At 48.7% G+C, this 118568-nt stretch overlaps 1 protein-coding gene across 2 annotated transcripts; it reads left to right on the top strand.

Moving 5' to 3' along the window:
* Positions 1 to 834: 834 nt before the first annotated feature.
* On the top strand, positions 835 to 104211 carry SAMHD1 (SAM and HD domain containing deoxynucleoside triphosphate triphosphohydrolase 1). 2 transcript variants are annotated; one of them, XM_059733281.1, is made up of 16 exons: positions 837 to 1115; positions 10397 to 10463; positions 30988 to 31060; positions 32357 to 32517; positions 58120 to 58235; positions 69226 to 69296; positions 75019 to 75174; positions 78658 to 78758; positions 78852 to 78960; positions 80967 to 81058; positions 83843 to 83958; positions 89534 to 89673; positions 91906 to 92001; positions 93925 to 94029; positions 99446 to 99583; positions 102804 to 104211. In XM_059733281.1, the coding sequence occupies exons 1-16, from the start codon at positions 899 to 901 to the stop codon at positions 102933 to 102935; spliced, it is 1890 nt and encodes a 629-aa protein (XP_059589264.1). In that variant the 5' UTR covers positions 837 to 898; the 3' UTR covers positions 102936 to 104211. The 2 variants fall into 2 exon arrangements, with proteins under 2 accessions (XP_059589265.1, XP_059589264.1); XM_059733282.1 differs by lacking the exon at positions 93925 to 94029 and having other exon boundaries at positions 835 to 1115.
* The last annotated feature ends 14357 nt before the right edge of the window (positions 104212 to 118568 follow it).

Here is a 118568-nt window from a genome sequence, read left to right as displayed (position 1 = left end):
TACACCAAGCTGATGCGGTGCCTCATGGTGTCTGACACCATCCGCTGGTCCCACAACACCTACGTCGAACACATCATGGGCCAGTGCCAGTTCATCAACCCCACCAGACCAACTGCCACCGGACCGGACCCAGAGGGGTCTGAACTCCCCTCTGCATGTAATGGACTTTGAGAGCTATTCTCAACCACGGACTACTCCACTCCACCTGGCAAGGACTTCTGCGATAGGGCTGGCTGGCTTGAGTGACTTCTTTGTTCAACCCACCCCCTCCATCATTGCTGACCTTTGTACATTTGTTTGTAGCTATCTTCTTCTCTCTCTCAGCGTCCTGACCATCTCCCTCCCCTTCTCTCACACTGACCCCAGGCTTAGATGACTAACATTGTACTTAGGTAGCCTAGTTGTATTCCTCTCCTCACCCCAATCCCTCTTATGTTAGTCCCTCGCTTGGGTACTCTGTATTTCCCTTATGGCCTTGTCATTCTTGTTTTGTGACTTATTTTCTAAGGATACAGTGTTTCTTTGGAGGAATCAGTGAGAGCATCAGCAGAGGAGCTGCTGTTCAGGTGGGGAGGTATCTACTTGGGTGCTACTCTTTGTAAGGGACAATAACGCCATTAGGTGATAGTGGCAATCTGCGAGGGGGAGGGTCTGTGTGGCTTCCAGGGTGGTTTCAGGAAGACGGGAAGCCCGAGCCAGGGCTACAGTCGTCTCGTACAGTCTGTGCAATGTCAGGGAGGTCATAGCGGCACTGCAGAGGGAGGGAGGCGCAGCAACTGCCTACTCTCCTGCGTCACACGACGCCATTTATCCTGGGTCCCCGCCCCCCACGAGCTGTTCACTGGCGCCGGCGCCGTGCAGAGAGGTGCGCGCCGCTGGGCTGGCGCAGGCGGCGACAATGCAGGGCCGGGAGGTGGCGGAGGACGTGCAGGCCCCTAAGCGGGCTCGGATCTCCGGCCTCCCCGAAGGGCTGTGCACCCCGGAGAAGCGAGTCTCAGCCAGGCGAGCCCCGGCTTGCGCCGAGCTCCAGCCGCGCGACTGGGACCCCGAACGTGTTTGCGACTTCCTCAGCCGCAGCGGCTTCCGCGACCCCGACCTGCTGCGCCGCTTCCGAGGTGCTGGGCGCCGCGCGCTTCCCGCAGCTGGGCGGGGAGGGGGCCTGCAGAGTCCTGCGGCCGCCCGTGGTCTTTGCAGGGTGGGGGCAGGAGACCGCTGGCGCTTCAGCTTGGGCCCCAAGACCCGCCGCTTGCGCCGGCATCGCCTCCCGGGGTGCGTCTGAGCTACAGCGGCTTCAGGCCGGCGGGACTGAGGGCTGGGACCCGCGTGCGCCGGGCAGGCGTTGCCGCGCCCCTGCCGGGCTGTGAGCGCTCAGCCTGAGGGCGCTGCCGGGAATAGGCCGGCCGCTTTGCGTGGCAGGAAGCGCCTGGCCACTTCTGTGCCTGTTCCTGGAGTAGGAGGTTTGTTTGTGTGAGGCTCGTCAGCTGCCCCCGCGCGTCCGTCTGCTGACTCCTCTGCGCCTTGCTGTTTCCTGGCGTGTGTGTACATGGGCGTGAAGTTGTTGCTGCTGCTGTTGTTTAGGTTTGTATCCCACCCTGTCTGGAAAGGCTTAGGGTGGCTTACAGAACGTGACAAAACCCATAAGAAGCAACAAGTCTGCAAGCCACAGCCGAACACTTAAAAACCCCACCCCAGGGCCACCCTTGTGTCCCTGCCTAGCATGTAGGGGTGATCTGTCCCCCTCTTCCCCAGTATCCATCCTGAAGTCACCCTCCTCTCCTACAGAGGGTCTGTGGCTGTTCCTTAAAATGCTTAAATTCCAGAAATCAAATTTAAAAACCTGTAACAGGGAAATGGCAGAAGGATCCTTTATCCCTGCCAAATGGATACCCTACCCTGGAGGCCTTGCAGGCTTTGTAGAGTTTATAGACTAGCTGGGTTAGCCCATATTTTGTGCCATGGCAATAGTGGAGCAATATTGGGATTTTATTGGTGGCTCTTTCAGTTTCTGAGCAATTTTAACTTGGATTTATAAAACCTTGTTAGTTGAGAAGAAAGTTTTGTACATGTACCTTGAGGCTGTGTTGTATAGATGTCTTGATGTAATGGGGTTGAGATGTGAACTCCACACCCATGCACCTTTTCCTTAGGATGTTGGAGCTGAAGCCTGACATTTCTAAATGTGAACATTACCTTTAACTACCGCTTTTTTCAAAGAGAAATTTGAAGCTACTCTTAGTGTGGAAAAAGAGTATCTGCACCTGGGTAGTCAGGATAGGTATCCTGTATGATAGGTATTCCAGGTCTACAGGACTATTATCTTCTCTCCTTCAAATTGCTTGCACCACAAGTAATATGCTATATAGGTAGATGGTCAATATGTTTCGATGGTTTGATGGAAAGTTGATATGTTTGTTTTTCACTTCATTTTGATAGGAGAAAGTTTCTCTCCTCTACCAGTCCAACAGGTGGCTCTTGTGCTGCATACAGCCTTGAGAGAGGGTTAATTTGTAGCCCTTGAGCCACCCAGCTGCTACTCCCCACCCTTGCATTGGTTGCTGCTGGAGCCAGGGTCTCTGAGCTCCCCATTCACTCCTCTGGCTTCCACTTCTTGCCCCTGCTCCATAATTTTACATAATTTGAACTAAGCTTGTAGTGTTCATGGTGTGTACTTCCGGTTCATATCAGGCGTTTATACCATTGACTTCAGTCCCTATGAGGATGAATTTGATTGCTTATTCCCAGTTCCTTGTTCCCAGTTCCTTTTTCAAAGCTAATCTAGACCCAATAAAAGCTTGTTATTAATGAATTGCACATCCTAAAGAGAGAGAATTTCATTAGTTATGTATATGTACTAATTAATTTGTAAAATAATATCCCACATCAAGTACAGAGCTCTAAATGAAGGTCAGATTAGGATAGGATTAAGGGGCAAAATACTTCTTGGGCCACCCCAAACTTCCTGTTGATGCCACTGGGGGACTGTCCCAAAGAATTCTGACCACAGTCCTGCTCAGCCATAGCACAGTTTGACCATGCCAAGCTGCCAATTGACAGCCCCCCCTGACAACTGTACTAAAGTATAAGGGCTCGAAATAAGGAACTGTTTTTTGGGCTGGGATTATGGCTAGAAGTCCTGTTTGAGTCATCCCACAGCATACCTCTGTGGCACCAAGAGGCTCTTCTGGACATGCATGACCAGTCTTGCCCTGGCTAGAGCAGTTTGTTTGTGCCAGGCTGCTAACTGGCAGCCCCCCATGCCTACTGTACTAAGTATAATGACTTGAATAAGGAACTGGCTTTGGGGTTGAGATTATGATTGGAAATTCTTTTTGGGCTGCCCCACACTATGTCTCTGTGGCACTGGAGGACTCTCCTGAACATCTCTGGACAGGGTCTTGCCCAGCCCAGCCCAAAGTGCAGTTTGTGCATGCCAGGCTGCCAACTGACAGTCCCCCCCATGCCCACTGTACTAAGTATATGGGCTCAAATAAGGAACAAGTTTTGGCTGGGTTTATGGTTGGAAATTCTTTTTGGGCCATCCCACACAGTGACTCTGTACCACCAGGGGACTCTCCTGGACATCTGTAGCCAGAGACTTGCCTGGCCCAAAGCGTGGTTAGGCTATGCCAGACTGCCAACCAACAGGACCCCAGCCACTGCTATATATATGGACCCAAATAAGAAATTGGATTTTGGGCTGGGATTATAGCTAGATATCATTCTTGGGCCATCCCTTGGCGTACCTCTGTGGTACCGAAGAACTCTCTTGGACATCTCTGACTGGAGTCTTGCCTGACCCAAAGCATGGCTTGGCCGTGCCAGGCTGTCAACTGACAGCCCCCCATTCCTACTGTACTAAGTGTATACGCTTCAATAAGGCAGGCAAGGTTCTTTGAGTAGATGTAGTACCTTTTTATTAGAGCAACTGAGTAGTTTACTCAGTTGGTCTAATCAGAGCCGCCCCTAAGTGTGTGCGAGGCCTAGGACATATCGGCCCATGCGGGGCCGGGGAGTGATGAACGGCCAGAGTGCAGTGGAGGGGTGGTGAGCGGTCCGAGCACAGAGGTGGCAGCCACAGCATGGCCTATACAGCACTGTCTGCGGGGCCCCCCAAATCGTGGGTCCTGGGGTGGATGCCCCGATTTGCACCCTCCAGGGATGGCCCTGGGTCTAATAAAAGGTATCACATCTACTCAAAGAACTTTTCTTGCCTATGTCTTTAAACCACCACAGCTACAACCAAAAACCCAGCATATGCTTGAATAAGGAACTGGCATTTGGGCTGAGACTATATATTGAAATCGTTTCTGGGCCACCTGATGCCATGAATATGTGGCACCGGGGGACTCTCCTGGACATCTCTGACTAGAATCTTGCCTGGCCCAAAATGCAGCTTGGCTGTGCCAGGCTGCCAACTGACAGCACCCCAGCCATTGTGCTAAGTATATGGACCCGAATAAGGAACTGGCTTTCGGGCTGTGATTATGGCTAGAAATCCTTCTTGGGCCACCCCATTAAATACTTCTATGCCACTGGGGGACTTTCCTGGACATTTCTGACATTCCAGCTATAAACCTAGGCATGCCACGCTACCAACTGACAGCCACCCCATGCCCACTGTACTAAGTATAATGGCTTGAATAAGGAGCCGGTTTTGGCTGGGTTTATGGTTGGAAATATTTTTTAGGCCACTCCACACCATGCCTCTGTACCACCAAGGGGCTCTTCTAAATATCTCTGGCCAGGTTCTTGCCTGGCCCAAAGTGCGTTTGGGCCGTGCCAAGGTGCCAACTGACAGCCCCCCAGTCACTGTTTTAAATATAAAGGCTCGAACTAGGAACTGGTTTTGGGATGGGATTATGGCTGCAAATCCTCCTTGGGCCACCCCACACTATGCCTCTGTAGCACCAGAGGACACTCCTAGACATCTCTGACCATGGTCTTACCCAGCCCAAAGTGCGGTTTGTTCATGCCAGGCATCCATCTGACAGGAGCTTTCCCCCTCCCCCCAAACACTACTGAGTATATGAGCTCAAATAAGGAATTAGGCAGACAAGGTTCCTTGGGTGAATCTGATAGCTTTTATTAGACCAACCCAAATAGTTGGAAAATAATTATTAAGCGAGCTTTTGGGTTCAAAAACCCTTCGTCAGGCTAAGGAAGTTTCAGCAGTTGGTGTGTGCTCTTCCTGGATGGAATGAAAAGTAAAGAAGCCAGCAGCTGGGCTGGTATGCATACAAGACAGGTAGTCAGTGAAAATGTAGATTGAAGAGTCAATGGGTGAGAGACAGGCGGGGTGGGGGAAGGGGAATGAAAGTGGAGAGAGACCTGAGGAGTCAGCTGTCAGGCAGGTTATAATGTGTCATAAATCCAATGTCTGTATTTAGTCCATGCTGTTTAGTATCCAGGAAGTTGATGAAGTGGAGTTCATAGGCTGGTCTCTGGGAAGTGTTTTGTAAGTTTCCTTTGAGGATCAGGACTGAGAGATTGGAGAGAGAGTGGTTTTCTTGTGAGAAATGCGCCCCCACAGGTAATTGAGTATTTCTGTCTTTGATAGATTTCCTGTGTGCATTCATTCTGGTGCGCAGTTATTGTTTGGCAAAAAAAATCAGATTGGACACCTCACAGTGGATGAAACCCTAACCTTGACTGCTACATTGACTGCTTCAGGGAAAGAATGAACAATGAAATAATCAGCAACACATGCCACCATAACAACCTCTCTCTACCAGAGAAAAAGGCCATAGAATCGCTACGATCTAACCACCAAATAGCAGATAAAGGAGGTAAAGCAGATAAAAAACCAGCAGATAAAGGAGGAGCCATAGTCATCCTAAACTGTGAAAACTACATAAAGGAAGCCAAGAGACAGCTCTCTGACACTACCTACTACAAAGAACTACAAGAAGATCCTACTCCCCTTTTCACCAAAAATCTCAACAATACCATCAAATCATTTCCATCAAGACTACAAGAAAAACTACAGACCTTGATCCCCCCCACTACCTAACCTGGGGACTTTTTACATGCTCCCTAAAATCCACAAACAAGGGAACCCTGGCAGACCTATCATATCCAACCATGGGACCCTAACTGAGGAAATATCAGGTTTCGTTGAATCAATCCTAAAACCGCTCATCACCCACAGAGCAAATTTTCTACAAGACACTACAGACTTTCTACGGAAACTTAAAAACATAGACCACCTTCCCAGCAACACACTCCTAGCCACCATGGACGTTACCAGCCTATATACCAACATCCCACACCAAGATGGCATCCCAGCCTGCCTTACATATCTACAGGAACAAGATTACAACTCAGAATACAGGCCCAAAGATATTATTGACCTTATACTCTTCATCCTCACACACAACAATTTCACTTTTAATAATCAACACTTCCTCCAGATGATGGGAACAGCTATGGGCACTAAAATGGCCCCACAGTATGCCAACCTTTTTATGAGCCATCTGGAAGAAGACTTCCTCAAGAACTGCACCATTAAACCCTTGCTATGCGTAAGATATGTCGATGACATCTTCATCATTTGGACCGAAAACCTACAATCTCTGATTGAGTTCCATCAGAAATTCAACAATCACCATCCCTCCATCCAGCTTTCTCTAGAATACTTCAGCACCAGCATCTCCTTTTTAGACACGATGATCAGTATCCAGAATGATAAAATACAGACCACGTTATATAAGAAACCCACAGACCAACATACATATCTGTACAGAACCGCAATCACCCTAAACACACCAAAAAAGCTGTGATATACAGCCAAGCCCTCAGATACCACCGCATTTGCACTGAAGAGAACACCCGGGATTGCCACCTCACCAATCTTAAAAAGGCTTTCACCCAACAAGGACACTCCTCCAGAGAGAGAGATCGCACATTTGAAAGAGCCACCCGGATACCACATGAAGAACAGCTGCAGTACAGAAGAAAACCCCCGACAAATGGCACAGTGCTGGTTATGACATATCACCCCTCCCTTGAAACTGTACGGAAAATCCTCAAACAATTGCAACCCATACTAGAAAGAGACCGTATTCTTAAAAAGACCTTCCTAGAGCCACCCATCCTAGCCACCCATCCTAGCCACCGAACCTCGCTAACCTCATCACCAGAAGCAAACTTCCTCAAGCCCAGAACACACCAAATGGATCCAGACTATGCCATGACAAGAAATGCAAAACCTGCCAACACATCTCCACCACCTCCACTATTACTGCACCCCACAACAGAGCCATCAGTATTTCCAGATCTTACAGCTGCACCTCCAGAAATGTAATATATCTCATCCAATGCACCAAATGCCCTGATGGAAAATACGTAGGAGAGACCAAACAACAACTGCGCACCAGAATGAATGCACACAGGAAATCTATCAAAGACAGAAATACCCAATTACCTGTGGGGGGCACATTTCTCACAACAAAACCACTCTCTCTCCAATCTCTCAGTCCTGATCCTCAAAGGAAACTTACAAAACACTTCCCAGAGACCAGCCTATGAACTCCACTTCATCAACTTCCTGGATACTAAAAATCATGGACTAAACATAGACATTGGATTTATGACACATTATAACCTGCCTGACAGCTGACTCCTCAGGTATCTCTCCACTTTCATTTCCCCCCGCCTGTCTCTCACCCATTGACTCTTCAATCTACATTTTCACTGACTACCTGTCTTGTATGCATACCAGCCCAGCCGCTGGCTTCTTTACTTTTCATTCCATCCAGGAAGAGCGCACACCAACTGCTGAAACTTCCTTAGCCTGACGAAGGGTTTTTGAACCCGAAAGCTCGCTTAATAATTATTTTGCAACTATTTGGGTTGGTCTAATAAAAGATATCAGATTCACCCAAGGAACCTTGTCTGCCTATGTCCTTAGACCAACGTGGCTACAACCTACATGAATAAGGAGTTAGCTTTTGCACTGGGATTATGGCTGGAAATCCATTTTGAGCCACCACACACCATGAGTCTGTGGCACCAAGGAACTCTCCTGCACATACCTGACCAGGGTCTTGCCTGGCCCAAAACGCAGTTTCTTTGTGCCAGCCTGCTAACTGACAGCCCCCTATGCTCACTGTACTAAGTAGAATGGCTTAAATGAGGAACTGATTCTTGGGCTCAGATTATGTCTGAAAATCCTGTCTGGACCACTCCATGCCATGCCTCTGTGGCACTGGGGGACTGTCAGATGGGTGCCTGGCACGAACAAACGATGCTTTGGGCCAGGTAAGACCATGGTCAGAGATGTCTGGGAGTGTCCTCTGGTGCTACAGAGGCATAGTGTAGGGTGGCCCAGGGAGGATTTGCAGCCATAATCTCATCCCAAACCCAGTTCCTAGTTCGAGCCTTTATACTTAGAACAGTGACTGGGGGGCTGTCAGTTGGCACCTTGGCACGGCATAAATGCGTTAAGACACTGGTCAGAAATGTCCAGAGAAGTTCCCTGGTGACACACAGGCTTGGTGTCAAGTGGCCCGGAAAGCATTTCAATCTGTAATCTCAGCCCAAATGCCAGTTCCTTATTCAAGGCTATATGCTTAGTACGGTGGGCACGGGGAGGCCCTCATTTGGCAGCCTGGCACAGCTGAACCATGCTTTAGGTTAGGCAAGACTCCAGTCAGAGATGTCCAGTAGAGCCCCTCGGTGGCATGGGGTGGCCCAAGAATGATTTCTAGCTATAATCCCAGCCCCAAATCCAATTCCTCATTTGGGTCTATATATTTAGCACAGTGGCTGGGGTGCTGTCAGCTGCCATGGCCAAACTGTGCTTTGGGCTGGGCAAGTCTCTGGCTACAGATGTTCAGGAGAGTCCCCTGGTGGTACAGAGTCATGGTATGGGGTGGCCCAAAAAAGATTTCCAACCATAAACCCAGCCAAAACTTGTTCCTTATTTAAGCCCATATACTTAGTACAGTGGGTATGGGGGGATTGTCAGTTGGCAGCCTGGCATGCACAAACTGCACTTTGGGCCAGGCAAGACCCTGTCCAGAGATGTCCAGGAGAGTCCTCCAGTGCCACAGAGACATAGTGTGGGGCAGCCCAAAAAGAATTTCCAATCATAATCTCAACCCCAAAGCCAGTTCCTTATTCAAGCCATTATAGTTAGTACAGTAGGCATGGGGTTAGTACATAATGTTAGTACAGTTAGCAGCCTGACACGGACAAACTGTGCTCTGGACAGGGCAAGACTCTGGTCAGCAGTCTCCAGGAGAGTGCCACAGAGGTATGCTGTGGAATGGCCCCAACAGGACTTCTAGCCATAATCCCAGACCAAAAGCCAGTTCTTATGGTCAGAGTTCTTTGGGACAGTCCCCCAGTGGCATCGACAGGAAGTTTGGAGTGGCCCAAGAAGTGTTTTGCCCCTTAATCCCATCCTAATCTGACCTTCATTTAGGGATCTGTACTTTACATATAAATTAGTACATCTGTATAGCTAATGAAATTCTCTCTGTTTATGATGTGTAATTCTCTCTCTTTGGGATGTGTAATTCATTAATAACAAGCTTTTATTTGGTCTAGATTAGCTTTGAAAAAGAAACTGGGAATAAACAACCAATTTCAGCCTCATCAATCCCTGGTCGGCTATAATTTTTATCTGTTCTGGGCTAAAACTCACGGTTGGTTGTACCAATTCTGAAATTTTTTTCTAAATGTGGATGCCACAGGATTGCTTGGGGCTCAAATACTAAAATGCAGAATATTTTCAGCTTTTTGTGGTTTTCCAATAAGAATTTTTTAGATTAAACATTTGCCCAATTGCGGTTCAACAGTATTTTGCTGGAGTGTGTAAACAAATCAATTTGTATATGTTTACACAAACGTGATACAAAATCAAGATAATCTTTAAAAAGAATCTTGTTTTAAATCCGGGTTTATTTAAAACATCAAGCATATGTATGGGATATTTTGAAAAATATTTTTGTTGAAATAAAATTTGTTAGGATATTTAATATGTAAAAATGATAAAATTGCATTAAACATGATAGTCATTTAGAAAAATGTCTAGATTATGATTAGGAAATAGCTTCACTAAAATCTTACATTTGGACCTCACCTGGCAATTTTGTGTTGAGACTTTGATTGACTGGAGGCTGACTGTGTATCTTAGTGCATTTGAGTATGATATTTTCCTCAAGAGGAGAGAGTTTAAAGAAGGTGGAGGCACCTGAGTTTCAAATATCATGATCTCAGATTTCACTTTGTGGCTCATTTGTAGAATCTGGACTTGTTGGGAGATTGGGATTATGTTGCTAATTTAAATGCTGAAAGGAGCAACACTTAAATGTTCTAATTATAATATATTTTCAAAGTTTAAATGCCTGTCAAAAAGCCAAGAAATAATTATTGTTCTTTAACTCCTTAGAAAATCAAATCACTGGGTCAGTGCTGCCTTCCCTCACTAAATCTGATCTTGAAAACCTGGGAATTGGGTAAGAACTTCTTTAATTTATGTAGTAACATGTATAAAATTTTTGTCAGCTTTTCTGTTGGAGGACTTTCATTATTTTAATTATAAGGATGCCTTTATTTCTCATTGACTTTGTTTAGTTGTCTTTTGTATGCCTCTTAAATAAAAGCAAATCAATGAATGTTTCATATGTCTCGGCCGGGCTGAACCGACTCGAGGTGATTCAGAATTTACCCGTTTGTCAGGGCGGGCTGGTGAATAGAGAGGCTGACAAAGCTTAATGGTTGCAAAAAACTTTACTTACGTCGTGGGTGGCTGCGACGGAAACGGTTCGGTCGTCTGGACAACAATGTGAGTTGCTCCAGCTGGCGAGGCCAATGCCAGTAAACTCGTCCGTAATTCAAGCCGGCGGGAAAAGGGTACGTCTGGGACTGCGTTTGGCGACGGGAAGAGGGATCGATAGGTGATCAGTCTATCGATCAGCTAGCCGCAAGTCGGATCTCTAAGAGGCACTCTGCAGCGTGCTCAAAGCTCTTCGACTTGGGCGGAAGTCGCACTAATTTTTAAACGGCCAGCAAGCCAATTACTGGCCGCCACGTGTGAATAATTTAGCACTAGCCAATTGCGGGGCATGAATTTGCATCCGAATGGCGGGAACTCTTTGCACCGTGCATTTTTGTGCTGCAAAGAGAAAATGCATCCTGCAAAGACAGCTGCAAAGTGGCGGGAACTCTCTCCTGCACGCGGGTTCTTTATGCAGCAAAAACCCTCGCTTTGCAAGAGGCTCTCGTGTGTCAAGAAAATTCCATAGTGCCGAGGCACCAAACTCACTGGGTTATGACATCATATTCAAGTAAATGTGGTATAACTCTGATTATAAGACAATCCCCTCCAACAATTAGATTCTGTAAATGGAAATGTTATAAATTTGTTTTAATTTTCCAGGTATAGAATCTAATTGTTGGGGATTTGCCTTGAAATTGTCCCTTTCCCACTCCTACAGCAGGGACAATAAATCTAGGCGGTGGCTAGGTAGCCCCTTGTCCTTTGCCCCTTCCTCCCTACTGTCAGACTCGGGTCTCCCTGAGCACAAGGAGACAAGAGAAAAAAATTAAAACACTGACAGATGAACTGATGCATTTTATTTTTCTTTTCAAATTGGTGCAAGTTTTAGTACAGGTACTACCTTTAAGAAGCACCTTTGTATACAGGACAAACTATGCATGATAATCAAGGATCCAGATTTTCTCTTTTTATGGGGGAAAACACGTGTCTTCTCTTTGTAACGGGAAAAACCATGGGAAACCTTGCAGGATGGCAGAGTTCCAGCCTGCAAGGAACTACTTGGGGTTGCAGGGAGCAGGGGAGGGAGAGAGTGCCGTGTGTGTGGTGGCCAAGCAGCAGTGGAGAGCAGTTTCCTCTGGGCAAGTCTATGCGGGTGAGGAGGGGAGGGAGCCCAGGGGATGCATTACAGAGCTGCAGTCCCAGGGGACATGTTGCGGAGTGGGGGGGCATGTGCTTAAGATTTCTGTGCCCACAGCGGGGTGTGGGGCTGCAGCCAGGCAGGACCAGCTCTGGGCAGAACCTGGTATGGGAGGGAGCACCGCACTGCCATGGCTGCCAAGATGTGGCTCTTTTGTGCCCCCCACTGCTGCCAGGTGGGCAGGGACTGCCTCACCTTGGAGGCCATGGCAGCGTGACAGTCCTGCCCACTGGGCGCCTCGCAGCTCCTGCCCAGAGCTGTTCTGTCCTGGCTGCAGCCCCATACTCTGTGAGCACAGTCTGGGGGGACACATGCCCTCTCTAGCCTTGCCTCCATGTTGCCTGTGCCCCCTCCCAGCCTCCCACATGTTACCCAGCCCCCTCTCCCTTCTTACAAACCTATCCCATTCCCCTCACACACTGCAGGGGCTGGGGGTAGGAGGCCTGTGGGCCAGAAGTGAGGGGCACCAGCAGGGCTGGAGGGCTGTTGTCGGGACCCAGGGCAGCCGGCCAGCAGCTCTCTCTGACTCCCACCCGGGCAGATAAGGGTCCGGGGCCTTAGAAGGCCGTTAAGCGGGTATTTGTGATGCTTGGAGTGGAATTAATTAGGCGGACACTTATCGGTTGTAAAGCAAGTTTATTTATTCACGCCGTTAAGGTGGTGAATAGCTGAGGTCAGAGATACTTGCTTAGTGTAGGTCATATGTCAGTCTGTATAAGAGTTTGTCAGTCAGGCAGAGAAATGGAGAGAAAGGTTGGGCCGGCAAGTCGTTGATTTACGTCTGAGAATTGGGTCGAGACGGGGGAGACTGACAAGTGATTAATTTGTCAGTTACTCTCACGCATACGTTCAGAGGTTTTTTAGGTGTGTGTGCGGAGGTTTCCCGCTTCACGGAAGTGAAGACGGGTTTTATTTGTGTAATAGCCAATTGCTTTTCGCCACGTCATAAATTTAATTAGAATCGCCAATTATTTAGCGGTCTTCACTAGGGTGATGTTTTACATGGTTATTCCCTGTTTTTTTTGACCAGTTATAATGATTTATGTATAGCACAGAGTTTTATTTCTAGTTAGTGTCGCAGTTATAAATCTCTTTTTGATATACGCAGCAAAAAACTGTTATTATTTTTTTGTTAGTTAATTTTTAGTTAACCTAGTGTAGACTAAAACTGTTTTTGATTAATATATTTTTTGCTTGTGGCATGGGCAGTACTTAATTTGGTTGTGACAGCTGTGAGCTGGGAGTGAGGGGCAGGGCAAGGCACTGGCATATCAGGGCTGTTCAGCACCACAAAGCAGCAGGGGAGGGCAGCCGCAGTTGGACCCACATCCTGGTGAGCAAAGGGGTAAGGGGTAGCTCTGATTTTCTATGATAAAAAAAACTCAAAATCATACACCAAAATTCATAGGTACTTAAAACTTATCATATGATTAAAGCGCTGGTAGACTTTCAAATTGTTTTAAAATTGTAAGTACATCAATAAAACATAGCGCTCAACTGGTGTGTGTGTGTGTGTGTGTGTGTGTGTGTGTGTGTGTGTGTAGTGGTGTTTCATTTTAATTGTGGAAAAACACAAAGCTGTTTGTTTTTAATCAGAAAATTTGGGATTTTTAAACAGAAAACCAGGATCCCTGATGATCATTAGTTCAGAGCCAAAAAGCCTGTTATTTACTATAAGGTTAATCAGGCTGGGCCCCAGCAGAGTCAACAGTGTTTCAAGCCATGGTGACTCCCTAGCTCAGCACTGCTCAGTATGTGTGTGTATTCCATATATTTCTACCCCCATGACTGACAGAAGGTGCATATGCTAATTAGCCCCCCACTCACAAGTGGAGCTGAGTGTTCTTGTCATGTATCCCAGGATCCTTCAAGAATTATGCAGATGAGGTGCAGGGCAACCTGGTCAGATTGCACCTCATGGAGGGCAGGACCTCTAATCATATACAACAGGCTGAGAGGGCAGGTAACAGGGATTCTCGGTGAGCTGTTTGGTTGTCTGTTTGGTGATGTTGGCCAAACATTTAAGTCTGGGGAAGAAAGAGGAATCATAGGACATCAGAAAGAAAGGCACAGGTCAACTGTGGGAGTGAAGAGGAAGTTGAAATATATGCAGTGTAGTGGCTCATCATGACTTGAAAAAGGGTCGGTGCTGAGGGGGACTCTACTTAACGGGCATGGCCATATATCTTATTCAGAAGGGGACACCAACTGATCTCTGTGGTAGATTTTCATCAGAGTTTTTGGTATCAAGGATGGGTGCTGGAGCTTGATTTGTCCTTTTTGAGTGCCAGCCAAGTATTGTGGTATCTCCAGGCCTGATCACCCTAGGGAGCAACTGCCTGTGTTTTTTGTTTTTTGTGGTTTTTTTTTTTTAAACGCCACAACAAAAAAAGAAAGAAAGAAAGGTTTCCATAGTTTGGCTCATTATGGGCTGTGTGTTTTATAGTCATTCTCTGTGTTGGCTGCATTTTAATCAACTTCCAATACCTGCATAGGACGCAAGACCTTTCCTGCCTCAGGCGAGGGGTTGGACTAGATCAGGGGTTCCATAGGTGATGCGTAGAGAAGACTTGGGGGGGGGGGAGCATGTGCCCCCCCTGAGATTGGCTGCTGCCAAAGCCACTGCCAGCTTCTGCAGGCAGTCACCACTTGCACCTGCCCTCCCCTTGCTGCTGACGCAGCAGCCAGTGGCTGTGGGCAGTCCCTACTTGCTGCCATGGTGCCCGTGGGGGCCCCCCCCCGCATAGTCTCAGGATGCACCAGTCATTCACGAGGGGTCCCAACCACCGGGCCATGGCCCGGTATGGGGCCGCCGCGGGTTGGCTGCCGGGTTGTGGCTTCTGCTGCCGGCATTCACGTGTACTGTGTGGGGTTAAAGCTGTGTGGCGAGGCAGCTGGCTCTGTGCTCCCTGTCTTGCTCCCACCACCATGGCTGTACCTGGTGAGGCACTGCACGTGCATCAGGGCCTGTGCCAGGCTGGGCAGGACCCCCCAGCCCCACCCATGGCTGGGAGTGGGGGGATGCGGGTGGGGAAATGCCCAGGGCAGAAGACAGGACGGCGGCTCTGCTGCTTGATCTTAGGAAAGGCAGCAGAGCCCCTTCTTCCCAGGCAGCCCCAGCTGGGTCCACCCAGGCCATCGCCTGCACAGCCCCCTCCCCTGCAGGGTCTCCTGGTGCCCCAACCTGATCCAATCCTCGCAACCCCACCACCACCCTAAAAATTAAATGTAAATATGTAAATCACTTTTAAATATGTAAATGAGATAGTTTGCCAGTCCGCAGCATAAAAAGGTTGGGAACCCCTGGACTAGATGACTTTTTGAGGTGCCTTCCAGCCCAACTTCTCTATGATTTCTAAGATAATTGGTTTTCATTACTGAGTATATGCTGCTTTTGGCAGCAGTTTAATGATAGACCATGTATTTAATGAGATTTCCTTGTATGTGATTGTAAGAGAAGGAGCTTTTTTCCCCATGTTGACTGGGGAGGGATCCCATCTTGTATTCTAGTAAATACGCTCTATGTACAGTGGTTATCTTAGTTCTGTCTTCCACTAACACTGACAAAGTTCTAATACTTTTCTTGGAAAGTTATGAGAATAAGTAGGTGATTTAATAGACGTTTTAACGTGTGAGATTTCATGTAGTCTTGTTCAGTTCAGTTTACCTGTTGTTTGCTGTTGTACAAGATTAGGTATTCACATGAAGGGTGACAATTTAAGTTAAAAATGGTAGTTTGGTGTGTTAGGGAGTGATATGAAATATGTGTACTCTGTATAAAAACAGTTATTTGAAGTCGGATTTTGAACAGCTAAAAATGGATGGGGAGAATATAATGTTACTTATGTCATTGTTTTTCTGAGAACATTGAGGGTAATTTTGCAATGGGGCAGAATACATAACAGTCACAACTATTATAAAATAATGAAGCGGGGCTTTGAAAGGGCCTTGAAATCATAGATTCTGAACCCTAGCTAAAAGCAGAATTATATCTCTTTAAACCATCCTAGAAAAATGTTTGTCTGTTAGAAAGGAGAAATGAATATGTGTAAGGGACCTAGGCACAGATGTGTCAGCAGCCTAACCATTAGGCCAGACGAAAGTAAGACTGGGGGACTGCATCAAAGGGAAGGACCCATATACCAAAGCCAGAGGGAAATCCAGAAGTAGAGTCAGTGGCACAAATCAGGGTCAGGATCTGGGGGTCAGATACCAAGCACCAATGTAGGGGACAACCCACTGGGCAAAGTCCAGAAACTGAGCTGAATCAGGGTCAGGAACCAGGAAACAGAATCTCAGGGAAATACAAAGCTGAAGTCCAGAAATAAAGTCAGGAACCAGGAGAACCAATGTAGGAACTGCAGCAGAACTGTTGACTGGCCTTCAGACTCAGAGCCCTAGTTGGTGTTAAATGGATACATAGATTTCATAGACATTAGGGCTGGAAGGGACCTTGGAAGATCATTGAGTCCAGCCCCCTGCCCAAAGGGCAGGAAGTCAGCTGGGGTCATAGGATCCCAGCAAGATAAGCATACAGTTTCATCCTGAAGGTGTTCAATGTAGGCGCTTGAACCACCTCCGGTGGCAGGCTGTTCCAGACCTTGGGGGCTCGGACAGTAAAGAAATTCTTCCTTATGTCCAGCCTGAAACGGTCTTGTAGTAGTTTGTGACCATTCGACCTCGTCATCCCTAGGGGCGCTCTGGTGAACAAACGTTCCCCCAGATACTGGTGGTCACCCCTGATAAACTTGTAGGTGGCCATCAGATCACCTCTGAGCCTGCACTTTTTCAGGCTAAAGAGCCCCAGGGCTCTCAGCCTGTCATCGTAGGGTCTGCTTCCCTGACCTCTGATCATGCGCGTGGCTCTTCTCTGGACTCTCTCAAGCTTCTCCACATCCTTTTTGAATTGTGGAGCCCAAAACTGGACGCAGTACTCCAGCTGCGGCCTCACTAAGGCCGAGTACAGGGGGAGAATGACGTCCCAGGATTTGCTTGAGAAGCATCTATGGATGCAAGCCAGCGTTTTGGTCCCTTTACTAGCCACCGCATCGCGTTGCAGGCTCATGTTCATCTTGTGGTCAATGATGACCCCCAAGTCTCTTTCTTCCATAGTGCTAGCTAACATAGCACTGCCGAGCCTATAAGGATGCTGCGGGTTTTTTTTCCCAAGGTGGAGAACCTTGCATTTATCGGCGTTGAAAACCATCAGATTCTCGTCCGCCCACTTGCTGAGCCTGTCCTGGTCAGCCTGGATCACCCGCCTATCTTCTGGTGTGGATGCTTTGCCCCAAAGTTTGGTGTCATCGGTGAACTTGGCCAGTCCGCTTCTGACTCCAGTGTCCTCATCATTAATGAAGATGTTGAACAGTATGGGTCCAAGGACAGAACCTTGGGGGGGACCCCACTGGTCACAGGACACCATGATGAGTGACTTCCATCAATTACTACCCTCTGGGTGTGACCCCGGAGCCAATTTTCCAGCCAGTGGATCGTGGAGGACCCAAGGCGACAATTGGCCAGTTTCTCCAAGAGGCGATCATGGGACACCAGATCGAAGGCTTTTTTGAAGTCAAGATACATGACATCAATCTCTTCTCCCTTGTCCAGGTGATAGGTCACCTGGTCGTAGAAGGAAATGAGATTGGTCAAGCAAGACCTACCCGCAAGAAACCCGTGCTGGCTATCCCTTAAGATGTTGACGTCGGCCAGTCCATTAAGGATGGCCTCTTTAATAAACTTTTCTAAGATCTTCCCCGGGATAGAAGTCAAGCTGATGGGCCTATAGTTAGCCAGATCCACTTTCCTCCCTTTCTTGAAGATAGGCACCACATTGGCCTTCTTCCAGTCTTCGGGCACTACACCAGAGCGCCAAGAGTTTTCAAAGATCCGTGCTAGAGGCTGGGCTATGATGCTCGCCAGCTCCTTGAGTACCCTGGGGTGACGATTGTCAGGGCCGGCTGACTTGAAGGTATCCAGCTTCTCAAGATGTTCCTTCAGAAAGTCAGCATTATAGACATGTTAGTCTATAAGCTTTCCCAAGCTTCCCTGGCTGAGTTGTTAGGTAAACTTGCTTTCACACCTTCTTCACTGAATAGTTCACATCTTTCTACATCATTATACTCAATCTGAGTATAAAGTTTTGGTAGTTGTGCTGTGGCAGATCTTTTTTTGGCATTGATTCTGACTTTGCAGCAGACTACAGCATGGTTAGTGTCATAGTCAGGACTGTGGTAAGACCTTGTGTGCAGGATTTCTTTCAGGTGATGGTGCCTGGTCAGTAGTAGATCTAATTGGTGCCAATGCCCTGATCTTGGATGTTTCTGCAGTGTCTGTCTTGTGATTTTTCTCAGTGAAGTAGATGTTTGTTACGCGTAGATTTTTTTTGTACAGAGTTCCAAAACTTGACCATTTTCATTCATATAACCAATTCTGTGTTTACCCAGAATACCAGGCATGCTCAGTAGGCTGTAGTATGGCTGCTTAGGTGCTGGAGGAACTGGCCTGGTTCATGTGTAACACAGTGTCAGTCGTACTGGGCAGCAAGATCATGGAGACTGGGAGCATGCCTCCCTGGGCTCCATGTTCTTGTTGCAATTGATTTGTGGGATTAAACATGTTTCCGACTGGATGATTCCTGTGTAAATTGAACAAATGCTAATCTTTTATATAGTAAATTTGCATTAAAAATGTATTTGGATGTGGTGGGAAAAGTACTGTTAATAGGGAGAAAGTACAGAGGGGAGGAGGAGTTAAGAAAAGATTAAACTCACCTTAACATACAAAAAAATGGGATACACTCTAATGATAGTCCTCAGATGCTCTGATAAAGGATTTGATACCTCTGCCACTTTTAGGAGGTCTTGCGACAATGGTGGTATAAAACATAATAGAGTACAAAAGCAGCAATGATAAAATAAAGGATGATACAGTAAAAGAATTCTGTGGCTAGTCTAAAAGGTATCTCTCTCAAATGTTAACCGTGTGACTACTCCTCAAAAAAGAAAAATAATACTACTATATTTATCCATATCCAAGACAACTTTTGAATTTAAGTCAACCCCCCAGTAATTAGATTCTATACATGGAAAATTATAATTTTGTTATAACTTTCCATTTATAGAATCTAACTTTTCAGGTGGTTGACTTAAATTTGCCTTTTCTTCTTCCCTCTCCCTTTCCCCTGTTGGCAGTGGATTTAAGACCCAGTCCTGATACCTTGTTCTTGGGAGGACTCAAACCCTCAGACCGACCACAACTTCTTCCATTCAATAATGGGCAAATTTGATTGATACACAGTAATATTACTCTTATTTTCTGTGTCAAAGGACACTAAGACACGCCTGTTCCTTAAAGGGCAGAAGCAGCCTATCCAGAGAGGCCTATGAGCTAGGCAGAGCACCACAGCTGCAGGTTGCCTGGGCAGTAGGCTAATAATGAGGGAATTAGCTGGCACCTGTACACGGTCAGCTGACTGGGAGGAGGCAGGGCCCTGGGCACATACAAGCCCTAGGGCTGGGGCTGGCAGGGGTTAGTTCTCTGGCAGCTGCCAGGGGAAAGTGCTTCTTCATGAAGAAACTATTCAGAGACGTTTGGCTGCCTGCAAGACTAATAGGGGTCAAGGAGCTTATAAGGTACCCAGGGGTAGGAGGCACACAATGCTCGGGGAGAAGTTTGCCTTCTTAAAGGGGCTGTGTGTGGCCTCCATCGTTATTATTGCGTTATAGCCCAGGGGCTTATGTTTATGTTGTCATTTGCACTGTAAGTTTGGGGTGAGGCTTAAAGGGGAGGTTTGGAGGCCTCATTAGTGCCCAGATGGGGGCACATGATTGTGGAGAGCCCAGTGCCAGCAGGGTACAGCAGATGAGGACCAGGATACCAGTGATGAGAGGAGCCTGATTACAGCTAGTGCCTCAAAGCCAGGCCTAACATAGTGGGTCTAGGCTAGAAGGCTTAGTTACATAACAGGGGCGGAGGCTGAGTAGGCTGAGACCCCAACAGAGGGAGCAATATTCGTATACCATCCGAAAGGCTTGGGGTGTGGTAAAGGGGAGGTTTTGGAGCCATGCATCTAGCTCATAAAGCTTAAAGTGTGCCGTGAGGCACCGACTTAGAGCAGGACCTGGCAAGGGGTCTAAGAACTCGCAGGGTTTAGTAGGGTTCAACAGGACTATGGCTGCACAAACTCATGGACAACCTCCCTTCTTACTGTTTTTACCAATAAGATGCAGCAGGCAAGATTAGAAGATGCCCGCAGGGCAGACCTGCCATGGTCATGGAGCCCTATGGGCATCACGGCCATCTCTGGGCACGCTGCACCATGACATAATGCAAGCAAGATGATTACAGAATATAATGCCAATTATTTTTCTGTCCCTAGGGCGTTCACAAGGAGAGTGGTACATGAGCACCAGCTCATGGTTCTTTCTTGAATGTCAGCAGCCTGGAGGTTGAGAGATGATGCCCAACACCCCCACAGTGGGGTGAATGAGATGGGCTAGTGGTGGCCTCAGGACTCCCCCTCTCCCCCGGAATCCCCTTGTTGCTCTGAAATCCCTCCTGTTGTATTCTTTCCCCTCTGACCTCATTTCTGGGTTCTGTTGGTTGATTTCCCTTTGGTTGCAGTGTTGTCCATGTTCTGTTCTGTCAGCATATCCCTGTTTTACAAACATATCACACACACACATCTTAACTTGGTCATTTATTGGTGTATTAATTTGGGCATGTCTGGCCTCCTAATTTGGTCTATCAACTAAAACCAGAAATTCCAGTTGCTTTCCAGGAGTTTTGCAGCTAGTCACTGTGATCTAATTCCAACTCTGAAGAGTCCCTTATCTTTGTTGTGGAACACTGTTTGGATGTTTTTAATTTCCTAGGATGCATGTGTCTGTTTGCCTGTTAGCTTTAGACACCGTTGGCTTTAGGCTTTGAAGGCTGAGAACATGAAACTGTTACAAACAGACTTTTAGAAACCAGTGAGCCCTTGTCATTTCCCTGGACCATTGTTCTAATGCCTACAAGCCAACTCCTAAAAGCAAATGTTTAAATATCATTATTACCCCTGCTGCAGGGAAAGCAGTGGCATGCATGCAAACAGGATGGAAAACAGTGGCAGGTGAGCAGGCAACCTTCGCTCTGTCTGCCCCCATGCCACTTGTCTCCCCACCAGTGCTTGTACTTCTCTGCCACCTCCCCACCACTACTCCTTCCCTCCTCCTGATGCCTGCCCCCTTGCTTTCCCAGTTTGGTGCCTCTGGCTTTGTCCTGGGACTTGGAGCACACAGTACCTCTGGCCCTGGCCAGGCAGCAGTAGTGGCAGCAGCCCTGGCCCCAGTTGTGGAACCAGAACCACAGAAGCTCCTCTGCAATCCTCCTGGGCTGAACACTTCATGGTGTCCTCCATATTCCCCCAAACCCTTCTCTTCCCCTTACCACATCGTCTCCCTTGCATGCCCCCTATGCTCCCTCCACAACGCACAGTCTCTTCTGCACTCCCTCTGTCACTGTGCAGTCTTTCCTATGATTTCCCACCCCCATGGGGCTACACACTGTGTGATCTTTCCTGCCGTCCCCCTCCACACTTTGCAGATTGTTGGCCATAAGAGCTGTCTTGTGTCATTATGTGATTGTTTCCTCTGTGTTGAGTCAAAAGAAATGCATTTCAAAAGAAGACCATTCCCACTCTATCTGAGCTATAGTGCTGTTACAGATTACCTTTAAGCCATCATAAAGGCACTTAAAATGGGAGTATAACTCCTGTTCTATACCTGCTATAAATGTTTTAAAGATAACCCTCACCTGAATTGGCTTATCTTTGATCTGTTGTACCCAGGTTGTTCCAGGGTATTGTTAGTCTGCTCTGGGGAGATTAAACTCTTAGGCCACATCCAGATGAGCGAACAGTTTGAGATGCTGCACGAGGTACGCTAGGAACGAACAAATGTTCCCTGTGCTGCACGTTTGTAGCACAGACTCCAAGATTGATATGGGGAAATTCTTGTATCAAAAACACGCCAGAAAAAAGCGGTACAGGGAGTGCTCCTGTGGTGTGCCCTGAAACAACCAGAGGCTGGATCCTCCAAAGGCATGCTCTAGCACTTGGCCAGAGTGTCTCTATGCTTGCCACATGCCCGTTGCTCCAGCATGCTGCCTTGGCATGCTGGAGCAAATAGAAGCAGGTCAGAGCTGCAGTAGTGTCTCGGATCCAGGCTGTGACCCATGTCCTGGTGTTGGGACAGAGCTGCTGCTGGACGGGAGTGAGTTGGGGGCAGGCAGGGGCTGCAGGTCAGGAGTGAGGGGTACTGGTGGGGCTGTGGGTTGGGAGTGAGGGGCAAGGGCATGGGCAGGGCATTGGCATCCTAGCTGTGGGTTGGGAGTGAGGGGCAAGGGCATGGGCAGGGCGTTGGCATCCTAATACTGCTCAGCACTCCACATCCTGGTGAGCGAAGTGGGCAGGGGCAGCTCTGACTTTTCTATGATAAAGAAAACCCCAAAAACAAACCCCAAAGTGTATAGACATTTAGAAGTCATTTTATTATGTTGATCGAGGCATTGGTAGGCTTCCAAATTATTTTAAAATTGTAAATATATTAATAACACATTGTCCAACTGATCTCATCGTGGTGGTGTTTCATTGTAATTGTGGAAGAATGCAGATTTGGGGTATTTTAATGAGGTAATTTGGGGTTTATCAGAGAATTTGCAATTTTTTTAACAGAATACCAGGAGCCCTTCTGGTAAATCAGGTGGCAGGACCAGGCAGAGGAGCCTGCCCAGGACTAGCACTGAGGACCCAACTGGAGGGCAGATGAGATAGCTGACCTTGGCCATTTAGGGTCAGGAGGATGTGCTTTCACAGATCAAACCAGACCACTGCAATGAGCACATCTTCCAGGTGATAGCTGCCTAGATGGCAGAGTGCACCAGAAGACATGACAGCAGTGCTGCTTGAGGGCCAACTGTGGAGCCATGGCCCAGTGGCAGTTGGCCCAGGGGTGCAAGAGCAGGGGCAGGCAATTTATTTTGGGCAGAGGGGCGCTTACCCAGGTTTGGCAGCCTGTGGAGGGCCGCTTGGGTAGCCCTGCCCCTTGACAGATGCCTCACCCCTTCACAAGTGCCCTGCCCCCTGGTCACCATCTTGGGACCAGTGTCCCAATGTCTTGGGACCAATGTCCCAGGGCCAGCACTGGTGGAGCCCAAAGTGGGGCACAGGCTGGCAGGGATCTGGGGAGCCGGGCTGGGCTGCACCGGCGGGGAGCTGGCTCGGCTCCATAGAGCCCCTGCTGGCTGGGACCCCTGCACTCCTGCCATCCTGCTCTTGGCCCCACTGACACTGGCCCCGGGGCACCGGTGCGGGCCGTGTGCACCCACTGACTCCCTGCCCACTCACACCCACTGTCCCCCAGCCCTGTGGTACAGGCGGGCAGTGCACAGCCCTGACCCCCTGCTTGCCAGCAGGGAAGAAGCTGGTCGTGAGTGCGGGGAGAAAAGTGGGCCCTTGCCCACCCCATGGCTGGTGCTCCCTGCTGCAGCCGCTCGCAGCCCACGTGGGGCTGTCTTGAGCAGGCACAGGCAGCCCCACGCAGGTTGCGAGCGGCGGTAGCACGGAACAGCAGCCACACGGCGAGCGAGGGCCCGCTCTTCCCTGCGCTCAGCACCAGCTTGTATCCTGGCCCCGCTGCCAGGCTGGCTGCGGGGCTGGGTTACAAGGTGGTGCTGAGCGCAGGGAGTGGGGAACCAGCCCCTCGCCCACTCCATGCCCAGTGCCCCATGCTGCAGCCGCTGGCAGCCTGCCTGGGGTTCCCTGTGCCTGCTCCGGACAGCCCCGTGCAGGCTGTGAGCAGCTGCAGCAGAGACCACTGGCCATGGGTTGGGCGGGCGAGGGGGCTTCTTTTCTCCGCGCAGGGAAGGAGCCTGGGGAAAAGCTGAGCGCAGGGGAAAAGTGGCCCCTCCCCTGCCCCGTGGCTGGTGCTTCCTACTGCAGCTGCTTGCAGCCCATGGGGCTGTCAGGAGTAGGCACAGGCAGCCCCATGCAGGCTGCGAGCAGCTGCAGAGCGGGATGCCAGCCACGGGGCGAGGAAGGGGCCACTTCCCACCACAGCTCCTTCCCTGCCCAGGGTCCCCCCCACCTTTCTCCCCCTGCTACTCCCCACTTACCTGTGGTTCTGGCGCAGGGTAGCCACGTGCTCCCAGGCCAGAAGCCCCAGTAGGGGACTTTCAGTTGTGGGGGTGAGACTGGGCGGCCCCACTGTTGTTGGAGCCCGCAGGGCTTCACCTGGGTCCTACTGCTCTTGGTGCCTGTCATTTTTGATAGGCACCAAGGGCAGAGAAATATTAGTTTTCTACATTTTTTAGGGGCCCATATCGCAGCCCAGGCAGTTTTTTTCTCCCTTTCTGGGTCTGGCAGGCATGCAGCCATGGGGCCACAGGCCCAAGGGGGCGGCTACTGTTGCAGGTGGCAGCAGGTTACAGTCAGGCATCAGTCCCCAGTGCCAGACTGCTGCAGTGGGTAGGGAGTGCAGGGGCCACTCTGAGTTAGTGCTGCTTCAGTAGTCCAGCTGACACAAGGGGTAATGTCCTCAGATATCAACTGGCCAGGCTTCAGAAGCTTCTGAGGGCAAGTAGCCCTGAGCTGCTCTCCAGGGCAGCATTTTATATTGCTGGCACCAGCACAGCCTCTAGCTTCCCCTGGCTGAAGATCCGGGAGGAGCTGGGGAGGGTCAGTTTGTCCCAAGGCTTGTTCCGCATTCTGATTTGGGTGTTCTCATTCTAGGCTTATCCTGGTACTGGATCACTAAACCTTGTACAGCTATCTTCTCATCCCGTCTTATGACAGGAGTACACATCTGGCCCATATTTTAAGTACATTCCAAGTTTTGCTTATGTAAGGAGTTCATACCTCAGTCAGGTTTACTGATCAGGCCTACTCTGGCCATTGCTTTAGCAAAGCCTTTGTATGAGCCCTCCGCCCATGTGTATTTGGAACATTGATCTGTGTGTGTGTGTCTGTCTAGGTGAACGTTCCAGTGAGGAACACTCCTAAATATAACTTCTATTACTGTATTCATCATGTCAGAAATGCCAGTTTGGGGACAGAAGTACAATTAGCACTAGTGCCACACTAAGGCCATAGTGCTGAAGGTGTACTACAAAAAGGCCTGTGATGCCAGTTTCGGCTCTGGCAGCTACAGGTTGATGCATCTACTGTAGGGAACTGTCATGAATTCTGACAGATGCAACTGTGGCGAGCCAGTAGGGGGTGCTCCTGTGCTGAGCCACCCACCTCACTGTACCCAACCACTTTCCAGGCTCCAAGTGCCTCCCTGGGGGCACCTCATGTCCGGCTGACCCCCCCTACCTGGAGCACACCCACTAGCCTGGGGGTAGAGCTGCCACCACCCAGGGATGGGCTTGATTCTGGTACTATGCCCCCTGGGAAACACAGGCCTAGTGGCCTTCAAGTGTACTTGACTCACTACAAGAACTTGGGATGCTTCCCTCAGTCAGAAGCACTAGTGGTCCCCCTTAGCTGAACCAAGGGGTCCCCAAGGCATAATCTAGACCCACTCCCAATAAGTCTCCTATGCTAGGTACAAAGGAGAACTTTATTGGTTACAAGGAGTAGGGTTGGACTAGGTTACGGAGTTGAGTTGTATCAGAGAAATCCCATAGAGCAAACAGGGTGGCTGGAGTAGCCTTTGATCACGCATCTGAGTTACTGCAAGCTATATATGTAGTTAGATCTTGGGTAGCTTACTCACAAGCATCATCCAGAGGCAGGTGGAGATTCCCTCTGGAGGTAGGTAGTTCCTTGATCATGAGTTTTGAGAGAGACCAAGTTTCAGATGGTCCAGCTCTTTTCTCTCTCTGAATCTTCCTCATGGCTGCTGCCCCCTCCACCTGGGCAGTCCTTAACTTATATAGCCCTTATGACTTCATTTACCTGGTTCAACAGAGGCCAGTACCTGTTGGCTGCCAGCCAACCAGTTTGAAATGCATCACTGGTTGCTGGGCAGACTGGCAGTCTCTAGGCCACCAGGGAGCCCAAGCCCCTCACCCAGGTATGTGATGCCAGTCACATAGGCAGAGGGAGCAGGTTGCCCCCCTCCCTCAGGATTGTATCCAGGTCAGGTTACCTAAAGAGATAGGGTAAGGTGTGTACCCTCTGCAAGGCCCATCCTAACCAAATTGTCACAGAGCACAACAAGGTTATTGGGAACAGCCAACACTGACGGAAAAAGAGCAAGTCATTCCTGACCAACTTTATTTCCCTCTGTAACATATAGTGTGGCTCTGTGGATAACGAGTGGAGGGAATGGATGTCATAAAGCTTAATTTTTAGCAAGGCTTTTTGATACCATCTCCCATGACTGCTTCATTACTTAGCTATGGCAACAAAGACCAGATAAAAGTATTGTAAGGTGGGTACATAACTGGTTAGATCATCAATGGCTCTATGTCTAGTAGGAAAAGGTATTGAGAAGGCGTTCTCCAGGCCTGTGTCCTGGGTTTGGTATTGTTTAATATCTTCATTAATGATTTGGAAGATGGTATTAAGTGCACAGTTAGTAGACTTCCAGATGACATGTAATTGCAGACGTCCTCTAAGGTTGGTCTAGGTTTCAGAGTGAGTCTGATAACGTTGGACTATTTTTCCAGTTTAAATGGAATGAAATTCAGTAAGAGCAAGTGCAGAGTCCTGCACACGGACTTGAACAAGCAGGGGAATAACTGGTTATATTTCATTACTGCAGAAAATGACTTGAGGCTTATATTGAACTATAAGTGAGTCAACAGTGCGCTCTTCTTGTAGAAAAGGCCTACGTATCCTGGGCTGTAGTAATAGGAGCATTGCTTTCAAGTCAGGGGGAATGATTCTTGTCGGAGAAATTATTCGCTTAAGCTCCCAACCTGGTAAGGGAACACCTGCGAATACTCCTGACCCCAGCGGGGCTCGTTTCCCAGCTGAGACTCAAATAAGCAGGAGACGAGGGTGTGGTCTTTCCAGTTTATTCGGCCGAAGGTCCCCCGACCTTAGAAAGGCAGAGGGTTGCACTCTCATACACGTATTTATATTCTCTGGTTACATGAGATTTTTGCATGCGCAAAGCTTTAGCAGAAAATTAGTAGTATTGCATGACTCTTCTTCAACCTACGGGGGTAAGCTCCAATCACAATACAATTTTAAACAATTTTACCAAATAAGGCACAGGTCTGCCGTTAAGCTTATTGATCATGCTTAGTTACTATGGGGGAAGTTGTGGGCACCTGAAGGTGCAGGCTGTGCTTCCTGTGTTGCCAGAGAAGGAAACCCTCTTCTCTGCGCACGATTTCTAACATTCTCCCACTCTAGGTCAGGAGTTGATGGGCACTAGCAAGGTTGGGGGGGTATACAGGTCAGGAGTGAGGGGTACTGGCAGGGCTGGGGGGCTATGGGTCAGGAGTTGGGGGAACCTGGAGAGCTGTGGGTCAGGAGTGAGGGGCAACAGCATGGGCAGTGGCAGGGCACCAGCCTATCAGGGCTGCTCAGTACCACAAAGCAGCGGGGGGGAGGGAACAGCTGCAGCTGGACCTGCATCCTGGTGAGTGAAGGGGGCCAGGGGAACTCTGATTTTCCATGATAAAAAGCCAAAATCAACTGCCAAAATATGTAGGTATTTAGAATTTTTTTATTATAATGATTGAGGCCCTGGTAGGCTTCCAAATTGCTTTAAAATTGTAAATATAATCAAGAAGACATTGTGTTCAACTGATATATAGTTCAACATATATAGTGGCGTTTCATTTTAATTGTGAAAAAGCATAGATTTTGGGAGACTTAATCAGAGAATTTTGGGTCCTCCATCAGAGAATATTGGTTTTTTAAACAGAAAAAAACAAGATCCTTGTGGAAAAGCTGAAAGAACTGGAATTGTTTAGTTGCCTGAAAGACTTCCCCCTTGGTCTTGTTGCTGTTGTGCCCAATGTAGGTTGAGGCAACTATCTAGAACAGGTACTGCTCCGTGGCACCTCATTGCCCCCAGATCTGTGTGCAGGCATGGCTGTGGGCTCGATCCTCCCGCCCTGCTTCGTGCCCTGCTGCCCACCCTCAGGGTCTCCGCAGCCTGGCGGGTGTGAACCAGCACTGCAGGGCAGAACGGGGCTGCATGGGTAAACTCCTTGCCACTGTGAGCTCTGCGCTGCCCTGGCGAGACATCTCCTGCCCACCTGGCAGCAGCGAGGGGCACAATCCTGCACTGCTGCTGTGCAGGCAGGAGACGCCTCTCCAGGGCAGCATGGAGCATGCAGCAGCAAGGAGCTTCCCTGCACAGCTGCACTCTGTTCTGCAGCACCAGGTCACATCTGCTGGGCTGTGGAGGCCCTGGAGGAGGCCAGCAGGGCAGGAAACCTGCATAAGCTGTCTGTACCCACCCCTGTCTCTGCCCTGATCTGAGGTGCATGTGTCCTTCTATTCCCCCGTGTGTGCAGTGGTGGGGAGCTGGCTCCACCCCTCACCTGAGCTTGCTGGTGCAACCAGGCTGCTACCACCTGCAGGTTGCAGCTGAGGCTCAGGTGCTGCTGAGGGGGAATGGGGGTTGTGGACCCAGGTCCCTGGCTCTATAGCCCTGGCAGCTGGTGGCCTCCTCCAGCAGGGCTGGAGAGGCAGGGAGCTGTAGGTGGAGGGTGAGGGGCATCAGCAGGGATGAGGGGCTGTGGGTGGGGGGTGAGGGCCAGGAGGCTGTGGGGGGGAGGGAGTGAGGGGCACTAACAGGGCTGGGGGCCTGTTGGGGGTAATGAAAGGGGCACCAGGAGGGGCTGTGGGGGGGAGGAGTGAGGGACACCAGCAGGGCCAGGGGTCTGTGGGGGGTGGGGGGGAGTGAGGGCCACCAGCAGGGCTGTGGGGTGGGGGGCAGTGAGGGGCAGCAGTAGGTCTGGGGGAGTGTGGGGGGGAGAAGTGATGGGCACCAGCAGGGCTGTGGGGGGTGGGGATTGAGGGGCACCAGCAGGGCCAGGGGCCTGTGGGAGGGAGTGAGGGGTACCAGCAGGGCCAGGGCCCTGTGGGTTGGGAGTGAGGGGTACCACTAGGGCCAGGGGGGCTTTGGGTGGGGAGTGAAGGACATCAGCAGGGCTAGGGGGCTATGGCTTGGGAGTGAGGAGCCTGGACCTTTGTTCTGTGAGTGAAGGGGGCAGGGGGAGCTTTGATTTTTCCATGCTAAGAAAAAAAAATCCAAAATCAAATACCAAAATGTATAGGTATTTAGATTTTATTTTATTATAGTGATTGAGGCACTGGTAGGCTTCCAAATTGCTGTAAAATTGTAAATATATCAAGAAAACATTGTCTTCAACTGATCCCTATATCTATAAAGTCATCTTTTATTTTAATCACAGATTTTGGGTTTTTAATCGGAGAATTTGGGTGGTTTTTTTTAAATCAGAGAATTAGCAATTTTTTATCAAGGAAAACCAGGATCCCTGGGTATAAGGGACCCTGAGAAAATAAGGGATCATGATTAGTTATGAAGACCATAGACCACTCTGTTCCTGTAGCTCAGTGTTTCCCGACCCGTGTGCCGCGGCATAGTGGTGTGCCATCAGAAATGAACAGGTGTGCTGTGGAATTTTGCCACAGCAACGAGCTACAATGAGCTCATAAGTATAAGGATGGGGAATACTACCTTAACAGGCGTGCCATAGAAAATTTTTATTAATATAAGTGTGCCTTGGGCTGGAAAAGGTTTGAAAATGCTGCTGTATCTAATGAGCATTGCATATTTTGAGTTCTGGTAACTGTCAATCCTTAGGAAGCCTTCTTTCAGCCTGGAGATTGTATGCTGTATGTCATACTAGGCAAGGTTCTTTGAGTAGATGTGATATCTTTTATTAGATCAACTGAGTAGCTGGAAAACAGTTCTTAGCAAGCTTTCTTAGCTTTCACTCTTCTTCAGGCATAGGAAGCCTCTGCTGTTCTGAAGACTCTGAGGACTTCCTTGGAGTCTCAGAACAGCTGAGGCTCCCTATGCCTGAAGAAGGGTGATTGTGCTCAAAAGCTTGCTAAGAACTTTTCCCCAACTACTCAGTTAGTCTAATAAAAGATATCACGTACTCAAAGAACCTTGCCTGCATATGTCATACTAGACTGATTTATGAATTACAGGACAGTTGTTGTAAATAATTTTGATCAGGTTGTTCAGACTAGAAGTTCTTGCTCAGGTGAATTTTATAATATATATACTATGTGTTTCTGAATATTGTTTCACAATGTGAAATTTCTACAAAGCTGAACTTAGTGCATGGGGTGACTGGCAAAGGAAAGGAAGCAAACTTTGTAAATTGTCAATGTACATTATTTACAGTCATATACATTAAAGCCACATTCTGTTATTCTAAATTTATACTTATTGTCCTAAGGAAAAGTTTGATCAGCAGCAAAACACCTTTACTAACTAAAGATATATTAAACAGGAATTAGTAATTATATATATAAAAATATAATAAAACAGCTAATATAGTGTTGAACTTGCATTAAAGTATAAAAGATTTGTAAGAGTGAATTTGGTCTTCAGCTTTACGCAGTAACCCTTTAAGGCATTGAATTTTCTATATAATTCTTTTTGTACAAAAATAAGTGATGTTTGCAGAAGAAATTCCTGGAAATACTCCCTGTTTAGAATTTTGACCTTGCTTTTTGAGTTGCCTTTAATGTAAAGCGCATGGTTCAGGTGTGATTTCATTTCAGACATCAGTTAGAACCTTATTTGGAGTGTCATCTTTTAAATTTTAGTTTCTAAAACTGCTTGTAATCAAGTTGAGTTTCTTGAGAGGTAAGTGGTAAGTGATGTTACTATGTACTGGTGCTCATCTTTTGAGTTGCATAACTAGTTCATTTAATAACCTTTATTGTCTGCAAATAGTTTTTATAGTTATATAGGTACTCACTTAAAGAAGGAACAACAAATGCCCCTATAGCCAATAAGAGTTGAGAAAAATGTGAATTTGCATAAATAATACCACATGCATTATAAGTTGTAAAGGAAAAATATCTGATGAATTTGACTAATGTCTAAAATCTTTTTAATGTATCCAGACCCCAGGACTTGAGACTGAAATTGCTTGCTTGCCTGAACAAATTGGGACAACATTATGCTGAAAAAATGAAGGTAAATACAATATGCTGGATCAGGTATTAGGTACTAAACTTTCAGGGTTTTATGTATTCTTAATTTCTCAGATATAGTGGGGCAAACAACCTTTGAATATTTACACTGAAACAAATAGCCTGTGGTTTTTATTGTTGGGGTGACAATATTCAAGTGATTTAAAAATAGGCACAGGAAGATATAGGAATACTGAGTTCCAGTTTTATACTTGCAATATTTTGCAGCAGAAGCTTTTCCAGTAAGTGAAATAACATTTTTAACTTTTTCAGGTCCTATTTGCTACCGTATTACAAAGTGTGCTTAGGGGATGTTTGTATAGCAAAATAAATGTGCACTTTCAACATGTGTTAACTGAATGATAGCTACGGACCTAACAAATTCAAGGTGGATACTCGCCAATTTCACAGGCAGAATGCGAGGGGCTCTGCAGCCATTTCATGGGCAGAGCATGGTGGGTTTCCCCACACCTCCGATTGACCAGAGGGATCTGGTGGCCCCACCTTTCACCACTGAGACTCAAGGCCCTCTGACCCCTCAGAAAATGCTACCTCTTAACTTTCACTCATTTTTTGACTATGGAAAAATAATAGAAATTTGTCTGTTACAAAGAACTCAGAAAGCCCGCAACAGGTCACAATGCTTTTAACACAGTGGATTTCTATTTGAAATCTCTGAGGGTTTTTTTTGTGAATTATGTGTAGGTAGTTGCATACCTAATTGTGCTAATATTGTACACCCCCGGTTGAGAATCACTGGTCTAAGAAACACTAGACTTGTTCTGCTGCATGTTCACTGCTGTTGTTGTCCTTGTTGGCTAAATTATATTAGCCTGTGCTCCAGTCCCACTTTTTCCCCCCAGTCTTTAACAGTAGAGTGCCTTAATACCATAGGGTAAGGACATGCAGGAACAGAACTGTTTGTTTATTTTACCTAAACATCCATATAATTAAATGTTTTTGTTTTGTAATTCTTTCTTGCAGCAAAGCACCAGAATTTACTGGAATTTACACAGGCCCCTGGCAAACATTACATTTATGGCAAGGTTTTAAGCAGATTGACTAAAAATCCTTTACTATCTCTCTGCTAAAATCTAACCTTTTTAATGCCATAACTTTCAGGTGCCATGGCATCTTCCTTGTGTTTTTTACTATAAAATTCAGATGTTGATTTTCCAGAAGGAAAAAAAGTCTTAACAACTTTCCAGGTATCCTTTATCAAGGAGAGGTACTAACTCTTTTCATGCCCTTTGTTGGCCATGTTTGAACCTTAACTTCATTACTGTTTGAAATCTTCTAGGTTTTTAATGATCCTATTCATGGTCATATTGAAATACATCCTCTGCTCATTCGAATCATTGATACGCCTCAGTTTCAACGTCTGCGATACATTAAGCAACTGGGTGGCACTTACTTTGTTTTTCCAGGAGCGTCGCATAACCGCTTTGAACATTCCCTGGGGTAAGGCAGTATTCATTTATATGTAGATCTCTTCCATTTTTATTCATTTATGTCTGCCACTTCTGCCTGTGTGGAGTGACTGCAGGCACCAGTCTTGCCTCCACTTATGTCAGGGGACAGTTCTACAAATATTTTTGGCAGTTTTGAATTGGTCTGTATCTTATAGAAGTGATTTTGTTGTCTGTTCTTCATCAGTACTCAAGCCAGAGCTTTTCAACATATTACCCTTGTCTCGTTAAAACGGGTTGGCAATGTGAGGCCATTTTGCTTGTCATGCCACAGCCAGCCCCGGCTCTGGGTAGCTGCTGCCAGGCTACTCCCAGCAGGGCTTGCAGCATCCCAGCTGCTTGCTGGGAGCAGCCTGGGCTCCTGGCTGGCAGCAGCTATCCAGAGCCGGGGCCGGCTGCAGCCAGGAGGCTGCAAACAGCTGTGCCAGACTCCAGAGCCCAGGCATCAGCTCAGTACTGGTGCGTTCACATGTGCCTTGGAGCAGGCGGTGGGGGAGCGGCCTGAGGCAGTGCAATCCTGGTCTCTCCCCCGTTCCTGGTACAGAGGTGGTCACTGGGCTCCAGAGCCCAGCGCAGCTGTTTGTAGCCAGCCTGGGCTCTGGGCAGCTGCAGCAAGCAGCGGGCAGGCTGCAAACAGCTGCGCCTGGTTCTACAGCTCTGCATCAGCTCCATGCTGGCAGCAACTGCGTGTGCACCTCAGGGCAGACAGCAGGGCAGGTACAGAGCTGATGCCTGGGCTCTGGAGCCCGGTGCAGCTGTTTACAGCCTCCCGCAGTAGGTGCCACCACTGCCTCTTGGCTGCCCAGCGTGCGAGCTCCGGGTGGGCAGCAGCCACAAACACTGCCTGGTGCAACAAGCGGGGGGGTGCAGCTGCTGCCACCACAGCGCAGCCCCGATGGGCAAGCCCTGAGCCAGCATGGGGCCCAGGCTGGCAGCAGGGCGTGGTTACAAGCTGGTGCTGAGCGCAAGGGGGGAAAAGCGGTCCCTCACCTGCCCCATGCCCAGCGCCCCGCACTGCAGCCGCTTGCATCCCATCTGGGGCTGCCTGTGCCTGCTTAGGACAGCCCCATGAAGGCTGTGAGCGGCTGCAGCAGGGAGCGCCAACACAGAGTGGGGGAGGGGCCACTTTTTCCCCATGCTCCGCACCAGTTAATCCCCTGCCCTCCCCCCTTGCCTGAGGTTCAGGCACGGGGCAGCCACGTGGTGGGGGTGGGTGGGCCCCGGGGGTGGGGCTGGGTAGGCCCCACTGTTGCAGGAGCTCTCCAGGACTTCACCAGGCTCCTACTGCCCTTGGTTCCTGTCATTTTTGACAGGAACCAAGGACAGATAAATTTTAATTTTCTAAATTTTTTTTAGGGGCCCTGCAGGCCAGATAGAATGGCCTTGTGGGCCAGATCTGGCCTGCAGGCTGTATTTTGCCTGCCCCTGATGTATATGTTATTAGTATTCTGTTAATATGGTTCCTAAGCCAGTAAGTACTAAGTGGTGTTGCCTTGTATAGACTCTTAGTTATGTATCCTGGAAGAGGATATCCAAAAGAATTCTCTTTGAAAGACAAATGGTCAAATTTCTCTCCATTTTCATCATCAAGAATAATATTAGTTGCATGATTGAGGTGTCCATTGTTCCACCTGACTTTACACATGTTCTTACTAAGTGTAAACATTATTTGTTAGTGTTTCAGGAAATGCCTTAAATTGATAGCCAAAATTTTTTATAACTTGAAACTCTTTGTTTACCATATACAGTTAAAATGGGGTTTTGGCTATCACATTAAGTTAATCAAGGTTTTACTTTACTTGGAAGCACTTTTGGCTACACCCATCACTGAATAGTCTATTACCTTCAAAATAAGAATAACTGAAACAGATTTTCATAGATTCATAGATTCATAGATGTTAGGGTCGGAAGGGACCTCAATAGATCATCAAGTCCGACCCCCTGCATAAGCAGGAAAGAGTGCTGGGTCTAGATGACCCCAGCTAGATACTCGTCTAACCTCCTCTTGAAGACCCCCAGGGTAGGGGAGAGCACCACCTCCCTTGGGAGCCCGTTCCAGACCTTGGCCACTCGAACTGTGAAGAAGTTCTTCCTAATGTCCAGTCTAAATCTGCTCTCTGCTAGCTTGTGGCCATTGTTTCTTGTAACCCCCGGGGGCGCCTTGGTGAATAAATCCTCACCAATTCCCTTCTGTGCCCCCGTGATGAACTTATAGGCAGCCACAAGGTCGCCTCTAAACCTTCTCTTGCGGAGGCTGAAAAGGTCCAGTTTCTCTAGTCTCTCCTCGTAGGGCTTGGTCTGCAGGCCCTTGACCATACGAGTTGCCCTTCTCTGTACCCTCTCCAGGTTATCCGCATCCTTCTTGAAGTGTGACGCCCAGAATTGCACGCAGTACTCCAACTGCGGTCTGACCAGCGCCCTATAGAGGGGAAGTATCACCTCCCTGGACCTATTCGTCATGCATCTGCTGATGCACGATAAAGTGCCATTGGCTTTTCTGATGGCTTCGTCACACTGCTGGCTCATGTTCATCTTGGAGTCCACTAGGACTCCAAGATCCCTTTCCACCTCTGTGCCACCCAGCAGGTCATTCCCTAGGCTGTAGGTGTGCTGGACATTTTTCCACCCTAGGTGCAGCACTTTGCATTTCTCCTTGTTGAACTGCATCCTGTTATTTTCTGCCCACTTGTCCAACCTATCCAGGTCTGCCTGCAGCTGTTCCCTGCCCTCCGGCGTGTCTACTTCTCCCCATAGCTTTGTGTCATCTGCAAACTTGGACAGAGTACATTTCACTCCCTCGTCCAAGTCGCTGATGAAGACATTAAAGAGTATCGGTCCAAGGACCGAACCCTGTGGGACCCCACTGCCCACACCCTTCCAGGTCGAGACCGACCCATCTACCATGACTCTTTGGGTGCAACCCTCTAGCCAATTCGCCACCCACCAGACTGTGTAGTCATCCAAGTCACAGCCTCTTAACTTGTTCACCAGTATGGGGTGGGATACCGTATCGAAGGCCTTCCTGAAGTCTAAGTATACGACATCCATCCCTCCTCCTGTGTCCAGGCGTTTCGTAACCTGGTCATAGAAAGAGACTAGGTTGGTCAGGCACGATCTGCCCGCCACAAACCCATGCTGGTTTCCCCTCAGCATAATTTGCCCTGTCGGGCTCTCACAAGTGTGAGCCTTGATAATTTTTTCAAAGACTTTACCAAGGATGGAGGTGAGACTGACCGGCCTATAGTTGCCCGGGTCCTCCTTCCTCCCCTTTTTGAAAATGGGGACCACGTTAGCCCTTTTCCAGTCCTCCGGGACTTGGCCCGTGCGCCACAAGCGTTCGAATATTCCCGCCAGTGGCTCTGCAATGATGTCGGCCAGTGCCTTTGATGACTCATTTTGGTCATCAAACCTTTCATATCTTATAACCTGTTACCAGATTTGCCCATCATTTTGGGGTGTGCTTATTTATTAGGGATACATTTCTAGGGTCTTTGTAATTTTATTAATGTGCTACTTGTGTACCGGTGTTTCTATATGGAGCTGTATCTCTCCCTTGTGCAAATCTTCGCCCCTAATGGAGCTATCTTGCAGGACTCAGTTCAATGGGGCTGGGTTCCTGCAGCCACCAAAACAGTCACACATGTGCACACACATGCGTGCACGCACGCACACACGGAGATTAACGTGACACGCCTGACCCAACCAGGTTGATCAGCATGTGCAGGCTGACATACTCATATGCCAGGAATCAGTTAATTAAGGTAACAATAAAATGCAGTCAGACACAAGCACACAGGTAAATAGAATGCCTCTAAATCCGGCTGGGTGTCCAGCTGACACCCTCGTGGGCCAGCATTCAGTTCATTAGGGCATGTCTGAGCCAAATTAGGTCAATCAGCCTATACAAGCTGATCCCCTTATGTGTCTCAAACTCAGCATGTCCCAATCTTTTGCTCTAACTGTCCTAGTAGTGGTAGCCTCTTGATGAGAGGACCCCACAGTATTTCTGGGCTTCACAGGGATCTTTGGCTTAAGTAAAAAAAGCATTGCTGCAGGCCAAGCGGGGAAGGAGAAGTAGAGAAGGAAAAATATATGCAGTTACCACCAGTTTGACTATAAAAGTTATTTATTGCTAAGTATATGAAATTTATAATGGTACTAGTAATAATAGACATGCAAGGGAAAACAAACAAAAACAATTACAATATTACCCTGGTTTTATTGAGTATTTGGGGAAACCTAGCTCAATCCTAACTAATAAAATTCAGGTTCAGAAAGCTATGCCTAGAGAGAAAAAGAGAGAGAGTAAGAGCTGGGATCTCACCGTTCCAAGGCACTCGGGTGATTTGTTGACAAGCAAAGTTCTCAGCATGATCCGTGAAGGGAGACGATCTGTTTCTCCCAACTTCTCGAGAACAACAGCGGATGGTGTCAGAGATTTCTCTCCCTCTTGAAGCATGCTGTTTGCTGCTTTACAGCTTTCTTATACCCTTAGTCTAGCCTTTTCAAAGCTTTCTTTTAATTGTGTAAATCAAGAGGGTCCTGAGCCATAATTGATTAATCCTGTTATATAAACAGTTTAAATTTAAATGAATTACCTTTTTCAGTGACAAGGGGTTATCTGGTTTGGAACATATCAAGAAACTTATTAACAACTAGGAAAAACATTAAGTTTTAGGGAGTAACCAGACACCTAGGAGCCAGCTTGAAATTATTATGAATATACTGAAAGGGATCTTCTTAGATGGCCTAGCTATGCTTGCACTGTGAAGTTAGCATTAGTGTTTTGTATTTTACCTGTTGGGAATAAGCCTCAGCTTATGACTTTCAGATTTTACTGTAGTCTTTTAACAAACTCAAGGGGATTACTTGGAGTGTTCATAAACTTTGTGGGGAGGACTTCTACCAGTCATCCCGGGAAAAGTATGACAGCATTTGTGGCCAGGGTTCCAACGGGCCAGACGCTGTGATGAACCCTTAACCATTGTTCAAATGTCGCCCATACTCCCTCTGACTCGGTCTCTTGCCTCAGCATTCCCTAACCCGGCGACCGAGTTTTATTCAGTCAAGTTTAAATAGGCCTCCCATAGTGGGACAGGGGAATGTACGGCCCAAGATACTTATTAAACTTTTCTTCTGCTTAGTTCTGGTTAGATGATGGGTGGGGGGTGGAGAGGGGAGGGGAGGGGAAATAGAGAAAGTTCATTGTAAGTCCAGCAAACAGGGTGCCAGGGCTCCCTCAGGAACACAGAGCTGACAAGTAACAAACCACAAAGAGTATTGTTATTCTGGCTGATTACATAGGTTAAAAGTGACCTGGTTTAAAGAAAAAATAAAGAAGATTATTCTTATTTTAAGAAGGTTTCTCAAGGAAAAGAGAAGGGAAGCTGTTTCTTGTCCTAGGGCAAAGTGCAGTCATACAGACATTTCCACTGATCCCAAGGCAACCCCCTTGCCTTCCCCCTCCTCCCCCCCCCCCCCAAAAAAAAAAAATTGGGATAAGCCAGGGGTGGGTAGTTATTTCAGCTGATGGACCACTTAATGACTTTTGGTGAGTTATCAAGGGCTGCAAGTGTAACCCTGCCCCTTGACAAGTGCCCCGCGCCCTGATCGACATCTGGGGACTGGAAGTCTCACCCCTAACCTTTGCCACCAGAAGCCCCTCCCCTTGCTTCCAGAAGTACTCCTTTTGGGAGGGTGGTTTGCCATCTTGCAACCAGAAAAAAAATCATATACTAAAAATCAAACATCTACTGTAACATATTTTAATTTTATGTAAAAAAAAATTGTCCTGATTTACATGTGTTTGCATAGAGTATATATGATTGCTTGCCATAATAGCTCAAAATAAAGTCTTACTCTTGTGTGTGTGGGGGGGTGTGTGGCTGTGGGGTGTGTGTATATGGGATTTAGGGGGTATGGGTGGGTATAGGGCTTGTGGAGGTGTGTGGGTGTCAGGTTTATGGGTGGTCTGTGGGTGGGTTTGGGTGTGTGGGGTTTGTGGGGGCATTGTGGGTGTATGTGTGGGAGGTGTGGGGTTTGTGTTGAGGGTTTTTGGGGGGTGTGGGAGTGTGTATGGGGTGGGTGGGGTATGTGTGGTATTTGTGGGTGGATGTGGGCTTGCCACCCATGATGCACAAAGCCCACTGGTAGCAGCAGCAGCAGCCGGTGGCGAGCCCTCAGGGCAGTCATGGCCCGCAGTAGTTAGAGCCTTCCAGCAGTGTGTGGCTCTGGCTGAGTCCTGGGGGCTGCACATGGCAACATGGAGCTGGCCTAGCCTGCTGGTGCACACCTTCATACCAGACTAGGCACTGCAACCAGGAGCATGCGCCACTGGGCCAAGCCGGGTCAGGTTGGCTCTATGCCTCTATGTGTGGCTCCCCACTGGAATGCTGGAAGCCCCATGTGGAGGCATGGAACCAGCCTAGTCTGGTTCAAAGGTGTGAGCCAGTGGGTTGGGCCAAGCTAGCTCTTGTGCTGCCACGTGTAGTTCATGGGACTCAGCTGGAGCTGTGTGCTGCTGGGAAGCTCTGCCTGCCGTGGGCCATGAGCACGTTGAGGTACCACTGCCTGCTGCTGCTGCTGCCACTGGTGGCAGGGCCTGTGCACCTTGGGAGGTGGGGGATCTTCATCCCTCCCACAGAACCCAGGAGGGTGGGTTCTGTGCTGCTAGTGCAGTTTCTGACACTGCAGGCGGGAGCTCTCTTCCACACTCACCAGCTGTCTAGTTGTATGCCATCATGATCAGTGCCTCTGTGGGGCTCCCAGATGGAGTGCTGAGGAGCCTCACAGAGGTGGAAGCACAGAGCCCACCTGGATGGCATGTGACTTCTGAAAGCCCACACCTGCTGGCTTTCAGAGGGGCAGTCGCATCGGACCAGTAATAATTGTTTTTTGGAGGGGCCCCACAGGCCAGATAGAATGGCTTGGGAGGCAACAACCATTTCTTCTGGGACATCATGAAGTGTCTGAATGGTTGTGTCTGAACACTGTCCCAGAACAAGCTGTCAAATAAGTACTGCAGGTATCCCACAACGCACCACTTCTACTCCAGTCCTGACTCATCTTGAACTTGGGACAGCCACCATAGCCCTGGTGGCTGAATTGTACTGCTTGGAAGTGACAGGGTAGAAATGATCTCCCCCACCTATTAATTGCCCTCCGTGGTGACTTGCAGCCATTCCATGCTCACTAGCCACTTGAGGTCGCATTGGAGTCGGATCCATCTGAACAACCGTGGACGCATCCACCCACTAGACATCTGTCAATTGGTGATATCCTCAGACCCATCCATCTGCATCCATCCATCCACTGCATTTTTCAACAATGGCCTTTCTGTCCACATCCAGTGACTTCTGGACCTGGAAGTACCAGGCAGTCTTTGAATCAATCACTTTGGAAATGACAGCCTGCGGATATGACCATGATTGGAACCAATGCTGGTTCAAAGACAAGGTACTGATGCAGTGGCACGTGGAGGTCCAGCATGCCAACTATATGTCTGGTACATGCAAGGTTACATGCACCTTCTGTGTGGAACAATTCTACATCCTCATAGCGGATGACGCAGTTCTGCTTCCCTGCATCATGACTGCGACATGCATCGCCCAAGACAGCGATGCAGATTCCAATGCCAGGAATGACACAGCCATCATAGCTAACCACAGTGATGACCTAGGAGATGTACAAGGTCACCGTCTTCCATGCTTAGAGAGCTGCACAGACTTGGAGATGGACTTTGACTCAGACAGCTAGCAGCTGGTGTCCTCTGGCCTTCCCAGGTATGCAGCATCATGGCTGGCCCTATTGCCTTGGATCTGCAACACTGAGTCAGTGGGCTCACAGCCTACTGTAGCCTATGCAAGGTCCCTGTCAACAGTAAAGCTGCCCTCCTCCTCATCCCAGAAGGGATCAAAACTTCAAAAGGAACCACCTCACATCTGTGAAGAGTAAACATGCAAAGCCATGGCACCATTGTGAAATGCAGTTCACAGGTAGGGTAAGGAAAGGCTGGGGTACAGCTGACGGTAGATAAGAAGCTGAAATGCTCCCAGTGGAACCCCAGGGCCAAGCTTGGATATTGCCTCACCATGTCCTCTTTCCCACTCTGGCATGCATTCCATTCCATTCCATTGTGGGGTATGTTTCAGGGTAGTACCAGATCAATTAGATTGGATGATTAAGATCCTCCACTATTTTATGGAGGTACATCCATAACAGGTTACAGGGGTGGGCAGATGAGAACAGGATGGGTTTCAACACTGACAAGTGCAAGGTGCTGCACCTGGGAAGGAAGAACCAGCAGCATACCTACAGGCTGGGGAACTCCCTTCTCGTCAGTGCAGAGGCAGAAAAGGATCTTGGAGTCATTATTGATGCCAGAATGAACACGGGCCGACAGGAAGACCAACGAGTCCATGGGGACACGGTCAGGAAGGCCAACCGTACCTTGTCATGCATCCACAGATGCATCTCGAGCAGATCCAAGGACGTGATCCTCCCCCTCTGTGCGACACTGGTCAGACCGCAGTTGGAGTACTGCGTCCAGTTCTGGGTTCCGCATTACAGGAGGGATGTGGACAACATGGAAAGGGTCCAGAGGAGGGCCACCCACATGATCAGTGGTCAGCAGGGCAGGCCCTATGAGGAGAGGCTAAGGGACCTGAACCTGTTCAGACTCCACAAGAGAAGGCTGAGGGGGGATCTAGTGGCCGTTTACAAACTAGTCAGGGGGGACCAGCAGGCATTGGGAGAGTCCCTGTTCCCCCGAGCACTACCAGGAGTGACAAGAAATAACAGTCACAAACTGGCAGAGGGTAGATTCAGGCTAGATATCAGGAGGCGCTACTTCACTGTCAGGACGGCTGGGATCTAGAACCAACTTCCAATAGAAGTGGTGCTGGCTCCTACCCTGGGGGTCTTTAAAAGGAGGCTGGATGAACACCTTGCCGGGGTTGTTTGACCCCAGTACTCTTTCCTGCCATGGCAGGGGGTCAGACTTGATGATCTGCTCAGGTCCTTTCTGACCCTACCCTACCAACTATGAACAGTAATCTTGCCATCATTGTATTCTGTGTCCCTCTCAGTTCACTTGCAAATGAAGAACAGTTATGGTATGGAGACGAGGGGAGGCTCATTTCACACTTTATGTAGCCTCCCCCCATCTTCACAGCTCAATAGCTGAGCCACAGCTTCAGCAAGGCTTCACTCCCAGAACTTGAGATAAAGCCCTGGATCATGCTAAGGAATACAGTGGCTTGTCCAGTCACTGCTACCTCCCCTTTTTCTCACAGCTTGAGACGCTCATCATTTAGTCAGTGCAATCACAGAAAATGGTGGTTTATCCAACCCTCATTCGACTCCTCCATCTCGGGGCACAGGTCATTCCATTCAAGTCCCCTTTACCTTCTCCCCACTACATGTGTGAAAGTAGCTGCAATGGCCTTCACTCTCATGTAAATGCCTCATTAGGGCTACTAACAGGCATCGCCCTTCCCATGGGACAAAATGTTTTTTCATGTCCTTATCACTTGACACACAGTACAAAACCCCAGTAAGATTTGCAGGATAAGAGATACTAATAATTTGTTCTCTGCTTTTATGTTGGACTTCTAAACCTTTGTCTTATGATATCGTGGGACAAGTGGGCTGATCAGTCCTCCAGGCATCCCACAGGCACCACTTCATCCCCAGTCCAAGCCCCTCTTAAACTGTTTGTGGCCCTGAGCCTCATCGCAGAACTCGTCTGCCCAGAGAAGTCAGGCCCCTGGTGTCTGTCCCAACCTATTAATCACCCTGCTTGGTGACTTGCCAGCTATTTCATGCTCGCTACCCACCCAAGATTAGCACTGGGGCGTGCACTGAACACCAACAACCCCTGGGGACTTCTGTTCACCTAACCCATCTGGTACTCAGGGAGGTCATTGGACCCACCCACCAATTGCTGAGGCAGATTCAGACTTCCATATCCCAACACATCCATCCATCTTCCCTCTACCATGGCATTGCAATATGATGAGTGCAGTGCCATGAACAAGCGTGGCAGCAGCTGGACCAGGGAGGAGGTAATGGATCTCATCACCATCTGGGATGAGATTAAGAACCAGTGGATTCTCCAGTTAAGCCATCATAACCGGGCAGTCTGGGAAGAAGTCCCAAAGGAAATGGCAGCCTAGGGACATGACTGTGACTGGGCCCAGTGTCAGAACAAGTGCAAGATAATGAGGCAGCAGTTTATGAGGCCATGGAATGGTGACCGTGTATCAGGCTCACATAGAGTCCCATGCATCCAATATGTGGAGCTGTCCTGCATCTTCACAGTTAACAACATTGGTCATGGCTGAAAATTTCATGAACATGGTGGCCCACACCACTGCCCAGGACTGCAATGGGGACTTTGATATGACTGTGATCAAAGACTCATAGCCCTCAAACTGGACTGCATACTTAACTGGCCATCCACTTGAGCCACATGAACTTTCTGGCTATCCTGATGAGCTGTACAGACTCTGAAATGGACCCAACCTTGGACAATGAGGGTCTGGAACTATCTGCCTTTCACCCTTGTTCAGCATCTCAGCCAGCTATTTCCAGACATGGACCCAGTGCCCCAGAAGACGCAACCGGCAACAGGACAAATCTTGGGGATGATAAGTGGCAGTCACCACTCATTAACTCATTCCACTCCTCCATCTCGGGGCGCACCGCTGGCCTGAGCCTGCAGCAGACTACATGTCCCAGTGAGCGGGGGTGGGCACCAGGAAGCAGTCTTGGGGTGCTGCACTCAGCAACAAATGAACCATTACTGGCTTCTGCTGCTGCCATGGCAATGCTGCATGTGCAGCAGGGTCCTAAGCACCGGGGCTGCTTGCAAGTGGGGTAAGGTGCCGCCTGAGGGGCATTCCACTCAGACTTAATAGATTTTGAGGGTCGGAAGGGACCTATTAGATCATCAAGTCTGACCCCCTGCTCTGGGCCGGAAACAGTGCTGGGGTCAAGTAACCCCAGCCACGTGGTTGTCTAATCTCCTTTTGAACACCTACATATGCGAGAGCCCGGCAGGACAAATTATGCTGAGGGGAAACCAGCACGGGTTCGTAGCAGGCAGATCGTGCCTGACTAATCTAGTCTCTTTTTATGACCAGGTTACGAAACGCCTGGACACAGGAGGAGGGGTGGATGTCGTATACTTAGACTTCAGGAAGGCCTTCGATACGGTATCCCACCCCATACTGGTGAACAAGTTAAGAGGCTGTGACTTGGATGACTACACAGTCTGATGGGTGGCGAATTGGCTAGAGGGTCGCACCCAGAGAGTCGTGGTGGATGGGTTGGTTTCGATCTGGAAGGGTGTGGGCAGTGGGGTCCCGCAGGGCTCGGTCTTTGGACCGATACTCTTTAATGTCTTCATCAGCGACTTGGACAAGGGAGTGAAGTGTACTCTGTCCAAGTTTGCGGATGACACAAAGCTATGGGGAGAAGTGGACACGTCGGAGGGCAGGGAACAGCTGCAAGCAGACCTGGACAGGTTGGACAAGTGGGCAGAAAACAACAGAATGCAGTTCAACAAGGAGAAATGCAAAGTGCTGCACCTAGGGAGGAAAAATGTCCAGCACACCCACTGCCTAGGAAATGACCTGCTGGGTGGCACGGAAGTGGAAAGGGATCTTGGAGTCCTAGTGGACTCCAAGATGAACATGAGCCGGCAGTGTGACGAAGCCATCAGAAAAGCCAATGGCACTTTATCGTGCATCAGCAGATGCATGACGAATAGATCCAAAGAGGTGATACTTCCACTCTATCGGACTCTGGTCAGACCGCAGTTGGAGTACTGCATGCAATTCTGGGCACCGCACTTCAAGAGGGATGCGGGTAACCTGGAGAGGGTACAGAGAAGGGCCACTCGTATGGTTAAGGGCTTGCAGACCAAGCCCTATGACGAGAGACTGGGGCACCTGGACCTCTTCAGCCTCTGCAAGAGAAGGTTAAGAGGCGACCTTGTGGCTGCCTATAAGTTCATCACGGGGGCACAGAAGGGAATTGGTGAGGTTTTATTCACCAAGGCACCCCCGAGGGTTACTAGAAATAATGGCCACAGGCTAGCAGAGAGCAGATTTAGACTGGACATTAGGAAGAACTTCTTCACAGTTCGAGTGGCCAAGGTCTGGAACGGGCTCCCAAGGGAGGTGGTGCTCTCCCCTACCCTGGGGGTCTTCAAGAGGAGGTTGGATATGCATCTAGCTGGGGTCATCTAGACCCAGCAGTCTTTCCTGCCTATGCAGGGGGTTGGACTCAATGATCTATTGAGGTCCCTTCCGACCCTAACATCTATGAATCTATGAACCTGCAAGGCAGGGAAAAGCGCCACCTTCCTTCAAAGCCCATTCCATATTTTGGCAACCCTCACTATAAAGAATTTCTTCCTGATGTCCAGTCTAAACCTACTCTCCTTCAGTTTATGGCCATTGTTTCTAGTAACCCCAAGGGGCGCCCTTGTAAACAGAGTATCCCCTATTCCCTGCTGACCCCCGCTGATGAGTTTGTAGACAGCCACAAGATCACCTCTCAGCCTTCTCTTGTGGAGGCTGAAGAGATTCAGGTCCCTCAGTCTGTCTTCATAGGATCTTACCTGCAGGCCCTCAACCATATGAGTAGCCCTTCTCTGGACCCTTTCCAGGTTATCCACATTCCTCTTGAAATGCAAAGCCCAAAACTGGATGCAGTACCCCAGTTGTGGCTTCACCCATGCTGCATAGAGGGGAAGTATCACCTCCCTAGACCTGCTCGTGAAGCACCTACTAATGCAAGACAGAGTGCAGTTAGCCTTACTTATTACCTCATCACATTGGAAACTCACGTTCATTTTCGCATCGACTATGACTCCAAGATCCCTTTCCACTGCTGTGTTACATAGAATGGTCTTTCCTAGTCTGTAGGTGTATTGGTGATTCTTGCTCCCCAGGTGCAGCACTTTGCACTTATCTTTGTTAAATTGCATCCTATTTTGATCTACCCACTTCCCCAGTCTGTCCAAATCCTCCTGAATTCGCTGCTTACCCTCTAGTGTGTTTACTATACCCCATAGTTTGGTGTCATCTGAGAATTTGGACAGAGTGCTTTCTACACCCTGATCCAAATTACTGATGAAGATATTCAGTAGTACTGGTCCAAGGACTAAGCTTTGGGGGACCCCAATACCCACATCTCTCCAAGTAGAAACAGACCCATCCACCACTACTCTCTGAGTGCGTCCCATAAGCCAGTTTTCCATCTACTTGACTAAAAAAATCCACATCACAGCTAATTAGTTTACTTGTAAGAATTGGGTGCGACATTATGTTGAAAGCCTTTTTACAATCCAAGTAAATAACATCTACCTCTACTCCTGCATCTAAGCACTTTGTGACCTGTTCATAAAGAGACCAGGTTAGTCGGGCAGGATCTGCCTGCTACAAACCCATGCTGGTTGCCACTTAACTTTACAGTACCCGCTGGCCCCCTGCAAATGTGATCCTTAATGATTTTTTCTAAGGTCTTGCCAAGAATAGAGATGAGGCTAACCAGCCTATAATTACCCATGTCCTCCTTCCTCCCCTTCTTGAAAATAGGGACCACAATGGCCCTTTTCCAGTCTTCTGGGACCTGTCCTGAGTGCCACGAGCACTCAAACAGTTGTGCCAGTGGTTTCGCAATGACCCTGGCCAATTCCTTTAGTACCCTTGTGTGACAGGAGGCAGTTCTCAGGGCCAAGTCTCATGCCAGCCCACCCACCTGTCTCTATGGGGTAGTCCACCCAGTCTTGCCTACTATGAATTTGTTGTTCTCAAAACGGGTGATAAAATGTGAGAGACTGTCCATTACATGCCTCAGTGCCAGGGGGTGCTATTTGCAGTTGTGATCTCCCCTACACTGCAGCCCATGCTTCGCAGATGGTATCACATTTCTTACAGTCTCCACCCCCACACTGGGCCCCATGATCCTCCAGTCTGGACCCCAGCTGGATCCTTCCTATTAGGCAGCCTACTCTGCCCTCATTCTGGGCTACCTAGCTCCCTCCCTTTTGACCCTTCTGGGCCTGGCCCCAACATCGACCATTTGAGGGTGCCTCAAGTCATGCTTCTTGAACATCTAGCCCGCTCTCTCACACAGGTCCACCTTTTCGGCTCTACTATGGGGTAACCCACCCGGTTGTGGGGTTATTAAGGTGCCCTGACCTGCCTTTCATGGGGGTGGTAACTGGCTTGGCATTTTCTGGGGAAATGGCCCCACCAGGCCACCCATCCCAGGCAGGGTGCAGTTTTAGGTCATGCCCAGGACCAAGAGCCTCCTAGCCATCCCCATAAGCTCTTGCTGGTTGTTCATACTGCAGCTCAGCTAGGCGATATTTCTGCCTTAGCTGGCAGCAGCAGACTGCAGTCTTTATATACTAGGTTCTGAAGATGGCTGCTGTCATCAGGCACCTGCTGGATGCCTGACCCAGCTCTTAAAGTGGCAGGCACCAACAGTGTCCTGCCACATCTTGGGTGAATATCATTGGGGCCTGCTGACTTAAATATGTTCAACCCCTCCAAGTTCCACTTCACTCCAATTGAATTGGTATCTCTCTCAAGCCAGACAAAAATCTTGTTGGGAGGTGTGTTTTTCTCCGTGACCAGGAACACAGATGCAAAGAAATTGTTTAAGAACTCAGCTTTGTCCATCTTATCTGTTACAAGTTGCCCTAGTCCATCCTGTATTACCCTGCACCCTATGTTACCCTGTGTCACCTTCTTGCTCCCTATGTACTTAAAGAAGGACTTTTTGTTACCCTTAATCTTAGCTGCCAGCCTGAGTTCTGTTTCTGCTTTGGTCTTCCTCACTGCTTCCCTGCAAGTGTGAGCCAAGCAGCTATACTCCTCCTTGGTGGCTGCCCCCTGCTTCCACTGCCTGTAAGCCTCTCTTCTCCCCTGTAGGCTCTCCTGTATTTCCCTGCTCAGCCAAGAGGGTTGTGTAGTGGGATGGTACCCTTCTGTGCCTGCAGGATCAGTCCCTTGAGGAACTCCCACCCTTCTTGGACTCCCAACTCGCTGATGTTATTACCCCTCAGTTCCACTCTAACTGATCTCCTGAGCTCATTGAAGTTGGCCTTCTGGAAGTCAAGCACTTCTGCCCTACTAGTTATCTTTCCCACCTTATGCTGGATAGTGAATCCTATCAACAGGTGGTCACTATCTCCTAGGTTACCCTGTACCTGCAGATCCCTCACCAAGTCCTCCCCTGTGGCCAGCACCAAGTCAAGTAAGGTATTTCCCCTAGTGGGACTGCATACCTCCTGTGTTAGGTGCAGGTCCTATATGCAGGTTAGAAACCTATGTAAACAGACAGACCTGGCCGACTGCTAGTCCCAGCAGATGTCTGGGTAATTTAGGTCATCCATGATAACCAGGTCCTTTGAGCATGTTGCCTTTGAGAGCTGTCTCAAGAATTCTAGGTCTAAAAAATTTTCTTGCATGTCCCTGCCAGGGGGGCTCTGGGCCAACACCAAGGCTTGAATTTACAACCCTCTGGCTTTGTACCCAGCAGGCAAACCCCTAAGCCAAGAGACTGGGCAACTATGCCAGGTACCTTTGCAAAAGTGGCTTCTCCCTAGTGGCTGTGGGGACTTGGCTTCATGGGGCCCACTGGCACTAAAGCAGCAATATGCTCTGGGGCTCCAAATGCACCTGGTGCTGCTGTCCATGCTAGAGTCTGCCCCGACCTGCCCTGGATGGCAACATGGGCTGCGTGGGGAGCAGAGATGTGGGTAGGAGCCATGGGCAAGGGGGCGACGTGTGAGAATAAGGTGGTCACTGCCTTCCTCAAAAAGTTAATTTATGGGGAAAACAAAAAAAAAGGTTTATTTATGTCAATAGTTTAAAAAGCTTTGTACTATTAGTACATATCAGTTATCAGATTGGCATTGACCAATATGGTTGGTTAATCATCAACTATCAGTATCCACTAAGAAAAGCTTTATCGGTGCACCCTGAGTAAAAGGCAAGCAAAGACTAGTAGACTGCTTTGTGCAGCAGTGAACAGATGCCACCTCTGCTGTGGGGTCAGATGGATCAGGATGACATCGGCTGCAGTGCTGGCATCCTGTCTTTACAGATGAGGGACATTAGGGGGTCCCAAGGTAACAGACCACCTTGTCCACCTCAACTGGCCCACTGTGTTTCACAGCCCTTGTGGGAGTTAGAGGCCCTTGGTTTACCCCATGGCTGTTTATCCTTGGCTGCCCAAGCATGCACCACAGTTCGTCAAGCCCTATGGGAGCACAGGGGAGAGTGAACTTACGAAGTTGACAGTCTGCAGGGCAAATGAGCTTACCCACTGCTGGGGTGTTCATCATGCTATCAAGGCAATAGCAAGGAATACAATGACCGCTTGTTCATCCTCTACTTTGAGGCCTGACACCTGCAAAGGCCAGTGATGGCACCTCAGGAATACATGATAGCCACAGAATGAGATCAGAAACCTAGAAAGCTTCCAGGCAGAGGAAGACCCATGCCTGCACAAAGATGGACATGCTGGCTGCTCTAGCACCAGCCACTCCTGGGTTGCTGAGACCAGGCAATGGAGGAAGTACAAATATACCGCTGCCAGCGACTGGTCGTGGTCAGACATGGGTTCAAGTTGCAGCATACTGCAATGTGGCTTGCCAGGCAGCGTGCAGAGGCCAAGGAACACTATGCAGCCTTTGCTGAATGTATAAATGTGATGCTCAGGGAAGGGAGTCTGTGAGGTTAGAGCAGGAGTCTATGGATAGTTTTGTGTCTGCCTTGAACCTGCAGATAGAGGGCATCCTTGCTGCCCTCCACATTGCCCTGCAGTTTAACACACAAATGGGACTGCCCAGTGGTCCCTGGGTATATGTGCTGCCACCAAGCTTTGCTGTCCCACAGGGCTCCCCCTTAGCAGGAGCAAAAGCAAACACTCCTCAGCCATCAGGCATGCAGACTTTGCAGCCAGAAAAATCATCTAGTGTTTGCTGCCACCACTTGAGGGCACACCACGTGCATGTGCTCCATCTATGCCAGACTCACAACGTGCTCATGTTCATAGGGGAGTGATGGACATTTATGCACATGAAACACCTGTGGTGGTCCACTACAGCCTGATGCATGGTTGAGAAATAGCCTTTCTGGTTGATGAATTCATGGCAGAGGTACACAGGGGAAAGGATAGCGATGTGCATGCTGTCAGTGGTCTCAATGGAATTGAGAACCCCAGATTAGTAAACCTGTCCACAACCTCCTGTGAGTCAGCAAGGCATATGATTCACAGGGCCATTGCCTGTTGGATCACCAAACACAATGCCCATAGTGCCTTTCTAATCATCAGTTTGGCCACTCTAAAATGGCTTGCCTTGGACTGGAGGCTGTTTGGGATCGTGAGCTTCCATATAGAGATGGCAGTGCACTTCTCCACAGAAAAGGGCATTTGCATAGCCATTGTCCACTGCTATATGTATGGGCCAAGCTCAATACAGATCTCCATGAAGGTGCCCTTGGACATAAATTCATGCGCTCATTGTTCCAAGTGGCTTTGACTACCTGCTGCCACGAGTCGCTGCTCATCTCCCTCTAGCCTGCAAATGCCACTTCATGGCTTGGAGTTGCACCCACATCTGCCTGGCTACAGTGTGTTGACCTGCAGTGCAAACATCTTCAGGCTGATTTCTGCTGTGGATTAGAAGCCAGATGTAGCCATGGACCACCCATTGTTTAGCAGCAAGCATGTGCATAAAGAGCTCCCCACAAATATGGATTCTTCATTCTTGGTGCAAATGGAAAAAGTCATAGCAGCCATCGGATAGCATGCTGGAGTTGCGTTTTCCACTCAATCTTTCTTATAAGTTCACAACACTGGGCCAGCAAGGCCTGCAACATGATGACTATGCTATGTATGGTCCATAGCGGTCAATCACAATGGAAGCTCTGGGTCATCGTCAGTGGTGACAGTACAAATGTAACAGAAATACAGATGCGGGCATGAACTATACAGTAAATCACACCAAAATCCCTTCCACAAAAATTTCACGACTCAACCACAATTTGAACAATGAGTGGTTGCTTTCATAGTTTCATAGTTGTTAGAGAACTAGTTGTTGGAAGGACCTTACAGATCATCTGGTCCAGCCCCCCTGCACTTGGGCAGGAAAGACTGCTGGGATCATGCCACTTCTGGGGGGAGCTTGTTCCAACCCTTTGGCACATGACTTGTAAAGAAGTTTTTGCTTATGTCTAGCCTAAAATGATCTTCAATCAATTTGTGCCCATTTTTTCTTGTCCTCCTCTCAGGGGCTTGGTTGCTTGGTGATGGCAAAGTCAAGGGAACCCACAGACACTTGGCCAGTGCCAGTTATGCTGGGATGTGTGCTCTCTCAAGCCACGTCCTAGGAGAAAAGTGTGGTGGTGTACTCAGCTACTCTTTAAACCTGCTTGGAAGGCCAGCATATGACTATGTCAATCCTGTGACGACTTCTTTCTAGGACAAGTCACAATACTGTTTTATAGATTTTATAGATATTAGGGATGGAAGGGACCTCAAAGATCATCAAGTCCAGCCCCCTGCCCCAGGGGCAGGAAGTCAGCTAGGGTCAAAGGATCCCAGCCTGATAAGCATCCAAGTGTTTCTTGAATGAGTCCAGAGTAGGTGCCTGCACCACTTTTGAAGGGATGCTATTCCAGGTTTTGGAGGCTCGGACATGTGGGCGTGTTCTCCATAAGGTGTGTGGGAAAACGGCAGCAGTCGCGTCCTGAGTGGGGCACCAGGTGGTGACACCAACCCAGACACGCTCGGGGATGCCAAATGCGAGAGGGAGATAAACACAGGAGGCAATGAGGGGTGAAATAAAGCTTGATGTTTACTTACAGAACAGTCGAACTGTAGGTCGAAACAACTTGGTGGGTGATATAACTTGGAGAACAATACAGATGATAAACTATATACAACAGCAAGGGAATACAGATGACAGACAAGTGACGGGTGAAGACCTCAGTCTAAGTACGATACAAGTACAATGTCTGGCTAGGACAAGGTACAGGGCGTTCTGCATTTGCGAGGCAGTAAGCTACGGCGCTTGGAGCAACCAGAGCAGCTTCTGCTGGTGACCTAGCGGTCTGACCAGGCCCCAAGACAGGTGATCAGTCTGTCTCGAGAGTCAGAGCCTGGGGACCCCGCACCAAGGCGTACGGTCCCCTATATAAACCTTTTAGCCAATCAGAAAGCTCCCCTGATGGTAAGTTCTGGAGCACATGGACATGCTGGCCAGCCAGCCATGCCCATTAGGTGGTTTTTGGTTGGCTAGACCACAGGTGATCACGCCCTACTTAATATTGTGATCACGCGCCGCTCGCATGGTGGGTCAGACTGCGGACACACTCTGCCACCGCATCACCAGCTACAGATGGTTGTGTCACTTAACACTCCACCACCGCATCACCAGCTACAGATGGTTGTGTCACTTAACCCCTTTTTGGTACAATAATCTGGCGGGGGTCACTTTATCTGTTGACAGGACAGTAAAGACATTTTTTCTTATGTCCAGCCTAGAATGGTCTTGTAGGAGTTTATGACCGTTGGTCCTTGTTTTTCCTTGGGGCGCTCTGGTGAACAGACGTTCTCCTAGGTCCTGATGTACACCCCTTATGTACTTATAAGCAGCCACCAGGTCCCCCCCTGAGCCTGCGCTTTTCCAGAACGAAGAGTCCCATGGCTCTCAGCCTTTCTTTATAAGACCTATTCTCTTGCTCTCTGATCATGTACGTGGCTCTCCTCTTGACTCTCTCAAGCTTCTCGACATCCTTCTTGAATTGCAAAGCCCCGAATTGGATGCATTATTCCAGCTGTGGCCTCACAAAGGCCAAGTATGGCAGGAGGATGACATCCTGCGATTTACTTGAGAAGCACCTATAGATGCAAGCCAGGGTTTTGTTTGCTTTACCAGCTGCAACATTGTATTGGTGGCTTATGTTCATCTTGTGGTCAATCATGATCCCCAAGTCTCTTTTCAGCAGTGATGCTAGCCAGCGTAGCACTGCCAAGCCTGTAAATATGCTGCAGGGTTTTTTTCCCAAGGTGGGGAGTACCTTATATTTATCAGTATTGGATGTCATCAGGTTTGTGTCCATCCACTTACTAAGCTTATCCAAGTCAGCTTGGATCACTAGCCTGTAGATGCTATGCCCCAAAGTTTAGTGTCATTGGTGAACTTAGCCAGTGTGCTTCTGACACCAGTTTCCACATTGTTGATAAAGATGTTAAAGAGAACCAGTCAAGGACAGAGCTTTGGGGGGGTGCCACTGGTCACGGAGCACCATAATAATTCCCTGCTATGGACCAGTACTCTCTGGGTCCTACGTTGGAGCCAATTTCCCAGCCATCGCACTGTGATGTAGCTGAGGCCGCAGTTGGCCAGTTTTTCTATGAGGAGGTCATGGGACACCAGGTCAAAGGCTTTTTTAAAGTCTAGATATATGACGTCAGTCTCTTCTCCCTTGTCCAGGTGATATGTCACGTGGCCATAGAAGGAGTTGAGATGACAGGAGGGCGATCCAGGCTGACCTGGACAGGCTCAGCAAGTGGGCGGACGAGAACCTGATGGTGTTTAACACTGAAAAATGTAAGTTTCTCCACCTTGGGAGGAAAAACCTGTAGCATCCTTATAGGCTCAGCAGTGCTACGCTGGCTAGCACTACAGAAGAAAGAGACTTGGGGGTCATCATTGACCACAAGATGAACATGAGCCTGCAATGCGATGCTGCAGCTAGTAAAGTGAGCAAAACGCTGGCTTGCATCCACAGATGCTTCTCAAGCAAATCCCGGGACATCATTCTCCCCTTGTACTCGGCCTTGGTGAGGCCGCAGCTGGAGTACTGCGTCCAGTTTTGGGCCCCACAATTCAAAAAGGATGTGGAGAAGCTTGAGAGTCCAGCGAAGAGCCACGTGCATGATCAGAGGTCAGGAAAACAGACCTTATGACAACAGGCTGAGAGCTATGGGGCTTTTTAGCCTGGAAAAGCGCAGGCTCAGGGGTGATCTGATGGCCACCTATAAGTTTATCAGGGGTGACCACCAGTATCTGGGGGAATGTTTGTTCACCAGAACGCCCCAAGGGATGACGAGGTTGAACGGTTATAAACTACTGCAAGACCGTTTCAGGCTGGACATAAGGAAGAATTTCTTTCCTGTCCCAGCCCCCAAGGTCTGGAATAGCCTGCCATCAGAGGTGATTCAAGCACCTACATTAAACACCTTGAGGAATAAATTGGATGCTTATCTTGCTGGGATCCTATGACCCCAGCTGACTTCCTGCCCTTCTGGCAGGGAGCTGGACTCGATGATCTTCCAAGGTCCCTTCCAGCCCTAATGTCTATGAACTCTATGAAGATTGGTCAGGCAAGACCTACTTGCGACAAACCCGTGCTGGCTATCCCTCAGGATGTTTCTCTCAGCCAGCTTATCCAGAAGGGTCTCCTTGATAATTTTTTCAAGAATCTTACCAGGGATTGAGGTCAAGCTGATTGGCCTATAATTCCCGGGATCTACCTTCCTGCCCTTTCTTGAAGGTGGGTACTGCACTGGCCTTCTTCCAGTCTTCAGGTACTTCACCTGAGCGCCATGAGTTTTCAAATATTTTTGCCAATGGTTGGGCTATGACACCTGCCAGCTCCTTGAGTACCCTAGGGTGTAATGTGTCAGGACCAGCTGACTTGAAGGTGTCCACTCTCTCAAGGTGATCCTTTGTAGGATCAACAGTGTTGATCTAGTAACAAATGCAATGTCTGTTTATAGTCTAAGAAAGATAAAAACAATTTATTGTAAAGCAGTGAATGGCGAGCAGGCAAAAATGAGTTGCTTTAAATATTCAGTGCAGCCCCCTGGTCAGTGCAACTGGCACTGATCATACAAGTTCCCTTTCTTAAGTTATTCAGAGCACTTCCACTCCTTCTACCCATCAAGCACAGTTTACATAGTTGCGGGTTCTTTCACAGCCGATGTTAATCCCAGACCTGCTATTTGGTATCTGTGGTCCCTGCGTGTCAGCATCCACAGAGGATAGGTGGGACAGATGACTGGGCCTCCCCATAAATCAAAGTACTCCTAGTCCATCTGCCATCAAACACAGTTTGTACAGTAGTGGGCTCTTTCACAGCTACCAGATGTGATAATAAGTATACTCAATCCTTGGGCTTCAATGGTAGGGTGGGGCAGGGGTGGGAGGGAGGGTAGATGGGTATTAGTATTCTCAAGCAATACATTTTGAGTAGTGCAGTGTAGTGCTAGTCTTTCTGATGCTTGTGCTGGTGGTTTGTTATGTTAAGCTAGAGACAGGTTTTTGGTGGCCTTGGTCATGTCCCAGTGAACTGTGCCAGGTACTACTGGTAGCGGATAGTCAGCTACCCCGTTTTGACGTTCCCTCATGTTCCAGGATAGTGCCCTGTGCTCTGCAGAGCCATCAAGGCATGTTTTTTTTTTCTGGGAATCATAGTAATCTGGGACCACCATGTCCTGCAGTAACAGGACCCTAAAGATAGCTGGGCTTCCTTGTGGCACAACAAACAGGCCCTGCCTTTGTTGTGGGATCAGCCAGATTAGGGTTGCGTTGGACAGGGCAAAGACCTCCTGTGGGTTTAGGCAAGGGCTGTTAGCAGCCTCCTCACCAACCACTATTTCTGCCATCCTGTAACAGTAGATGCACATCACAAACACTTAATGCATAACCATGGTGTGAACTGCTTGTATTGGAATGGAACAGAAACATTACAAAAAATAGTCTCTGCAGCAGCAGCTGGCTGCAGCAGCATTTGGCCCCAGTTTAAACTTTCCCTTCCTTTCCTCCCACACCAGGGGTAATGGGCCCATGAAGTATCAGAGTCCATGAAATATCAGGGTCTGCTGGCACAAGCATCTTCTGTTGATGACATGCCCACTCATCATTTCCTGGCCGCTAGTTACTGCGTCCCCTTAACGCCTCCTAGGTCTGTGCTGGAATTGACCACAAGAGAGCTCAAGTTTGGATGACAATGTTTAATTGGGGATTATGTATGAGGGGAGATCTGTCTACATATCCCCATATCAACCCTTTGTCCCAGAGTGTGGCAAAGTTGTCTGCCAGTGCATCTGGCACATACTGGCAGTTGATTAGCCTCCATGGGACAAGTGGTAGGCATGGTGCCCTTGGATGTTGGGGACTGCTCTACTTCAGTGGTCAGTGGCTTAGGCATGGACTCTCACTTTACTTCGCAGATGTTGGGCAGGGTGCAGGTGGAGATGACAAACGAGGGCACATTGCTGTTAGTATCTAAGCACCTGCAGTAAGCCTTGAGGCACTAAAATGTACATTCCATGGCCATTCAGCAGCTGCTGAGCCAGTAGTTAAATAATTCTTTATGGTCATCCAGGTAGCTGTGAATCAGCTAGGGATGTAATGCGTAGGCAGGGTCTCCAACTAACAACGGGGTTACAGTCACTCCCTCCACTTTGATTGGCACACCAGTGGCAAACTCTCCTTTCTCTGCCAGTTTTGGGAGAATGAAGTTTGCTATGGACTGGAGGCTGTTGGGGGTAATGAGCTTCCATATTGTGATGGCAGTGTGCTTCTCAACAGACAATGGTGCCCTCATCTTGGTCTGCCACTGGTTGGAGGAAGCCAGCTCAGTGCAGATCTCCATGAAAGTGCCCCTGGACATATAGAAGTTCATCTGCCACTGGTCATTGTTCCAGGTGGCCATGATAGTCTACTCCTACCAGTTGCTGCTTGAAATGCTGCTCCACAGTTTGGAGACACTCCCACATCAGCCCAGACATGTTGTGGCCAACATGTCTTTGGGGCAGCAGCAGCTGGCATAGAGGGTAAGCCAGATGTAACCATGGGTTTCCCTATGGCTGACATCTGTCAGGTACATGGTCATCATGGAAGGGTGACATATACACACCGATCCTGTGACATTTTGGATTGGGGATAAACATGGGGCAACTGGTCCCACAACAAAAGTGACGTCTGTTCATACCTAGAGTGAAACGTTTGGGACTGTTTACTAAAAGCATTAAGGACAAGAGGAGCTGTGATCGAGATGATAATGAATAACATAGACATTCATCCTTATCCTTTTTTATACCACAAAAGCAAGTGATCATTCAATGAGGTCAAGAGAGACATTTAAAGTGGTAAAAGGAATTCTTCTTTCATAACTAATAACTTGTGAAATTAATTGTCACAAGTCAGCATTAAGGCCAGTCAGAAGTGAAAAATAAGTCTGATCTTCTACTGGATAGGATTAATAGTAGGGCATGTTTAAGACATTTAAGGCAATTGCTTTAAGACATAAAGCAATTGATAACTTTGATGACTGAGGATGGGGGCCCTCAAATGTCTCAGTGGCAGTCATCCCTTGGGGGTGCCAATCAGGGTGACCATCACGGGTCCTGCGCTTTGGGGTGGCCCCACGGACAGTGCTGTACAGGCACCACCACTTCATGCACCACCAGCTTTGCGCTCAGCCACCCTCCCACCCCACTCCTACTCTGTACAGGCCCCGCACAGGCTGATATACCCCAGGCCCCACACACACTTAGGGTCGGCTCTGCCCAGTGGCACCAGAGAGTATTCTCTTGAGATGCTGTACTGCTCTGCTTGTGCTGTTTCACAAATGGGAAACAGCAGAACAATTTAGTGTTGCTGCTACAGGTTGGCTAATTAGCATAGGTATGCTAATTAGCACTACTGTGCAAATGTGGTTATGCTACTTCTGTTCCAGAGCTAATGCTTGCATAGCCAACTTTTAGGGGTTATGTGCCCTGCAGTGTTCCTGGCAAGAGGACTGAGGAGGAGTGAGCTGTACAGGGGACTGGGGAAGAGTAGCTGTACCACCAGCAGAAGGTACTGAACTGAATGGGCACTTGGATTTGGAGATAAACACAGAAAATGTAACTAGGAGCAAGCTTATTTAGGGACTTGAAAGTGAGAGCAAGACACTTGGCTTTGATGTGGTAAGTGAGAAGAAACCACTTTAATGGTTTAAACTGGAGTTGAAAGAGGAAGTGGTGTGTTTGATGAACTGGAGTGGGGGAAAAAGAATAGCTCAGAAAAGAACTTACTGTTACCAAGGTATATTCTCATATGGTTATATGCTGGCCCAGACATGCAGTTTCCCACTGCGCCCAAAGAACCCCTCCCCCCCATTCCTTTCCTCTGCTGGAGGGGCAGGTGCTGCTTAGTGGGCTCTGCTGGCAACAGTACAGAGCTGGACTCACCGGCAGCACCAGCATAACCGAGTGCTGCTTCAGACCCCCCTGCTCTCATATATTCTCATATGGGTTTGGAAGTGTGTATCATTTGGTTGTGAAATATCTTACTTTTCTCATTCAAATATTATTTTAAGCTTAGAAAAATAAAGAAACTGACACCTGTGACTGCAGTGATACTCAGGTTTGCATGTAACTATTAGTGCACGCTCCTGCACCACAATTTTTGTTTAACAGTAGCCATCAGTTTAACAATTGAATTGGCACATTTTTTGTTCATTCCACCTCAAATTGCTAACTTCATCCCGTTTTCTGCTTGTAACAGTGTAGGATATCTGGCTGGATGTCTGGTACGAGCACTAAAAGAAAAACAGCCAGAACTGGAGATCAACCAGAGAGACATTCTCTGCGTTGAGATTGCTGGGCTTTGTCATGATTTGGGTAAGTAACCTTTATGGCTTATCCATGCTTGAACATTACTGCAGTTTAATGCCCAGTCTGATTTGTAAAGCTCAGGAATTGTACCCGATTAATTTAGTTTTTGGACACTTATTTTGGAATAAAAGTACTGTCTTTCTGTTTAACTGATTAGCAGGGATCCAAGTTTTCCATTTTCTGTGGAAAAACATGGATTCTCTCCTTTAAAGGAGAAAAATGCAGGAAGTCATAGGTTTCCCCTTGAAGTCTGGAAGAATTCCAGCCTGAAAGGAGCTGCTTGGGGCTGGGGTGAGCAGGGGTAGTCAGGGAACATCACATGTGTGATGGGAGTAGCCCTGGCAGCTGGATACAGGCAAGTAAGTCTTGGGGGTGGGGGTTGAAGGGCCAGGGCTTGGGGATTGTCCGGGGGCTGTAAGTAGGACATATATGTGTGTGCATGTGGCAGGGGTATGTGGAAGGGGTTGTATATGTGGTGGGGGGGGTGCCTGCTGGCACTCAGGGAAGGAGTTGGGGTGCTGGGGCTGTAGTGGGGCAGGGGGGTCTGAAGCAGCACTCGGTTATGCTGGTGCTGCTGGTGAGTCCAGATCTGTACTATTGCCAGCAGAGCCCACTAAGCAGCACCTGCCCCTCCAGCAGAGGAAAGGAATGCGGGGCAAGGGTCCTTTGGGCGCAGTGGGAAACTGCATGTCTGGGCCAGCAGTGCTGGGGCTGGTGCTCACAGGAGCACAGGCAGGGCAGCCAGGAGACACTGCCCGGGGGGCAGAGTGGAAGCAATGTCCAGACTACCTGGTGCAGCGCTGGAACCTTCTTCCTTCCTCCAGCTTGTGCTGGGGCTGGATTTGCTCCTTTGCTGCCCACATGAGTTGGAGCTGCCGCAGCTGGAGCCACTGTGGGCAGGACAGAGATTGCCTGGAGCCCTTGCCCCTCCTGCTACTGCCTGCAGCATAGCCTAGGCTAGAGCCACACTCCTCTTCATGCTGCTGCTGTGAAGTGCGGTGCTGGTCCTCCCTGCTGCACCCCAGCCCCAGCTCCAGCCAGCAGTGCAGAGCAGTGTGTGGTGCCTGAGCCTCTGCTTGTGCTTCTGCATGAGGTACATTGTATGCACCTCATGCTGTAAGCTGTCTCCATTGTGTCCCTGCAGACCACCATCCTGTGAGTCCACATGGAGCTGGGTGGGGCAGGAGGCAGCTGGGGGCTCCCTCTGGCAGATGGGGAGATGAGCGGGTTGTAAGTGAGGGCCACCAGCAGGGCTGGGGGGTGGAGGGGCTGTGGGTTGGTAGTGAGGGGCACTGGCAGGGTCACAGGGCTGCGGGTCAGTACTGAGGGGTACTGGCAGGGTGGCTCGAGAGTGAGGGTCACTGGCAGGGATGGGAGGTTGCAGGTTGGGAGTGAGGGGTACTGAGGAGATGGGGGTCTATGGGTCAGTAGTGAGGGGCACCTTGAGGGCCAGGGGACTACAGGTCTGGAATGAGGAGCACCGGTGGGGATGGAGATGTAGGTTGGAAGTGAGGGGCACTGGCATGGCCAGGTAAGGCAAGGGGGACTGTGGATTGGCAGTGAAGTGTACCAGCATGGCTGGGGGTGCTGTGGTTTAGGAGTGAGGGGCAATGGCATGGACAGGGGCAGGGCACTGGCATATCAGGGCTGCTCAGCACCACAAAGCAGCAGGGGTGACCACCCTAGCTGGACTCATGTCCTGGTGAGTAGAGGGGGCAGGGGGAGCTCTGATTTTCCATTATTAAACAAAATCAAACACCAAAACATATTGGTATTTAGAATTAATTTTATTATAGTGATTGAGGTGCTGGTAGGCTTCCAAGTTGCTTTAAAATTGTAAATGTATCAATAAAACATTGTACTCAACTGATACCTATATATAAAGTGGCGTTTCATTTTAATTGCAGAAAAACTTTAATTTTGGGTTTTTTAATCAGAGCTTGCTTGTTTGCTTGCTTGCTTTCTTCCGTACCGCCAACACGTGTGTTCCCTCTGAGCTCAGGAAGCTTGTGCTGGTTCTGTGAGACTTTTCTCCCTTTCTTGCTTTGTTTTTCCTCCCCCAGAAAGTCTGACCCCTTTCCCACCATAGCCCCCACTTTTCATTACTGTTTCTTGCCTTTTTTAACCTTTTCTAAGCCCTTTTTCCTGCAGTAACCCATGCCTCCCCCCGCCCCTTCCCTCACTCTTCCCTCCCTCTGGTTTTATTTTGTTTCTCCCACCACACTCCCTACTGTTGCTGCTCTGTTGGTTTCTCTTTTCCCTTCTCCCTTCTGCTATATTGTTTACCTTTATCCTCTCCTCTGGTGTTTGCTTGTTTGTTTTCCAGCTGCTTTGTTCCCTGCCCACCCATGGGCCGCATCCGGCCTGTCAGGCGCTTTCATGCCACCTGCGGTACCCCCCGCAATGAATTTCACCCTCCCTGCCCTTCTGCTGGTTATGGTGGGAGTGAGGCACCCATGTGTCCAACCCCCCATTATACCCTGTTGGCCCTTGCTCCCACCCTCATAGGCAGAAGGGCTCTGCCCAGCCAGCAGCTTCTGGGTGGGGCTCCTGCTGCAGCCAGAACCTACTTGCTGGGGGTATCAGGTATGGAAGTGATGGGGCTGGTTGGGGGTGCAGTTGCAGCTGGTTCAAAGTGGGAGTGCAGTGCGGAGCCTACACCCAGAGGGGCAGCGGGAATGTGGAGCTCAGCTGAGCAGGGTATGAGTGCAGAGTGTGTGTGGGGGTCCCTACACCCCCCCCCCCATGGTGTACAGCCCCTGCTGCTGGCAGAAGCATCAGGTGGGATGGTCAGGGTGCTCGTGCCCAGTGGGGTGCAGCTCCAGCCAGCGCTTCTCAGAAGGAGGGAGCGGAACCTGTTCTATCACCAGGGCTCCACGCCATGTGCCTGCTGCTCCAGCACTTGCAGGAGAGGAAACCCAGCACTGGAGACTGCTGCCTCCCCTGCTCCCTACTGCACAGGTCCCTGCACTCAGCCAGGATTAGAGGGAGCCCCGCCCTCTGCTTCCCTGTGGAGTCCAGTGCGGGGCTTCCCCACTGAGAGTGTGGAGCTGCAGGTGCATGGCATGGAGCCCTGGCAATAGAGGTGACCAGCAGTGCACTGGGGATGAGGAGCACACCCCCGCACATCCTTCATGGCCACTTCTGTCACAGAGGCTCTGTGCCAAATGCCTGCAGCTCCGCACTTGCAGCTGGAAGCCCTGTACTGGAATCTGCAGGGAAGCAGGGGATGGGGCTCCCTCCACTCCTGGCCAAGTGTGGGGACCTGTGCAGCAGGGAGTAGGGGAGGCAGCAGGCTCCACTCCCTCCTCTCGTGCAGCACTGGAGGCACAAGCACCCTGACCTCCCTTGCCTGCTGCTGCCAAGCAGCAAGGTCTGCACACCACGAGAGGAGTGGGGGGTGGGGGAGTGGTCCCTACACCCCCCACCCTCCCTCACTTTCCACACATTTGCAACCTGTCCCAACAACTCCCATCAACGTATACATACACCCCAATATACCCTATGTCCCCCTACACAGCCACACTCTCACAACCCCCCCCACGCACTCCCAAACCACACACACACTCACACACTCTCTCTCTCTCTGTCTCTAAAAGGCTGACATATTTTTGAGTTATGCAATCCCTTCTATATACGGTACATATTAACGAGTCACGACAAATATTTTTTTGTAATTAAAATAATAGTAGGTGTTTGACTTAGTGTATGATTTGTTTGTTTTTTTTATCTGGTTCTAAGATGGCAACCTCCCCCAAAAGGAGTATGGGGAGGGGGGCAGCAAGGAGAGGGACTTCCAGTGGCAAAGGTCAGGGATTAGGGGGCAGGACTTCTGATCCCAATATGGTGACCTGGGGGTGAAGCACCTGTCAAGGGGTGGGGCTACCTATGTGGCCCCAACAGCTCACCAAAACTTATTAAGTGGCCCTCCGCCCAAAATAATTGCCCAGCCCTGCTCTAACATCCCTCCATTCTCTCGGCCGATGACCTCGCTAACCGCCTGCACCCTTATGGCATTGTTACAGGTCCGATCCATAGATTGCTACTTGGCAGCAAGATTCCTAAATTCCAACATGTCCTGTCCTTTAAAAAGCTGTGTTCATGCTTCTTGACTGGGAGGTTCAGGGTTTGTCCCACTCTATGTCCTTACTAATTGACAGGCAGTGTTACGAGGTCTACTTGACCATTGGGGACACATTGTGCTTTCACTATGGCAGCAGGTCCCATTTGGCTACCCTGTGCCCAGAAAAGAAGCCAGCTGCAGCAGAGCCCTCCCCACCCCCGTTTTCCTTCTCCCCTCAGGGGAGGTTTTGGCTCCTCGTGCTGGGAAGGGCAAGTCCCAGAAACAAAAAGGGTCTTCCAAAAAGGCCTCATTATCCCCTCAAGACCACCCCACCACTTCAAGGGGAGCTGAGGTTAGAGAGCAGGACCCCCGCCTCTACCTGCCTCTCCAACATTCCCCCAGACCCTGTAGCGGTCAGGGATGACCTGAGAGTAGGGGAGGTGGTGGGAGAGTCTGACACCCGCCTCCCACCCCCTTCCCGCTTATCAGCTCCTTTAACCTGATGAGGTTAACATGGAGGCTGGGACCTCTGGGAACTGCAAGTGCCTCCAGAATCAACAGTGCCCAACCCAGGAAAGCACCTTTTCCCTAAGAGGTCAGGGACTGATGTCCCCCCACAGGACCTCTTGGAGGACACTGCTCCCACAGAGCCTGATGTTGAGAGTCCTGGTGGGGCGGCAATTACTCCCCCCAGGGCTCGGCAACTCTCAGTGCCTGATGTGTACAGCTCCTCCTCCTCAGGGTTCGATTTTCATTCTGCGGCTAATTGACAGAAATCCTACCTCAGGGGGTGGTGTCACCTGATTTAGCTAAGGTGACCTCCTCCTTGGAACCCGTTCCTGCTTCTGAGGAACCTCCCTGTGTTGATTACTTTGTTGAATGCCTCCATTGAATTTCTTGACCAGACCAAGCACCACCGGAAGTTTGCATAGCATATTCCTAAATGGTTCCTGGAACCTGAGACATTTGTGCTTTCCACCAAGGCCGCAGCATTGGCACTGCACTCCACTCTGGGGATGCAGCATTATAGTTTTTGCTGAAGCAAGTTTGCAGGCGATGTTGAGTGCTTATTGTGAGAAGCACCAGCTGGTGAGCTGTAGGCCTGGTTCTTCCCTGTCCTGAATCCTTGTTCCTCTCTGGTGTTTCTCTCTGTGCCTGCCTAAGCTCGAATAACTGTTTCTGAGTGGCTCAGGTCGGGTGATCCTGGCTTGGGCTAGGTCTTTCTCAGGCACTTGTGTTTGCCATGTATCACCTCCTAAGGGAAGCCCCTGATACTTGCCCGCCACATCTTGACCTCAAGTTCAAGTGTGAGAGGTTCCTGTGTGGCTAGGACTTGCTTGAAGGTATCTCATGCAGATGTCCTTGGGGCTCCACCTGCCCTACAGCCCTTCCATATACCAACCTGATAGACTTAGCTGTATGACAGATGCCAGTTTAGCTTCTCAGATGCCAATCTTTGGACTTGGCTCTCTCGGATGCCGGTTTGTGCGGCGTAGCCCCAATCAAGCCTCTAATGGATTTTAATAGATGTAAAGTGCTCAACAGACACAGGAGAACACTCCGCCTCCTTATGGCTGTGTTCTTAGGTCAGCTGGACAAGCCAGTCGAGCTGACCCGGTCTTCTGCCCCGGTCTCTCAGCTCTAGGGGTAACGTCAAGAAATATGACCACAATCTCTGGCCCCCGGAGCAACACAAAATTACAAAAGGAACAAAAGAAAATGGATCATGGAGGTAGAAGTCTCTCCTCCCTACTCATGCATATTGATCTCAGATTAGTCCCTCAGCATCCTTCCCTTGTCCAGCACTGGGCATCACTTGTTGGGAAGGCAAGCTTCTCTTTGGGACTCTGGTCTGTGTCCCTGGCTTGAGGCAGCACCGGGTGTACCACATGGGAGCACGCAGCTGCCTCCAGGTTGCTGCTCCTCAGCTTCTTCCTGGCAGCCGGCTTTTAAAGCTGACTTCTGGTGCTGCCTGATTGTCATTTTCCCACGCCAGCCTTAACCACACAGATAAATGGCTGATGAAGCACATGGGCAGCTCCTCCTGCAGTTTCCTGCTCTTCGCTGCTGTGCCTGCACCTGGTGAGTATTCCCTGGTCACAGGGCTTTCAGGGCCATTTCCCCGGGGTCGCAGGCCTTTCCCAATGCTGTTCTGACCCTGGGAAAGGGGTCTCCACCCCTTTACTTTTGGTGATCCATGACACACTCTGTTCTTTTGGGTTTGCCTGTCCCCCTTTCTACCCTCTTCATGAATGGCTGCTACAGCCTTTGGTTCTCTCAATGCCAACGACTGCAGAGACCCTGTGAAATGAACGGCTCTCTTTGATTTCCTGTGCCAGAAAAAGCTGGATATCGTCTTTCTACAAGAAATGCACACTGACGCAGCTAATCAAGCCGACTGGCATGCTGCCTGGAGAGGCTGTATGTTCCTGAGCCATGGCACCTCCCTCAGCGCGGGGCCTGCAATCCTCCTGTTGCTGCAGCTGATGCCTGACTTGGCAATATCCCAAGAGGTTGCCCTTGGCTACCTACTAACTGTTCGTATCTTGTTAGCACAACATAGCCTCCTCCTAATTAACATCTGTGCACCCATTGCCAGGTGAGAACAGACTGCCTTCTTTGAGACCCTGGCTGACTTTTTGCGGAGCACAGCTAACGATGATGACCTTCTCTTCCTGGGCAGGGACTTTAATTGTACAGTCGACAAGCAGCTTGACTGGAATGAGCCAGAACCCCATCTGTTTTCAGCCCGGCAGCTGCAGGCCACTTTTGAGGTAGTGGACCTTATTGACATATGGCACCATTTTCACACTGATGTGAGGCAGTACACTTGGCTGAAGGTGACTGCTGGTGGGATTGCCATTTCATACCTTGACCACCTGTATGTTGCCAAGCATTGCTTGCCAGTCCTGCATGGCAGCTGCATTATTCTGTCCAGACTCTTGGATCACAGTCTTATTTCTTGCTAGCTGAGTCTCCTTGGCAGGGCATGTCCCTGGGTGTCCTACTGGTACTTTAACACCAGCTTGCTGCAGGACGCACTTCCATGACTGCTTTGCCTATTTCTGGCAGACATGGGAGACTGCAGGAACCACCTTTTCTGCCTGGAAGCAATAGTGGGATTTGGGAAAGGTGCAGATCAGAGCCTTCTGCCAGCAATACACACAGCTGGCAACAAGTGAGCTCCGCTGCCATGTCCAGGGGTTGGAGGAGGATGTAGTGTAGGTTGAGGCAGCCCTATGTGATGCTGGTGGTGACACGGGGCCATGAGCGACTGCTGCCTCCCGAGACTGTGGGGTACCATTTGTAGTGGGGACCGCCTGCAAACACCAGCAGCAGTGTCAGTGGCGGGGGGGAGGGAGAGGTGGTGGTGAGTGGGGACTGCCTGCAGATATCAGCGGTGGTGAGCAGGGACCACCCACAGAAGCCGACGGGAGCTTCAGTGGCGGCCAGTCTTGGGGGGCACATCCCCCCCCCATTACCTCTCCTATGTGTTGTCTGTGCACGGGGCTCTCAAGAACCTTAAGCTTCAGAAGAAGCACCTGTGGGAGCTGGCAGAGGGCGCAGCCCGAGATGCGAGGATTTGTACCCGCTGCCAAGAGCTGGAAGAGTCTGATGCCCCAACCCAGTTCTTTTTCAACTTGGAAAAGCGACGGGACCTGCAGAAAATACTTGACCATCTCAAGACTCTGGACGGCCGGATTCTCACAGATCCTGTTGAGATCCACTGTCATGCTGTAACCTTCTATCACTACCTGTTTGCAGCAGAACCTCTCTTCCCAGAGTCCACTAAGCACTTATATGATGGCCTCCCCAAGCTGAGCCCAGTGGTGGCCAGTGAACTTGAGCGAGAGCTGTTCCCGGAGAAACTCACGATCGCGGTGGGGAGCCTCACTGTAGTCAAAGCCCCAGGTCTCGATGGCTTGCCTGCCAAGTTTTATAAGGCTTTGTGGCCCCTCCTTGACCCCTGCCTCTTGCAAATGTTTCATGAGAGCCTTCCTGATAAGCTCCTGCCTGTCAGCTGTCTCTGGGCAGTTCTCACCTTACAACAAAAGACAGGGTTCCTTGGCTACATTAAGACCTGGCAGCCAGTATCTCTTCTGTGTGGTGACTACAAGATACTGGGCAAAGCCTTGCCCAATTGGCTGTGTGTTGTTATAGCCTCGGTCATTGGCCCTGAATAGAGCTATTGCGTGCTGGGCAGGACTATCCAGGACAATCTGTTCCTGCTTCTTGACCTGTTGACAGCCGCAGCCCTCTTTGAACTTGGATGAGGAGAAAGCCTTTCACAGGGTCCAGTCTCTGATGGACTGTCAGCATGCTTATGAGCATGCTTCCTAAGCTTGCATTAACTGGCTCAAGAGCAACGCTCTACACCTCGGTGCTTGGACCAATCATCCCTCCCCAGACCTGCCCAGAGGTCTCACCTGGCGGAGTGAGGGCCTTAAAGCTCTGGGAATGTTCCTCAGCCCATGAGTCTTGCCAGCCTGGAATTGGGAAGGCCTCAGCGAGGAGGCGTGCCTGTGGCGGTGGCACTTGCCCAATCTCCTACCGTGGGTGGGTCCTCATTGTGAACAACTTGGCAGCCACAACATTATGACACCAGTGTGCTGTGTTGGACCCCCCCCCCGCAGATTTACTCGAACAGCTTCAAAGACTGCTGGTAGACTTTTCCTGGGACAGACATCATTGGCTTCCCCGAGCTGTCCTCTATCTGCCTATGGCTGAGGGAGGCCAGGGCTTGGTTGACATGGCGAGTAGAGTGGCTGCTTTCTGTCTGCAGGCTCTCCAGAGACTCCTTTATTGTGAAGACTGCCCTCCTTGGCAGCAACTGGCCTGTATGTTTCTGTTTGACCAAGAACTCTTTCTCTTGGATCCTGCCCTCGTGGACTGGGGCACCCTCCCGCCCTTTTATAGCAGCCTGATGTGGGCCTGATGGGCTGCCTTCCACCTCCAACCCTGGGCCAGACATCTGCAATTTCCACAGTTGCAGAAGCCACTTGTCTACAACCCGGCCCTGCAGTACAGGTTGTCGAGCCTTGGGTCTGATAGCTTCACTGACTCTCTCATGTGGTCATGTACAGGCCAATTAAGCCACCTTCTCGATATGGACCGGTCAGACTGGCTGTCAGCCAAGGCTCTGGCTGCCTGGTTGGGCATGCATTCAGTCCGCTGCAAGGCCTGTTTCTTGGGGGATGTGCAGGCCACCCTCCCAGCAGAGGCAGCAGGTGCCATCAAGGAATACCTCCAAGTGCGGCGGGATATCCCTGCCAGAGATGTCTTCGGAGAGCCCTTTTCACCACTACCTGTTGTCCGGGCTGTGGATAATGATCTGGGTGGTGGGCCTGGCACCTTATTGACTCTTCCCGTGTGTCCTGACAACAATGCCAGGATTCGCTTTGACATGCTTCCCCTGGAAAGCCCTGTATGCATGGGTGGTTTGTGTCTGCCATGCTTGCATCCTTGCCACTCGACCTGACGTGACATGGAGGCAGCACCTAGCGGCACCAGTAATCACACCAGCCCGCCCTGTATGGCACATGCTTTATAAGCTACCCATTGCCAAATGGACTAGCGACCTCCAGTGGTGGTTGTTGCATGGAATACTGGCCACTGGCACTCTCGTCCACCACATGGACCCAACTGCATCTGCGGCCTGTCTTTTTTGCTCAGGGGAGGTAGAAGAGAATTTATCCCATGCCTTCCTCAGGTGCCCTCGGCTGCTGCCACTCTTTGCTGCCCTTGGCACCTTGTTTGAGGTGCTAGATTTGGACCTCTCAGAGACCACCTGTTTGTTCTCTTTCCCATACTGGGCAGCAGAGTGGGGTGTCATCTGCCTGGCCAGTTTTTTTGCTTGGTCAGGCTAAGATGGCCATCTTCAAGAGCTGCAGGAACCGGCTCACTGGGGCCGGCTCTGATGACGCTCTGAGACTTTTTCAGTTCTTGGTCCAGACACACCTGACACTGGAATTTAAACATGAGGTCCTCCAGCAGACAGTACCCACCTTCCAGGCATGTTGGGCCATTCGGGGTGCTCTGCAGCATTGAGGGCATCCATGTAGTCCTCGCACTGTGATACTGCTTGCCCCTTCCCAGGGTACCATCAGGGGCCTGAGCAGACTGTTGTTGGACTAGCTGTTTTGGGGTTTTTTTAGACTGGGAGTGCAGGGTTTGCAGGCCATAGCTCTAGGCTCTGTTTGTTACCCCTAGGCCCCTGCATGGATTGTTACCCCCTTTTCCCCTTAATAAACCTTTATAAAAATTCAAAAAGTCAGAAGTCTTTCTTCATTAGAGAATTTTGGGGAAGAAGCTAATTGGGAATAACTGACAAGTTGTGGAGCAATTGTCTGGTAGTTTAAATGGCTGTTGGGCCACTGTCTATTTCTAAATTTTTACTTAGTTTTGTATAAACCATGGCTTCCTTGATGGTTCAAATATTGTAGCCCATCTGGCTCCTGTGATAAAATCTCGAAGTGTGAGCGTTTGAAATGAAACATGCTGGAAAAAAATGCATAATCTATTATATTTCATTAAATTTCACTTTGCTAATGCACTACATAGCTGATATAGAACACTGAATTGTGCAGTTCCAAAATCCTGCATAGTGCAGAATATTAGAACTGAATTTATCAAGTGATTCAGTAATTAGTCAGAATGTTGAGGTTTTCTGAATGTTCTGTAGAAAATATTTTAGGATTCTTGATTTTCACTTGGACAAAATAACCTGAATTTAGTCCATCAGAAGGACAACTCCTTCAAAACTGCAGTCATCTATTCTTCCTGAAGTGTGTGCATTTGTACAGATACTGTATCAGAACCTAGTTCAGAGATGTTCAGAATACCAGGCCAGTTAGAAAAGAGTTTATAACATCCATGCATATATTTTTACTGGCAAACCTGTCTCACAGTAAGTCTCTACACTTTGATTTTAAGGTCATGGACCATTTTCACACATGTTTGATGGAAGATTTATGCCACTTGTTCGCCCTGGGCTGAAATGGAAGGTAAGTATATTTTATAAAGAATAATATATTAACAAAAATAAGTTAACACAGCATTTTTAAGGGAAAATATTCTTAAATATATGGGGATCTGACATTGTCTGTTAAGAAATGCCACAGTAGACATCTAACTTCTTATAGAATAGAAAATTGACAGTTCTTAATTTTTCAAAAAGTTCTCAACCACTTGTGCATGGTGACTCCCTGGTTCTGTCTCATAATATCCAAGCTGGGAGGTTTTGATTAAAATAATCTCTTTAAAATATTTATAGGATAACTTTTCTCTAAAATCCAGTTTTGCACAGGCATAAAACATCAATCTGAACATTTTTTTCTTTTCAGGTTTACAGGTTTTCTTACTAAAACAAAGAAATGTAATACAAAAATGGCTTGTAAAAGAATGACCATTTTTCCAAAAAGTGTAAACCAGTTCCCTATATTCCTAACAACTTTCATTATACTATTATGTGAAATGCAGAAAGTGAGAAAGGGAAGAACTTGTTTGTTCATAAAATATTTTAATTATTCAGAAAGCAGTTGATCAATGCCATATTTAATATTTTAGCATTGTAATTATCCCAATATTGCATACACTTTGCACATACTAGATACTAAGGCTATATATAATAACCACTCTGCAAACAAGTTGACATTTACTAACTAGGAGAGCATAAAATTTGCATTCCTTTAAGGCAGCCTGGTCCTCTGGGTAACACAGTCTATCTGTTTCTAACTCTGACTTGCTATATAACCTTTACGAAGTTGTTGATCATAGGAAAGTAAGGGAAGAAAGGACCTCGTAAGGTCATTTGGTGCAGTCTCTTGCTCAAGGGAGGATCATCCCTGACTAAATCATCACAGTCAAGTGTTTGTCTGACAAGCTCTTGAAAATTTCTAGGGATGGAGATTCAACGATTTCCGTAGATTCAGTGCTTCATCACCCTCCTAGTCGCACAGTTCTTCCTAGTCTCCAAACTAAATTTCTCCTGCTTCAGTTTCAGGCCATTGACCCTTGTCCTGTCCCTTACAGCCACAGCAAACAGTCTTAGCTCTATCCTCTTTATAATCACCTACCTGGTATTTGAAGACTGTTATCAAAACTTGCCCCTGTCTCCCCTCTGCCCATCATCCTCTGTTCTCTAGATTAAATAGTTCTTGGTTTTTCAGTTTTGTTTCCCAAGCATATTACCATATTTATTGCTTTCTGCAGCACTCTTTCAAATATGTACACATCTTTCTTTAAGTGTGCAGCCCAAAACTGTACACAGTATTCCAGGTGAGGCCTCACCAGTACCAAATAGAGCAGAAGAATCACTTCTTTTGTTTTTCAAGAGACGCTTTTATTAATACAGTCCACTATGTTGTTGGATTTTTGTAACAAGACCACAGTGTTGGCTCATATTCTGCTTATGATCCACTGTACCTGGATCCTTCCAGTACTGCAGCCAAGCCAATTGTTCCCCAGTCCTTACTTGTACATACAATTATTGCATCCCAGGTTTAGGACTTTGCACTTGTTCTTCTTGAATTTCATCTGTTTGATTTTAAGCCATTTCTCCAGTGTATTCAGAATCCTAGCTCGACGCTTCAGTGTGGGTGCACCTACACAAAGCATTTTACTTGAGATTAGAGTTAATTACTGTGCATTAAGTGTCCCCATCTACACATGCAGACCCTTACTGTGCAGTAATTCGCTCTAATTGCAAGTACATTTGCTACCTGTAAATACAAATAGCAAATTTACTCCTGATTACTTACTGCGCAGTACAGCTTGTGTAGATGGCCACCTGGGAGCAAATGTGCTCCCGGACAGCAGGGGGCAGGAGATTGCTCCCTGCCCCTAGGAGCTGCCTGCTGCTGAAGCAGGCTCCGGAATCAGAGCCTGGGCAGGGACAATGGCCCCCTGCCCTGGCAGCAGGAAGCTCCCAGCCCCCGACTTCAAGATCATGATCGGGGAGTAGGAACTGGGAGATTCTTCCAGCCCTAGCTCTGTGGTCACAGGGCATGGGCTGGGAGATTCTTATCTCTGTGGTCGCAGGGCTGGCCCTGAGAGATTCTGATCTCTCAGCTCTAGCTCCATGGTCCCGGGGCCAGGGCTAGGAGATAAGAATCTCCCAGCCTGGACCCCGTGATTGCTGAGTTGGGGTTGGGAGGTCCCTGCTGCATGGGCAGGGGGAAGTTGTCCCTACCCAGGATCCGATGGTGAAGCCCACACTGGCAGCAGGCAGCTTCTGGGGTCAGGGAGCATTATCCCAGCCCCAACCAGGAGACAGCTTAGAGCTCCCCCTGGCTGCAGCAGGGAACTAGTGCAAGACTGATTGGGATGGGAGCAGACTGCTGCCATGAGCAGGAAATCTGCTCCCTTGTCCATGTCCATGTAGACACCTGCCCGGGGTAGGTTTACTCTAGAGTAAATTACGTCGGAATATTTGTATCTGTAGATGTGCCCAGTGTCTGCAATTCTACCCAACTTTTGTCTACACAGCCTGTGGCAGGCCAGTAGGGGGCGCTTCTGCACTGTGTCATGTATCTCACTGCGCCCGTCCACCTGCCAAGCTTCAAGTGCCTGCCTGGGGGTGCCTCATGTCTGGCCGAACCCCTTCCTGGAGCACACCCAGAAACCTGGGGGTACCGCTGCCACCAACCAGGAGATCTGGTCTGTTTTTGGCCCTGTGCTCCCTGGGGTACACTGGCGTTGTAGACCTTGAGCGTGCTTTACCCACTGCAAAAGCTTGGGGTGCTTCCTCTAGTCTGAAGCACAAAAAGTGACCTCTCTTAGTCAGCCAGACCAAGGACGCACAAAGGCATGCATCTACCAACGAGTCCACCACACTTGGTACAGTAAAGAACTTCTTTGGTTACAGATGGAAGGCTTGGGGAAAGTTGCAGGATAGAGAAATATTACAGAATAATCCTAGAGCAAACAGTGTGGCTAGTAGCCTTTGGTCATGTATCTATTTTACAGCAAGCTATATATCTAGATAGGTTTCAGCAGTTTACTCACTTCAGCATCTTGAGAGGGCGAGCTGCAGGTGTTTCAGCTCCTGTGTGTGTCTTCATCATGGCTGCTCTGCTCCATCTCCTGGGCAGTTTTAGCTTATATAGACCTTTTGACATCACCTTTGGGGCCCAATGAAGGCCAGCAGTTGTTGACTGCTAGCCAACCAATTTGAAAAGAATCATCACTACCAGGTGGAGTGAAAGAGGCTACCGGCCCTGGCCCCCCACTTCTTAGAACAGTAGAGAGGAAGATCCATCCCCCAGTCGCTGACTGGCTGCTGGGGGGTACATACCCCCGCCGATTCAGGAGGCACCAGTCGCCCATGAGCTATACCATGGTAATATGGTATACTGATTATTAGGGCTGTGCGAAACACTATTGTTTTGTTTTGACGTCCGTTTCACCATTTCAAATGGACAGTGTTTTGTTTCATCCTTTTGTTTCATTTCGAAGCGCTGTCCTGTTTCGTTCTGTCGAAACTATTTGGCTGTTTTGACGATTTTTGACGTTTTACCCATAGGCTATAATGGGGAATTATGAAAATGCCTAAAACCTTGTCATTTCTTGACTGATTTGAATGAAAATTGCAGGGATAGTAGCCCCTTCTGAGGGCATGAAGCCTGCCAAGTTTCAAGGAGATAGGTACACAGGTTTCTGGGAAACTGCACCTTAAACTGTTCAAAGCAAAAGTCCTGACACTTGCCGGCAGTGGCAGCCTCCTTTCATCCAGCGCACAAATCCAGGGTTTGCACCCCTGGGAGGGCTGCAGTGTGGGCCCCCGGATCTGTGCACCAGATAAGAGGAGGCTGCTGCTGCCGCCTAGGACTGGCACTGGGTGCAGCCCACGCCCAGCACCAGAGAAGATTGTGGCTGCCGCAGCCTGAGCCTCCTTTCATCCAGGACAGATCAGGGGCTCCTACCCCTGGGAGAAGTCGGGCACAGTCTGGCAGCCCTCCCAGGGGTGCGAGCCCCCAAATCTGTGCCCCGGGTGAGAGGAGGTTCAGACTGCCTCTCCCACCAGGGACCGGTGCCCCCCAGTCACCTCCCTGCTCAGCTACAGCCCCCTGTTTGGCCCGCGGCCAGCTGTGGCCTACTCACCCACCGCATACCCCCTGCCCAGCTCCAGTCTCCCTGTACACCCTCCGCCCAGCTTCAGCCTCCCCGCAGCTTACTAGCAAGAGCTCTTGGCCTTGTGGCACAACCCCCCTGCATGGCGGGGGGGCAGCACAGCTTAGCCCCAGCTGTCTGGTATCCGCGCAGCCTCTGCCACAGTGCATTGCTGTGGCCCCCTGCAGCGCGGTGAAGGGCTGTGTGCTTTCAGGCAGCTCCAGGCTGTCACTCAGGGTTGTGCGCTGCTTGTAGGGACCACTAGCCACACCAGCCTGGGTCCTGCGTGCACAGAAGCAGCCTGGCAGGATGGCGCAGAGCTCATGCACGCAGGACCCGGGCAAGTGTGGCCGGTGGTCCCCACAAGAAACGTGGGGCCCCAGTTGACAGCCTGGAGTTGCCCAAAAGCACACGGCCCCACACTGAGTTGGGTTACAGCAACACGCTGTGGCAGAGGCTGTGCAGATACAGGGTGGCTGGGGCCAAGCTGCGCTGCCCCCTGCCATGCAGGGGGGCTGTGCTACAAGGCCAAGAGCGCAGCCGCTGTTGCTGGTAAGCTGTGGGGCTCCTGGAACCAGGTTGGGGGTGAGCAAGGAGGGCACAGCCAGGCGGGGAGCATGTGTGGGGGGGCCACCACTGCACAAGGAGCACACAGGGTAGGCTGCAGCCTGGTGGGCAGCAAATGAGGGGTCTGCAGCTGGGAGGGAAGTGTGCGGGGGGGGGGGCTGGGCAGGGGACACATGGGGGGGCTGCAGCTCAGCAGGAAGCACACGGGGAGCCGGAGCTAGGTGGGGGACATATGGGGGGGCTACAGCCAGACTGGGGGCATGTTGGGGGGCCACAGCCCAGTAGGGAGTGCATGGGGGGGGGGGTCGCAGCTGGCTGCTGTGCTACTGAGAAGGCCACAGCTGGCTGTGGGCCAAGCAGGGGGCTGTAGCTGAGCAGGGAGGTGACTGGACGGCGCCGGTCTCTGGTGGGAGAGGCAGCCTGAGCCTCCTCTCATCCAGGGTGCAGATCCGGGGGCTCGCACCCCTTGGAGGGCTGCAGGGCTGTGCCAGACTCCTTCCAGGGGGTGTGAGCCCCCAGATCTGCTTGCCGGATGAGAGGAGGCTCAGGCTGCCACCTAGGACCAGCGCTGGGCGCAGCCCGCATCCAGTGCCAGGGAAGATTGCTGCTGCTGCTGGTCCCAGGCGACAGCCTCCTCTCATTCACCACACAGATCCAGGTTCTCACATCCCTGGGAGGAGTCCAGCACAGCCCCACAGCCCTCCTGGGGGTGCAAGTCCCCAGATCTGGGATGAGAGAAGACTGCCGCTGCTGCCTGGGACCGGCGCTGAAGCCAAGGAAGCCCAGCTACAAAACTCAAATCTTTCCAAACATTTCGAGTGCCCTTGTTTCGTTTTAAAGCTGTTTTGAAGCATTTCTATTTCGTTGTTTTGAGCTCGAAACATGTCGAAACAGCTTTGAAACGAAACACCCAGTGAAATTTCACACAGCCCTACTGATTATGGTTTTGGAGTTAAATCATAATATCTTTGAAAAAATCCTCATGTCACGTATAGACATACTCCTAAACTTTGTGTATATAATGATAACATTTATACATACTTTCTGCAGCATGAAACTGCTTCTGTTCAGATGTTTGAACACCTGATTACTTCCAATGACCTAGGAAAAGTCATGGAAAACTATGGTCTTGTCTTGAGTGAAGATATGGACTTCATCAAAGAACAAATAGGAGGACCCATAGATGAAACGACATGTGAGAATCCAGTGAGTTAATATTTCAATTTTTGGAAGTTTTAAATATAAGAGGCTGATGAGCAAATCTTCAACATTAGTTTGAAATCTTTGGGTGAAAAATGCAGTATTGCTTAGGTTGTAGGTAGCTGATGGTGGCTTCACTTCAGTTTGAAGAATTCAGAATTTAAGTACTGTCCCCCGAAGTTCAGAACTGAAGGCAAACAGACAGGGGCTAAGATGCTTTTGGATTTTTCCTGGGGACTTAAAAGGGAACATGAAGGTGATTTCAGGAGCCTGATGAATAGGTCACAAGGCAGGGATAGACAGAGGAGAGATGTAAAGCTTGAGTAGGGAAGATAAATAAGCACGGGCAGAATTACTACATGTACTCAAATAGAAGATGACTCTAATTATAAGACAGCCCACCAATAATTTGATTCTATATATGGAACATTTATAAAACTGTTATAATTTTCCAGGTATAGAATCTAATTACTTGAGATTTGCCTTGAATTTGCCCTCCTTCCATTGCTACAACAAGGAAAATAAATTTGTGGGGGCTGAGGGAAGAGGTTGGTAGCTTCTTTGTGCTCTGCTTTCCCCCAGCTTTTTTCTCTGGCAGCCCCTTCCCCCTCTTCTTACTGAATTGGGGAGCAAATTTGAAAACAATAACGTTGAAATTAAACATGGCTGTAGCAATTTGCATATAATACCCATACACTTAGTTCATCCAGAATTGATGCATGTTCCCTTTTTTTGAAACTGCTGCAAGTTTTAGCACATAAACACACTTTTGAGTAGCTTTGGCACATAGTACAAACTATGCATGATATTAAGGCTTGTGATTTACCACATAGTTCATTGTGCTGGGGCCTCACCAGAGTCAACAGCATGTCAATCCATGAGGCATTTATGCATGTTCTTCGAGAGTGGTGGTGGGGGGCAGAGGGGTGCTTTAATTAGAATGGCGCTGAGAGCCATTGTAATTAAAGCTCTCGGAGTGTCACGTGTATCAGTGTCCCTGTGCTGAAAAATGGCAGCAGGAGCCTTTAACTAAAGCTCATTCAACGAGGGGATGCTGATGCATATGACGCTTGGAGTCTGCTGGAGCATAGTAATTACCGTGCTTTAGCAGACTTGATTAATCGAGTCTGTTCTAATGCTCTGTAATTACAGCACGCCAGAGCAGCCTGGCTGCATGTGTATAGGTGCCCATGGTAACCCCACAGCTCAGCACTGCTCAGTATGTGTGTGTACTCCAGATATGCTCCACAAGGGATTCATTTGCTGATTAGGCCCCACTCACGACTGGAACCAGGTGTTCTTGCCGAGAGTCCCAGGATCCTCCAAAAATTTATATGCAGATGAGGTGCAGGGCAAACTGGTCTGGCTTCACCTCAGGGAGGGCGGGGCCACACAAATCCTATGTGCCGGCCTGAGAGGGGGCTGACAGAGGGATTCTGGGTAAACTGTTTGGGCCCCAGTTGGTGAGGTTTGCCAAACATTTATGGATTGTTAAAAACAGGAATTGTGGGAAATGGGAAAGGAAGGCAGAGCTCAGCTGTGAGAATGAAGAAGTCAAAATACATGCAGTGTCCTGGCTCACTGTGACTTGAAAAAGAGTCAGTGCTGAGGGCGGGCTGACATACCAGCTGTTTTGTTTAAGTGCAGTATATTAATTTGTTTTTGAGGTAGTTTCCCATGATGGGCTGTATTGCTTTTATTCTTTTCTCTTTCCGATAGGTTCTCATTAATTTTGTGGAAATGGGGGACTTCTTCTGTACTTTTCCCTTAGCTGTTCCTTGGCCTTTTGGCTAGGAGCAAGCAAGATAAGGGGGCATCTGAGCTCCAAGGCTTCTAGGCCTAGGGCTTTCATGTAGTATGCTACCCCCAAAAAACCCAAGGTTCCTATCAGCATGTTTTCCCATGTGGGCCATGCGTTTTATATTCATACTTACTGTTAGCTGCATTTAATCAACTTAGTAGTTGGTTTCCATTGCTGAGTACATTTTGGTTTTGGTAGCAGTTTAATGACAGCATATTTAGTGATATTTCCTTGTGTGCACTTATAAGATGGGAGTGACTCTTTTCCGCTTGCCTTTGATACAATAACATGCAGAACAAGTGGAAGGAAATTGAAGGATGAAATGTAATGGAATGAGGCAAGAAATGATAATTCACAAATAGTAATCCCCACTAATCAGCTAGCTAGCTAAGTTGTATATCCTTTTACAGACTGAGAAAAGTGTATAAGAGCTTGAGTAAGGTGTGCAAAGATACACACCTAGTAAGTGTTACAGCTAAGAATAGACTCTAGGTATTCTGATGCCATTACACCGTTCTATTTCAACCAGATTACTTTTTTAACAGAAAAATACTGTAATTTTTAGTTAGCAGTTTATTGCAACATTTAAAAAGTTTCTTAAACACAATGAATGGAAACTTACATCTTGGCAGTTAAATGCAGTATAGAGCTAGAATACTCAGTTTTATCACAACAAACATTAGAATTTACAGATTACTTGTGGTGCTCAGCCCTAAGGCTTTTTGCTCTCAGTAGAAAAGACAAACTCTTTGCATGCACTCTTCTTTCAGGATTATATTTTCCACAATATTTCAAAGTTTTTTCTGTGGGTAATGCTTGGTAACAAAGAATAACTTATTTACAAGAAATTCTAATTCCTTTGCAGATTGCATTATACAACTTATATCACTTTGATTTGTGATGTTCAGTAGTGGTTAAATCTCTCAATGATGTTGGTGATAGAACAGTGCAAAGTTTTCTAAATAGTTAGTTCTGGTATTGAACAATTAGACTGTTATAACTTCTTCCCCTTATGGCTACTGGCAGAAGCTGGCTGGAACACATGCTATCACCTCCACAAATTTCTTTCCAGTAGTTTAAGCAGCGTTACTCAACCTTTTTTGTACCAGGACCCATTCGTAAACATCATTGGCCAGTCCTGCTACAGTGCCCCTCACTCCTCACCCATTGCCTCCCACCCCCCCGCTCCAGCCCCTCAGTGTGTGGAGCGGGGGCATGGGGGGCCCCAAGCAGCCTGGAACTCTGCCAGGCTGCAAGGGAAAAGCCGCAGTTTCCCACATTTTTCACCTTTAAAGGAGAATCCATTTTTAAAATTTGTTTTTGACCTTTTCATATATTCTTGTGACCCGCCGGCTCAGAAATGCTGAAGCTGCAGGTTTTAAATCATTTTTGTGCTTTTGTTAGTGTTGGGCTGATGTTGTAGCTGTGATGGTCCAGGACACACGTGAGAGGCAAGAATTTCTGTGGGTAAATTGGTAGATATTTTGGGGGTAAATATGGGTAAATATGGTAGATATGGGTAAATTGGTAGATATTTGGTAAATTGGTAGATTTGATATACAGTTCCATGCAGAATTGAAATGCATTTCCATTGCCTTCAAAATGCATGCTGACATGACTGCTGACCTTGTGTTAACTCATTCTCATTAGCTAGTTTTTGGGTTTTCTCTCCTCTTCCCCTCTGCAAGTGGCCTTATCGTGGTCGACCAAGAGAGAAAAGCTTCCTTTATGAGATAGTTGCTAACAAAAGAAATGGGATTGATGTTGACAAATGGGATTACTTTGCAAGGTAAATATCTTCCTGATTATGAAACAATTAGTTATGCTGCTTTTACTGTTAATACACACTCATTGTTAAATATGCTTTCTGGAATATTTTTAGGGATTGTCATCACCTAGGAATCCAGAATAACTTTGATTATAAGCGCTTCCTTAAATTTGTGCGAGTCTGTGAAGTAAAAAGGCAGAAGTATATCTGTACGCGTGATAAGGTAATCTGTCTGCATGAGAACTGTCCTTTGGCAAATAACATCTTTTATGCAAGTTGAAAAACCTAGTTCTTAATGTGCCTTGGGCTAGTACTGCTCAGTTGCTGCAACCCTGAAGTGGTGTTGATGAGCCTGGTGGATTGCCCTGCCTTTTTGGGAAGCAGGAAAGCAGCAAATATCCCTTGATTTCTAGAATTTAGAGGAAGCTGGGGAAGGAAGGGAAGGCGTAGCTCATTCCTGTTCCCATCAGAGTCTGGAATTAGTACTGGACATTGAGCTCAGTATTATTCAGAGAAAGTGAGGGGGCTTTGGAGGTGCCCCTCACTCCCCCACCCACAACACCCCCAGCGCTGCTGATATCCCTCACCCCACCACCTACAGCCCCCTGCCCCCCACAGCCTTGCCAGAGGGGGCCCCCAGCTGCCAGGGCTATGGGGCCAGGGACCTGGCTCCACAGTTCCCTGTCCCTAGCAGAAGACAACAGCTGCTGCAGCAGAGTGGAGCCCCCCCTCCCCCGCTGCCTGCCTGCTGTGGGCTTGGACTGGAGGGGGGCAGGTCGCTGCCACTGTGTGCACTCCTGGGACAGTAGGAGGGACCTATGTCCCCCAGATATGCTTGCAGGGTGAGGATGGGTGCAGGCTGCCCATTGCAGGCTCAGGCGCCTGCCCTGCTGCCCCCACCCAGGGCCTCTGAAGCCTGGTGGGTGTGACCTGGTGCTGCAGGAAAAGTGGTGCTATGCAGGGATCTCCTTACCACTGCAAGCTCTGCTGTGCCTTGGAGAGGTGTCCCCTGCACAGGCAGCAGCAGCAGGGGTGGTGGCATGAGGTTGTGCCCCTCGCTGCTGCTGCTCGCACAGGGGATACATTGCCAAATCACCACAGAGCTCACAGCAGCAAGATCTCTGCTCAGTTCCCTGCAGTGCCAAGTCACACCCGCTGGGCTTCAGAGGCCCTAGGAACAGCAGGCAGCCCATGTCCTTCCCCACCCCATGTACGATCTGGGGTGCATGGGTCTCCCCTGTCCCCCTGGGGAGTACCCCGCCCCTGAATTAGCCTCCCGTGGCCCTGTTCCACTTGCTGCCTTGGCTCTGTGGCCATGGATTGCAGCCCCAGGCCCCAAACACCATGCACTGCCTGCTTGGGCAACAGCCCCAGCCCCAGCTCTACCCAGCTCCCTCCCTCCCTTGCTCCTTCCCTATGGGGGACTCAACCCCCACCCCCCAATTATGGGAGTTGCTCTTCAGGCTGCCTAGTGGTGCCAGGGGGATGTGTTCATATACATAAACGTGGCGCCCCTGCTTGACTGCCCTCTTCCCACTCCCTCCCAACCCCCTGTAGGCTGGAACTCTGCCAGCCTACAGAGAGCTCTCTGCAAAACAGCAAAATCCACAGGTTTCTTTCTTAAAATGAGAAACCCACATTTCCTTCGGTAAAAGGAAAAATCCACGTTTTTCCATGGGAAACAGAAAACCGAGATCCCTGTTGATCAGGCAGTATTTTTGATCTATTACAGGAAGCAATAAAAGTACAATTTTTGTAGTGCTGTTGGTATGCATCCAGGATGGTGGAAGCTCTAAAACATTTCTACTGTTCAGTTTGGATCCAGCATCTGAAAAATGTTATTGAAAATAAAGTTTTGGCTGTTAAAGTAAGATAGGAGCTTAGATTAAAGTACCTGCCATAGCTTAAAATGGACATCCAGCAGAGAAACTTACTACATTTTCAAACTTTTCTTTTTCATGTTGCAGACAGCTTCCTAAAATAACAAATACATTAATAAAACATTGAATGTAGTAAGACTTCTTTTAGTTGGAAAAGATATCTGTAAAGCTCACTTAAAGTAGTAGGTAGAGATAGAAGCTGTTCATGAATTCATCAGTGGAGAAAGTTGCCACTTCCTTTGTATAGTGCATACTGAATGGAAGTTAATTTATTTGAATCCTTAACACTGTGAAACAGTCCAACTTAAATCATGGGGCAAATGAGACAGAACTTCATCTTTTGATCCAGGAGGTTGGAAATTTGTATGATATGTTCCATACAAGGAATTGCTTACACCGCAGAGCCTACCAACACAAGGTTGGCAACATCATTGAAACAATGTAAGTAGTCATTTTGTATTTTGTTGGTTTGTGTTGAATGGCTGAAATGAAAATGTTATGCTTTCTTGACAACACCAGCATCTACTTTTAAGTCTTCATAACAGGCAAAGAGAAAGTTTGTGCATTTTTACAGGATTCTAACTCTATTTAATCTCATACTTTAGCCAGACTGCATTGATTCTGAACCAGGCTGCCACAGGATCCTTTCAAGGATGCCATGGGGTGCCACTCAGTATTAGCATGGTTATGTATGCAAATGTGATTCATATGAAAAGCCCAGAGATTTCAAATAGGAATTCATAATGTTAAAAACTTCCTGACCTGTTATTGTCTTTCCAAGTTCTTTACAATGTAAGATTATTTATCCGTAGTTTTCTATTATTTTTCTGTAGTCAGAAATTGAGTGAAAACAAAGAACTGGCATTTTCCAAGGGCTGCCTTGTGTCTGTTGAGGGGGCACCTTGTGTCTATAAAGGTTGAGAACCACTGCTGTAGAACCGTGTGCCTTTTTTGTATATTACGTGTAATAAATTATTAAAAGTTCAACCTAAGCCCAACTAACTTTGAGCTATACTCCTTCAACACTACTTTTCATTTATTTATTTATTTTCCTCTCTGCTTTAAAGCTGTACTTTATTTATTTGGAACATGTAACTAATCAGTGGGCATGTCTTTATGAGTAAATGTTTCTGGATGAACCTACCTTGGGTAGGCATCTACATGTGCAGGCATTTGGGAGCAGATTTGCTCCAACCTTGCTCTGCCCTCCTACAGCATCCATGGGGAGCTCCATGCTCCCCTTGGGCGGCAGGAGCACAGGGCCAGGAGACAGTTGTCTCCTGGGTGGAGGGGCTGGGAGGTTGCTCCCTGCCACTGAGAGCTGCTCGCTGCCAGTGCAGGCTCTGATGGTAGAACCTGGGCTGGGACAATGTCCCCCTGCCCCAGCAGTAGGGAGCTCCTGGCCCTTGCTCCTCATTCGGGGGTAGGGGACTGGGAGAGAGCTGTGAGGGAGGGACAGGTCCCAGCCCCCTGCCCTGACCCACTAGTGGGGAAATTAGCAGCATGCCCCCAGCTGGGCAGGGAAATGCTGAAGCTGCAGGTTGTAAACCATTTATGTGCTTTTGTTAGTGTTGGACTGATGTTGTAGTTGTGATGGTCCAGGACACATGAGAGGGGCTGGGACCTACCCCTCCCCCACAGCTCTTTCCAAGCCCTGTGTCTCAATTGCACAATTTGGGGATGGGGATGGGAAAGAGCTGCAGGTTGGGACTTGTCGCAGACTGGGACAGTTCCCATCCAGCTGCTCAAGAAGTCTGCATGTACAGCCTGGAGCTGGCTGGACCGGTCTGAAACAGGTTCCCAGCCAGCTCCAGGATGCACATGCATACTTCCCCATGCAGCCCAGGGCTGGCTGGGAATTGGCTGGGTCTGGGGTAGGTCCCAGCCAGCTCTAGGCTGGGTGAGGAACTCTCCCTATGCAGGGAGCTGCAGGCCCTGCCTCCATGATCGAAGCGAGGCTGAGAGATTGATCCCTGTCCCTGGGGGCTCTGGTGATGGAATCCAGGCTGGAACAATGTCTCCCTGCCCTGGCTGCAGGCAGTTCCCAGGGGTAGGAAATAATCTCCCATCCCCTGCTCTGATGATGAAACTTGGGCTGGGAACTTCGTGCTGCTGGGGCAAGGGGACATTGTCCCAGCTCAGGTTCTTCCACTGGAGTCTGCCCTGGCAGCAGGCAACTCCTGGAGGCAGGGAGCTATCTCTTGCCCCTTGCCCAGCTGACCAGGAACAAATTAGCTCCCAGTTGACTGTCTACACATGTCTTACTGCGCAGTAACTACTCCGCAATTAGTTTGCTATCTGCATTTGAAGTTAGCAAATTAACTGTGGAGTAAACCAACTTACTGCACAGTAAGTGTCTCCATATGTAGATGGTGACACTTACCGCACAATAAATTGGTCTACTGCACAGTAGTGTCTCATGTAGATGCACCCATTTAGATGTAAATTGAAGAAAAGCGTAGCTTGCTTACGGTGAGTTATTAAACTCTGTCTTTATACATTTATTTAAACTTCTATAGTCTGGTGGTGATTGTAACTTTGTTCTTAAAGCATGAAAAATGAAGGTAATAAGGACCTTCTTTTATACTGAAACCCACTTAATGGCAGGTTGATGAAACCTAAATAATGAAGCAGGCTTTCTTTTTTATACTGCATGTTTATTGTAAAAAATGCAAGGTGTCCTTCAGCTGTTATAATTTAGGAAGAGCCTGGCTGTTTTAGAAATGTTTCCCGCTACCTTCATTGTGTGGCTCCTTCATTTTTGAAGTAAAGCATTATATATTTCATGAATCCTAAGTAATTCATGCAGCTGTTTAATCATCAGGTGTATTTTGGTGCACAATATGGCTGAATATATATCATCATCTTCCAGGCTACTGTACAGCAAACTAAGCACTATAAAGCAGGTAACATGACTTTAAAGCAAGGCAGCAAATTTCTGTCTCATTGTTTTAATAGGGTTTTTTTTTTTTAATGAAATTGCTCAGAAATAAACAAGCTGGTTATGCTTTAATATATAGTTACACTGCAATTTAATCTTTGGTGACAAGAAATATGGTAGTACACTTAATTTTTTTTGTCTTCTAACTTAGAATACTTAGTGGTGAGAGGTTCTATATTTCCAGTAGATTGAACCTTTTTCCATTTCCTGACTCTTTAAAATCTAAGTGGACACTTTTTCAAAATATATCTTTCCCTAATTGCATATCTGACGTCTCTTAATAGGATTACAGATGCTTTCCTAAAAGCAGATCCCCACATTAAAATAGAGGGTTCAGACAGAAAATACTACAAGATTTCTACTGCAATGGAAGATATGGAAGCCTACTCTAAACTAACAGGTATGAGCTTTCAGTGATGACTTGTTTAACTAGCTAAGATAACCTACTTATGAGGATAGGGGCGATCATCTTTTTGTTGTGCTTGCACAGCATGTAGCACAGCATGTTCCTTATCCTTGGCTTCATGCTCTTAATGCTTCTATAATGTAATTAATAAGCAATGCATGATTTGATCACCATATCTCTGGGCTATGACAATTTGTTAGACATGGAATTTCTGCTTCCTGGTCTGGTTGTACTTAGCCATTCTTCAAGGTGTATTCATTTTCATTCTGTTGCTGGTATATAACAAAGATTTTTTAGTTCAAAAGTGCACCACCACCATTTTCTGCATGCTGACGTGCATTTTGCCACTTATACAACTGCATGCAACACAGCTCAATGTGCGTCAGCTCACGTGCGGAGCAGACTCCATTAATCAAGTACATCGGGGCACACAAAGGTATGTGTATAAATGCCCTATAAGCCTGAACCTGAGGTGCAAGGCTCAAAGTGGCTATATCCATATCATCACAATAGAAGGAGCTCTGCAGGTGCATCATATGGGGAGATAAATTATATGTTTTATTTCTTTTGTTGTTTGGGGTTTGTGTTACATGGGATGACCAGATTGTGACTGTAGGGGAGGATTGGAGGACACACAGCAGGGTGACTGGGGCACTCTGAGTTTCAAGCCCAGCAAAGCAACAAGGGGAATGGAGTAGGCTAATGCTAAGAGGGCCAAGGCCTATGTGTAAGCACAATGAGGCAGGGCCAGGGACCGAACATAGGAAGAAAGAGAGTGACAGAGGCCAGGGATGCATGCTGTTCTCTTGAGCTGTGGGCTTGGAACCTGGCATGTGCAGTCCTGGAGGAGAGCTTAGAAGGGCAGGTGCCCTGAAGGGAGGCCTGACTGGGACAGGCAAGAGCAAGGGCCTGGAGGGGCAGAAGCCCCTGGAAGGTGGCACAGGCAAGGCTCAGGCCAAGGGACCAATGCTTGAACAAGGTGACCAGAGTTAGAAGGGATCACAGGGGGAATGCCTTGGAAACGCTCTGTATTGTGAGGGGCTAAGGCCCGTATAGAGCTCTACCAGGGTCCAGGACCTGGTGGGTATCTAGGGCTAAAGCCTAGGGAGAGGGGCTGAGGCCTGGAAGGTCCAGCAGGGCCAGACGGAGAGAGAGACTGGGCTACCGGAGCCCAAGCAGGAGCAAGAGAGCCCTGTTTCTGTTTGTGACAGGGGGCTGTCTTAAGGCTGGTCATGACATCAGCCTGTCCACCTGTCTAGGGCAGTCTGCCCACCTGACTCACCCGCCACGCCTTTGTTGTAACTAAATAGTTGTTTCTAGGTGGGAGGCTGCCCATTTAATGCCCTGATGCCAAGGGCATAATACACGGCTCCAAACCATCCCTGTAGCGTGTCCCAGGCCTTTCAGATGGCACTCACTCTGTCCCTTTCTTGTGCCTCAGTCACACTGTCCTGCTCTGTATAGCCCTTCCTGACCACCCAGGCCTCTCCCTACTTTATACAGCCCTCCAGGCTTCATCTCATGCATTCTTGGTCCTGGCGCCTCACAGAGCTTCAGGCCACCCAATTCAGACCCTACTGTATGATGAGGCGTCAGGTCTAATGCCCCACACACTGGGCTGATTCCGGCCCCTGGCCCACTTTGGCCTTGGGCATCTCAAATTTGGCCTATGGCCCACTCAAGCCTCAGGTGTCTGTCAGTGTGCCTGGACCTCTAACCTGGCCTCACGCTAGGCCTTGTACTTATTCAGGCCTCCCACTAGGCCTCGCTCTCTCCGGCGTTGGGCCTCAGGTTGTCCTGGTCCCCCTGCTGCCACCCAAGCCTGGTGCTTTTCTGTCAGGGTATGCTCCCCTAGCCTTTCCCCTCCACAGTCACCCAAAAGGCAGTGGGGGCTGAGGCTTTCAAGTGCCCCATACTCACCTTTCACTAGGGAGGCACAGGTGTGGCATTTCCTGGAGATTGCCCCACTACAGGCAGCCCCACCACACCATCTAACCCCAGCAGGGGATAGTTTCAGGTCATGTGCCAGGACCACTGCAGGCCTACCTGCTCTGGTCTTTTTCCACCCATCTGGGCTCTGATGTTCTTCTAGGTCTGCTCACTCCTGGGCACTCTATTCCAGCCTCCACCTTATCACATAACCACCAGTCACTGGCCCCCAACTCTCTCTCAGACCCCTTAGAAAATACCTCCCATCAGGTAGCTGAGCTTCAGCCTCCATCATCCCTGCTGCCCCACACTGCTTGCGGGGCTCTGCCATGAGCTTCAGAAGCCCTGATGGCCGCTGCAGCAGCCGATGAGTGGGGCTTTTTTTTCTTTTCTTTTTTTTTAAGAACCAGGAGCTGGGGCCAGGTGGGGCAGCCAAGGGGGGGTGGGTGCTGGGAGAGAGGTCAGGGGGTGCTCAGGGAGACTGGGGGAGCAGGCAGGGGATGGCGCCTAGTGGGGCTTCCCCCCCTCCCTATTTACCAGCACAGAGTCCAGGTCCAGCTCCCTGCAGCAGTGAGCAGGGACTGCCCGAATCTCCAAAGCTCTCCGAATCTTTTCCAAATCAATTCAGACCTTTTTATTGGTCTCCTGATTCGATTCAGAGATTCAGCCACCGAATCGGGCTGAATCTTTTCCAAATCGAATCAGCACCTGAAGCTTTGAACAGCCCTATCAAGCAGCTTCTGCAGTTATTCAGAAAATGTTCTAGTAGTGAAAATCTGTAGAACAGCTGCTTAAAATGTGTGCATGTACTGTAATGGGAGACCCTAGCCTACTTACTAGAGAGTATGAATGAAAAAGGAGAACTGTTTGTGAGCTGAGCGCCCTGTGAAGTGCTGCTTTGGGCCAGAGGGCTAGTGGAGTGCTGATTGGGGGCACAAGCCTTGGGAACCACTGGAGTCTGAGGAGCCAGTTAGGGTTGAGAAGCCTGTGAAACTGATGATTGAATGGGCCTGAACAGGCATGGCCCTGTGACGTCAACATAGATGGAGAGACACCTAAGGACTGAACTGAGGGCCTACTCCTTAATAATCATTACCATCAAAGGCATAGCAGGAAAGAGACAAATTAGGCCACTGGAATGTTGGGAGGGTTGGCAGGCAAGAGCTAAATGCTGGGAGGCAGCAAACCACCCCAGGATACCTGGGATCTGCTATTTCTCCATTGTAAAAGCATGAGGGTTTTAAGCTTATTTTGGTAGAGCAGTGTTTTGATTGTTTAAATCAACTCCACCAGTCTACCTCTCAAACTAGGTCATTGTTTGTGAATTGCCACAGGTGTAACAAAAGCAAGAAGTCAAAGAAGATACTTGCCTTAGACCAAAGGTATCAAACATAAGGCCCAGGAGGCAGATCTGGCCCTTGAAGCCATATGATCTGGTCCATGGGTCTTGGCTTGACCCCATGCACTGCATGCCAGTGCTGGCACTGGGTTTGTGCTGCATGCAGTGTGTGGGCTGTACTTGGTATTGCATGCAGCACATGGATCTGGAGTGTGGGATACATGTGTGCCCTGCCAGACAGGTCCTGTGGGCTGGCTTCAGTGGGCACAGATAGCCTAGCCCTGGAACCAGCACACAGGAATGGTCTGTCATGGGCACCACATACAGTGCATGCCCTATCCCTACCCCTGTACTGCATGCAGCACTGGGTCGAGCCTGCACGCTACGTGCAGCACAAACCCTGAAGCAAAGCCAGTGCATACTGCATGCAGCATATAGGCTGGACCTGGCACCAGAGATGTTGCATGCAGCACAAGGGGTCATTTCTGATCTGGCCTGCAGACCAGTCCAGCGATCCTCAACCAGCCCATGGGGCCAGGTAAGTTTGACACCCCTGTCTTAAAGTAACTAATTAAAGGTATTCTTTATTTGTTCCATGACCTACTCAAATTCCTTGCTATTATGGAGTATTGGTGGAGGAAGTAAAGGAGGAATAGGTCTCCAACTCTTTTGAAATCAGGAAGGAGGACCATCAGAGTTTAGGCACAGCCCCTGACAGACAAGCTACTGGTCAAACTTGAGTATATCAGTGGTTCAGCATATTTGGCCAACACATCTTAAACCATGATTACTGTATGATAGCTGCCCATTTTCTTCCCATGCTGCTTTGAAAACACTTCCAATAACAATTTTTATCTTGTGCTATTATATTCTGGGACCCTTCTTAAGAGACCTGCTGCTGTTTGAGAGAGAGGGGGGAATTTTATTTTCTAGCATCCATTGTTGGAGATATAAAGTACTTGTCTTATATGCAGGTATTTCTCTATTACATGCAGGTCTCTTCATGCCTTATATAAGGGATGTCAAACTCACCTGACCTTGTGGGCTGAATGAGTGGCCATGGGCCTTGGACTTACACCCTGTGGAGAGTGGCTGTTGTGGCAGGTTCAGCCCATGCACTGCACGCCCTAGCCTATGGTGTTCGCGCAGCCTGCGGCACATGGGGTGGACCTGGCGCTGCAGGCACCACAGAGGCATCCTATTCAGCCCACACTCGACACCCTGTGCTGTGTGCAGTGGTAAGTCCATCCTGCACACCGTGGGCACTGCGTGGCCCCTGCTGGCTTGGGGACCATGTGCAGAGAAATCCCTGAGGCTAGCATCTGCGGCACAGGGGTGGACTTCCTACATGCACTGCATGCAACATGGGGCACACACTCCATGCAGCACTCAGCTGAATGACAATGCATGGAGTGTATGTCCTTTGCTGGCCCTCTGTGCAGTGTGTAGTGCACATAGCCTGTCTATCCCCTGCCCCTTATATACCATGTGCCAGCCCTGGGGCTCAATGTGTATGCAGCCCCCAGGGCCAGCACAGAGCATGCGCTCCCTGCAGTACATGGGGTAGACCCAGTACTGCACATGGCACAGGGACCCTGAGGCACAGACTGCATGTGGTTCTCCAGACTGACCTCCTGTGCTGCCTGCAGCATATGTGGTACAGCATTCAGCCCAGTGGCAACATGTAGAGGGACTGTGGGGGACCCCCGCCACCCCAGTCAGTGAGATTGGCCAAAGGGGGACTGCTCCCCCACAGTCACTTGCTGGTCGCTGTGGTGGCACCAGTTGCCCATGATCCAGCCCTTGCATGGCATGCTGCATGTAGAGCTGGAGCCAGCACACGGGGTCAGTCTAGTGACCCTGGGGCCAGATCAAATGGTTCCATGAGCCCTATGTTTGACACTCCTGCCTTAAATGAAGAAAACAGGGGATAGAATCTTGTGCTAATGCACTGTTGTTGGGATATGGAACTTTCATTCATTCAATATATAGTAGAATTAGAAAAGGCTGTAACTAGTGAACGAGGTGTCAGTTGCAAAACTGTTAATCTCATCCTCAGGTATGGGAGGTCAGCATATCTTTTAATTTTTATTTTGAACATTGTGTATAAGAAATTTTAAAATGTTTTTGTTAGTGTATTGGGTCACTCTTTGAAAATGGCATGGATTTTTTTCTCCTGAGTTAAGTTTTTGCATAAATTCAGCTTGCATAGTACAAGCATAGATCCAGAGTTTGTCTTTGCTGTAACAATTGGAACTTGACTTACTGACTATATAAACAAAATGTGTTTAACTTTGACAGATAACATCTTTCTGGAGATTTTGCACTCCAGTTGTCCAGAACTGGCTGAGGCACGGGAAATTTTGTATAAAATAGAGCAACGTCAACTATACAAGTATGTAGGAGAAACTAAGCCTAAAAAAGGAAAGGAAATTGAAAAGGTAATCTCTGTTGATGGCCAGCTTTAAATTCTGCTGCTGCTTGAATGTACAAATCTTTTACTAATCTGTTGATTGTAAGTTGCTTGTGTCAAGGGCACATTGACAACAGAACCAGCAAGTGAATGGGAAAGAGGGATATCCGAAAAGTAGGCAGGGAGGGGGAAGTGTTAAAGAAAGGTGACTTACTGATTTAATTATGGAAATCTGTTTGAAGTAACATGTTTTCTGTAAAAATATCAGTGTGTCACTCTAGTTCAAAAATTAAGTGAGAACATCTGATGAATCCAAGGAAATGGTCTATCTGTTTAGATAGTAACAAAAATCTGATACATGTGCCCAATTCATCATTGGAATATTTTTTCCCCCTAAACTTGACTCGAAATGTTTTACTATTGATAATTAGAAATAATTACTGAAATTCTGGAATTTGCACAACCTAAAATCTCAACTGGAATGTTACACACCAAAGATACTATATAGCTGAAGCTGAGATTAGTGCTTATAGTTGAAGGTTGCTTGGCATGTGCTGTTGTAAAATGCTGTGAGTTAATATAAGTCTGTCAGAACTTAACTTGGGTTAAAATATCTGTTACCAACTGAATTTATGTGGAAAAAAATTCAGCAAACACAATTCAGCTATTTCAAAATCCAAAATTAAGGTAAAATAAGCTTGGGTTTTTTTTAAATTTTCCTTATATTTGTTAAAAAGCTTGAGATTTTTTAATGTTACAACTTTGTTATAAAAATATTTTTCAAACATATTCAAGTATAATCTTTGTTTATAAGAAAATCATTCTGTTAATCATGTCATGATTAAATGTGTTTAAAAGCAGAGGTTCAGCACAGTTTCCACTAAAATCCTGGATTTTTTTTTCTTGGAAACGTGAGGGCTGATAGTGTCCTATGCACTAAACACTTTATGGCTATTCAAGACCATATAAAATTATTTCTCTCGTAACGGGGAAACTCTAGCCAAATTCGCAGAGTTAACAGAAATGCAGACACCTCAAATTTATGGCATTTCATGCAAGTGTTATTCCATCTGCTTTGAAGTAGTACATGTTGTTACCTCATCATCAGATGATGCGGTCATAGTAAATACTGGAGTTCCATCTACAATTAAAGTAGATTCATGAAATACAAATGTTTCTGCAATAAATTTCTACAATTAGGGATTTTACATTTTGTGAATGGCAGCTAATTTGGAGGAAAAAATATGCCGACTTTTTAAAAAATAACTGGAGTTTTCACTAGTTTGCCTGTATGTCTGTATTCTCAGTCTTCTCAACTGGGTTCTGTTGCACAGTTCTGGAACTGGTAGTACGCGACAAAAACCTTTTTGGCAAGGGACAGACATTACACACAAACTGGTTTAAGTGATCAGAAACTGGTTTAAACCTGTAAGAGAACAGATGTTCAGTACACATAAACCAGTTTGAAAATGGCTGAAACCTGTTTGAGATAAACCTGGTTGAATGTAGTATCAGACTTAACTGATTTGGGTCAAACAGGTTTATGCAATGTCTGTCCCAGACCCCTTGCTGGTTTAAGATAAATCAGACTCCCCCAGCATCCTGGAATGCCTTCTGGGCTGGCGGGGCAATCTGCTCCACAGCAGAGCTAGCCCCTCCTCTCTGCTCCCTCGCTGGAGCTCTGGCAGAGACTGTAGGCATCTGCCTGACTTCTCCCTGCTAAGCAGGGATTATATTCCCCAGCCCCTCTGCTTTACACAGACACCTCTCAGCATTAGGTAGCAGACCACATGCTGACTACTACACATGCTGTGGGAGACAACAAAGGAAGACAGGTTTTTTGGAGCTAATAGGTAACTGGTAATGTCCTTCCTTGGAAAAGCTGTTTAAGAAGAGTTTGAACTAATGGAGAAAGGCTTTGTTTTCTTAATTGGTTGAGAAAAACTGAGTTAGGGGTGATAAACTTTCCCTGTGGGGCTGCTGAGGAGGGGGGGACCCCTCCCTAGTCCTGCCAGGACCTGGCCTTGCCCCCCACAGCTCAGCACTATGGAAGAGATGGGAGGGCTACTGTAGCGCCCCCCAGCTTCTAGCCTGAGCCACTGCAGGCAGGTGCCTGAATTTTTTCAGTCCAGAGCAGGTGTCTTTATGGTTACAAACTGGTTTAGCCTAGCCAGGTTAGACTAACCTGCAAAGACTGAATCAATTCAGGGTCAGGCTTTTTAAATGTCTGTCCCTAGCCTTTGACTTTACTCTTTCTCAGGAGGAGTATGACACATTGCCAGTTGATGTTGCTGCTGCCAAGCCAGAAAACATACCTCACGATATGGAGTTGAAGGCTGAAGACTTCATAGTTGATGTAAATATCTCCTTTTAGAGAAACACATATCAACTATACTGTATCACTTCTGTAATCAGAAAGAGGCTACTATACTCAAATTTAAATGCAAACTTTGTGTGTGTGTGTGTGTGTGTGTGTAGACTTTATATTCTATATAAGCAACTGGCATGTCCCGTTCACACTGTAATTAACTGTGCAATTCAAGGGCACTGTGAAAGATAAAGTAAAATTCAGTTTGCTCTCAGCACTGTGTTGGGGTGTAGTAGGTATCTGGTACATAACAGTAGTTTACTCCTGTAAACTACTCCTGAAACCTATAGCTTAGGGACTCCTAGACTTTTCTTATAGTGTGAATCATATCTTAAAAGTTAGTCCTTTGGACATCTCCTCCCAGTAATTACAGTTGGTTTTCATATAACATTGCTGTGGCAATAGAAAAGTAAAGTGGGAAAGTGTTTTAATTTTAACTGTTCACTGTTGGCTCCACTCCCTAGAACAGTCCCTGTTTCCTCTTTTGTTCTTTTGTGTTGTATTATTTGTTAGTGGAGGCAACTAGACTGTTTGTAGTAAATAAGTATGGAAGCAGGCAGTGGTGGCTCTAACCTCAGATGCCCCAACTGTTTTCTGAAGCTTCCTCTCGTGAGCAAGAATCATAGACAACAATTCAGAAACCACTACAATATACTTTTTGTTCTGTGAACTGTAGAACTCAAATTTCTATGGTTTTCATACAAACCACATTCCAAAACTCAGAAATAGCTTTAATTAATAGTTGGTCAAAGTGAGTTCATACCTTCTGTTTTCCCCCATGAGTTGGTTTGTGTGGATCTGAACAGTCAGTCTTGTTTTCTTACAACACGATGCTTCGTACAAGGTAGTCTCCATCCACAGATAGGGAGGGAGGAGGGGATCATAAAAGGCAATGACTGACTTAACTCTGAAAATATTTAGCACAAAACTTTTTAAAGTAAATGCTGCTGAAAAAAAAGGGAAAATGCTGTCCAGTCCCACTTGAGGGACATGTAGCAATGAACTCCAAAGTTTTTTTTTAAGAGTGTATTTAATTTTTTCTTCTTTTAAACTCCAACCCAGCAGTGCTTAACCTCCAGTCTGCAGAGCCATGTCATCTGATCCATGGGGCTCCCTATGGGTCTTGAAATTTGGCAGTAGGGGAGCAGTGGCAGTGTTACCACTCCCCTGCTGCCAAATTTCTGAACCTGTAGGGAGATCTGTGGGTTGGATCACATAGCCCTTCATGGTAGGTCACTGATCCACAGTGTAGATCACTTCATGGCTAGATATGGTGCAGTGGATTAGGCTGGAAAGCATGGAAGATTGATCATGAGGCATTGGGGCCATATCGAGTAAAGCACTGCTAATCTTACCCTACCTCACATGTAACCAAGTGAAAAGAAGGTAAGCATTTCCCCCTGTTGAATGTCATAAGTATTTGCTTGCTTGCTGAATGCAAATGCCTTAATTCCTGCCAGCTTTCGCTCTTCAGATTGCTAAGTCGTTATTTTATAAGATCAGAGGGTGGTGAGGGGAAGGAGAGGAAAAACCTAAGTAGTTAGTGAGTAGCATGTTCCCACTGGTATGCATTGTGGCTTGTTCACAAACTCAGCTGTGGGAATGCATACGCTGTCTTTACAGCAGTCATAAAACCATTAAGGAGAAACATACCTTACAACTTGAACCTACTGTTCCTCTGTCATATGCTGAAAACATAATGCCTAGGGCAGCTCTGGGCATGGCTTATTTCTCAGTGGCAGTCTTGGAAGAAATCGTTAGAAATACAAATATTAAATTATCGCTAGTTATTAATAGCTAATGGTTATTGTTGCTTTCAGGGATTCCATATTTTGTGCGTATGTGTAAAATCAAAAAAATTTGAAGACAAATATGCTAGGATGGATTCCATCTAATTTTCTGTCTCCCAAGGTTATCAATATGGATTATGGGATGAAAGAACAGAACCCTATTGATAATGTTCGCTTCTATTGCAAGTCTGATCCTAGCCAGGCAATCAAGATTACTAAAGAGCAGGTACTTATCAGTCTGAACACTTTTATGGATCATGCAGTGTTGGTATTAATTTTCCCATAATCTGGAGTTTCTCTGTTTATAAATGATGTGGAAAAGGGGGGTGAGTAGTGAGGTGACCAAATTTGCAGATGACACAATTCAAAGTGGTAAAGAGCAAGGCAGACTACAGAAAGATGTAGCATGATTGAGCAAATGGGCAACTAAATAGCAGATGCAATTTAATTAAAAAGAGTATAAAGTGATGCACCTGGACAAAAATAACTCAAACGATACCTACACTATGATGAGCTGTACATTAGCTCATACCAGAGAGGAAAGAGATCTGGGAGTCATTATGGACAGCTCACTAAAAACATCAGCTCGGTGCTCAGCAGCTGTCAAAAAGGCAAACAAAATGTTACGGATTATTAAGAAGGGAATTGTAAGCAAAGCTTAAATTGTCATCATGGTCATTTATAAATAAATGGTGCGTCCACACCTTGAAGACTTGTCCCAGTTCTGGTCCCCGCATCTCAGAAAGGATATAGAAGAACTAGAGAAGGGCAACAAAGATGATTAGAGGTATGGAGGGGCTTCCATATGAGGAGATACTGAAGAAGCTGTTCAGTTTATAAACGATGCTTGGGGGGAGACATGGTAAGGGTTTACAAAATAATAAATGGCAAAGAGAAAGTAAATAGGGATTTATTATTTACTATCTCATACAATACAGGAACTAGGGATCACAAAATGAAACTAGGAGGTAGGTTTAAAATTAACCAAAGGAAATTCTTTATCACACAGTGTGTAATTAAAGTGTGCAAGTCACTGCTACCAGATGTGGAAGCAGACACGTTAGCTAGATTCAAAAAGGGATTGGACAGATTCTTGGAAGAAAGAGGCAGCAGTAGCTATTTCATAGATTTCATAGACATTAGGGCTGGAAGGGACCTCGGAAGATCATCGAGTCCAGCCCCCTGCCCAAAGGGCAGGAAGTCAGCTGGGGTCATAGGATCCCAGCAAGATAAGCATCCAGTTTGCTCTTGAAGGTGTTCAATGTAGGCGCTTGAACCACCTCCGGTGGCAGGCTGTTCCAGACCTTGGGGGCTCGGACAGTAAAGACATTCTTCCTTATGTCCAGCCTGAAACGGTCTTGTAGTAGTTTATGACTGTTCGACCTAGTCATCATCCCTAGGGGCGCTCTGGTGAACAAACGTTCCCCCAGATACTGGTGGTCACCCCTGATAAACTTATCGGTGGCCATCAGATCACCCCTGAGCCTGCGCTTTTCCAGGCTAAAGAGCCCCAGGGCTCTCAGCCTGTCATCGTAGGGTCTGCCTCCCTGACCTGTGATCATGCGTGTGGCTCTTCTCTGGACTCTCCACATCCTTTTTGAATTGTGGAGCCCAAAACTGGACGCAGTACTCCAGCTGCGGCCTCACCAAGGCCGAGTACAAGGGGAGAATGATGTCCCGGGATTTGCTTGAGAAGCATCTGTGGATGCAAGCCAGCGTTTTGGTCGCTTTACTAGCCGCAGCATCGCATTGCAGGCTCATGTTCATCTTGTGGTCAATGATGACCCCCAAGTCTCTTTCTTCCATAGTGCTAGCTAGCGTAGCACTGCCGAGCCTATAAGGATGCTGCGGGTTTTTTTTCCCAAGGTGGAGAACCTTGCATTTATTGGCGTTGAACACCATCAGATTCTCGTCCGCCCACTTGCTGAGCCTGTCCAGGTCAGCCTGGATCACCTGCCTGTCTTCTGGTGTGGATGCTTTGCCCCAAAGTTTGGTGTCATCGGCGAACTTGGCCAGTCCACTTCTGACTCCAGTGTCCACATCATTAATGAAGATGTTGAACAATATGGGTCCAAGGACAGAGCCTCGGGGGACCCCACTGGTCACAGGACACCATGATGAGTGACTTCCATCAATTACTACCCTCTGGGTCCGACCCCGGAGCCAATTTTCCAGCCAGTGGATCGTCGTGGACCCAAGGCAACAATTGGCCAGTTTCATCAAGAGGTGATCATGGGATACTAGATCAAAGGCTTTTTTGAAGTCAAGATATATGACATCAATCTCTTCTCCCTTGTCCAGGTGATCGGTCACCTGGTCGTAGAAGGAAATGAGATTAGTCAAGCAAGACCTACCTGCGACAAACCCGTGGTGGCTATCCCTTAAGATTTTGGCGTCGGCCAGTCCATTAAGGATGGCCTCTTTAATAAACTTTTCTAAGATCTTCCCCGGGATGGAAGTCAGGCTGATGGGCCTATAGTTAGCCGGATCCACTTTCCTCCCTTTCTTGAAGATAGGCACTACATTGGCCTTCTTCCAGTCTTCGGGCACTACACCAGAGCGCCAAGAGTTTTCAAAGATCCGTGCTAGAGGCTGGGCTATGATGCTTGCCAGCTCCTTGAGTACCCTGGGGTGTAGATTGTCAGGGCCGGCTGACTTGAAGGTATCCAGCTTCTCAAGATGTTCCTTCACGAGGTCAGCATTAATGGAGGGCAGGGGATCACCCTCACCCGGACTTCCCTGTCCTGTAGCGGGCATGGGCGTCCCATGGGACTGATGAAAGACCAACGCAAAGTACCCATTTAATAGGTTGGCTTTTTCCTGGACATCAGTTGTCAGTTGCCCCATCTGGTTCAGCAGGGGTCCAATGTTGCCCCTGCTTTTCCTCCGGCTCCCCACATGTCTGAAAAAGGACTGTTTATTGTCCTTGATGCTCAAAGCTAGTTGGAGTTCAGTTGCAGCCTTGCCTTTCCTGGTATGCTCCCTGCAGGACCGGACCAGTGCAGAATAATCCTCCTTGGAGGTAACTCCCATCCTCCATCCTTTGTAGGCCTTTCTTTTTAGCCTCAGGAGGTCTGCTAGGTCCCTGGAGAGCCAGGGGAGTTGCTGTGCCCTCTTGCTGCCTTTCCTCCGAGATGGAATAGACTTAGCTTGTGCATTGAGGATCGCTTCCTTGAGGAGCAACCACTCTTCTTGAACTCCCCTCTCCCTGGGGTCATGGTCCCTTAGGGCCTCACTGACAAGCCTCCTGAGCTTGTCAAAGTCGGCTTTCCTGAAGTCAAGGACTTCCGTGTTGCTGACTGACTTGCCAGCTTTTCGGTGGATGGTGAAGGTGATCAGCTCGTGGTCTCTGTCACCCAGCTTCCCATCGATCACTAGGTCGTCGACTAGGTCATCCCCAGTAGCCAGTACCAGGTCGAGCAGCGCTTTGCCTCTCGTTGGCCCATAGACTTCTTGAGTCAGGTAGAGGTCATCCACGCACGAGAGGAAGCTTTGCGACCGCTCGGATTTTGCTGAGCAATCCTCCCTCGAGATGTCCGGGTAATTGAAGTCACCCATGACAACCATGGTCCTGGAGCAAGCTGCCTCAGCCAGTTCCCGGGCAAACTCCTGGTCAAGCTCAGGACTTTGGGTGGGAGGTCTGTAATAGACTCCCACCATTGTGTCCCCTGTGCCGTGTTCCCCATGGATTTTAACCCAGAGGGTCTCCAGTCGTCCACCCTGGTTGCCAATATCAGCTTGCAGGGACGTGTAGCTTTCCTTAACATAGAGAGCTATACCCCTGCCCCTTTTCTCTACACGATCCCTCCTGTACAGGGTATAGCCATCTATACCCATGGTCCAGTCATGGGTGGAGTCCCACCAGGTCCCCGTTATCCCTATGACATCATAATTATTTGCATTGAGCAGGAGGATGAGCTCCTCCTGCTTCTTCCTCAAGCTCCTGGCATTAGTGTACAGGCAGGCAAGTGTCCCCTGGGGGGCTCCTTCCTTGCCCACAGATTTTACCAGGGCTAGGGCAGGGGTGGGCTCCCTTAAGTGCCTTGACCCGCTGGCTTTGCAAGGATTGCTCAGTGGGCCAGCAGTGGCGGTAGTCCCCCCGCGGGCTTAGTTTAAAGCCTGGTGGAGCAGGTCAGCCATTCTGGCTGAGAAGAGCCTCCTCCGTAGGGAAGAGAGATGGAGGCCATCTCTTCCCAGCAGCTCGCTGCCTCTCTCGCCAAAGAGCGGGATGTGGTCATGGAAGCCAAAGCCTTCCTGATGACACCAGCGTTGCAAACTTTGGTTGACTACATGGATCCTCCTCTCCCTCCTCAGCCCATAGCCTGAGACTGGGAGGATCGACAAGAACACCACCTGTGCCCCCAGACCCTTTAGCCCCGCTCCCAAATCCCTGTAGCACCTCATGACCCGGCTGGGAGCGCTCCGAGCCGTGTCATTGGTGCCCACATGAATAAGGAGCATGGGATAGTGGTCTGTGGGTTGGAGGAGCTTTGGGATCCTCTCCGCAATGTCCCGGATGCGGGCCCCTGGGAAGCAGCAGACTTCCCGGGCTAAGGGGTTGGGGCGGCAGATTGCCCCCTCAGTCCCCCTCAGGAGGGAGTCTTCCACAACAAACACCTTACGTTTTGTCTTGGGGAGAGCAGGGGCGGGAGCTGCAGTTGGGCCCATGTTGCCTGTGGGAGCCAGCAACTCAGGCTCTGCTGGAGCAGCAAGAGGTGCGTACCTGTTGCTCAGCTCTGGAGGGGCAGGGGCCTTGGTGCGGTGGGCCTTAGGGCCCTTGACCACCTTGGTCCATGCCCCTGGCTGGACAGAGCAGGAGGTCCCGGAGTCCTCCTTTGGCCTGGAGGGAGACTGTGGTCTACCCTCCGCCTCCCGGGGGAGAAGGGCCTGGCAGTAGGAGTCTATCTCCTGCTCGCAGTCCCTGATGTCACGCAGTCTCTGGACTGTGGCCTGGAGCTCCTCCAGCTGGTGCGTCAGAGACCCCAAAAGGGAGCAGACCCCACAAGGGGAGGTAACCATGCTCCCCGGCCCCAGAGTCTGAAAAAGGGACAGGCAGCCCCCACAGCCGAGAGCCAGGGGCTCCGTCTGCATGGAGCCCAGAGCCAGGGGCTCCGTCTGGGTGGCAGTCTCTGAGGTGCCAGAGGGGGGGGCCGCGGAGCCCGAGGGGACCCTTGGGGTGTGGCACGTGCCCATCCGTGTCTGTCCCATGACTTTTGATCATGGGAGTTAAAGATACAGCCTCTGAATTAGAACCTTCTCACCCTTAGATGCTGGAGACCGCAAATGAGAGAGAAACAATGGGTTGCGGTGGGGGGGGAACCCTGGTCATACCCAGTTCACTATCCCTTTCAACATCCACTATCTGCCACTGTGACCTAGGATACTGGGCAAGATGGACTTATGGTCTGACCTAGTAAATGTTCTTAAGTGTTTGTTACATATAATGCTACTTAAAATCTATTCCTCGTTAATTTATATAAAGAATGGAGTTTGACAGGGAAAACCAGAATCTAATTAAGGCTCTAAAAAGAACTTGGACATTTTAGTAAGAAATATATATATGGGAAAATCTTGGAATCTCAAATAAACCATTCCATGAATTTCAAAAGGCTATTTAAGTTATTTTTTTCTGTATTCAAAAGGTTTCTAGGTTTCTGCCAGAGACCTTTGAGGAACAGCTTATCCGAGTTTACTGTAAGAAAACAGATGAGAAGAGTCTCAATGCTGCAATACAGTATTTTGTGCAGTGGTGTATAAACAGAGATTTCACTAAACCACAGGTAAGGTTTGTATAATGTTACCTCCATACATTCCTACCCCTGGAGCTTCTCACCTTGGCCTAGGGAGTCTGGATTTTTATAATTAGTATAATAAGGAATTTTATGGGTAAGCCTTATCTGTGTTATAGAACTTCACCATAGCTGAACTGAATTTAATCCACCACTTTTATTTTAGCTTGTAAACAGCTTTTATTACATTAGCTTAGTTTTAGAGGTGCACTGATACATCGTTCTGATATGGGATCAGCACTGATATAAAGAAAATTAACTGTATTGGAGATCAACCTGATGTGGCTGATAATTTGACCGATACATGCCCGTGCTTGTGCACAGCCGCAGCATGGCACACAGGCAGTGAGGAGCACAGCCAGCAGCTTGGCTAGCTATGTGTAGCTGGTACATCTGTTGTGGTGAACGTGGAGAGGGGAGAAAGGAAGTGTGGAGGGGCAAATCAATGTCCCCCCATGGTGAGGGAGGAGTGGGGCTGGGGTAGGTGCTGCCCAGCCAGAGCGGGGTGGGCACAGGACAGAGCTGTGGCTCCCAGCACTGTGTGATGCTGGTCTAGGAGCAGCTTGTCTGGTGGCTTCCATCACTGCTCCTGCCGCTCATCTGGGAGGACATGGGGGAGGTGGGGAGGGGCGTCTGCCCCCGGATCTGCATGGAGCAAGGCAGGGCGGGCGGGCTGCGGCTGGGGGCCATGCTGTGCTGTGCTCAGAGCAGGAGGCAGCAACACTTAGAAGGGGCTACAGTGAAATTTGGGGGGCTGCACCCACTCCCCATAGCCCCCTCCCAGCGCTGCTGGCACCCACTCCAAGCACAATGCAGCATGGCCCCAGCCCACAGCTGCAGCCCACCCCACCCCACCCAGATCAGGGGGCACACACCCCCTCCCGGCTGAGCGGTGGGAGCCACCAGATCAGCAGACGAGCTGCTTCTAGACGAGTGGTGCACAGCGGCCTGAGCCACTACCCCCCTTCCTGTGCCCCCTGGGCAAGCTGCGGCTCTGTCCCATGCCCACCTTACCTCCTCCTTCACCACAGGTGTTGATCTGCCCCCCACCCCACGCACACACCCCTTTGATCTTCCTCTCCTTTCACCACAACAGACTTACCAACTGGACGCAGCTGTATCGGAAATCAGATTGGTATTGGCCAATATGCCTCCCTAAAAATCGGCTATTGGTATTGGCCCCCAAAATCTCTATCGATGCACCCCTACTTAGTTTAACTGAATAAAACCCACTTCAATAGAGGATAGTTCACACAGAAACTTGCACTCATTCAAATCAGTGTAACTGATGCAAATTTCACTCTAGAAAAGGTCTAAGTCATCCATGGGCAGATCTGTGGCCTGTATTTTTCAAAGTATTCAAACATTTTCTCTTATCTGTGTTTTCCCTTTTTCCTCTTGCTCATCCTAAGCCTATTTAAATTTTCTGTTTCTCTGATAGATGCTTTCTGATGAAGAGCATGAGTCTTTAGACTAATGGGGTAGAGCACATTATTGTCCTTCGGTGCAGTTCTGGCTTTTGCAGTGGGAGTTGGTCCAGAGGCACGCTGAATCAGCCATGGGTGTCTGGTGCCTCTTGAGTCAAGCACATGCCTCCCTGACACCAGTCAGGAACTGGAAGGGGGTTCCCCCGGCAGCTAATCCCACTGGCCTGGGGGCAGTCCCCGGTAGCCAATCCCGCTGGTTATGGCGGCGCCAATCTCACAATAAAAGCAGCTGCGCCACTTCTGGAGTTCCGTGGCCACTTCTGGAAGCAGTGCTAATTTGCTAGGAAATTTGTACATCTTTGCAAATTTGCAAGACCACGGGCCATGATCCCTTGACACCTGAGGTACCTGGTAGTTCTTTTCATGTGACATGATTTGGCATCATGTCTCCAGGAGCATGCGATAAATCGAAGGAACTGGAAAGAGGGGGCTCCATGAGGCTTTTAATTCCCCCTTGCTGAGTTGTGTTGATCCTGTATTGAATGTGGAAATTCAAGTTGGAAATGAAGATGCTTAATATATTCACCTTTGGTAAAAACATACAAGACTAGCTACATCTTGATGGAAGCTCTGAGACCAAATGCTCACATCACTAATATAATAATGAAGACAGAGAATTAGTAGGTTGCTAACACTTACCACTTCTATATGGTACAGCATCCACTCAGCCAGTACATAATGCTTCCCAGTTTATTGTACACTTTAATGTACTGGACCCTGCAGTCTGTTTTCCAAAAATGCAATCAGTAGGGCAGAATTTCTACAGGTTTGTGTCTACAATTGTGGGCATTTTATCCACTTTCTCTGACTCGTTCTTTTGTGATATTGCTGTACCTGGGTTTGAGTTTGAAACAGGGTTCATAGATGTGGATGATGGAGCTAAACTGTTCTCAGAAGATGAAGCTGGATTGTTCTCAGTGCTGGCAGATGAAAGAACAAGGAGCAATGGTCTCAAGATGCAGCAAGGGAAGTTTAGGTTAAATATTAGGCAAAACTTTCTCATCAGGAGGGTAGTAAAACACTGGAATAGGCTACTCAGAGAGGTTCTAGAATCTCCATCCTTAGAGGTTTTCAAAATCTGGCTAGACAGAGCCTTGGCTGCGATGATATAGTTGGAGATGATCTTGCTTTGAGCAGGTGATTGGATTAGACCTCCTGAGGTCCCTTCCAACTCTAATTTTCTATGGTTCTGTGATTCTATATAGGATATTTTGCATGCAAGATAGTTAAAAAGTTTTCACTGCTTCTATAATATATATAGAATAGTGATTTCATTGTACAGCTACACATAGTAGTTAATTGCACAGCAATAGCATGCTTTAATAGAATCATACGTTTAAATCTGTACTGAAGTTCAGTGATGCATTCCAGAGAGAGGCTGTGAGTAATCAGCACTTTGTTTGCTCAGCACTGAATGTGTGAGCTCAAGGTAAAAACAAGGGTGCTTAATATATTTGCTCTGTGTAACAACATACAAAATATTTTCAAGCTTAGCTATTTCCTAAATGTGTACTGATCATGGTCAAAATTAGGAACCAGTTAATTTCTGTAGGAACACTGATCCAAAATTTTTGTGTACAGTGATCAAGCATTGATTGCAGTGTTTGTGTGGCTCTCATCTTCTAATCCATTTTACTAAATATTCTAACGTTGAGGTTTTTTATTCTAAATTCAGGAGAATGCTTTTAAAAGCAAACCTTTTCTTTCTTTCATTGGTTTGATAGGATGGTGATGTGGTTGCCCCTTTGCTAACTCCAATGAAAGCAAGCTGGAAAAACACTGAAGAAGATGAACTAGAAGGTCCAAGTGAATGCAAGAAAGCTTCAAAATCCAGAACCAGACTTTTCAATAACTGACTTATTAAATGTATTTAAAGCCTTTCTGATAAGGATTTTGCACTATCCCATTTATCTCTTTAAATGATGGCTGGCACATTTTATAAAAAGCCTATGTGAAATAAGGATAGGCTGTAAAAGCTTTTCAGAGCAGATTTACAATAATGCATTTTAAAAGGAGCTGAAATTTCCTATATAGTGTAGTTAATTAAAACTCTGTGTATTATGGTACTCAGAGGGGAATTTTATATGGAGAGATGATTTGTTGCAACAAAACTTAACACAACTGTTTCTAGTGTGTTCTTTGAATGTACTTGTCTTGTATAGCAAGAGTACCTTTTTAAAAATGAACTTCAGAGGCTTGATAAAATATACAAAGTTCCATAAGCATACAAAAGGGCAAAATTTTACCCTGGTTGAAATGCAGTGTTAGCTGTATTTTTCAACGCAGTTCCCACTTTGCTAAAACCAGAGAACTGTGAGTATAAGTTTCCAGTTTCTTCTATCAGTGCAAGTATCATAAACGAAATGTTGGAAAGACCTATTGCTATTTTCTATAATTTGGATCCCCTTGTTTATGGTAATACTGAGGCTTTATCAGAAATGTAAGAGCTAAAATTTGTTTTTCCTAGAATCTTTGCATTTCACCTTTAAATAACCAAAGATCAGTCTAACTGTAAAAGCTGATGAATGTGAGCTGTCTCCTCATGCTACCAAAGTGCCCAGACACTTTATGGGTTTTTTTAAAATAGCTTTTTGGTTTACAGAATGTGGTTTTTACTTCTGTATTCAGTTACAGAAATGCTGTGCTCTTTCATTACTATCTGAACATTCCTGGCAAGAAAAATTTGGCTGAAGAGATACTGTCAACTTGATTACTCACATATTTTAAAAATGAGGATATGGTTACACAGCAAAATACCTTCTTAGCAGTTAACTAGTGCAGCAGTCTGCTAATGCAGTACTTCTGCTACCTGATCTCCCTCAATTAACTCTACAATCCACAGCATTGTTCAGTGACTTTGCAATTTTCACTGGTATATTAAATGATTTCTTTCCTCTGTTGCTTGTGGGTAGTCTCAAAAGTTCTGCTGAACTGGCTGAGTTCGCCAAACTAACTGTTCAATACAAAGGCAAGGCTTTCTTCCCCTCTTCTTTTTCCTAATTTTTCACTTGCATCTCAAATGTTTTAACAAGTGCAAGTCAAAAAGCCCCTCTAACAAAAGTGTTTTTTGGGGGGTTTTCTCCAGTGTTGTTTCTTTTTTAGGTTTTAATTAAAATAAAATAAAACCCTTCACTTCCTTCTCTAAAGATTTTGTTTTTGACTTGGTTTTCAAATGTTAGCCACTAACTCATCTCCAATTAAAAAAACCCTTATGCAGTAGCAGGTCTTCATAAGATGGGGCTTGCTCACCCAGCCCTTCCGCCAATGAGGGTGGGAGCGAGACACCACATATACACATACCTGCTGCAAAATACCCCATTGTGCCTCACTCCCATCCTTGTGCATGGAAGGGCCCAGCCCAGCCAGCACACAGCTTCCTGGCAGGGCTGCCACTGCTACAGCTGCTGGTGGGGGGGAACCTGTCAGCTTACCCAGTGTCCTGCTCACTCTGGGCACCAGGTAGGGAAGCGGTGGGGGGCAGCTGCAGGTGGGCAGGAGCGCAGAGCATGGGGCAGAGGCTAGTGGCAGTTTAAAGCCCATGCCCAGGGAGGCGGTGGGAGCATGGACCTCAGATGGGCAGGTGTGAGGGAGGATGCGGGGTGTAGAGGCCCCCCCCCCCACACACACTCCCCCTCATGGTACACCCCCTGTCACAGGCCAGCTGGGTACTGCAAGTGGAGCACTGTTTCCCATGGATGTGGGGTCAGAGGTTTTGGTTGCCTCTTTGGGCTCTGGGTGGTTGTAGAATTTCGAGCTGCAGGTGGGGTTGTGGCAGTGGTCACATCGGGACCTGGGGTGGGCAGTGTACCTGCAGGCAGAATATAATAGCACCAGGGCCATTGGAAGAAACCACAACAATCTTCCCCCATCCCACACCCATTTTTCCTGATTCTGGCATATGGGAGGAAACCAAACAACCACCCAGTCCCACAGTAACATTGACGATTCCCCCTTGCCAGTTCACAATCCACTGCTGGTGACTGAAAGGCCAGTTTTGCACTTCTTCGATTGCAGCTGGGTGCTCCCAGTATCCCAGTGTGTCTGAGGCCTTGGCAGTGGGTGTGATCTGGGGTGTGGAAGCATGGGAATGCCCCACATTAGTCAAACAACAGCAAACGACTAGCAGTCCTGTCCTGATGGCGTTCCACCCCTTCATTGCTGGATGAGGATGGCGGCGTTGCTCTGGAGCAGGATGATGACTCCAGAGTACCCCGAGGCCGCTATGGCTGTGCCCGCGGATGGACCCAATCTGCAGGAACAAGGAAAAATTGAGTCTGGCTCCTGTTAGATGGATCTGACCTTGACACCCACCATGAGTTATATGTGTCCCGTGCCATTAGCACCCCTTCCCATTTGTCCCCATAACTACTACCTGGTCTCCTGCCTGGAGTTTCCCCTAGCCACCCCTTGGCTGTTCCACTGCCAGCTCGCGGGGCCCACTTTGATTAAAGGCTTGTTGCATAGGGTTTCCTCCGGCACGGGGCCGATAGTTGGCCCAGTTGACTGAGCAATCCAGGTGCAGGTCCCAGTCCTTGAGGGCCGAATCAACGGCCATTAGCAGGTTGCACTTTAAGATACCGTTGGCTCATTCTACCAGTCCATTAGATTGCAGGTGATAGGGAATGTGATAAGTCCACAGCACATGATGTTTTGTGGCCCATTCATAGACAAGATGGTTGCAAAAATGTGAACCGTTGTCACTTTGCAGCTCTACGGGAGGTGGGTAAATGGCTAACAGGTTTTCCAGTGCTGCACAGGTGTCCTGTGCTGTGGCCTTGGCAAAGGCCCGGGCAAACATCATTCTGGTGCCTGCTTCCACTGCTACAAACATACTGTCACTTTCTGGGGGGTGTGGGGAAGTGGGCCTATAAAGTCGCATTGCCAAACTTGCCATATTACTTTCCCATCGCGTAATGACAAAGGGGTAGTCAAGGCGGGGGCTAGTTGGGCCTCGACTTCCTGGCAGGTGATGCAGGAGTTGACCAATTCCTGCGTTTCCCTTTTAGTTAGGTGAATACCCCAGGTAGCTGCTAGGCAAGCTGTGCCATCGTGGCCAGGGTGCCCATGCTGCCAATGCAGCCATTCTGTGGCTAGCACTCTAGGGATCTGCTGAAGGGAGGGGCCGGGCGCCTTCTCTGGGGGAGGCTGAGCCTCTGCTTCAGCAACAAGGGCTTCTGTGTTGTCTTTGGCTAACTCATCTACTTGCCTGTTCCACTTTGCTTCAGGCCCTTCAGCTTTTTTGCTCCCGTGTGCTGCACTAACAAGTCGTATATGTAAGGGAAGGCCTCCCTGTGCCATTGCTCACAAAGGCTCCCGCTCATCACAGCTCCAAATGTCTCTGCCTCACCTTTTGAAGTTTTCCTTTTTCCACAGGGGTAGCCACTTGGTGCAACCCTCTACTACTATCCAAGAATCGCTGTAGATATAAATGGGTTTTGTATAGCCTGACCCTAGTAACAGTTCATAGTTGGCCACGTCGACTACAGCCGATACTGCGCATTTTGGCCGTTTTCCCCCATCGTAAGCTGCTTACCATCTCGAACCCGTATGGCAGCACTCCTCCAGGTGCGACCTTTGGCTGAGCCGTTGGTAAACCAGACCTCTACGTCTTCTGATATTTCCATGTCGGGTGAGAATGGAGGTGCTTCCTTGATGGGAGATGGCTCATCAGAGCTGGTTGTGTCTGGGTATATGTTAACTGTGCTTTCTGTGACTTTTTTTCCACTAGTAGTGGATGCCCCTTTGGGGTTACCCGCATAGCCTGACTTAAAATATAATAGATTCATTTTTGTACTGTTGTTTCTTGGGCCCTCCCTCCGGGTGGGAGGTCTCGGTCAGACAATGCCATTCCCAGGATAGGTACCCAGGATTAGGACAGTGGGTAACTCCCCTCTCAGGGCCTCTGTGGCTTCTCAAGCTGCGGCTGCCGCACACAGCATTTGTTTTAGCAGGGTATATCAGGCTTCAGCCACCTTCCAGCCTTGGCTCCAAAACCCAAGGGGCTTTCCCTCTGCCCTAGGTGTATCTCTCTGGCATAAGCTCCAGTGGGGCCCCCTGTTGGATATGTTTACATGGAGCCAGAGCTACCCTTCTGGGTGTCGTGCTGCTAGGGAGGTGTGGGTGGTTACCGCCTCCTTGAGGGCCCGCATGGCATGTTGGTGCTCAGGGCCCCATTCCCACTGTGCCTTTTTCTTGCACAAATTATACAGAGGCCGGGCCAACACGCTAAACTCGGGGACATGCAGGCGCCAGAAGTTAAGCGCTCCCAGCTGGGCTTGCGGTTCTTTTACATTGTTGGGGGCAGGGGTATCTACCAGGCTCTGCAGCTCTTTAGCTGGTATGGTGGGTCCACCTTGTTGCCATTGGATTCCCAGGAATTCACACTCGGGCCCAACTTCTTGGATCTTTTTGCTGGACCTGCACCCACACCGGGTTGTTGTATGGAGAATGAGTTTGAATGATGGTTCCATGCTCCAGTTGTCAATTACTGATGTCACCAATTAATGATGTCTTGGATGGGTTGCGTTGCCTTGGGGGGTGTGCAGTATTGAACCATACATTTGAACTAACCAGTCTATTATTGGTTCCCCTGGTTTAGCTTTATGTTGTTCTTGCAATTCTTTGATTTCTGTGTGAGTAAAAGACCATGCCTCCATCCAGAGATTTCCCCCATATGGCCGTGCACGGGTCATCACTACTGGGAAGGTTTGGGCTAACTCTCCTCCTAAATTCTCTTGGATGGTTGGGGCATAAGGAGGTGGGATCTCATGGGCTTTTGCTGCAAGCCTCACATACTTATAATTTCCTGGCTTAGTTTCTGCAATTTCACCATACAGACCCTTGCTCTCTGGGTCATCCCACAGCTCAGTTTTTGGAATTCCGCCATAAAGACACTGCCGGACCTTTTCAGGGGAAGGTTCGACTGATCGTGCCACTTGCACCTTCTGCTCAAGGGAGGTGATTGCCTGTGTGACTAGTATCTTTCTCTCCTGACGCTTTAGTATCTCTAGTTGGTCTTGCGCTGCTCTGGCTGCTGCACAGGACACGCTACTAGAATCCTTTTCTTCCCTTAATTCACTTTCAAGCTGGGTTGCTCGACTCTCTAGGGATTGAATCTTTTGATGGAGCTGAGTGGCTTCCTCTGCCCCCAGTCTTAGGCAGGTTGCCAGCAGCCAGGACAGGCATCCTTTCCTTGGTCTGCCTTTATGCATGGCACTGAATGCAGCCCACTGACAGGGAACTGTGGCGGGATGACTTCAGGTGGGTCTTAAACTTTCTTTATCCCACCCCGGATTCTTAGTACCCGTAACCTCTTCTATTAAAGCAATCAGCAGGGCCCACCCTTCTGCCCTCTCTGCACTATTCTTCCCTTCTGAACTCTCCATCCTCAATCCTGTTCGTGACACCATTTGTCACAGGCCAGCTGGGCACTGTGAGTGTATCAATTTAGTTGCAGGCTGACTGAGTGCTGCAACTGTATCAGTCACTGGGCTGTTTAGTCCAGGATTGAGGAGGCAGAGTTGGGAGTGAAGCAAAGACAAGTTTCACTTATAACAGTAAAGATAAATTTTACTTATAGCAGCAAAATAGCAACAAAAATATTTTTAAGCAACAAAACACCTACGACTTAGTAGGGCTAACGGAAACCTGGTGGGATTCGTCCCACGACTGGGCACTACATATTGAGGGTTATAGATTGTACAGAAAGGACAGGGTGGGGAAAAAAGGGGGAGGGGTTGCGCTCTATGTCAATGAGCAATATATGTCAACCCTCATCAAGACGGAATCCAAGGATGAGGAAGTAGAAGGATTGTGGGTTAGGGTACATGGGGGGCAAGGAAAAAGGGATTTGGTGGTAGGGGTCTGCTACAGACCCCCACATCAAGGGGAAGAAATAGATGCGGTGCTCCTGAGGCAGCTCTCAGAGGCCATAAAAGCTAAAGAGGCGGTAGTCATGGGGGACTTAAACTACCCAGACATCTGCTGGGAGACACAGATGGCAAAGTCCCACCACTCATGCAGGTTTCTAACCTGTGTACAGGACCTCCACCTGACACAGCAGGTACGTGGTCCCACTAAGGGGAATGCCATACTGGATCTGATATTGGCAACGGGGGATGACATGGTAGGGGACCTACAGATTGGTAGCCATCTGGGGGACAGTGATCACCTAATAATAGAATTCACCATAAGACGTCGAGTGGGTAAGGTAACTAGTAGGGTGAAAGTACTAGACTTTAGGAAAGCTGATTTAAATGAACTCAGGCGATTAGTCAAGGACGCACTGCAGAGTAGGAGTTTTGAAATGATGGGAGCCCAAGAATGGCTGTGCCTTAAGGAAACAATCCTTCAGGCACAAAGCAAGACAATCCCCGTGCAGGGTAAAAGAGGGAAAGGGGCCAGGAGGTTTCCCTGGCTGACTGCAGAAATCCAGGGCAGCCTAAGGGCCAAAAGGGGAGCACACAAAAAGTGGAAACAAGGAGAGATCACCAAAGACGAATATACCTCCTCTGCTCGTGCTTGTAGGGAGGCAGTTAGATGGGCCAAAGCTACCATGGAGCTGAGGATGGCATCCCAAGTAAAGGACAACAAGAAATTGTTTTTTAGATATATAGGGAGTAAAAGGAAGGCCCAGGGAGGAATAGGACCCCTGCTAAATGGGAAGAAACAATTGGTGACGGACAAGGGGGACAAGGCTGAACTCCTCAATGAGTTCTTTGCCTCAGTGTTCCTAAGTGAGGGGCAGGACAAGTCTCTCATTGGGATTGTAAAGAGGCAGCAGCAAGGCGCCAGACTTCCATGCGTAGACCTTGAGATGGTGCAGAGTCACTTGGAAGAACTGGATGCCTTTAAGTCGGCAGGCCCGAATGAGCTCCATCCGAGGGTGCTGAAGGCACTGGCTGACATCATTGCAGAGCCACTGGCGGGAATATTCGAATGCTCGTGGCGCACGGGCCAAGTCCCGGAGGACTGGAAAAGGGCCAATGTGGTCCCCATTTTCAAGAAGGGGAGGAAGGAGGACCCGGGCAACTATAGGTCAGTCAGTCTCACCTCCATCCTTGGCAAAGTCTTTGAAAAAATTATCAAGGCTCACATATGCAAGAGCCCGGCAGGACAAATTATGCTGAGGGGAAACCAGCATGGGTTTGTGGCAGGCAGATCGTGCCTGACCAATCTAGTCTCTTTTTATGACCAGGTTACGAAATGCCTGGACACAGGAGGAGGGGTGGATGTCGTATACTTAGACTTCAGGAAGGCCTTCGATACGGTATCCCACCCCATACTGGTGAACAAGTTAAGAGGCTGTGACTTGGATGACTACACAGTCCAGTGGGTGGTGAATTGGCTGGAGGGTCGCACCCAGAGAGTCGTGGTGGATGGGTCGGCTTCGACCTGGAAAGGTGTGGGCAGTGGGGTCCCGCAGGGCTCAGTCCTTGGACCGATACTCTTTAATGTCTTCATCAGCAACTTGGATGAGGGAGTGAAATGTACTCTGTCCAAGTTTGCGGATGACACAAAACTGTGGGGAGAAGTGGACACGCCAGGGGGCAGGGAACAACTACAAGCAGACCTGAACAGATTGGACATATGGGCGGAAAACAACAGAATGCAATTCAACAAGGAGAAATGCAAAGTGTTGCACCTAGGGAGGAAAAATGTCCAGCATACCTACTGCCTAGGAAATGACCTGCTGGGTGGCACGGAAGTAGAAAGGGATCTTGGAGTCCTAGTGGACTCTCCCCTAGGGAGGAGGCTCTTCTCAGCCAGACTGGCTGACCTGCTCCACCGGGCTTTAAACTAAGCCCGCTGGGGGACAGGGGGACTACCGCCACTGCTGGCCCGCTGAACAATCCTTGCAAAGCCAGCGGATCACGGCACTCAAGGGAGCCCACCCCAGCCCCAGCCCTGGTAAAATCTGTGGGCAAGGAAGGAGCCCCCCAGAGGGCACTTGCCTGCCTGTACACAAATGCCAGGAGCTTGGGGAATAAGCAGGAGGAGCTCATCCTCCTGCTCAGTGCAAACAATTACGATGTCATAGGGATCACGGAGACCTGGTGGGACTCCACCCATGACTGGACCACGGGGATAGATGGCTATACCCTGTACAGGAGGGATCGTGTAGAGAAAAGGGGCGGGGGTGTAGCTCTCTATGTTAAGGAAAGCTACGCGTCCCTGCAGGCCGATATTGGCGACCAGGGTGGACGGCTGGAGACCCTCTGGGTTAAAATCTGTGGGGAACACGGCACAGGGGACACAATGGTGGGAGTCTATGACAGACCTCCCACCCAAAGTCCTGAGCTAGACCAGGAGTTTGCCCAGGAACTGGCTGAGGCAGCTTGCTCCAGGACCATGGTTGTCATGGGTGACTTCAATTACCCAGACATCTCGTGGGAGGATCGCTCAGCATAATCTGAGTGGTCACAGAGCTTCCTCTCGTGCGTGGATGACCTCTACCTGACTCAAGAAGTCTATGGGCCAACGAGAGGCAAAGCGCTGCTCGACCTGGTGCTGGCTACTGGGGATGACCTAGTCGGCGACCTAGTGATCGAGGGGAAGCTGGGTGACAGCGACCACGAGCTGATCACCTTCACCATCCGCCAAAAAGCTGGCAAGTCAGTCAGCAACACGCAAGTCCTTGACTTCAGGAAAGCCGACTTTGACAAGCTCAGGAGGCTTGTCAGTGAGGCCCTAAGGGACTGTGACCACAGGGAGAGGGGAGTTCAAGAAGAGTGGTTGCTCCTCAAGGGAGCGATCCTCAATGCACAAACTAAGTCTATTCCATCTCGGAGGAAAGGCAGCAAGAGGGCACAGCAGCCCCCCTGGCTCTCCAGGGACCTGGTAGACCTCCTGAGGCTAAAAAGAAAGGCCTACAAAGGATGGAGGATGGGAGTCACCTCCAAGGAGGATTATTCTGCACTGGTCCGGTCCTGTAGGGAGCAGACCAGGAAAGCCAAGTCTGCAACTGAACTCCAGCTAGCTTTGAGCATCAAGGACAATAAAAAGTCCTTTTTCAGATATGTGGGGAGCCGGAGGAAAAGCAGGGGCAACGTTGGACCCCTGCTGAACCAGATGGGGCAACTGACAACTGACGCCCAGGAAAAAGCCAACCTATTAAATGGGTACTTTGCGTTGGTCTTTCATCAGTCCCATGGGACGCCCATGCCCGCTACAGGACAGGGAAGTCCGGGTGAGGGTGATCCCCTGCCCTCCATTAATGCTGACCTCGTGAAGGAACATCTTGAGAAGCTGGATACCTTCAAGTCAGCCGGCCCTGACAATCTACACCCCAGGGTACTCAAGGAGCTGGCAAGCATCATAGCCCAGCCTCTAGCACGGATCTTTGAAAACTCTTGGCGCTCTGGTGTAGTGCCCGAAGACTGGAAGAAGGCCAATGTAGTGCCTATTTTCAAGAAAGGGAGGAAAGTGGATCCGGCTAACTATAGGCCCATCAGCCTGACTTCTATCCCGGGGAAGATCTTAGAAAAGTTTATTAAAGAGGCCATCCTTAATGGACTGGCCGACGCCAACATCTTAAGGGATAGCCAGCACGGGTTTGTTGCGGGTAGGTCTTGCTTGACCAATCTCATTTCCTTCTACGACCAGGTGACCTATCACCTGGACAAGGGAGATGAGATTGATGTCATATATCTTGACTTCAAAAAAGCCTTCGATCTGGTGTCCCATGATCGTCTCTTGGAGAAACTGGCCAATTGTCGCCTTGGGTCCCCCACAATCCACTGGCTGGAAAATTGGCTCCGGGGTCGGACCCAGAGGGTAGTAATTGATGGAAGTCACTCATCGTGGTGTCCTGTGACCAGTGGGGTCCCCCAGGGCTCTGTCCTTGGACCCATACTGTTCAACATCTTAATTAATGATGTGGACACTGGAGTCAGAAGCGGACTGGCCAAGTTTGCCGATGACACCAAACTTTGGGGCAAAGCATCCACACCAGAAGACAGGCAGATGATCCAGGCTGACCTGGACAGGCTCAGCAAGTGGGCGGATGAGAATCTGATGGTGTTCAACGCCGATAAATGCAAGGTTCTCCACCTTGGGAAAAAAAACCCGCAGCATCCTTATAGGCTCGGCAGTGCTATGTTGGTTAGCACTATGGAAGAAAGAGACTTGGAGGTCATCATTGACCACAAGATGAACATGAGCCTGCAATGCGATGCTGCGGCTAGTAAAGCGACCAAAACGCTGGCTTGCATCCATAGATGCTTCTCAAGCAAATCCCGGGACGTCATTCTCCCCCTGTACTCGGCCTTAGTGAGGCCGCAGCTGGAGTACTGCGTCCAGTTTTGGGCTCCACAATTCAAAAAGGATGTGGAGAAGCTTGAGAGAGTCCAGGGAAGATCCACACGCATGATCAGAGGTCAGGGAAGCAGACCCTACAATGACAGGCTGAGAGCCCTGGGGCTCTTTAGCCTGGAAAAGCGTAGGCTCAGGGGTGATCTGATGGCCACCTACAAGTTTATCAGGGGTGACCAGCAGTATCTAGGGGAATGTTTGTTCACCAGAGCGCCCCAAGGGATGACGAGGACGAATGGTCACAAACTACTACAAGATCGTTTCAGGCTGGACATAAGGAAGAATTTCTTTACTGTCCGAGCCCCCAAGGTCTGGAACAGCCTGCCACCGGAGGTTGTTCAAGCGCCTTCATTGAACACCTTCAAGATGAAACTGGATGCTTATCTTGCTGGGATCCTATGACCCCAGCTGACGTCCTGCCCTTTGGGCGGGGGGGCTGGACTCGATGATCTTCCGAGGTCCCTTCCAGCCCTAATGTCTATGAAATCTATGAAATCTATGAAGATGAACATGAGTCGGCAGTGTGACGAAGCCAGCAGAAAAGGCAGTGGCACTTTATCGTGCATCAGCAGATGCATGACGAATAGGTCCAAGGAGGTGATACTTCCCCTCTATCGGGTGCTGGTCAGACCGCAGTTGGAGTACTGCGTGCAATTCTGGGCGCCACAATTCAAGAGGGATGCGGATAACCTGGAGAGGGTCCAGAGAAGGGCCACTCGTATGGTTAAGGGCCTGCAGACCAAGCCCTACGAGGAGAGACTAGAGAAACTGGACCTTTTCAGCCTCCGCAAGAGAAGGTTGAGAGGCGACCTTGTGACTGGCTATAAGTTCATCACGGGGGCACAGAAGGGAATTGGTGAGTATTTATTCACCAAGGCGCCCCTGGGGGTTACAAGAAATAATGGCCACAAGCTAGCAGAGAGCAGATTTAGATTGGACATTAGGAAGAACTTCTTCACAGTTCGAGTGGCCAAGGTCTGGAACGGGCTCCCAAGGGAGGTGGTGCTCTCCCCTACCCTGGGGGTCTTCAAGAGGAGGTTCGATAACCATCTAGCTGGGGTCATCTAGACCCAGCACTCTTTCCTGCCTATGCAGGGGGTCGGACTCGATGATCTATTGAGGTCCCTTCTGACCCTAACATCTATGAATCTATGAAAAATATAGTTTACACATATAACAGTTAATTAAAAGGTTAAGGTAATAAACAGACAACATAACAATAAAAGTTAAAATTTGGCAGTGATAATAAAAACAGACAAACAACTTGACAAAGAGTTCCCACTTGGTTAGCAACTTATTGATAGTCCCTCAGTGCCAGGTACACATCAAGTTGATCCAGCGAAGTCAAGTGGCCCCGATCCACACTGTCGGAGGGAGTACCGGGCAAGGTCCCTCAGTCAGGATCTGGTCCTTGCTCACACTGGGAGTCTGGAGTCCGGGCTTGGAACAGTAATGACCCAAGTTCCGTCTTTCCTACTGGTCACCTGATGTGCGTGTTTCTTTATATCCTGTTCTATGCTAATCTGTTGGCTTTAGAGCCACTCACAATCTTACCCTACAGCTGTTACCCTATAGGGTTAAAAGGTGTTAAAAATTATTATAATAGGTTACTGCCTAAACTTGGGTTTACCCAATAAGCAAATCACACCACATTACTTTGGGGTCTGAGATTAGCGTTTTCCCCTGCCTAAGTTCAACCCACTTGGAATTTTTTGAAATGTGTTAATTCTACCTTGTAGTTAGGTTTGTCAATCTTACTGACCTTTAAGCAAAAATGTATTAAATCAGCTAAGTTTGCAATTTTATTTTCTAGTTCTGCTTTTTGAGACTCATGTTAGTCTTGTGATTGGTACAAACAGTTAAATATAACATTATGGTTATGCTTCTGACAGACAGGATACGTCTGTGGGGTAACAGTTTTGCAAGCTTTCTCCTAGTCAATATTTATTATATGCTTTTACCAGATACTTTCAAAAAGCAGATTTTTTTTTTTGCTATAAATTGCTCATTAACCCCTTTGGTTCTGGCCATCACAACCCGCCCCCCTCCCCAGGTGGAAGCAGCAACAGCAGCAGCAGATGGAGATGCTCTGAAGAGCATTCATAGCCATCTCAATGCTTTATGACTCCCTTGGCCCATGATGTTGCTCATCAGTTGCCTATCAGTGCTTCATGCCCCACCCTCAACTTCTCAAAGCCATCCTGCCTTCAAAGCCACTCCGCCACAGCTGCAGCTAGAGCTGAACCAAGGAGTAGCAGAAGCCATAGGAGCTGCTCTCCCCACCACCACCACCACCTTTCCTGGCCCTACAACCCCACCTTCCCTTTCAGGGGGAGGGGAAAGGCCTCCTGCCTCACCTACCACCAGCACCAGCTATCACCTGCTGCTGTGGCTGCCTGCAGCAAGAGGGGACCCCACAATGCCAGTAGGGCCCCCATCCACCAACAACACCATCAGCTGTCCTCTCAGCTGCTCCAGCAGCAATTCCTGCATCTACCTTCCTGTGTTGAGTCCTATGTTCTACTCCCCTCCCTGTCTTTGTGGATGGCTGAGTAAGCCAGCAACATGCTTCCCGCCCCCCAGTCCCTCCTGTGTGTGTTGTGTGTCCTTTTTTGTCTTTCTGTGCCCCCCCCCCACTAAACACTGCTCCCCACCCAATGTAGATGGAGTAGGCACCCTGGACCCCCTGGCATCACACCACATTCTAACCCCCAGGTGAAGGGAGAATATGCAGCTTTTCCTCTTGCACCCCACCCAACCCCTTCCCACTTAGCTCCCATGGCAGGGCAAGAGCTCCCTGAGGAGACTGCCACACTTCCAGCCCACAACCAGTGGGGGCTGTTAATGAGCTGGGGGAATCCCCCTGGCCCATCTCCCCTGGAGGGGGCGACCGGGCCCATCCCAGGTCAGGGAAAAAGGCAAGGGCTCCTTGCACTACTCCTCTACAGTAAGTAGAAAGGGCAACAGGTAGGGATGTGCAAAGCTTCATTTGCCAATTCAATTTGGAGAAGATTCAGCCCAATTTGGAGGCTGAAACACCAAATCTGAATCAAATCAGGAGGAAAAAAACGCCCTCTGAGTGTATTCAGAGCCTCCAAATCGATTCAGAAAAGATTCAGAAAAAGATTAGGAAGGCAAACTTTTAGGGGAACAGAAACTGAGAAGAGGGAGGGGGAGCAGCAGGGGGAAGACTGACATCTATAGCTGGCCAGTGATTGTGATCTTTCCCTGATTCCCCTTCCAATCACAGTGATCTGGGGAAGGGACGTAGAAACAGCATATAAGCCTCTGTCTGCAGCCTTACTGTCCCTTTTGTGAGCTGTTTCTGCCTGAGCAACAGCATCTGAAAGGTACTGGACTGGCTTGGCTTCCTAATAGTTAGTCTCCTGCTAATTTCTGTTCTTGGAAAGGATTGGATACAGCTTACTACCCTTGCCAAGAATCCCTCTACTTATCCCTATCCAATCCATTTCATTCAACCTATTCCGCCCCCAAAAACCTCTTATTTGTTCTTGGGGTTTTTTTCCCCCCACACTTTTAAAAACAAAAGCTGTGTTTTCCCTGGCAGTGTGATCCATCGCTGTGCAGGAAAGTACATACGTTACACACACACACACACACACACATAAACAGAAAAGAAGAAGAAATATGTGTTAGACTCTGACTCCATGTGGGGCCCAATGACAAGTGAGACGATGATCCAATTACTTGTGGGTCCTGTTACTCACGAGCCAGATCAGGCAGGGAGAAAACACCAGCACAAATTGCTCACAACAGCTTTATTCAGAATGGAGGCAGCTTTGGGCCAGGTCCCAAAAAAAACAACAAACTGGGGACCTGCAGTGAGCAATAGTTCTTTTCATATTTTATACACCTTGATTTATGCTCATTAACATTCACTCCACCCTTGCTCTGCCTATGTTCCACCCATCTCTTCTCCTATCTCAAGCTCCACCTCTGTTTACTGTTTGTTTCATTAGCATGGAATTACCTATGCAGTTCATTCATTTACATGTCTTTTTGCTATGAGCGCATGTCTAAGACCTTGACTCTTCTTCTTCAGTCAATGGGTGAACTTTGGAGGTTTCTTTACCAATCACCATTCACCTTTTTGCATATGTTAATCTCAGATTCCGTCACCAACTACTTGTTGTCTTCTACATTCCAGTCTGTTTTTCTGTCCCATATCGTACCATCTTCTACATTCCTGAGGCTTTACCTCATTCACAGCACACAAACTCACACAGACTCACTTGAAAATATTTGACACAGTTAAAATGGTTACTTAGCATAAGCAAATGGCTGGCTTAGCTATCATTCTGCCTTGTGGTTAGCAGCTTTTGCTAGGCCACAGGTAATAGCCTTTCAGATGCAAATCCAGTGCTCCTCAAGATCCAAATATTTTCACCCTAACAATATGAATAGTATTAATCATAGTAAACACAACACAAAAGAAGTCAGATGCATACATACAGTAATCAGAGAAGAAGAAGACGTATTATTAGTTAGTTACACTCAGAGAGAGAAGAAGACAGCTGCACACTGCCAGCACTGCAAAGGTCTATCAGCTGGGGCAAGGAGGTAAAACACTTCACCACCACTGCAATGCTGCTGCATCTCAGGAGGCAGCACCCCCTTGCCCTTGTTCCTCCTTAGCCTGGCACCAGGGGGAGTGTGCCCAAAGGGAAGTTCCCTTCTCACTCCAAAGCCCCTGTCTCCATAAAGCAGAGGCAGGCCACCCTGGAGCAGTAGAGAAAAGCCACAGACAAAGTGGGGTGAGTTGAAAGGGTGAGCAAGGTCACCCAAAGCATTGGGGAGATGCTTGCTCTGGATGGCCAGCCCTTCTCCTTAGTTGAGCAGCCAGGGTTCAGGTGGCTCATGACACTTGTGGCCCCATCCTACCAAGTTCCCACACGCACAATCTTTAGCAGGACAGTGGTGCCCTCCTTGTATGGGGCATGCAGGAAGTACTTGAGGGAGGAGCTGCACAAGGCAGAGTCACAGGTAGCCTTGCACTTCACCTCGGACATCTGGAGCAGCCGGGATGGAGATCATGCTTACATCTCCCTCACAAGGTGCTGGCGCGATGAGGCAGGGTGGCAGCGGGCTCTTCTTCAAGCTGAGATAATGGATGATTCCCACACAGCAAAGGAAATCATGATGGCCATGAACCGTGG

This window comes from Alligator mississippiensis, chromosome 9 (genome assembly GCF_030867095.1).
Source record: "Alligator mississippiensis isolate rAllMis1 chromosome 9, rAllMis1, whole genome shotgun sequence".
In the NCBI taxonomy this organism is placed as follows: domain Eukaryota; kingdom Metazoa; phylum Chordata; order Crocodylia; family Alligatoridae; genus Alligator; species Alligator mississippiensis.
This window is presented reverse-complemented; position numbering and strand designations above follow the sequence as displayed.

Coding starts and splice junctions, on each gene's coding strand:
- SAMHD1 (XM_059733281.1), top strand. CDS start 899: ATGCAGGGCCGGGAGGTGGCGGAGGACGTGCAGGCCCCTAAGCGGGCT. Junction 58,236..69,225: donor TGGGCTTTGTCATGATTTGG/GTAAGTAACCTT, acceptor TTTGATTTTAAG/GTCATGGACCATTTTCACAC. Junction 99,584..102,803: donor GAGATTTCACTAAACCACAG/GTAAGGTTTGTA, acceptor TTGGTTTGATAG/GATGGTGATGTGGTTGCCCC.